The sequence below is a fragment of the Sceloporus occidentalis genome, unplaced genomic scaffold (genome assembly GCF_023333645.1).
Source record: "Sceloporus occidentalis isolate IW3139 unplaced genomic scaffold, rSceOcc1.0.p SCAF_5, whole genome shotgun sequence".
NCBI lineage: Eukaryota > Metazoa > Chordata > Lepidosauria > Squamata > Phrynosomatidae > Sceloporus > Sceloporus occidentalis.
Window position 1 is genome coordinate 166,319,180 of NW_028316985.1, and position 144,179 is coordinate 166,463,358.

Sequence of the window (144,179 nt, forward strand, 5' to 3'; positions counted from 1 at the left end):
TCCTAGTGGCTGGGAGTTACAGTCCAGGTAGGTAACTTTCTGGGAGTTACAGCCCACACAGGTAACTTTCCCATGCTGTGGGAACATAAGAAACAGAGGGGATGATACATAGGTGTTTGTAGGAGGTGAAATAACATTTCCATTTTAAGAGACTATAACTCTTTTTAAATGCTTTATTTGCATAGCTTGTATCCACAGAAACAGTCTATAATAAATCTCAGTAAAGCATCAATGTTGTGTTTGCTTTTTCGAAAAATCTGTGATCAACTCCTCTAAAATATGTGATGTTACAGTGATGTAAACAGAGGTTAGGATCCATTCTTTGTTGCTGCCTCTTCTTCTGGGATTAAGCCAAATCCCCTCGAAATACTGGCAGAAAGCCCACTCCATATCTCCCTTGACTCCAAAGGGGAAAGCTGTAAACAACCCCATTCATCACTTAGAGCAGTGGAATCCTGAGAGGTGTGAGATTCTGCAAGGGGTATATGATAAATTGTCACAGCCCTCCATGTCTCTGTTTCAACCTTCCTTGCAGCATTCAAGGGGAGATTCTTATTTTACTGTGCAACACAGAAGCTGTGTTGCAAACAAAGCTGGCCCTATCATAATGTTCAGTGAGGTCATCACACCATAGCATAGTTGGGGTGTCATAAACAAACTGTTTAAAAGTTAAAATCATCTTTTAAAAAAAGAAAATATATATATATATTTTAAAAATTTTGGGGGGGAGGTGTGTGAGGTGCCTTGGATCCCTTCTGGGAAAAAGGAGGCATACAAATAAACAAATGAACAATAAATAAATCAACACCCAATGGTTAGATTGTTTTCCCCCTCCCTCTTTCTTTCATGTTTTTTAGTACCAGAGATGGGAAGACATGTTTATGGAAATTCCTACCTCATGTATCAGTATTGCCTGGATTTTGGCAAATGGGAAACCCAAGTCCTGCTTTGCCTCAGACAAAGAAATATTTTGGACAACCACTAGGGTTGGTGCCACCCCAAATCGACCTCCTCCTATACCACACCATACAAAATCCTTAATCATCTTTTTGTACTATTGTTATTCAGGAATCATAATTCTCATACATCATTGAATGTAATCAAAATACAGTGGGCCCGCGTCATACGCAGGCATGCTTTATGCAGCTTTCAGCATACACTGAAAGCCACGCAGGGAAGAAAGGGTAGCACGTCCCATAGGGAGTATTGGGGTGCGTGCCTGGGATGCATGTGTGCCCCAGCACCGCTGTGCCACCGCGTGCACGAGCCCCATTCTTTTAAATGGAGTTCGAGCATACACGGAATTTGCTTTACGCGGGGGAGTCCGGAACGGATCCCCCGCGTAAAGCAAGGGCACAAGGTAGTTGTGATTATGAAACAATGAGCAAAATTAACATTATACCTTTAAATTACAATACCATATGCACGTGTTTACATGTACATAGTTTTACATGGTTAAAGTAAAAATCTCGTAAGATTTGATGTTTTTAAAGAAAATTTTAAAAGAATTCAAAAACATGTTTTGAAAATTTAAATTTAAATTTTTAATATTTTAAAAACCTGGGCCTGTCCTTTCTTCTCCCACTGAACCTCACCCCACTCACACCATCTTTTCAGCATTTTAAAGGGATGCAGCTGGATGCCATAGCCTTCTATTAAAAGACATGTTTAGGGAGCAGTGGTGTCACCCTCCTTAGGGTGTCACCTAGTGTAGCCCTTACCCCCACCCAGCTAATGATGTCCTGGGACTAGCCTTCGTGGAAGGTCAGAGCTGCACATTATGTGGAGTTCTGTAGTCCTTTTTGTGTGCACTCCTCCAGAGCTTGAAAAAGTTACTTGTTTGTATTACATCCGTCAGAATTCTCCCAGCCATTAACCAAACTGGCTGGATATATTGGGAGATGTGGTTAAATAACGTTTCCAAGGTGCTGTTTGTGTGTGCACATGGGCGTGTCTATATGGGCATGCACATCTTTTTTTTCCCTCCTCCTATACAGAACAGCTGGTCTGTTGGGAGTCAGACTTCATCAAGCTTTTCTGTTTGTACCATTGTTTTGCCAGGGAAAAAAAAACTCAGCTGCTTTTTCCGCCTCTGGGAAAAAGATGAAGGGATTCCTGCATATATGCATACGCATTTGGGGAAAAATACAGTCTTGTCATTTCAAACAGCAACCTCAGCAGCTGCATTGTTTGCCAAAAAAACAAAACTCAAAAAGTATCATGGAATTTGTTTTAGAGAAACTCAGACATGAGGCTATGGCAATAGTTCAGGCCCAAGGCTGGGTGTCATTCGTACAAGAATCTTGGAGATTTGGATCTGCTGGGATATCTATGCCACTCCAGTACAGTAATGTCCCCCTGCTATGGAAGATGGTTGTTCCCAAGAAATGCTCTCTCAAGTGGATCTATAATATTTTAATTTCCATTTAGCCAGAACAGACTGTATATGCCAGTGATGGAGAACCTTTTACAGACTGAATGCCCAAACTGCAACCTGGACCCCACTTATTTATTGCAAAGTGCCACGTCCCTCTGGCTTTCTAGTAAGAAACTCTGGCAAACTCTGTCCTAGGGCAATAGCATGTGTGCCCACAGAGAGGGCTCTGAGTGCCACCTCTGGCACGCATGCCATAGGTTCGCCATCACTGGTATATGCCCATTACTGCATTTAAATGCTCCTTAAGTTGCTTTGCGGGAGGGGGATCCTTATTTGTTGGGAAATACTTCTGCATTTAATTATTTATTATTTACATTTATACCCCATCTTTTTTCCAGTGAGCATTGATACCTTTTATTCTCACAACAACCTTCTGAAGTACATCAAGCTGAGATAGAGAGTAGTGCAAGGTCACCCTGTGAGTTTTTCCAATAGTTATAGCACTGTTATTCTACTTTAACTGCTATGGCTGCCTCATGTGGAATTCTGGGGTTTGTAGTTTAGCAGAGACTAAAAGCTTTCTCTGAGAATCTAAACACAGTACCCACCCCTAATTTGTAAATCCCAGGATTCCACAGGAGGCAGCACTATAACCGGATAGTGTGATATTCAGCTGATTTCATGGTATTGGATGATGGTTTCTTTCAGACTGGCCTAAGCAAGTACACATTCTCAAAGTCCTTCTGCCTCCATTAGTTATCAGTGGAAGCTGTTTGTAACAATTTCTTAGATATGCACTAGGGCTCTGCCAAATATTTTTTTTTAAAAAAAAAAAACTAGAATGCAATCATATGGTTTAAAGGACAAATTTTCTCCTCTTTGATTTTTTTTAAATCATAAAGTTATAGTTGTTGTTGTGTGCCTTCAAGTCATTTCCAATTTATGGTGACCCTAAGGCTTTTGGCAAGTTTCTTCAGAGGGGGGTTGCCATTGCTATCCTCTGAGGATGAGAGAGTGTGACTTGCCCAAGGCCACCCACTGGGTTCTCATGGCCGAGCCAGGATTTGCACCTGCTCAAACCACCACACCATGCTGGACTGCTATTTCAGTGATGCATTATAGTTCTCAAAATACTTTTTTCAAAAAAAACAAGGTGAAGAGAAGAGAATGTACTGTTCTGATACATCTTGGACTTAAAAAGAAATCTACTTGAAGGTGAGAATGAAATGTTGCAGCTGGTGCTGAGAATTGCTAGAAAATAAACCAGGACATTTTAAAAAAAATAGGTATTTAAAAAAACACCACCACCAAGAACGACAGCAACAAATACTACAACCTGCCAGTAATACATTTGTTCCATCTTTAGGAGCCCTCTGTAATTCTATCAAGTTGTCTGACAGGAGAGGGATAAATGACCCTTGTAGTCCGTTCCAACTCTATGATTATATTACTTGTTTTTAAATTATATTTTCATGCATTTTTCTCTGTGGTCAATTTGTGACCTATGCAAAAGGGAAAGAAGAATAGCTGGTGGCAAGAGAGAGAGAATATATTTCCATATAAAAGATTTTAAAACAAAAGTTGTTTGTATTTTCTCCTCCCCACCACCTTTTTAAATTACCTGATTAAATATTCAGAGCAAACCGCATAAACAAAAGGGATGCTGCTATTAATTGCCCTGAAACCAGGCACAGACATCAGAAGGTGACATGCAGAAAGTTTCCAAGTGCCTCCGGTGTTGTGCTTAAGAATAAATCTGTTGTATTATTTGCATGGCATTTCTTGGTAGATCATTAAAAGAATTCCCAGAGTAGAGTCCAGAACATTGACAGGTTTTGGATACTTAGTCAATGTTTTGTTCATTAGCATCACAGCAGCTGCAGACGACTTCTGACACAGGCAGTCATTGCTCTGCATTAACTTTGCAGAAGAGGAAAGGAAGTATGGTATTTAGTTGGCTTGTTTGTAGACTTTGCATGCCAGTCATGTGCTTTCTGGAATCAGCAAGAAATAAGCAAATAAACAAATCCTGCTATTACATAGTTACATCATGATACATCCAACATTAAGTGCTACAAACCTAGAAAATAAGCCTCATTCAAGTCAATGACACCATTTTCTGAGTAGATGGTTATAGGATTGTACAATTACATTCCTCTGGTTTCAGGAGGAGAGATTTCTACCTGCAACTAATCCAGATCTTGGACTTGTATATATTTTTTAAAAAGAACTGGTTATCTTACTAATTACTCTGATCATCCAACAGGTCAGTCCAAAAAGTAACTTGTTGGTCTGTTCATTCCTAACACTATACCATTACTGTAACTATTGCACTATTCAAGAATACAGGAAAATGTTCCACTGCTACCGCTTCCTCACCTACATAGGCACAGTGTAGCAGATCATGCAGCTGCCACCTGCATTGCACACAAATGCTTTGGCTCTCTTCCCACCTTCCCTCCCTTTTCCCCAAACAATTGCTCTAAATCACATGCCTGAGCTAGCCTCAGATATGGGCAGAAACATCCCCTCCTCTTAATTCCTTCACATAGCTCAGATGCCAACCAGACAGTCCAAATGCACACCCTGCACCATTGTGTGGAGCAGCCAGACTTACAAGGCATCCTCCCTTCCCTTCTCCCATACACTTACACTCAATCTCTCATTCTCCAAACGTCTTTTTCACTAGAGCAAAATGGAAGAAGGAAAAAAATGTAAGTTAACTTTTTAGAAGGTGTCTTTCAAGATATTTCCAACTCACTTGAGTCTCTAATCAATGTATATCATGTTTACAGTTGGATCCCAAGAAAAGTTGCTTTGCTGCTGCTAATGGGTTTTTAATTTTGCTGCCCATTGTCCCATATGACCAAGAAGGAGAGAGGCTTCTGCCTGCATTCAGATCCCTCTAGACCAACTGAACTACAACAATAACAACAGCTGATAAAAAATGTAGGCTTGAGACTCTAACATTGTCACTTTTCTTCTCCTGCGTGATTTCTAAAACATCTTTCACCTGATGAAGAAGCCAGTTGAACTTCAAAAGCTTGCATTATATATTTTGTGCTTTTGAGTTGGGCCCCAAAAAGGTATTGTTTTGTGGATTTTGTATTTTGTTGTATTTTGCCACATAGTGGTGTTTACAGAAACAGCTTATAAAAGCAGAAAGGGGAAAAACCAGCACAATAATCACACTAAATTACCAATTTGTGAAAAATGCCAAAGAACAGATAATATAGCAGAACACAAAGACAATTGCCTAAATAACCCATAGGAACTCCTTTCTCAGGCAGGAAATGGAATAATTTCTCTTCCTCTTCCTACAACCAACGCTGTACCAAACAATATGATCTATGGTATGTCAAACCCCACATAAATCACTAAGGTCAATTTCTACTAAGTGCTACAAAGCACCCAAAACAGACAAACATGCCTTACTTGACCCTATTGTTCAAAAATCTGAAAGTCCATCAAAGAAGGACAAAAGGGAAAAAACTTTGACCTATTGTCCCCAATTCCCACTGGCCCTTATCACACATGAAACTGGAAATCCAATCCAGAGCCAATCCGAAGTGAAGGGGAAGCAGAGGCAATTCAAATCCAAGGCAATTCACGTGATGAATTATCACACATGGTGAACGAAATTGTGGTCATTCCTGAGTCAAAGCGGAGTGAGTGCACATCAGATTACCACACCAATACATACCATGCGGATTCATCAATGCAAATTGGGAGCTTTGTGCATGCTCAGTGGGGGTCTGAACGAATCGTGAAACTTTGCACTTCCAAGGTGAAGAAGGGGGACACTTCCTGGTTCCAGTTTCACATGAATGTTAGCCTCACGTGAATGATAGGGAATGTAACCTATCCTTACATGCCCTCTGCTTCATCCAAATGTATCACCAGCAAAATTATCGTTATTATTATTAAGCAGTGAAAGGTTTTTTATTACTAATAATAATAATAGGTTTTTAATAACAACAACAATAATAATATTTCCATAATAATAATAATAATAATAATAATAATAATAATAATAATAATATCTTTCCCTGCAAAATAATCAGCGTAGAAGCTGCAGGTTTACTTGGAAGTAAATCCTTTGGATCTGAAGGAGACCCATTTTGGAGGAGTGCAGAAATAATCCGGTTTCCCTTATTCTCCATGCTCCCTAAAGTACCACCTCCTTGAATCCAATCCACTCCCCTTCCCTTTGTAACAGTTGCCTTCTCTCAGGTTGCATCCGCACTGGGGAAATAATCTGGTTTGACTCCACTTTAACTGTCCTGACTCAGTGCTATGGAATTCTGGGAACTGTAGTGTCGTGAGACATTGAGCTTTCTCTGCCAGAGTGCTCTGGTGCCTCAGTAAACTAATAACTATTATTATGATTATGATTATTATTATTTTGCAGTGCCTTGTTCTCCATTATTATTATTATTATTAAAGAAATATTATGCAGCCTCCATTCTTGAAGGAGTACCGGAAGCAAATGGAGCAAAATTGCAGCATAGCATCATGGGAAATGTGGGACCTTGGAGGTACCAGGATGGAAGCAAAGTTGCATTCCACACCAGACCAATTCGGATTGAAATCAAAGTGAACTTGGAAACAATTTTTGTGAATTTGCTTGTTACCGAATTCACAAAAATCAGGAGTCACTTTGGATTGACTGTGGATTCACCTCGGAACGACCCCCCCATAGAAAGCAATCACGTGAGATAATACATCACATTTTAACGTGAATTCGCATGGTTGGACCCGCAGTGGCTTCGGATCAGAGCTGCGAAACCCTCTGTGTGATAACGGCCACTGTCTCTGCCATTCAGTAGACCCCCTTCCTTTGGATGTAGCATTTCAGTTCATTTGAAGTCAAAGGCAAAATTATATCTACAGTCTGGTGTTACCAGGCGAATTTTACAATAACATCTGCTAATTCACTTCCACATATCCCAACATAGTCAGGTATCCAACATAGTTCTAGATCAGACTTGCACAACCTGGCAGTAGGAAGGGACCAAAATTAAAACAGTCTAAACTTCTTCGGGCTGCAGATAAGTTTTTAGCAGCTCACTTTCCAAATTAAACTATTTTAATAATTAACTAATTATTGTTAATGCATATTGATTATTAACACATATTAATTAATATTAATTAGTTAGTAACTATTAATATTAATTCCATCTTCCTCAGCTGCTGCCTGTCCCTCTCCCCAAAAAAAAAGGCTGAGCAGTGGAGGAGCCTTGTGGGGCGAACATTCACTTGTCCTCTTCCCCCTCCACTTGGCCCTCTGCTCAGGAGAAAGTCGGGCAGCAAAGGAGCCTTGTGGGGTGAGCATTTGCCTTTCCTGCTAATCCACCTGGCAGCAAAGTATCCTTGAAGGAAGTGCTTTCGCCCATCCTCTTCCATCTGGACCTCTCCTCAGGAGAAAGCTGGGTGGCACAGGGGCTTTGATGGGCAAATGTCCTCTTCTGCTCAGCATTGCAGGGCGAACAATTCCCCATCCTCCTCTGCCACCACCCAGCCCTCTCCTCGGGAGAAAGCCAGATGGTCAAGGAGCCTTGAAGTCATTCCACATTCTCACTGGCCACCTGAAATGCTTTGGCAGGTCACAAGAGGCCCACAGGCCATATATTGTGCTTTCCTGCTCTAGATAAATTCCCATTAAATGGATCTCTGTATTCACTGTCCTGTTTTCATCAGTAATAGCATTCCTGTGGACCATCCCATCAGCTTGAAAAGCCAGCAGTCCAGATAAAGAGTCACATAGGATCACTATATGATCAGAACAAACATCTCATATCCCTTCCAATGCCAGCAAAATTCAGCAGGTGGATAATCTAAATCTTTTGCTAATTCCAAAACTAAGAATACAGTAAGAAGCACTTTTACTAACATCTACAGAGTCCTGAGAACCATCAGTATAAACAAAAAATCCTTTGATAGTTAATATATTCATAAACCAAGTCCTTCAGACTGGAAGTAACACTCCGTTGAAAGTCCAAATGACACAGGTGCACATCCACCAAAGGGGCATCCATAACCACCCAAAAGGAGCTGGAGTTTCTTAGAAGAACAACACTAGAAACCTTATATTTATCCAGTATTTGCATCACTCAAATATTTCCTCACTCCCGCCTTCCCTTGTTACTGGTCCTTATGTTCCTCACTTGCTGGACAACACTCCACATTAGTAGCTTCTCATGTGATGCTTCTTCTTCCCTTTCTCATGCCTGAGGCTGATTTAAAAACATTCAGTCATGGATAACAGGCAGAAATTGTTGGCTCTCTTCTATGTCCTGCGGGCGTGCAACAACAAAAACAAAAACTAGGCCCACTAGAGAAGCCAACTATCAGCACTGTCTGAGGTGCTTGACCTCAACAGTAGCTATTTACACAGCAGAGTGCAGAAGCACAAACTCAGTTAATAATATTTGGCAATATCACACTGACCAACCTTGAATGATGCACAGACACAGTTGGATTCATCCAAAAGTCCTTGGAGGCTTTTATCACTTGTTTCTATATGTACAAGTTATATACAAACTCTTCTGTAACTTTCTCCAACATTCACTGATATACAATAAATTCACTGTCTACAAACAACCCACCAACTTCAATCCAACACACTAACTTCTACCTAAATCTGCCATGGCTTTTAGAGCACATATATATAGTGGTAATGACTAAGGGTTGAAACCTGGTCTTATGTCTCATTTACAGTCATACAAACTATTTTTCATTGTCTTAAAGGGACATTGTTTCCAACAGAAATTTACTGAATATACTCATGTATGAATCTAGAAATTTTAGTCAAAATATTGAAATTGAAACAGAAGGTACAGCAGAGGACAACTACTAGTAGCATAGTGGCTAATGATACAACTGAACTCAAGCCAAAAGGATGTTCAGCTAATTTACTAACAGGTAAGGGCATTACTTATACACATAGTATTGCAGAAGTATAGCTATGGGTGAGGGGGGACACGAAGGCACTGCCTCCAAATAATAATCCTGCCCCTTCTTTTAGTCCACAAATTTTCCCTCAGTGCCAAAATTTCTATTGACTTTATCACATGGGGGGAAATTGGGGGTTTAAAGGGCATTTTCCTGGGACAGTTGCACAATCATGGCAAAGATTTTACTCCACATTGTGCTTAGAGCAGACCTATCCCAGTAAGAACCAGGAATGTTCCAACAATAAATCATCCATGGGGAAATCCTGTGAATGATTTGTTCCTGGAGCATTCCTGGTTCTTCCCAGGATAAGTCCTCTCTAAGCACAATGTGTGTGAAAATCTTTGCTGCGATTGTGCAACTATCCCTGGAAAATGCCTGTTTAAACCCCTGATTTTCTCCCATGTGATAAAGTTCATAGTGAAGGTAGCAGTGCCAGGTGAGTACAAGTTTCATTGCCCTAAACTCTGCAACACTAGAAAATTGAAACAGAAGGAAAATTTCATTGGCAATGCCTCTCATTTTGACCCTGGAGTTCAAAGAAAATAATATAGAATGGATAGCATGGTTGCAGGTCCTTTTTGTTTGCTTTATGACACCTGTCTCTTATTACACTATCTAAATTTTCTTTATGGAAATTAACATCTGCTTAATCCAGCCTTTGTTATCCCTCAAATGCCATAGCTGATACATCAGGAAGACAAAAGGTTAGAGAAGGCCAGATAAATCTAATCCTTTTTGGAGTCACCAGTACAACCTGCACATAACTAAACAGTCTAAAGTTGTTTCATTTTGCACAATGCTGAGTAAGGAACCTTTGAGATTTTCTGCCTGGGAAAGTAGTTACAGTGAGTACACATTCATCAATGACCAGTTTTTTCAGCTTAAAAGATTAGCAGCCCAATTTGGTCTGGCAGGTTTTCAGCTGGAACAGTGTTGTGTTCTAATTTCATTAAAATGGCTCCATTTGTTATTTGATTAAATAATTGGGAAATCAGAAAACAATGAAAGATGGGCAAACATTGCAAAGTACAGTAGTGGGGAGATCTAATATAGCCCTCAGTCCAGGAGTTGACAGTGACAATGACTGAGGGAAGGAATGATAGAATTTGTGCCCATAGACCCCAGGAGTGGGAGGCTCAGGCAAAATGATAGTTGTTTGATACTTTTAACTGCCTTGGTACCATTCTGTGGAATCCTGGGATTTGTAGCTTGGTAAGGCAATAGAGCTCTCTGGCAAACAACTCTAATGCCTCATAAAACTCTAGGTCCCAGGATTCAATCAGATGGAGCCATTCCAGTTAAAGTGGTATCAAACCACTATAACAGTGTAGTGTGAAAGGGGCTGTTTTAACTGCAAGACCACTTGTAGTAAAGGGAGGGCAAGCCATTTTGTCCTTTTCTTCAGGCAGCAAAATGTCTTTCTCTCACCCTACATCTGCTATGATAACTGATTACTTCCACATGTCTCAGACTGAACATGTGAAGCCAACATAATATTTTGGAGTGGCATGGTACCAGTGCATTATGAACAGCCTGAAGTGGAGAAAATAGTTCTGTTTGTGAGATTCCGCCCCCCCCCCATAAATATTTCCAGAAGAGAAGATTATTGGATAATATATCACCTCCTAGTAACCCTGACACTAACAAACTGTCTGTAAAGACATTGACAGAGCAGCAGAAGACAGAAAGTTACAATTTGCCAAAATAAGGAGGGTGCAATAAGTAGGCATTAAAGAATAAAGATGTAATTCTTCACATTCTGAGTCCTTATATGCTTCCATAGTATTCTCTAGTTTTTTTAATTATTATTAAACTTTATTTATTTATAAAGCTCTGCAAATTTGCACAGTCCTGTACATACTGAGTATCCAAAATGAAAACAAAAATTCAAAACCTGCCTAAGGCGTACAGTCTAAGAAGGCAAAATAAATAACATTAAAACATATAAAATATGAAAAACACAGATACATAATAATAATCATTCAATCAAGTTGTGAGGTAGAACACTTACCTACACAAAAACATCTTGAGTTCCACCTTAAAAATGGTCAAAGAGGTGGCAGTCCAGAGATGTAAGGGAAGGAGATTCCAAGAATAATCTGCTTATTCTGTACAGGGCTGTGGAAATTTACAGTGCTTTATAAATAAAGTTAAACAACAACAACAACAACAACAACAATATTAATAATGGGCTCCAGCGATTGGCCATCCTGGCCAGGATAGATGGGAGTTATAGGCCAAAGTTGTTGTAATTCACCCACTGGAGTTGGAGGATTCAGATGGAGAGGAGGAGGCAAATAGCCAGTAATCTGCAGCTCCAGATAATGAAGGCCCTTTTGAGTCTATAGAGCTAGGGGTTGAGGCAAAGGTTCTGCTAACTCCCCAGCAGAAGGTTGCAAGATCCATTACCATCATTCAAAGAGGGACAAAGAGAAATTGTGTTGTTCCCAGTGTTTCCTTAGACATTGATCTAATTAGCCACCTGTTGTTTTGGGGAAAGCTGCCCCTAAATCTCTAAACAGCTCCCCAATATTTCTATTACTCTTATCTGTGTGACTGATACTATGATTGGCATTCATATTTTCTTGACCTTGGACTGGCTATAACTCTGTTTTATTTCTTGTTGGCTTTATTTATCTGGACTGCTGGCTTCCTGAACAAGTCCTGGACCAGCTGACATCCAGGCATGATGCTGGATACCCTGTAACTGACCTGGACTGAATTAACTACTCAACAGCTCTTGCATTTGAACCACCTGATTCCTACAACATTTAATGACTGGAGCACAGGACAATCGTTGCCTATTCTTAATGTGAAGGATGGCAGGAGCGAACAATAAAAGCCTTGTCTACTTATGTTTTCTTCCAGGCTCACATATCTTTGGGATGGACATCTGGCTCCACTTTTTACTTAAATTAATGGCATCAGTTGCTGATTGGTATTAGGAAGTCAGCCAAAGAATTGGCCTCTGTTCTGTTCCATTCTCCTGGGTCAATCCACTACAATATACTTTTAATTGTTCTACTCAGTAACCCTGGAAAGAGTGGAAAAGCAATCACAGAGTCCTGGAAGAGGCAAGAGTCTGTTCCTTACAGAATTATTGAACTAATTTTATCTGACCTAGGCAGAAAGTACTCAAGAGACTAATCTCATTAAAACAGGATTTCTCCAACCTTGGACTTGATATACCTGTATTTTTCCAAGCCAAGATGCTGTCATGATGAAATGACTGAGGTTGCAATCCTATACTCAGTGACCTAGGAATAATCTCCATTGATTTCAGTCCAATGAGTAAACAAGGATTAGAAATATGCCCTGAGCAGGAGATGGTACAGTCAGTCAGTCTTAGTACCACTCCAGATCATGGTAGGGTCCCATGCATGGTGCTGGTGTAGTGGCTTGAACGTTGGACTATGACTCTGCAGACCAGAGTTCAAATCCTGGCTCAGCAATGTAAAGCCAATGGGTGACTTTGGGCAAGTTACACTCTCAGCCTCAGAGGATGGCAATGGCAAACCCCTTCTGCTGAAACTTGCCAAGAAAGCCCCATGATAGATTTTCCTTAGGGTTACCATAAGTTGGAAATTATTTGAAGGCACACAACAATGACAAATGAGGAGCTTGCAGCAGGCATTTAGAAAGGAACAAAGATGCCTTAGGTCATTAATGCAAAAGTCTGAGAGAGCCTTTCTTTTGTACTTTCTACAGTACGAAAGTAGAGTTACTGATGAACTTTAAAAAAGCATTTTAAAAAAAATCCTAAAACAAATGGAGATATAGGAGTGCCAGACTTGTTAGCATTTTAACGGTCAATTCAATTAAACATAATGGGGTTTTCTTCTGAATAGACATATATAAATAGCTACACTTATCCTATATGTAAAAAAAAGTTCTCAATTTTTTTTCATTGCCTATGTTCTTTGTCATTTCAGGTACTGTTGGCATTTTCTCAGAAACCCTTTTTGACAGAAATGCTTCTGCCTCCCATTCAATTTTTACTTCTGCCACCTCAGTCAAAATGATCTCACTACACCCCTGGGAGAGCAGCAGTGATGTACTGGAAGATGAACAGCACCATATATCCTTCCATCGGTGGCGTCACTGGGAAGCGTGTAGTGGGGTAAACTGCACACCAGGTGACACCCCAGAAGTGAGGGTGACACCCGGTCAGGCCCTCCTCCCCATGCTTCCTCCAACCACACTCCTCCATGGGTGCCATACCCACTCTCGTCTCTATGCTGTCCCTGTGTGTGCTCCCCCCATGCACCATTCCATCATTTTCCTTATCAGAAAAAGGATGGAGCAGCATAGGAGGAGGGAACATGTAGTGTTCCCAGAATCCCTACCCCCAGAAATCCCATCCCTGGCAACCCCACTCCTCTGCACCAGGTGACACCCGGTGTGGTGACACTTCTGCCTTCCCTACATTCCCGAAGCAATTGATCTTAAAGTGGAGTAGAAGATGCTGTCTCACTGACAATTTGAAGAAGTCTGGCCAGCTTCTGTATTATTTATTTATAGTATTTATACCCCACCCTTCAGCCCTAAAGGCTATCAGTGGTTAGATAAACAGTCAAGGAAAGATTATCAGTGATTCAACAGGTGCAATTGCTCTGGGATCCTCACACGCTAGGGGCCCAATGCTAAAGAAAAAAGGTGCAGTTTGTTTCCTCTTGTTTCCTGAATCTCCCACTGTTCCTGATAGTGGAGTTTATTGCTTGGCTTACTAATTAGGCTTACCTTATCAATTTCAATTTCAATTCGGGCTGCATCCTGATCTTATCAGAAGGTTTTTGCCACCAAATTTGCCACCTGAATACAGCCCAGGTGCATCCCTGCTTCCAGGAGCGCTCCGTGTGTCTCTTTTCAGATCTGGGAGTTTTCTGGCTTAAGTCTTCGTGGGGAGAAAGGAACACTAAGAGCATTACAAAAGTAAACTGGGATGCAGTGATAGAGAAACAGCTTTCTGTTTACCTCTCCACATGCCTCAGAGCACTTCCATTCTATTCATGAGGGAGATGGTCATAAAAGTGTGCCTTTTGAAACTCCATAAATTCATTTGGCAAAAGGCCCGGTTTTTTTACCTTCTTCTCTGGAAGGAAAATGGGAATGCTACAATGTCATATGGAGAGGTAAGCACTTCTCTATTGCTGCCTCAGCTTACTTTTATAATGTAATGAGACTCACAGTTACTGGTACCCACAGCCAGAACCCTCCCCACAGCCACCTGCCTGACTTGACCTGCTCCCCCCATCCTACATCATGTACTACTTGATGGTCAATCTGGGCCACCAAGTGAGAAGATGCTTAGGTGCTGCTCTTGGAGCCAGAAGACTTGGGGAAGAATTGGAAGAGCTGCTTGCATGAGCTGGGGAGATGGAGATGCTGCTGCTGTTCCTCCTCCAGGTACATGCTGAGGAAACAGTGGGTAGAATGGAATTAGATCTCTGTGTCCATCCATTGCCACTATTGTCCATAGTCCATGCCCTAGTGGTTTTGCGACTAGATTATTGTAACCTCCTTCTGACAGGGCTTCCTCTTTCACACCTCCATCCTTTAATCTCTGTCCAATATTCAGCTGCCCGTATTGTCACATCCGCTCGCCATTTTGACCATGTTTCACCTCTTTTATCCTCCCTTCATTGGCTCCCCTTCCCCTTCCGCATCCGGTACAAGCTTTTATTATTGACTTTCAAAGCCCTCCATGGATTGGCCCCTCCTTACTTATCTGACCTTCTTTCTCCTTACATTCCTACTTGCACCATCCGCTCTTGTAGTCAAGGTCTCCTGTCACAGTGTAGGACTACCACTGCCCCCTCCTGAATTCGTCCCTTCTCGCTTGCTGCCCCTTACTCCTGGAACTTTCTTCCCCCACATGCACACCTCATCACTTCTATACCCAGTTTCAAAACTGAGTTAAAGACTATATTGTTTAGAGAAGCATTCCCAGAGGCTAGCCCCTCTCTGACCCAGGAAGCCTCCTTTTAACCATTAATTAAGAAGCCAAGCTCTTCCTCCAGTCCATCTGCCTTGGTCCAGGCCTCAGAGGTGGAGAACTGCTGGACCTGATCCCATTCCCCACCACCACTCCCTTCTCCTTTTGTGTCGTGTCTTCTTAGATTGTAAGCCTGCGGGCAGGGAACCGTCTAACTAAAAGATTGTATGCACAGCGCTGTGTAAATTTACAGCGCTTTATAAATAAAGGTTAATAATAATAATAATAATTGTCAGAAGTTTGGTGCTTTACTCCTTATGCCTGCCTCTCTTTTGCCCATAGAGTCTAAAGAATCAGATACAGAACATAAAGAAAGGCCTCTGGTTCCAGATGATGGCTCCCAGCCTCCAATCTGAGTAGCTAATACCCATTCTCAGAGAGAGAGAGATAGGTGAAACCCTTAAAAATCATCACAATTTCATTTCTGCTTTCCTCATTCCATCCCATTTTTGACAGGCCTGCTGTCACAAAAGCCTACATATTTATTTATTTGTTTATTTGATTTCTATCTTGCCTTTCTCCCCAAAAGGGACCCAACATGGCTTACAAATAAAAATTCTAAAACATATTACAATAAAACATAGTGTTGTTCTGCTGCATTTTGGGGGATCAAAAAGTTTTCAGTGGTATTTTGGACAGAAAAAGAGGATATAAATGTAATAAATAAATAAACAAACAAAAGTAAACAAAAGTAACAAACAACAACAACAAAACACTTCCTAGTAGCAGTAAGGATAAAGACACACCAACACAGGAATAGCAAAGTCCTCACTGTGAAACCTATACTGGATGTAGTAACACTGTACTTGGATAGCTCCTTCCCAGTGGGTTTTATCTGTTGAAGTCATCACCATGTTAACATTAATGTTGTTTTTTCTTTATGTATAAAACAAAAGTTGCATGCAAGAAGGCTAAAGTGTTTGGAGTGTATACTGTTCTCATTCACTACAAGAATTTTGTTCTTCCTAAAAATTCTGGCAGTATGCTAGAGACTCCTAGTGTTCTCTACATGGAATATCATCTCCTTAAACCAAAAATAGTTATGCAGCTGTTTAAAAGGAGCTGTTAAAAGGAGCAAAGAAAAAGTCACAAAGAAGTAAGCAAGTTAGATGTTTTTTTCTAACAGACTACAGGCAACCTTGGACTTTGTGGAAATTATTACACCAGTGTTTGTTAAACTCCCAAGAGAAAAATGCTAAAATCCATTATTAGCCCAACTGAAAGGTCATAAAATATTAAATATTAAAACTATGGAGCTTATTGCACAGCTTTAAAAAGTGATTTACTACTCCTGAATTGAATTCTAATTTGGCCTGCATCCAGATACTATGACATGGATTTTTGCCATCAATGCCGCCGGGTGGGTGCAGCCCAAGTAACTTCCAGCTAGAATCCGAGTTCAGCTGGCAAATTTGCAAAGCCAGGAAGCTCCCAGCTTTGAAAAGAGGCTGGCTGAACTCGAATTCTAGCCAGAGGTTACCTGGGCTGCACCCGCCTGGCGGTGGCAGCCAAAATCCATTCAACAGTATCCGGATTCAATTTGGGAGCAGTAAGTCACTTTTGAAAACTGTGTAATAAACGCCTACATTTGTTTCTTCAATATTTCTACATTACAATAGGTGAATATATTCTGTACTTTACTCCCCTTTTCTATAAATTCTTATATAGGAAATATTTATTAGACTTATATTCCTTCATTTTTCCTATGCAAAATGTTAATTCATGCTCCATGTTGCTTAATTTAATTGCTAAAATGGTCCAGGGATTGAAAGAAGTAGGTGCATTGATGTCATCACAGTCAGTCCTCCATATTCATCAATTCCTTATCCACGGATTTAACTATCCACATCTTGAAAATATGTTTGAAATATGTAATTCTAAAAAGCAAACCTTGATTTTGCCATTTTATATAAGGGAGCCATTGACAAGGCCATTGTATTTAATGGTACTTGATGATCCATGAATTTTGGTATCCATGGGAGGTCTTTACTGGCCTAAGGGACAGTAAAGTCTTCTAAACTGGACAAATAAATATAATGATTCATTGGAATTCTCTGGTTTATGAGACATTGCAGCTATAATTCTCACACAAGCAAAACCTTTGATTTTGCTCTTAGGACTTCTAAAACAACAGTAGAACATGGGCATCGGAACATCACAGACAAGTGAAAGGAAACAATAAAAAGCTCAGGGAGCTGGACTTTCCTAAGTTATACTGCTTTATAGCTTTGATTTAAAAGGCTCTAAAAATGGGAACTCTTTGTAAATGGAATCTACCATGTGCCTCAGCCTTGTGATCCTGTTCTTATTTCCAGGTCCTCTTGTAAACCCAAATCATATCTGCAGCAACAACCACCCGGAGCACTCTTGTAAAATGTCTTCATATTGTGCAATAAATAATTTTACCAAGTGGATATGACAGATAAATGAGAGAGCACAGACCAATGTGACTCAGGAAACATGTGCTACTCACAAAATTACATATCTAGGGCTAGGAACTGTGCCTTCTGTTCAATAGAATTATTCCCTTGGTACCTTGAAAATGAGGGTACCAGAAACAAGGAGGTAGTTTTTGTTCAATGCAATTAGTTTCTCCTGAAACTTACATTGGCCTGTTACAGACAGCCAAAATAAAGCTGCTTCAAGTCACAGTGGAGGTATGGTGTTTCAATGATGCATGCGTCCTAAGAGTCCAGAAGTCGCACCAAAGCCACGCTCCAGCCCTAAGGACTGGAGCGTGGCTTTGGTGTGGCTTCTGGACTCTTAGGACGCATGCATCATTGAAACACCATACCTCCACTGTGACTCGAAGCAGCTTTATTTTGGCTGTCTGTAACAGGCCATTGTGACAGTGTGGCTGATAAGCAATAATGACTGCTAAATGAAGATAATTTCCATTATAAGTCACATGGTAACGATTGCATGGATGTATTTACTTCTGTCACAGGCAACTATGGCAATCCATACATAAATGCCGTTTGTTAAACAACACTCTTGAATCCTAAACTAATTCAGAGGTCTGCCTCTAGTATTGGTATTTGATACATTATGTTATCATGAATGCAAATATGGCTGGATATAAATTTGTTTCATTTTGCACAATATGGTAAATTATGCCAACAACAAGGTTTCCAAAACTAACTAAAAAACAAAGAACAAAATCAAGACACCTTGTGGTCCCTATCAGGACAAAGACAAGCTATTAAATAAATACAGGAATAAGTAAATACATAAATAAATAAGCAACAAGCAAGCATAATTCAAAACCACTTTCCAAAGCTCTGATCTATCATGGCGGACTTTTGTTTCTGATGTTCTCTAGAAGATTTTGGGCCTCTTGGAGTCCATGACCAGCAGCCACATTCAGGAGTTTTTCCACATCCCTGGAAAACATGTAAACATTAGCAGATATCTGGGGTAGGATGGTTTCAATATTGTGCAGATAATATTGTTGTTGTGTGCCTTCAGGTTGTTTTATGGTGACCCTAAGGTGACCACGGGTGTGTGTGTGGACCAAGATTTGTTCAGAGGGGCTTTTCCTGAGCCTTCCTCTGAGAATGAGAGAATGTGGCTTGCCCAAGCCCACCCAGGGGTTTCCATGGCCAAACAGAGATTTGAACCTTGGTCTCCAAAGTTGTAGTAAGCCACTTCCTACCACTTGTACCAGCTTTTGGTCTATCTCCTCCCCCATGCCATTATCTAATTTCTCCTCTCGCATCTCCCAAATATGCTGTATTACAACACTCCTGATCCTGGAAAGTTACTTTTGAGAAGAAACTATATAATCACATGCTGAAACCATCCATCACTGAGCAAGTAGGATGATGCTCTGTGCCCCAAAATTTGGGGTTTTTATTTTAGTTGAATTTATAACCCACTTTTATCCCAAGATCAAAAGCAGTTTATTATCTTATCATTGCTCAGTCATGGGTGGCTTCAGCATGTAATTATAATCATTCTTCTTCCAAGTAACTTTCCAAGTTCTGGTTTGTGATGAATCATTTGACATTCAGAGAATACAAGAATCATCTAGGCAACTATTTGACATTTTTAGCATTTTTATACATCAGGCTTGGAGCCCACATAACATGTTTTGGGCTAACCCCCCCCCTCCCAAAAAAAAAAAAAAAGGAATGGACAAGTCTTTACAAATTGATTTCTGATTTATTGTGAAAATTCTGAGTACAACACTAAAAAAAAAAGTAAATTGTAGCTCAGACACAGCCCCTTCTTTAGAAGTCTATCATATGGGTTTGACTGCTACTCCATATTGTGTAGACACTAAATAGCCAAACCAGTTTCTATCTATCTGTGCTTAAGTTATGAAAATACCTTTGAGCCTCTTCCCTTATTTATGCAGAACAACTGCTCAGAAGTGAGGCATTGGAAATGCAAATGAGCATTCTGGACAATGTAAGTTTTATGTTGACATTATAGGACAATGGCAGCATGTGAGAAAACAACATCTTGTAGCTTCAAAGAAAGCTGCTCATGTTGTTTTCCCAAAGCATGTCAGTCTCTAAGGCCTCTGTGTGCCACAAAAGGCTCAGATTCCTTCTGGGAAACATGATCACAAGCAATATCTGTGGCTTAGGGAAACAGGGTGAGCAAAACAATATTATTCTTAGGTATTCAAAGGGATATTGTAGCACCTTTGAGACAATGGAGATTACTATACATAATGATTTTAAACAGCAATTACAGCCAGAAAAATGTGTATTTGGCAATACTAATCACATGACAACACCTCCAGCCCATAGCTGCTGTGTTCCAGAATCATGGTTAGGGTGTCCCTTTTCATTGTGGGGAACCTGTCAATGAAATCGTAATTGCGCAAGTCCCCAGGTGTGAAACATCACTGCTGGGAACGTTGTGAAAGTGCCAGTTATGTGGTGTCAGTGGCTCCTTCTTTTCCCCTGTCCCCCCTTTATCCTCGCCATTCCCAAGCAGGATGCTTGCTTCCCCCCCCCCTCCAATTTCTTTTCTTTCTTCTTTAAAAACTTCAGTCACAGTAGCAGAGCTCCAGAATTGCATGAAAGAAGTATAATTAAAATAAAATAAAATAACTGAAAGGCATGTTGGTTAGGGCATAGGGCAAGGACGAAGGGTTAAGATGGAGTCAAGGAGAGAATTCGATGGCAGCGGCAGTTCCATTTACACAATTGCGAAGACATGCAATAATAGCTGCTCTGAAACTGCTCCTCCTCCTCCTCCTCCTCCTTCTTTTAACTGACATGATTGCACGAAGCTCATGTGGTAATGTCCTAACTGAGATAAAGAAGTTTGCAGCATAACCTTTTGTAAACTGAGTCTACTTCATCCGAGGCATGAAGTAAAGTGCTTATGGAATGCTTAACCCCATGCATACGATGAATTATACTCAATCTATGGAATCTTATGTTAAAAACCTCTTTCTCTCAGTTAGTCTCAAATGTGCTACTATTCTTTTGCATACTGATCCAGACTCACATGGCTATGTGTTTGAATTATTCCCAGGTAGTCCCTAAAGAATTTATTTCACAATAGTTCTTAGAGTTCTTGCAGCTTTGCTTCCCTCTCCTGTATAATTCAATTCAGTGACTGTTTTCTGGTATTCAAACTGCACTTTAAGAAGCCAAGAAAGGAGCAAGCTTTCTTTATCTACACTCAGCTGCTTCCTTCATACAAGCCAATAAACCACAGTTAAATATAGTTTTCCATTACATCTTGTCCAGTAAACTATCATTAATGGCTTCCAGACATGGCAGGACATTAAACAAACTTTAATGTCCTGGTCTGATGTCCTGGTTTGTTTGAAAGGTACTGCCTGTATAGTTTTTTGGTTCAAATGTAATGGCAAACTGTAATTAACTGTGGCTTCCTGCCTTGTTTCCCTGCTTGCATGAAGGGAGCAGCAGAGTAAGTGTATGTGGATGAATTAAATTCATTCATCTTTTGTGGTGGATAACTTTTGAGGATGTGGGGACCTGCCCTGGACCTTAGTAGTCTGTACTCCTTGATCCGTACCCTAAAAAATTGCTCCTGTAGCAGTGAATTTGACATCCAGAAATATCTCAGGTGTGTGATTTTCCATATAAATGTGATTTCTCTGGTTTGCCCAAAAAAGAGGGGCCTTTTTGAAATGGGAAATAACTAGTTGTCATCTTTGAGGACCTTTAGGGCATAGAAGTGGAAGACATCTTGGGGTCTGGTGGACTACAGTAGACCCTGCATTGCTACGTGGCCCACATTTTGTCCATATCTAATATATTGGCTTATAGGGATAGTAACTGATCAGATAACATAGCTGGCTACTGACTCTGAATAATCTTTTTCCAGATTAAGGAATCATGGTTTGTGAATCATTGGACAAACATTAGGCCTACATGTTCCTCCCTTGTCCACATATTCAGTAAAATGCCTCTTGTCCAATTTTACATCCCATGAATAGAATGGAACATTTTGGATGTCCTTTCCCCTCAGCACTAAGCATGGCATGAATGGGGGGGGGGGGAACCCACACTAAAACCATGTCTTACTAAGCACATTTGCATCCCATTCTGCTTTGAACCATCTCAAAACTTGAGTATATATGGGTTTATCTCATCTTATCCTCACAATAACCCAACAATTTGGTCTACATTCAACCACTGGGCTTCACTTACTAGCAGGAAGTCGAGATCCTGGTCCAGCTGCAATATTATACCACTTTGGCTTCCAGATTTTGAAATGAAAACTCCTCTAGGAATAGAAATAAGTAAACATACCCTTCGTCAAGCATAGCAGTTAAATTCTTCAGCTTCCCCACAGCCAAGTTGAAAGAAGAGTGGGGGTGTCCTTTCTCTGCCGCTTGTCTGAAAGAAAGTGAGGGAGGTGATGAGAAAGAAGCCCAGTTCAAGCATTCTAAATATACACACAATGAGGAATGAGTGGGCCTCTACATCACTGTCCCTCTTGCCATCCTTGAGTTGGAAAGCTACTGTCTGCTGAGAGGAGCCTGTTCTTTTCATGTAACATAGAGCTAGATTACACGTAAGTATACTACGCGAATTGCAATGGATTTCCCCGCATTTGCATCAACGCTTAGTTATCTGCACTTTCCTGTGCAAATTTGCATCTATTGCCCTCCCTCTGCCAAAAATACACAGCCATGTGAATACGAGTAAAGTGAATGGATGGTCAACCATTGGATAACAAGCATTTGCATGGGTACTTGTGGATAAAAAACACAATTTCTTCTTCTGCAGAGTTTGAGGAGAAATCTGAATTCCTCCAAAATGCACGTGGAGGGGTCGCATTCTATTTGAATAGAATGAGGAGTATTTAAATCATATAGACAAGCACATAGATTTGGATAGAGTGGACGCCCCATAGCATTTAACAGAAAAAGAACACTAGAAAGAAGTGCAGGGATAGACAAATTGAGGCCTTGCAGCTGCAAAACACCACCACCTGTTTTTGCAGCCCTTGACAACAGTGTGATGCAGCAGCTAAAAAGGCCAATGTGATTCTAGACTACATCAATGGAAGTATAGTGTATAGATCAAGGGAAGGAATAGTGCTATTCTATTCTGCTTTGGTCAGGCCTCACCTGGAATACTGTGTCTAGTTTCAAAAAGGATGTTGTCAAATTGGAGCATGCCTAGAGGAAGGCGACCAAAATGGTGAAGGGTCTGGAAACCATGCCTTATAGGAAAGACTTAGGAAGCTAGGTATGCTTAGCCTGGCGAAGAGATGGTTAAGAGGTGATATGATAGCCCTGTTTAAGTATTTGAAAGGGTGTCACATTGAGGATGGAGCAAGCTTGTTTTTCTGCTGCTTCAGAGAACAGGACCCGGAACAATGGATGCAGGAAAAGAGATTCCACCTCAACATTAGGAGGAACTTCCTGACAGTAAGAGCTGTTTGACAGCGGAACACCCTCGGAGTGTAGTGAAGTCTTTGGAGGTTTCCAAGCAGAGGCTGGATGGCCATATCTTGGGGGGTGTTTTGATTGTGAGTTAATGTGTGGCAGGGAGTTTGACGGGGGCCGTCTCTTCCAACTCTATGATTCTATGATTCTATGACTTCTCCAGATGCCCTCAACTGCCGCTTTTCTGGTCCCCTGTGGTGAGATGTAGTTGATAAAAGTATACATAGTGATTACTTTAAACTGGTCTCTATGGCCTGTTACAGACTGCCAAAATAAAGCTGCTTCGGGTCTCTTTGGAGGTATGCTATTTAAATGATGCATGGATCCTAAGAGTCCGGAGGTCATGCCAAAGCCACACTCCATTCCTAAGCACTGGAGTGCAGCTTTGGTGCAGCTTTTGGATTCTTAGGATGCATGCATCATTTAAACAGCATACCTCCACAGAGACCCGAAGCAGCTTTATTTTGGCAGTCTGTAACAGGCCTAAGCATATAGATTGATCTCTGCAAATTGTATGCAAAGTTGGGTTATCTCTATCTAGTTTGCCTTCCTCTCTTTCTCTCTCTCATTTTCTCTCTTTCTTCTTATTGCCATGCACATGTGGCCACCCTACATGATGCATGATTGGGAGGCACCAATCATAAGTCTAACCTACCTTACAAGGTTATTGAAAGGAAAATGCAGGAACAGGGATCCTTGTTCACCACAATTTGCTATTTGGAAGGAGGGTGGGAGAAAATGTAACCATTAAAAGAACACCAGATTTGATCTTAAACTGGGAAAACAGAATGGGGTGCTGCCCTTGCTGTTGCCACTGCCTCAGATCCCATTCCAGTGTGAAATGAATCCAAAGAAATCTTCCCAATTTGCTACTGACATGTATGAAGCCTTGGCCCCTCTCTCCAGATGGTGATGAGCTTGGTGCCTGAGGTTGAAATTAATCAATTACTTTTGCATCCATATGCATAATTCATAAGGTTTTAGTAAGTGTATTCTTTGTAGACCTTAGCTTTCCAGGTAAACATGGCTGATTATGTAATTCTGGAAAGCAAAAGGAAGACAAGGAAGTGGGAGTTTCAGCAGGCACTTCAAAATTCCACCCCAAAGGTATTTCTGGCTTGGAGCAAAACACATAAATCACTTCAAGAATTTTTCTGGGCTGAGAAGCACTAAACAAATACTTTTAACAAATATTATATAATCAAAATAAATAATAGTTGAACAATCATTGCCCACTTCTCACCTGAACCATTGCATGGCTTTCTCTTCATTCTTTTCCACACCAGCTCCTAGCAACAAAACATAGTCACAATCAGATAGGGTGGGCCTCGTTTTTTTAAAAATGCCCCTGCACTTTTGTGGTATGAATAACATCTTTATCAAAGGACCTCAGCAGATGCCAGTGATCATTCATTCTTTTACTAAAATATTTATATCCTGGCCTTTATCCAAATATCTCAGGATGTCATAAAATAGCCTGTTTAAATATTGAAATATCAAAACAGTAAAAGATAATTTATTATCTAACCTTTCAAGTATCTCTGTCCCACAATATGTTGGGCATTGGAATACCCTAGATGTGCATACATATGGGCCACATGGAAATGGAAGTTCTCATAACACAGCGTGATGTAAAGTAGAAGAAAGATGGAGCCAATGATAGCCAGCAACTGTAAAGCAAGAAGAAAACAGTTCAGGTAGCTATTTGTCTTTTTAGATTAGGATAAATCCTTGGCCTGTCCAGTTTAATTATATACATTGGCTGGCATCCTGTTAGGCAGTTACGATGTTGTGTGCTAGCCTTACAACCTCATATCTGTTTGGTATTCATATTTACAATTGTGATACCTTTACCATGACCGCAAAAGCACACAAAATCCACCTTAAAATCTAGGCAGCCTAATGAGGGATGGGGTTCTGCAGTGCTGGCGAGGGGAGTGCTGGTGAATGAACTGTCCAGACTACTTCTACAAGGGATCATCCTTTAGTGCCACACTTGCCAGTGCCACAAACCTCCACCCCTCAGTATAGCTGCCTAAATTTTAAGGTGGATTTGGGGGTCAGGAGGCAGTCCACATCAACATCATAGCTATATGTTTAATGCAGGATCTCAGCCACCTGTTTTTTCCTGTTCCTTCTGTCTTGCTGTCTTTCATTTCTTGCTCTGTGTTTTGGCATGTCTGCTTCCTTCTTTCCCCTTTCACCACAGATCACCACAGAACATGAGTGGTTATGTCCAGGGATGTCACTGGTGGGGTGCAGGGGATTCAGACCCAACTAGGTGACACCCTAAGGGGGTGTGTGTGACACTACTGTTCCCCAAACATCTGCATTTTGACAGAAGCAGACTGTGACGGATGCATGAATCCCTTTATAATGCAGAAAAGATGGTGTAAATGGAGCAAGGCTCAGTGGGAGGAAAAAAGAGAGACCCCTGATTTTTTTTAAAAAAATAATTTTTAATATTTGAATTTTTTGTTGTCTTTTTTTTTAAGTTGATGGTGGCCTGCAGTCTACCAATAACAGGAGGGTTCATGCTTTCTATTCCTTATATATAAGATTATCGCACGTCATTTCTCCGGTGCAGTAACACCCATTCTCACCCGTTCCGTGCTGATCCCATCTCGTGCCCAGATCAGTCTGGAAATGACATGCGATAAACTTTTAGAAAACATTCCTCTGTATGCTCTCTACACTCTAAGGTGGATGGATGGATGGATCGCTGAACCACTGAATAGACATCTCTCATGTCAACACTGAGTTATTGGATGATAAATGTATTACTTCTTTTGTATGGTCGGCTTTTCTCTACATGCTAAATCTTATTTCTTTTGTATGGTTGGCTTATCAGCATATTTGCAGGCAGTTGTTGACAATTTATACAAAGCAAACAGTATCTCACCTATGAAATCTTCACCTTCCACAATGGATACAAATATCTACCAGACAGCTTTCCTCTAAATAAAGCCCAAGTCATGTAAGCATGACAAATTGTGCTTTTATCTTAGTACACATGGGCACTTTCAACAGCAAGGGAAATTGATCATTCTGTGGTAAGTAATAAGGCTTTTGAAAAAGCCCAGAACCTTTGGAGTGCATGGTGAAATAAATGATGATTCACCCTCTAGAGTTGTTCGACATGTTTACATATATGTATTCCAGATGTAGCTGAAAGAAGCTAATGTTTTTTCATAATCTCAATTATAAGATTCTAGTGCTTGAAAAATGCAAATATTAATATATAATTACATAATGAGATATGGGTTGGTCACAGTTTTCTTGCTTAGGATCCCTTCCAAATGTCTGTTAAGATATCTCTAAATTGAACAGTGTGAATTGCTCTAAGGCAGAATTGCTTTAATATAAGGATGGCAATAGTCTAACCCACAGGCCTATACAAGGCCTTAAGAATGCTCCTGTGGGCCTCACAGCCCCCCTAGGTAACCTATACCTCCTACCCTTTAAAAATGGAAGGGGAGAAACAGAATTACTCTTCTGGAAGCCTCCAGGGAGAACAATTTTTGGCTAAAACAAGGCATACCCCACCTGCAGTCTTGTGTTAGCCTCCATACTTTGGTTTTATGGTTTCATAAAAGCACAACTGGCCTCCTGGTCCTTTTTCAGTTCTGTCAGAAACTGGAAGTATGGCCTATAGAGGTTGGGGGAAGGAATTGGAAATGGGGGAGAAGTAGCTCCCAGACCCTCCATGGCTTTCCATTTCAGCTTTAGACACAACAAGAAATGGTTGGTAGTCCAGTGTTTCAATGGGAGCATAGAAGACTCCAGAAGCCATGTGTTAGGGTGGACAATCATTTTGGAATGGGGAGACACTGGAGCATGCTAGTATCCTGGATACACTTGATACACAAAAGTACAAAATGCTGTGCAGTAATCCCTCCATGTCCACATATTCTGCATACATGGATTTAACCATCCATGGCTTCAAAATTCAAAAAACCATGTGTTGATTTTGCCATTTTATAAAGGACACCATTTTTACTACACCAGTGTATACAATGGGACTTGAGCATCCATGGATTTTGGTATCCACAGGAGGATCTGGAATCAAATTCCAGTGGATACCAAGGACCCACAGTATAACGGCTGCCACAACCATTACATAATAATAAAAATAATAATAACAAACCAGAGCTAGGGAAGTTACTTTTAAGATGAATTAATATAATGTCATACTGAAACCACCCATAATTGATCAGTGGTAGGATAATACTTTCATTCCTCTTAAAAGGAACTCCTCAGCCTCTCTAAAAAATAATGTCACATCAGGTGCTATGATGAAACCAATAAATAACAGCCCCAAATCCCAGCTCTAGTCACTCACCTCCCATTTACTCCAATCAGAAGAGGGTTTCTTACTCCTCTGTGCAAAAGAAGCCTCCAAGACCTCCTCAATACCTGTTTTGCTCCTTTCTGTTGGTTTCCGTTGTACCAAAACTGATTTCATGCTCCTCCTTGCTCTTGCATGCTTCTTGGTAGCCAGCTTTTTACTCCAGTGAAGCAAAACTTGCCTCATCTCTCCTCATACAGCTCCCAATGGCAGTTTGTGTCCAGTTCCACTTCTCTTTTTCTGTTGACAGTCCTTGAAATGGCTTCTATCTCTGATTTATCGGCAGTGAAAAAAAGGCTGTGCTGTTCAAGGCAGCCAAGAAAAAAGGAACAGCTTTATCCTTCTATTTAGGCTCATTCTCCCCCACCTTTGGCAAGGGTCCTATGTTTTGCATTTTGGGTAGACAGAAATCCACTGGTGACTAGATTACATATGAAATGTAGGCAGAAGTATAGCAATCTTGGTAGGAAAGGTGGGGACTGGCAACTTCACCTCTAGAGAACTGATCAGTGCACATTTTTATCAGCAAAAACCTTCACATGCAAAGGTTTTCAGGATCAGTTAAGTTCACTTATTAGGTGTGAACAATTTTTTCCACTGTCTTCTTTAAGCCTGATATTTTCTGCTGATATTCTAGTATTTAGGCCTGATTTATAATTCTGGGTATTATATTAGGGATTGATTACTAAATAAAGGACTTCATTACACAGAGAAAATGGGGGCTTAAAAGGGCATTATCCAGAGATATTCGAGTGATAGTGGTAAACAATTTCACACACCATTATGATTAAAGATGACCTATCCTGGGAATAATCAGGGGAAAACTAGCAACAAATCATTCATGGGATTTCCCCATGAATGATTTGTTGCTGGGGTAATTCCTTGGTTATTTCCAAGATAAGCCAGCTTTAATCTCAATGTGTGTAAAAATCTTTACTGCAATTATGTGAATATGGCTGGATAATGCCTGTTCCCCCCCCCCCCCCCCATTTTCCCCATATGTATTAAAGTCCAAAGAGAAGAAAACTGTACTAAATGAACTGCAATCAAACTAAAACAAATATTCATTTTTCAGTGGAGGAGAGGTGGCATCCTTCCTTTGCAGTAGGTTTCGAGCCTAGAGGCTAAGCAGCTGTAAATAAATTGGATTTTTTGGACTGAGAAAGGAATCAGACTAGATGACCTACAAGACACACTTCAGTGCTATGATTCTCTCTCTCTCTCTCTCTCTCTCTCTCTCTCTCTCTCTCTTGTCTTTCTCAGTTCCATGTAGAATCAGAGTGCTATGGATACAATAATCTTTGGTAAGGTTATAATAATAAATGATAAAAGGTAAGGTTATGAATCTATTTATCTACCACACTTTCTCTACAGTGCCCAGAGGGTTTCTCTCCCTTGCCTATTTTATCCACATAACTACCCTGCATAATTGGTCAGGTGAAAGTGACTCTCTCAGAGTCACATACTTAATTTCATGTTTGAATTAATATCTGCAGCTCAGAACTCTCCAATTTCCAAGTCCAGCTCTGTAAAGCAGGGACAGAGAAACTTGTATTTCTCCAGGTGCTTTTGGATTCCTAACTCATATCAACCCTAGGCAACATAACCAGTGGGCATGACTTGATGGAGTTCTAGTCCAACAAAATTGGAAAGGTCAAACATTTCCCACCCTTGCTCTAACCACTAGACACCACAGCGTTCCACTCATTAACATTGTGGTTAATGACAATCCACTAGTTCAACACGAATGAGCAAGTTTGGGCCCATTTCAATGTAAGGGCTAACTAGATATGATTTATGTTACGGTTTACAAATAGCCATGGCTGTGGATTTCACATCAGTACTGCAATATAAAGCAATAAGGTTTTGCTTCCCTGTGCCATTTTTCCAGTGTAAAACACCCCTCAAAGTCAACTATTTGGAAACCATACAGGAAAAGCTTTTGTCGGGTCCCCCCCCCCCCCAATTATCAGTCAGATCAAAATAGACCTTCACGGTAGCAGGGAATGGTTCATTTTTTTCAAGAAAACTGAAAGGGTTAAGGCCTTAACTTCCAATGCCACTTTCCCAGTCTGTATTCAGGACCTTCACAAGAGCTGTCATGAAAGGAAGAGAATTATAGAAAAGGAGATATGTTTACCTGTATGTGGACTTTTTAAAAATTAGAAGCTTTGTGTGTTCAATTGCCAGACAGCTCAAGTGTTTCTATTAAGACTCTCTAATACTTAAAGCACAAAACTTATGTACTGAGCAACACTGATCTTACATGAGAATACACAGTGTTTGTGCAACTAACTTTTTATCAAATTCTACAGAACTTATTGTGGGAATACTTTTATTAGACCAACCAAAAATACACAAAAAATCTTACTGTTAGTTCTTGAAACTAAAGTTCCTTCTTTTTAAAATCACACATGAGAAAAGGGAGCCAGGGATAACATTAGGGTCACATAGTATATATCTTGTCCTCAGATTGTGTGAAGGGGAAATGTGTGAGGATTATCATATTCAGCTCCAAAGACCATGCACCTAATGGCCATAGAACCATTGGAAGAATCAAAAGCCATAAAAGCAGAGCTATAGATTTTGATCTCTGTGTCAGAAAACAAAATCCCCCCTTAAAACCTCAAATCATCAGCAAGCACTAGAACATTGCATTGGTAACTTCTGTTCACCCAGTTTCAGTGTTAAAATACAAGACAAAACACTCTCCTTATACTATGCTGCCATCATGTGGCCATGTCAATTTTTTATACTAAAATATCCAGATGGTTTGTAGAAAAACTGAATACCGTACATTTTAACTGGAGTTTCCACTGTCAGTATAGTAAGATCAGACTAACCAAAATGTTCTGTGATCCAAATAAAAAAAGATGCTTCATGAGGGGAAGGAAGCTCTCATAAATTTGCCAGGGAATGCAGGTTCATCCCAAACATGAATGTCATTGTTCAATGTTGTGCTATCTGCAACAAAAAGTATTGGAGTTTATATTTGAATGTACATTCCCTTCCATGTTCTGCAACAGCTAGTCACACATGCTGTCAGGGCTCTTGGTCTCCCTCCTGCTTCTGCCTAAGCTGGATGGGACTCCTTGAGACCATCTAAATATATTAAGTTGCCACCATCTACTGAATTGACCCGACCCCCCCCAGTAAGTCAGTAGAAAAGCTACTTTGGGATTGCTTTCGGTCTCAGTCAGGGAGGTCATGGGCCTGAATCTGACAAACCTGATCAGAGTGGTGGAGGATAGGGGTCTTGGTGATGTCTCATCCACATGGTCACCATGAGTTGAGGTCAACTCGAGAGCAGTTAACAACATTCTACTCGCAGATCAGATGAAATTTGTAATCCTTGATGCTCATAGAAGGATAGCTAGTAGTCTGGACTCCTTTTGTCCTGCCTTGAACGGGTTCCCCAAGTGGGACAGGAGCCCTGCCCCAAGTGTGCCTTTGTTCTGCATCTTCTGGTCACTTGAGGCTTTTTATAACCTGTGCTGAGAAGGATCCCAAAGGTTTGGGCTTCTGCCCAACTGGCCATCACATTGGGCAATTGCTCTTATTTGGGATGTGGTGCTGGAGAAGACTGCTGAGGATTCTTTGGACAGCCAAAAAGACAAACAAATGGGTCCTAGAAGAGACCAAGCCTGAATTTCTCTGGAAGCCAAGATGACAAAATTGAGGTTGTCATACTTTCAACACATCAAGAGAAGACACAGCTCACAGGGGAAAAAATAATGCTAGAAAAGGTGGAGGGAGGTAGAAAGAGAGGGAAGTTGCATGCTAGAAGGATGGACTCTGTTAAGGAAGTCATGGGTATGACTTTGCAGGAACTAAGCAGAGCAATGGAGGAAAGGGAGTCAGTTTATTGCAAACACTTTTGGCTCTGTTCTGGGCACAGACAGCGGCCGCGCATGGCTGAGTGCAAACAGATTTTATCGCAAGCTAAACTGTTAGCAACGCATGCCCATGCCCTTGCTGACCCTAACCCGTCCCTGAGCTGGGCTCAGGTATATGAATTTTGCTCAGCCAGAAAGCTTTCTTGGTCAGCCAGAAGCTTTCCAGCTGAGCAAAATTCACACACCTGAGCCTGGCTCGGGGATGGGTTCGGGTCAGCAATAGCATGAGGACACCTTGCTGACAATTTAACATGCAATAAAATCTGTTTTCACTCAGCCATGCACATTCCATGCACATCTCTTGCCCGTGCCAAAAATATGTGCTATAAGTTCCTTGGAGATGTCTTATCCACAGGGTTGCCATGTCACTTTCCTCTGCTTTGGCTGTTGAGGCATAGCTAGGGCAGTGTGATAAGTGAGAATCAGTGGGCCAGGATGTGTGAAACCTGGATGAAGTCTCCTACACAGAGCCACCATGCTCCTCATCTGACAGTGCAAAAAAGTGATTAGAGAACTGTCCTGAGAACCAGAGCCCTGGAGTCTAAGAGGGTGGTGGGGCAACCCCCTTCCTGCCTCTCCCCTTCTCTTGCTCACCATATAGGGCATCAAGTGGGGATTGATGGAGTGGGGACTAGTCTGGAAATGTTTGCTCCAGAAATGCACAAAAATTGTCTCTAGGAGCTGTGGAAGGCATTTCTACCATGTTTGACCCCCCCCCATCAGATCCCCCAGCATCAAAACAAAGTTGTGCATAATTTTTAAAGCTATTGCCCTAAAATAATAATAATAATAATAATTATTATTATTCATAGAATCATAGAACCGTAGAGTTGGAAGAGACCACAAGAGCCATCCAGTCCAACCCCATCCTGCCTTGCAGGAACTCTCAATCAAAGCATCCCTGACAGATGGCCATCCAACCTCTGTTTAAAGACCTCCAAGGAATTATTATTATTATTCTGTTATATTCCATATTCCTCCCAGTACAGGGATTCAGGGCGGCTAACAAATCTAAAACAATCCATGTTAAAACAGTATAAAGCATTAAAAATACAAAATTTATATGATCTGAAGAGAAACCAAAGAGCGTATCAATCTTTTCCCTTTTACTAAAAAAAATACAAAATTAAAAAAACAATTAAACAATTCAAAAATGCCCTCCTGTGCTGATATTGCAGTACAGTGGCTAGGAAACTCTTCTGCAATCTGTAGCCCAGAACCTGAGTGGCATGCACTCATATATTTGGGTGCAATTTTATTTATTTATTTTTGTAGGAGCAGTTGCAGGGGGGGGGGGTGGCCCTCCAAGGTGACCTGAAGGACTAAGATGGCCAACTAGTCTTCCATAGTTGCCCACCTCTGATCTACCTTCATCTTTAAAAGCTATAGCCTAGTCCCAAAGGTGAATGAAAAGCCAGTGAAAGGCACAGCTATAAATGCTCAGAGGAATTTCTTCTGAGATTCCAGCATTTTGTCTTCGTACAGAAAACAGAATCATAAGAATGTATCTTGGGACTGAGTTATTATCATGCTAGTTTTGTTTTTATATTTTAGTTGTCAGATTCATATAATTGTCCTATCCCAGAAACAAAAATCAAGGTGGGTTTTAAGTTGTGAATGAATAGTGGTCTCCTCTTTAAACACAGTCAAAGTTCATAATGTAGAGTAGTCACTTGTACAGCCAATTTGTTATTAGGGGTGGAACTTGAGAGACATGGTTGGAAAAATGTGCGTAAGAAGAAGAGTTTGCTGTTTTTCAAGGGAGAAATGCCAAGACTTTTTCCAGAATGGAATACAGTTTTGTAGTTCCCCCTGCCCTCACACAGCATTTTTGTCATGATCTATATGCAGTCACTATGACTAGAAAAAGGAGCATTTACCTTCAGTATTTCTGCATGTGTTTGTATGTGTGCATATGCACACACATATATACACACATGCAGAAATACTGAAGGTAACTGCTTCTTTTTCTAGTCATAGTACACACACATGCACACATATGAAAGAGACAACTTTGTCTGACCACTAGCCATAACAAAACTATTGTCACACAATAAAAGCACATGACACAGTGCAAAGAATAGAACTAGGGGAAAAGTTGGGAGAAGGAATACTAAAGCACAATTTCTCAGACAGCATGGACAGAATATTGTCAAAACCTCTTGTCCATGTATGTCAGAGTATTGGGGAGATATGTTGGGAATGCCATTGATTTGAAGAGGTGGTTTTTTTTTCGGTCTCTGACTTCAAAGGAGCTCTCTTTGAAGAAAAAAATGTCAAAAACACTATGTGGGGCTGCCTTTGGAAACTCTTTGGAAACTTCAGCAGGTCCAAAATGCTGCACAGGTTGCTGAGTGGAAGAGGTTATACGGAGGATATAAACTGCTTGCTGAAACAAATCCACTGCTTGCTGATCTGGTTCTGGGTTGAATTCAAAGTGCTCTCTACATGGCTTGGGTCCACATAACCTGAAATATTATATTTCCCTGTATGAAACTGAGTTTTAAGCTCTTTAGCAGAAGGAGCCCCATGCTGTTTTTAACTTTTTTTAAAAAAAATCAAGTATAATTTAATTATGTTTCAACTTATGTACTAAGCATTTTAAATTGCATTGTTTTTTTTAAATGTTACACACTGCCTTGATTCCCATCTTGGGAGAAAGGCAGGATATAAAACCACCAAACAAAAAGAGATGCGAATGAAGAAATTGCTAAAAGGCTTTTCAGGCCATTATGTGTGTTAATCAGCTCATCCAGGGGGGCATAAAGTATGAGGTGGGGAGCTCAATCCTCCTCTAGGATTTCCCAGAATTGGCAAAGCCCCTCCAGGCAACCAGTTGTTACGTGTTGCGGGGGGGGGGGGGGGGAATCTAAATTAGAGATTGATGGCACCTCCACTGCAGGCTTTTATATAACTGATGTGGATTCTTCTAGATTACAGCTTCATTGTGATATGCTGTTGGATATTGCAAGGGAGAAGAAAGTTAAAGTGTCAGCTCTTCAGGATGTGCATCTTCTGAGTGAGACACAAAGCAAATATCAGAATTGATAAAGTCAATCAAAATCACCCTTACAATACCAGTTTCATCATGTTTATCAGAAAGCTTATTCTCATGCCTTTGTAGAATAAACACATTTCTGTGATCAAGCATAGGGCAAACCAGGCTTAATCACATGGCTGTTCTATATGGCTATAAAGAGATGGATCTGAACATTATAGCTAATGAGTTCATCCAGGCAGAACCTATCAAAAGGAATACATTCAGTATGGAAGAATCCAAAAAGTGCATATCTGAACATACTTCTGGTTAGTGTTTGGTTTTGTTGTAGTGCTACCTCTGATTATTTATAATAAATTTACTTAAATCCATAAACGGAGTGTGTTGATTTTTATCTTGGGCTTCGACTTGGACAGTATATTGCATGGGCCTTTGGATGGTGGAGGATGTCTAAACTTTGTTATAATTTAAGTGTAATATTTTTGTTTTGTCAGCATTCTGTTTCAACTGATGTTTTTTAATCCATACATTCAAGCATCCCATGGTTTGAAAATATTCCAAAAAGTATAAATTCTAAAAAAGCCAATCTTGATTTTGCAATTTTATGTAAGTGATTTTATAATGCCATTGTATTTTACTCAGACTTGAGCAGCCACGGATTTTGGTATCCACAGTTGGATGCTGGAACCAAACACCAGCAGATACCAAAGACTCACTGTACTTGTTAGTTAAATGTAGCTTTGAACATTCTAGGATCTATTAATCAAGGATGGTTGCTGTTGTTAACTGCCTTCTAGTCAACCTTGGCCCATGAAGACAGCCAAGTCACCCTATCCTCAATTGCCCTGCTCAGCTCCTGCAAAGCTACAAGCATGGCTCTGATTCAGTCTATCCATCTGGAATGTGATCTTCCTTTATTCCTATTGCCCTCCACCTTGCCAAGCATTGTGCTCTTTTTCCTCATGATATGCCCAAAATACAACAATCTTCGTTTAGTCAGCTTTGCTTTCAGGGAGAGTTCAAGCCTGATCTGCTCTAGGACCCACCCATTGATCTTGTTTGTTGTTTGTTTGTTCATGCCTGTTTATTTAAATTTCTTTAAAGCTTTTATGCTACTAATACACATGCTCCATCAACTCCTTTGATTTTTTTTTCTTCTGTTGAAAATTTTGCTTTCACAATTACAGGCTATTTTTGCAGCTTCTCTTTGCCCAGGACTTTTAATAACCTCGAGTACAACATCAATCGCTGGTGCTAATCCTGCCAGATTGTTGGTGAAATTGAACTGGTCTGCTCACTAACCAACGTCCACAGTTTATCCAAATTCACTGTAGGACAGAAGTGCTTTTTTGTTGTTTGTTGCAGCTGGTAAAGTCTCATACCAGCTTTTCCAAAATAACCAGGATGATATTTGTCAAAATTAATCCTGTGTTTGTGCCCACCTCCAGCATTACCCTGGCCGCCAGGATATTTCCTGTGTTTGCCAATATGGCTGTGTTCAAGGCTGATATGGCTTGTCAGTTTCATGGTCTTCCTCAGCCTAGAAGAAATCTTGCTGGGCCATGGAGAAATAAAGAGGAGAGCCATATATTGATCCTTTTAGCAGTCCATGGTATTCTTCTCAGAATTCTTCTCTAGCACCACATCTCAAATGAGCTGATTTTTCCTCCCTATCAGCTTTCTTCAATTTCCAGTTTTCACAACCATACATAAAAATAGAAATTTATATACACTGGGGTTTGGTTCCAGGACCAAAATCCGTGAATGCTGAAGTCCCATTAAATGCAATGGCATAGCAAAATGTTGTCCCTTATATAAAATAGCAAAATCAAGGTTTCATCTTTAGAATGAATATATGTGTGTGTGTATATATATATATATATATATATATATTCTCAAATCATGGATGCTTGGACAACTTCAACAGGAAAGAAGAGACACTGAAAGTAAACAAAGTTTGGCTACCAGTCCTGAAAAACACCAAAATCAAGACCAAGACCATGCATATGAAAACCTACTTAGGGTCAGGGGGTTTCCCAGCAGACAAATGGATCATCAATTAAATAGACACTCTAAGGCTTTGCCATGCAACAACAGAACAAAACACTGATTAACATGCAAATTGCTTCCTCTCAACCAACTGTTTATATGCCCCACTCTCTTCCAGCATTCTCTGAAGATGCCAGTCACATGTGCTGGCGAAATGTCAGGAAAAAACTCTTCTAAACATGGCCTCATAGCCCAAAAAACCCACAAAACCCATAAAAAACTGTGGGTGCTGGCCATGAAAGGTTCAACTTCACAGCTCGCCCAAGTACTTTTTCTAAAAGTTAAGACCATCATCCTGTGTGTACTTCTTGCTTCTCGGTTGCCCCTGGCCCTACTGATAACAATACTCCACCCATAAGAACTGACCAAGTTCAACTTTATCTCTTCTAAAGATGAACAGGGACAAAAGGCACTCAGCACATCTTTATTGGAATGGTTACCATCTCTATTTGTTAATCCTTTATATTTCAAGGCGGAGAGCACACCCTTGTTAAGCATAGTATTACCACAAGAACCACCAGGCGTCTTGTAGCACCTTGAAGTTTTATTTTTTAATTAAAACTGTATTTATTTTATTTGGTATAAACTCTGGTAGGTTCCAGCCCACTTTAACCATCCCATGAATCATTATTAAGGTAATGAAGAATGCAGGTAGTTGTTCTGTTTCTAGACCACAGATGCTTACATGAAATACAGTCAGCCCTCTATCCACGGATTTTTTTTTATCCACAGTTAATGTACAAATTCCAAAAGGCAAACTTTGATTTTGTCCTTTTATATAAGGAACACTGTTTTGTTATGCCATTATAGTTAATGGGACTTGAGCATCCATGGATTTTGGTATCCACAGGGGATCCTGCAACTAAACCCCAGCAGATAGCAAAGGCCCACTGTAAAACTTCTTAAATCCACAAAAATCCTTTATGGGACCAACCAAAATGCACAAAATATATGGACTTGTGAAAATCGCACAATCATGATTAACATTTTCACATGACGGGAAATCTTGTGAATTATTTGTTACTATTTATTGTCTGTCCCCCCCCCCGCCATATAGTACCTCTTTAATGGTGATGTCTGTGAAAATGTTAATCGTGATTTTCGTGTGATTTTTAATGTTTAAACCCCTGATTTTCCCCTTGTGTGATAAAGTCCCATATTGCAAGCTTTCGAAGCTCCACTGGCTTCTTCATTAGGCAAATGAGTTAAAAATAATACAGGAGAAAAAGATGTGAGGATGTTAGTCATAGGTTTGCATTTTCTCAAGATGGATATTTCACCTATTACGAAATGTCAACAACATCTTGAGAAAACATCTCAAGATGTTAATATTTCATGATAGGTGAAAACACCTCGAGATGTTGGTGATATTATCCTGAGTATGGAGGGATACCCATGCCCCTTCTCCTCCTGGCCATGTGGTTCTGGGAGACAAAGTATTTTAAAGCCCAGAAAATACAATTTAAATTCTATTAGTACCTTTATGTGTATTTAAAAACCTCCCTGTAAACTTGCTCCTTCCCTCTCTATTTTTAAATCCAAATTGAAACTTTTTCCCCCTCTATTTTTTAAAACTTTTAAAAATTTGGATTAACGTTTTATATCTTTACTACTAGTGTATTTGATTACTTGTACTGCCTATTTTGTTTTATTTTGCATTATGTGTGGGTTTTTGTTTTTTAAAAAATTGTATTTTAATATTGTATTTTATATTATTGAATAGTTATATTTTGTAACTGTTTGTCAAGCTGCCAGGTACATGGATGGTACTATATAAATAATAATAATAATAATAATAATAATAATAATAATAATACTTTTGTGCTTTAAAACATAAGCATGTCATGGTGGTTTTTATATTGAGCGTGTGTCTTTGTCATGCCTTTTAACTTCTGTATATTTTAATATGATTTTGTATTGCATTTATATTTATATTTTTATAATAATAATAATAATAATAATAATAATAATATTTCTAGCCCACCAAAGGATTGAGGTGAGTAACAATCATAAAATCACAATAACATAATTAAGATAAATCCCTAACCCCCCCCCAAAAAAAAGCTATAGAACATAATAAAAATACAATCAAATTCACTAAAATTATATAATATTTGGATGACTTTGTTTTAAATTCTATTGGAATGTTTTCAAATCTGTGAGCCGCCTTGGGTCCCTTTGGAGAGAGAGGCGGAATATGAAATATATAAATAAATTATAAACGAAATAAATGAATAAATAAATAAAATAAAAAGCGGGAAGGACAAAAAAACCCCAAAACACTGTGGTGCCTTTTCTTGCAAACAAAAACAAAAAAAGTCATTATTTTCGATGCCAAAAAAAGAAAAGATCATGATTTAGGAATTAAGGGTTTGGGATTTTTTGGGGTTTAAAATGAAAACCGTCTTTGACTGAAATCGAGCTTTTGTTTTCGCCTCAAACGCTAAAAGAAGCATTTCTCTTCACAGGAGAGCGAGGGGTTATTTTGTTTGTTTAATAACAAAGCCAGACACATCAGGAAACAGATTATTATTATTATTATTTATTTTTATTATTGTATTTTATTATTATCGGGTGAAAGAGGAGTGCTTTATGCTGACACTGAGGAGGTTATTATGAGGCGATCTATTTCGACCTCGCTGAGGAGGAGCAACGTCTTTCGAACGTCTTTTGTGGGCGGAGCCAAAAACGAGGCGGTTGGGCGCGAGCTCCTCCCCCTCCCTCCCGCCTCTGTTCCCTTCCTGGCTTCCTATTGGTCCCCTCGGAGCGCAGGGGAAGCCGCCCCATTGTGACGATTGGCTGGTTTTGCCAACAGAGTCCCCGGATGAAGAGACGTTAGAGGCGGGTATAAAGGGCCCGGGGAAGGCGGGAGTGGAGGCAGTTTTGAACTGGTGCCGCCGCTGCTGACGTTTCAGGAAGGGAGATTGCCCCAGGGTTAGCGGCTGTAACGTTCCTGTTCTTCCTCCTACTCTCCGGGTGTGAAGAGGCCTCAATCAAAATGGTAAATGGAGCGGCGGATGAGGCGGGAGGAGACAAGAAAGCGTGAGGGGACGGGGGAAAGGGGCAGCCTACTGAGGGGGAAAAAGCGAGTCTCGCGATAGTTTATTTCTCTTAAAAGGTAAAGCGGCGAGAGTAAGGGCAAGCGGGGACTGAATCGGGAAGGGGTGCGGTCACACGCGGACGCGGTGGGTCGGTGGCTGCGAGGGAGGCTGCGGCGCATGCGCATGGCGGCGGCGGCAGTGGTGTGCGCATGCGCGTGGGTGAAGGGGGGCCGCAGAGAAAGCGGGAGAGGTTGACGAACTGAGCATGCGCAGTGCTCTACAGAGCGCCAGCGTGGATGCAGTCGTTTTCGTTGAGAGCATTTGTTATATCCCGCTCTTAACGTTTTCTTTTTAAGCCTTCTATTGCATTAGGTAGACGCACCTAATGCGCAAAAGCTAGACCGCATGACCGCACTACACTCTTAGAGCGCTGGTGTTCCACTTTGGCTGCTCTGGCTGCCTCCTGTTGCATCCTGGGATTTGTAGTCCATTGAGGCCTAAGAGCTCTAGCTGAGAGTGCTAAGTGCCCCTCCTTAAACTGCAAATCCCAGAATGCAACAAGAGACAGCCAGAGCAGTTAAAGTGGAACAGCAGCTTCATTTATATACCACCTAAGCCAGTGGTTCTCAAACTTTGGTCTTCCCGATGCTTCGGACTTTCCCAGAAGCCCAAGCAAACACAGCTAATGGAAAGGGGTTCTGGGAGATCAAGTCCGAGGCATCCAGAGGAGCAAAGGTTGAGAACCACTGGCCTAAGTAGTCTCTAAGCGGTTTACAGCTGTAAGCTAATTGCCTCCAATAAGCAGGGCTTTAGTGATCTTGAAAGGTTACAGCAGCACTATGAAAGGGCAGTGCGGTAACCTAGAGAATCATACAAGCTGTTGTATTTCCCATTGCCATGTATGGATATGAGAGCTGGACAGTTAAGAAAGAAGATAGGAAAGAAATCATTTCACTTGAATAGACTGCTGAGGATCTCAGCCAAAAAGACAAACAGATGGGTCCTAGAGCAGATCAAGCCAAATTCTCCCTAGAAGCCAGGATGACCAAATTTAGGCTGTTGTACATTGGGTACATCATGAGAATGAATCATTGGGAAAAACTAATGCTAGGGAAGTAGAGAGAGCAAGGTCGCATGTTAGATAGATGGACTCTATTAAAGAGATCATAAACATCAGTTTGCAGGAGTTGGGCAGAGCAGTGGAGGACAGCGGATCTTGGGGATGTCTCATCAGCAGGGTTGCCATGGGTCAAGATTGGCATGAGGGCAGTTAACAACAAAAGATATACATATTCACATTGCTTAATCGCATATTCCAGTGCATATACATATTTAGTTATTTCAGTATGTGTATGCTGCTCTTCTCAGAGCTTTTTACATATCAACTTGGCAGCTCCCTCCCATCAGGGTTACAATCTAAGGTCCAATCACACTATAAGAATAATCCAGTCTGAGACTGCTTTCACTGCCCTGAGAATTCTGGGAACTGTAATTTTGTGAGACATTTAGCCTTCTCTTAGAGTTCTAATGCCACAATAAACTACAATTCCCAGCATTCCCTAGTACTGAGCCAGGGCAGTTAAAGCAGTCTCAAACTGGATTGTTTCTGCAGTGTGTTTTGTACCTGAGACATGATGCAAAAGGAGAAGGGGAAGAAGATCAAGTTCAGCCCTCTAAAGCCAGGGTGGTAGCATGGGAGTTATAGTCCAAAGTTTATTTTTAAGATGCTTATTTAATATTTAGAGTATTTATAGCCTGCTCTTCTGCCACAAAGACTCTCAAGAGTCGCTTACAAATTATTAATTAGACAGTTAGCTGCCCTCAGGCTTACAGTCTAAATTACACAAAAGGAGAAGAGTATGGCAGTGGGTAAAGGGATCAAGTCCAGCAGATGCTGCCAGTTCTTCTCTCCCTCTGAGGCCAGGATAGTGGCAGTTGGGAGGGCCTCTCATCTTAGTCTGGGCTAGGCTTGGTGGACCTGTGCCTGTGTTTTCTAAGGACACTAAGGATGCTAATTGGTTTTGTATCTTATTCTTCTTCCCCATGCTCTCTCTACCATAGGCCGGTGGCAAAGCTGGGAAGGACTCCGGAAAGACGAAGACCAAAACAGTGTCCCGTTCACAGAGGGCTGGCTTACAGGTTGGTACCTGGTGAAGGTCAGAGGTGGGTGTTAAAGGGTGTATTCTTACTTTGCCCAGTTCTGGATCTGGGTAAAGGAGTTAATTTTGAGTAACAACTATTATTGTTGTTGTTATTATTATTTCTTCTTACCTACCTCTCCCAATGGATCGAGGAGGGGAACAACAATTAACAACATCATTTAAAACACATTAATTAAAATATGCAACACTTTAAAAGGACAAGACATAAGCATTTTAAAACAGTCTACATTTAAAATTCAGCATCTTGATTCCCAACTTAAAATTTTCTGGATAAGCCTGCAAGAAAAGGCTAGTCTTTAGTGCTGCTTTAACTTCGGACAACATATTCAGCTGTTGACTCTCTTCCAGCAGCTTGTTCTGGTAACACCATAACACAGGATTACCTGATTCGTAGGTATGCCAGCAAAAGAGCAGTTAGATCTCTTGATGCCGATGTACTGAAGAAATACTGGAGAGTTTTTTCTTATTATTAACAAGTTGAAATGCCTGTTTTGAGGCTTGGTTACTTGTTGCAAAAGATTTAAGATAAACATGGTGCTAGTCTAGATTAAACCTTTGGCCTCACGCACCACTGCCATGAAGTGGACTGAAACTTAATTCAGCTCTCAACCTGGAAGAGGATCTTCACCCTTGATTCTTAGAGCCTGCCCTTTTTCCCTCCCAGTTCCCTGTTGGCCGAATTCATAGGCATCTGAAATCTAGGACCACCAGTCATGGGCGTGTTGGAGCTACGGCTGCTGTGTATAGTGCTGCCATTTTGGAGTATCTCACAGCTGAGGTAAGAGCCTGGGAAGGGAAAGAAGTAACTGTAGTGTTTCAATTGTGGAACGTCAGATTTATTTTTATTATTTATTTATTTGTGGTCTTTATACCCCGCCCTTCAGCCTTAAAGATGAAAGATGAGTTTTCCTTTCATGGATCCAATAAACTGTCCATAAATTTATACTACTTGCTGTGTGCTTCAAGTTGTTTCCAACTTAAGGTGATTCCAACTTAAGGGTTTTCTTAGCAAGATTTGTTCAGAGGGGGTTTGTCTTGGTCTTCCTCTCAGGTTGAGCGTGTGTGACTTCCCCAAGGTCATCCAGTGGGTTTCCATGGCTGAGCGGGGATTCAAATCCTAGTCTCCAGAGTAATAGTCCAGTGCTCAAACCATTACACCACAGTGGTTCACTTTAGGACTACTAGGCTATTAAATCTAAAAAATACGCAAAATCCCCAGAGATGACTGATCCTGATCAATAAAGCCAGTCAAAATGGTCTTACGTGTTTCTAGGAAACAGACTCATATCTATCATAGTTGTACCTCCCCCCCATAAACTTCAGTGAATTCACACAATACAAAAACATCAGTTAGAACAGTTCTGCTTGAATATTTGAAGTCAAGTGTTTATTTAGAGACGGAGCATATGCTTTATACATACATGGTCCTAGTATCAATCGACAGTATTTTTAGGTAGGTGTAGAATTGTTTCTGTCTGAAACTCAGACATCCTTTCTGCATAGATAATTGTGAGCTAAATGGACCAGTGGTCTGCTCAGTAAGCTCCCTCTTTTCTTATATCATTTCCAACCCCTGCATTAACAGGGAGCAGGTGATGGACTACAACTGCCATCCTGCCACTGGTCATGCTGGCTAGGGCTGTCCACTGACTTTTGCAGACCCCAGTTTTGCCACCCAGGTTGTTAAGTGCATATAATTTTTTTTTTTTAAAAAAAGCATGTACAGCAAAAACACAGCTTCTGTAGTGAAATAGCAGAACGTCCTAGGTATGCAGAAATATAGTGTCCAAAAATCATATTTACAATTTCAGTTCTAAATACCACTGAAATTATAATTTCCACACACCCTGTAAACATTTGTGAATCCTAGTGAGGGGATGAAGGAGGTATTTAAGTAATCTAAAACTAGATTTATGAATTGAAGTGGGAGAAACGCAGTTAAAAACTCAGCTATCTGCCAGTCTCCTTTGGATTTGTGGTGGTGGTGGTAATAGTGGAAGCTAGAGATGGGAAATTCTAAATAAACCAAAATTGGCGGCAGCCATGACCTTTGTTGGTAGTGAATAACTTGAGATCCAGTGTGGTTTGCAAACACCTTTTTCTTCCCTGTCGGAATGGAGTGCAGAGAAGAACATTTCAAGCCTGCAACACCTTACAGAAAGTAGGAGGGTGGGGTTCCAAAACTGCATGCTGCTTTCCGCTATCTCTTCCCCAAGGCCCAGACATCAGTTGGAAAAGAGAACTTGGCCAAGGAAGATTGGCCTGTCTGTGTTCTAAAGTTTATATAACCTAGAGGAGGGCAGGGCTTGCTAGCAACAGAAGCTATATTGCAAAAATATTCTTCAGCATCTGATAGTTTGGTTTACTCACTTTACTGTTTAAAAAAACTGCAGGTTCTCGAACTAGCAGGAAATGCATCCAAAGACTTGAAAGTGAAGCGTATCACTCCCCGCCACTTGCAGCTTGCAATAAGAGGTGATGAAGAACTGGATTCCCTAATCAAAGCGACAATTGCTGGTGGAGGTATGTACCTACTTGAGCAATATAGTCTGTCAAAACCATACTTACTGGCAATAAATTATTTTTGAGTCTTATTTGAGCAGACTAATAAAATCCTTTTCTTCTTTCCTCAGGTGTAATTCCACACATCCATAAATCTCTCATTGGAAAGAAAGGGCAACAGAAAGTTTAAAAGTGTTCTTGTTAACTTAGGACTCTTTAAGTGCTCAGTTGTCTGGTGTTGGTGGATTTCCAGTGGACTGCATCTGTGAAACACAATTTTTGCCTTTCTGTAACCTTGAAGATGGAGCCCATTGAGATATATAACAAACCAAAATTCTACATTGAAGTCTTAACCTTATTTAAGTGTTACATGGCTTCAGAGAAGCTGTTGTCTGTAGTGGTTCTTGACTGTTTTTAGATTTGTTGGATTTTAATGAAATTCTTGACATTGTTGCTAATGTATAATTTTTTATGCTTCAAATTTTCTTTATTCAATTATACACTATACCATTTAACTACAAAAGTTCTGGACATTTTTTATTTTTAAGAAATTTTAAAAAAGCTTGAAGTGTGAGACTAATGTCAGTCTCTTGTAGTTAAATAAAAAATGTTTTAAGAAAAGCAAACAACTTTGGGGCTTTTGTACAGACCTTATTGCAAGTCTGAGGAATTCAATAAATGTTATAACGTGAACTGTCTATTCTGGTTAAGCAGTAATCTTGTTGCTTCAGCCATGATGACCTTGCTGGCCAAATGAATAACTAGATGTGCTGTGTTCTTGGGACAGAGTAAACAGGATATGAACTAATTATATTGGAAATATTTGGACCTAAATCAATTTGTGACTCAACTAAAGTAGACCTGTTGGATCAATGGGATTTACATAAGCATTGGCTTACCATCCAGTAATTAATTTAATGGGTCTACTTTAGTTGGGAGTAACTACTGCATTTAGGCCTCTGACATTGGTTGTTGCTTTTTTTGTTGTAGACTCAGCTATGTTGATGCTTCAAGATAGAACTGTTTTTAATGTAAAGAAATTAGCTCAACATAGGACAACACGGTTGAAAAGACATTTGGATGATCACAGGGTCTCTGTGGGTTTCTCTACTGTACCTTCCAAAGCATGCTTAATCTATTATTGCTTGGACTTTACTGTCTCAGAAGCTATTTTACTTTTTTGTCAGCTGCCTTGCCTGGGGATCCTAGGTGAAGTTACCCATATTAGGAAGTGGGATTAAAGGGAATTAAGGCATACTGGGAAGCCTTCATCACCCTATGTGTATCATAACAGGAAAGAAGAGTCCAAATTGATACCAACAGGAAAAAAACCAAATCCTTAGCATGTTAATTTAAAACAAATTAAAATTCTTAAACATTCTTATTTGGTGGAAAAACATTTGAGTAACTAACTTGCTCTAGAAAAAAAGGTACACATAGTACAGAAACTCAGTATGCTTGTTGTTAGAATGCCAGTTCTAAAAGAAGTCACTTGATTAAATGAAAGTTTATTGTATGAGTTAAGGATGTTGAAAGTAAACTTTGGAAGAAGAAAAATCATCTAAGTGATGTGTTGATTCCCAAAGATAACTTTTTGAACCTTTTGCTATTGCAGCTTCTCATTAGCAACTGTGGTTAAAAAACTCTCAGTATTTCTTGATTGGCTGAAGATGAATATCTTTTTAGGTGATAACAGTTAAAAGGCCAGCTGACGTTGGAAGTGGCTGTGAAATACTTTCTGTTGTATAAGGTATGGGAATGGGGTCACATTCATTCCTTGCCACTTACTGCTAGTTACTGCTGCTCACTTAGACTTCACAATACCTGGAGAGCCACAGCAGTGACATCTGTGCTCTTACATGTTCATATGCAAAATCACAGCATTGCTTAATTGGACCCGTAAGACAGTTTCTTGCCATCACCACAGAGTCATATTAAGGCTGTACTGCAGATTTAAAAAGTTTTACAGACAAATACATTGCCATAAGCTTTTCCAGTTATGATTATTTCATGAGCAGCAAGATCTTAAATTGCCACAGAAGGCTCAGAAGTTCAAGGTTAAGAGGGCTTTTTGGCAATTGCATCACAATACCTGTTGGGCCATCCACACTTAACACCAATAAAAGCGAGCAAAGGATGATGGGTTGTGTGTGCATTTGGGTGCTTTGGGGCTTCTGTTGCAGAGGTAAGTAGATTGAAACTTGCCACTAAGCAGCTAGCCATTTAGTTCACTTGGTATTGCTGAGCTTAATTCTGCTCTGGCACAGAGGAGACAGGTAATCGGAGAGGTTAGGTGCTTACTGAGAAGTACTTGCAAGCTAATACTCATTCAGTTCCAGCAGGGATAGTGTTGAGCTATCAATTTTGCTGATACTTTCATCATGTATTTTGTATAATACGGTATAAAGTTAGAATAGCTTTTAAAACATTTCACTCATTTGCATCTTGGCATTTTAAGATTTTTCTTTTTAGCCTATTACTGTATTTTGAATAAACACAATTTTTACCTTTATCACTTCTATCATACTTTTTGCTATAAAAGTACTCTTTACTCTTCCTAGGTCATCTTTTTGTTCTTGTTTCCTCTCAGTTTTCTAATTTTGTTTATTTGTAATCTTCTTCACCTCTAATTCAGATTTAGTGCCCCTTGTTTTGTGGTACACATTGTAGTGTGCTATAATGGTTTGCACATTGGGCTGTGGAGGCCTGGGTTTGAATCCCCACTTGGCCACAAACTCACTGGATGGCCTTGGGCAAGTCACACTCTCTCAGCCTCGGGATGGCCATGGCAACTCCCCTCTGAAGGAATTTGCCAGGGCAACCCTATGGCCTTTGGGTCGCCCTAAGTCAGAAATAGCCTGACAAGAAGCAACATCAAAAATCCAGGAACTGATACCTTGATGGGGCCAACCAAAATGTACAAAACATGTCGCAAGCTTTCAAAGCTCTCCAGAAAAATGGTTTCTACAAGCAAGGCATTAAAAATAATCCAGGAGGAAAAAATAAAGGGATGTTAGTTGCAAGCCTGCATTACATGAAGATGCAGCATGGCATAGTGGTTTGAGTGTTGGACTAGGACTCTGAAGACCAGGGTTTAGTTCCCCTCTTGGCCTGGAAACCCACTGGATGGCCTTGGGCAGGTCCTATTCACAGCCTCAGGGGAAGGCCATGGCCAGCCTCTGGGCAACCCATGCCAAGAAACCCCCATGATAGTCTCCCTGGGGTCCCTGTCAGTCAGAATGTTCCCAGTCCAGATGGTTGATGCAGGCGGGCTCCTCCTGGGTGCTCCATTAGCAAGACATGCACTTTGCTGGTTTTGGTCTGTAACTATTGTAAGCCGCCTTGTTTTGTTTTGGCCCTTTCCTCCTGGTCTCCGGAGTAAAACGTGCCTGTCCAGGATACTATGAATGGCCCAAAGACAAATGGGTCCTTGAACCGATCAAGGCAGGGCTCTCCCTGGAAGCCAAGAGGGCCCAATGGGGAAGACGGTCATGCCGGGCAAGGGGGCGAGTGGGAGGAGGGGAGCTCATGGGGATGAATTCACAAGACGAGCGGAACAGTGGCAAAGGGAGGCTCTTCTCAGCTCTGGGCCCACAACAAACTCCAACTCCCAGAATTCCGTCGCCTCGGCCCAGGGAGCCCCGCGCATGCGCAGTGAGAGCGCGGCGTCTGCCTATAGAACCCGGTCTTCCTCTTCCTTCCTCCTCCTCCTCCTCCTCCTCCGTCGCCAGGAATCATGAGGCAGCCCAGGGGCGCCGCCAGCAGCGGGCGGGAGGGCGCCGAGTGAGCCCCCCTCAGGCCCCGGGCCCTTCTCTCAAGGAAGGAAGGAAGGAAGGAAGGAGAGCCCCCTCCCTCCCTCCCATGGAAGGGAACCGCGACGAGGCGGAGAAATGCGTCCAGATCGCGCGCCAGGCCCTGGAGGCCGGCAACCGGGAGAGGGCCCTGCGCTTCCTCCACAAGGCCCAGAAGCTCTACCCGACCCAGGCAGCCAAAGGTGGGAGAAGAGGGCCCCGGGAACCCCCCCCCTCCGTCCTCCTCCGCTTTCCTCCTCCTCTTCTTCACCTCCTTCCTCATCCTCTTTCCTCCTCCTCCTCCTCCTCTCTTTTCCTTCTTCTTCCTCCTCCTCTTCTCCCTCTCCTTGACCCCTTTTCTCCCCTCAAAATTAACCCATGCATAATCACCTCTTGCCCTGTAACTCCCCCTCGCAGACCTCTCAGGACGAAGGCCATTTTGTTGTTGTTGTTGTTGTTGTTGTTGTTGTTGTTAGCTGCCCCAAAATTGACCCCAGTTGATGGCGACCCCCTTCCCTCCACTGCTCTGCTCGTTCTTCTTGTTGTCGATGTGTGCCTTCAATAATAATAATAATAATAATAACAATTTCATGTACTTATAGAATCATAGAGTTGGAAGAGTCTGCCAGGGCCATCCAGTCCAGCCCCATTCGCCATGCAGGAACTCTCAATCAAAGCATCCAGCCTCTGCTTAAGGACCTCCAAAGGAGGAGATTCCAGCACACTCTGTGTCAGTGTATTCCACTGTTAAACAGCCCTCAATGTCAGGAAGTTCCTGCTAATGTTGAGGTGGAATATCTTCTCCTGCAACTTGCATCCATTGCTCCATTGGGTCCTGTTCTCTGGAGCAGCAGAAAACAAGCTTGCTCCAGCCTCAATATGACACCCCTTCAAGTATTTAAACAAGGCTATCATATCACCTCTTAACCATCTCTTCTCCAGGCTAAACATATCCAGCTCCCTAAGTCTCTCCTCATAGGACTTCATGGTTTCCAGACCCTTCACCATTTTAGTTGCCCTCCTTTGAACACACTCCAGTTTCTCAACATCCTTTTTAAATGCACTGTGTTTCTATTGATGCAGCAACAGAATTGCATCCCATCTTTCTCCAAATAGGGGGACTCAAGGCGGCGGACACCAAGTTCAAAACAATATAGTTTAAAAACAGTAGAAAGGCGTTAAAAGTTAAACAGTTACATTTTAAAGTTTAAAATGCATTTTAAAACAATATACAAACCTTTGAAACTTTATTGTTGTCGCCGTGTGCCTTCAGGTTGTTTCCGATTCATAGCAACCCTAAGGCAAACCCATCATGGGGTTTTCTTGGCAAGTTTCTTCAGAGGGGATTTGCCATTGCCATCCTCTGAGGCTGAGAGAGTGTGACATGCCCAAGGTCTCAAGAGTCATAGTTCAATGCTGAAAACCACTACACTATGCTGGCTCTGCTCTGGTCCTGTAAATGTAGGCCCATGGCCTCCCTGATTAACAGCCAAAGCAGACCAGCTCAAAATGCCAGCTTCCCTGCAGTTTGGGGGTTTGGCATATGCACGATGCAAGCCCTGACGATGCCCCAAAGCTGCCAGGCTGCCCACACATGGACAGGCTTCCCAGTGCTCCGGGTAAGCGGCATTTACACATCGCAAGCCACAGGAGCGCCATAAAGCTGCAATAGGGAGGGGAAAGCCGGATTTTTACCGGTTCAAAAAGTAGTATCATTTTGCCACTTCTTTTTGGGCTGGCAAAAAGCCGGATTAGGGCTGCAGCGTATGGTTGCCGCAGCCCAAGCCCAGCTCTCTTCAAACTGCCCCTTTCGGGCGGTCTGTTTCATCCCTAAGTATCCATCTCGTCTTCCTCTCCTACTGCCTTCCACCTTTCCTAGCATTGTTGTCTTTTCTAATTTGAAGACGTAGTAGTGCTAGTCTGGAAAATCAGTCTGCAGAGGACATCATATGCATCTGAGGAAGTAGGCTAAAGTCTACAAAAGTTCATGCTCCCAGCTTCTTTTTCTCATTTAGTCTCAAAGGTGTTAACAAGATCCCTTTGCAATACTGTCTTGTCTAATGTTTCATTTTTTTCTCATGATATGGCCAGTTTAGTCATCCTAGGTTTCAAGGGATGTTCAAGCTTGATCTGCTCCATTGATTTGTCTTCTTGGCCACAGTATTATTCTGCAAGGGAGAGTGGCAGGGTGCTTGTGCCTTGGAGGACTGGGCCCCATGGCACTGCCCAGAGGAAGAAGAAAAGCACGAAGAGGAAGGAGGCAGTGGCTGCAATTGGCACAAGCTCATAGTATCTTCACAGGAACCAGTCCTCCTCACAGTGCCCCCTTCCCCTGCTTCCTAGAGAAAGGAGAGCATGTGTGTGCATAACATGGCTCCCCTCTCTGCTGACTTGTCCTCTCCTTTCACATATTTGTGAAACAGGTATTATTTATTTTTACTTGTTTTTTATGCCACCTTTCTCCCAGCATGGGATCCGAGGTGGCCCACAGAAGAAAATCAACTAAAATACGGTGCAATTATAAAAACAATTAAAACAATCAGAATATTATTTTAAAACATCCAAAAGTAATAAAATAAAACAAAACATGTGCCCTAATTTTTAACACACACACACACACCTCTGCATGGTTAAATATTTAAAGCCTGCTGAAACATGAAGAGTTTTGTCCACTGGTGAAAGGAAAGGGAGGGGGCAGCCTAGGCCCAAAACACACTGCAGAAATAGTCTAGTTTGAGACTGTTTTAACTGCCCTGGCTCAGTACTAAGGAATCCTGGGACTTGTAATTTATTGTGGCCCCAGAGTTCTCTAACAGAGAGGGCTAAATGTCTCACAAAACTACAAATATCTGAATTCTCTAGATTTGAGCCAGGGCACTTAAAGCAGTCTCAAACTGGATATTTCTGCAGTGTATTTTGGACCCTAACCTCCCATGGAAGGGAATTCCAAAGGATGGGAGCAGCCACCTGATAAGGCTCTCTCTTGTGTCCTCACCAAGTGAGCCTATGTTGGTGAAGCATTCGCAGGAGGTCCATATGGAAATGCGGTCTTTCAGAGTGTTGGACCTAAGCTGTGTAGGGCTTTGCACATCATGATCATTGCTTTCAATTGTGCCTAGAAATGAATTGGTAGCCAGTGAAGTTGTTTTAACAAGGGAATTATATGCTCCCTTTAACTGGTCCCAGTCAATATTCTGGCTGCAGCATTTTGGACCTGCCAAAGTCAGCCCCACATAGAGGAGAATGTGCATGTGGGAGAAGCAACACATTCTCCTGAAGAACTGGCTCTGCTACCTAGTATTGATGCAGATAGGCCCGAATTCTGTTGCTGGTTCCAAGTAGAGTAGACCCAGTCACTGAATGGGAACTTCACAATATGTTGATTCACCATTCAACAACTGAGTCTGTGGATCTACTCTATTTTGGGCTAACTAATAAGATTCAAGCCAAAGGTTATGTTAGTACTTAGTGTTGCTGTAGAGTTGGATGAAGGAATTTTGTGGCCCTCCAGATGATACTGGACTGTAGCTTCCTTCATGGCTCAAATGGTGAGGAATGCAGGGGCTTGTTCAGCAACATACAGAGAGCTGCATGGTTTCTTCCTCTGATAGAGAAGATGTTGAAGACGTATCAATACTTTAGCATTGGGTAAAACATCTGTGTAAGCAGTGTCATCATTTCTCTGTAATAAAAGAGACTTAGGCTCAAAATGGCTTGCCTTATAGTTCAATCCTGTTAGGTTCAGTGGGGAGTTATTCCTCAGCGTGACATAGTAGTTTGAGTGTTGGACTACAACTCTGGAGGCCAGGGTTCAATTCCTGGCTTGTCCATGAAACCCACTGGGTGACCTTGGGCAAGTCACATGCTCTCAGCCTCAGGGGAAGGCAATGGCAAACCTCCTCTGAACAAATCTTGCCAAGAAAACCATAAGTAGGAAATGACTGGAAGTCACACAACACACACTTGTGTATAAAGTTGGAGCCTAACACTACACAGTGAGTAGTTTTCAAAGAAGTAGCCATGTTAGTGTCTTGCAGCACAAAAAAGAAGTAAGTAAGGGGGATTTGAAATGGGTTTATGTCCATGCATGCCAATACTAAAATAAAAACCAGTCAGTCTTAAAGGTACTGCTGCCACATTTTCTCCCACTCCCTTCCTCCTCCTTGTCCTACCCATTGCGTGTATGATAGAGGCGACATTTGAATTGGGTGCTCCCAGTTCAAGAGGTTTTGCCGTCATCTTGTTACCTAACATGTGGGATGATTAGAGAAAGTTCAGCCCAAAGTACTTACTGAACTTGGTAAGTCTTGCTTAATCATAAGCATGCTTAAGAATGACTAGACTTCACAGTGAGTTTGTAGAGTGCCTGAGTATGCTGACAGCTTTCTCTCCCTGTAGTCCTGTTGTAGATGATACTGAACTGACTGAAGAATTTTCTCTTTTCAAAGCCCCCAACCCATATAATGTTGTAGGGAAAACATTTGGAAATCTGTGAGAAGTCTGTTTACATTTTAGAAATATGATCATATCTATAAAACAAACAAACTGATTTTATACAATGGAATCCCATACTGCAAGAAAGGTCAGCAGGACGTACTCCTAGGTGGGTACAGGTATAGTTCAATATAATAGCACTATGGGAGGTTGCTTTCATCGACAGCACTGATAAAATGTCATGAAAGTTTGAGTCTTCTCATGAGTGTAATTTTCTAAGAGAAGCAGTTTAGGTGTGATTGGCAAGTTTAAATTTCCAATATATCTATTCAGTTAAAGTGTATACTATAATTTGGGAGGTGAAGGACTTTAAAAATATACAATAGAATAGCTTAAATGGGCATAGATTTTTCCCAAATCTATCTATATATATTTTTTTATTTTTTTTAAATCAAGCACTAGAAGGAAGGAGAAACAGGCAAGGACCACTGGGAATTCTGCTCATCTTCTATTTTAGCCCTTGACCATGTCCTTTAAACATATCATTTTATCCTTATGACTTACAAGCTTGCCTCTTTTAAAATGACAGCCTAAATTCTGAGCCTGGCAAATCTGACTAATATCTGAATCTTCCACATGATTGTAGAATTCCCTCCAATTGCTATGCTAATTCCCTTTCCCAATTTCAGTTCACTTGCCTTGTCATATATCAATTTGTAATCCATATGTTATTTCCTCTCAGCAAACAGTACTCACTTGTTTTCCCTTTTTGTTTTAAGCTTCTTCTTAAAATGAACTCAAAATTTAGTTGGGCAGAATGTTTGAAATGCAGAAGTATGTGTGTATGTATGTATGGTGAGCTTTAATGTCTCCACTCCCAGGTTGCACTGCATCCAGATATAATTCAGTAGTGTATAATTATATTTACATTTCTTTCTGAAAGGATCTCTTCGAAGTCAACCAAAAGGCCTTATACTACAATCACTTTAGTCCACAGGGAATTTTTCTTGTTCAAACTGCCATAACAGCAATAACACAAGTTGCAATATGCAGTGGAACTGGGTCTTTGCAATACACAGAGCATGGTTGTAGCACTGCTTCAGATTAATATCCAAAAGTTGACCAAGATTCTTTTAAGGCCTTTCCATTTTGTTTCAAGATGATATAATGAATAGTTTGACGTTAATGGGTTAGATTGTTATTTTAGCTTTGCAAGTAAAATGCCCAGAACACACTAATGTCCAGAACACACTAATGTCAAACATTTAGTGTCCCCATATGTTTACCTTATCCAGTTGTGGTACACAGTTGTACGATTTGGCTGGAAATAGAGGAAAGAATCTACTGTAGTCTCTCCCCTTTTCCAAAAAGTTCTTGTTTCTAGTAAACTAGAAGTAAGTCTTAATTGTCACAGATGACCAGATTTACAGTTCATTGATCTGATAATGTAACCATACTCACTGAGATTAAAATAATATATTTCCTGCATGATATGTTTTAATGTTTCTTCTTTAACAAAACAATTTTAACGAAGTTAAGAGATAGGACAGGAATCTGTGTGAATTCTCTCTAAGCATCTCACAATAAGATCCTTTTCATTCCTTCCTAGCAAAGAAATATGTCATCTGTGGGAATTGTACAGCCTTCTGGATTTTGTTGGATAGTTCCCAGCATTCCTCATCATTGAGTATACTGGACAGGGCTGCTGGGAGTTGCAGTTCAGCAACATCTGGAGGGCTGCACAGTTTCCACCCCTGAAGACAGAATTTTCAAGAAGGTCTGTTCTAAAGAGCATGGCCTACTTCTATCCATCTGTAATCTGAAATGTGTGACTCTCTCATCTTGCTTATTGGGTTGTTCTATATATAACATATTTAAAACTGGTTGTTTGTTTTAAATAAAATAAGGAATTTACCTTCTTCTGAGTTTGCAAATTTTTAAAATTGAAAAAAATAATAATACTTGCAGTTGTAAATTTTTAGAAAGGACTCAGATTGGTCAAAATCTACAAGAATAAAGGGAAAATAAATGTACTTTATTAAAACTACAACCATCTTCCTGCACAGTACTAAGAATGTTTACAGTCGGCCCTTCTTTTACACGGACTTTTTATACACGGATTCAAGCATACATGGTTTGAAAATGTTCAAAAAAATTATAAATTTCAAATATCAAACCTTGATTTTCCATTTTTTAAAAGGGACACCATTTTGCTATGTCATATTTAATGGGACTTGAGCATACATGGATTTTGTTATACATGGGGGATCTTGGAGCCAAAACCCAGAGTATAACAAGGGTCCACTGTATTTGGACTGCTGTATTAATTTGGACTTAGACAGTCGGCCCTCCATATCCACTGATTCCTTACAGGCGGATTCAACTATCCATGGTTTGGAATATATATATATATATAGAGAGAGAGAGAGACGCAGACCTTGATTTTGCCATTTTATATAAGACACCATTTCACTGTGCCGTTGTATTTAATGGAACTTGAGCATCCACGAGTTTCCGTATCCATGGGGAATCCTGGAACTAAACCCCGGCAGATACCAAGGATCATGCCCAGTGTTCTGTTATGGGATAGTTCCTTTCTCTTTTTGTTTAAAACACTGTATGTAGAGCCAGGAAAACAATTTTTTCTCAACAAATGAGGCTATTGCATCCACCTTTCTATAGAAATGGTACATAACTATAGTGTAAAGGCCCTTTTATGGGTGACATCCCTGACATCATTACATAAATCCCTAATTGTCAATTTGAATTAACTCTTTCCGTTCTTAAAAGAATGTTAACTCCTCTTTCGTTTCTTTAAAACGCATTTGAATCTGTATGATTCATCTCTTTATATACTTTGAAAAAAACAGGCAGTCTCCTATGCATCCTGGCAGTGAGATCTCATTCTGTTACATGAAGGATAGAGATATTGCTTGCTCTAGTTAGCAAGAAGAAGGTGGTAGTCCTATATATATGCTCCTCAGGAAGTTCTATTGATCTCAGCAGGACTTGCCTCTAAGTAGAGCTGTATAGGATTGCAGACTAAGTGGACATTTCGGTATGTCCTTATATTATTAAATGTGTGTACTTCGAAGGAAGGTATGCTTCCTTTTAGTCAAAAGATACTCGTTATCAGATTCTCTCTCTCTCTCTCTCACACACACACACACACATACACACACACATTTGTCTTTTGGTTTCAGTAGTTCGTTGATCTACTGGAACGATAACATTCCCAATGACTGGGAGCAAGAGCTGCTTCATAGCCTTTAAATTGAGTTGTGATCTCTGTCTCTGGGAGAGGGGACAATTTTCCTCTTCTGTTTGCAGAAACAGTCTTCCCCCCCCCCCTCCTTTAGACATAGGAAAATTGTTATGAGCAAAGTTGTCCTATGAAATTTTATGCCAACAACTTAGGATACTTTTGTAGGAGCCTATATTTCATATATCTCTTCTGTCACAAATAGCTATCTTTATATATTTTAATCACTTTTTCCCCCTGTAGTGTTACTGGAAGCAATTATGAAGAATGGGAGTGCTGCTGGAAGTGGCACGTACTGTCGAAAGCCAGCAAGTAGCAATGATCAAAGTAAACCTAACAATATGAAGGACAGAAGTGCATCTGCTGCAGGTGAAAGTGGGAAGGCATACACCAAAGATCAAGTTGAAGGAGTACAAAGGTATTGTTCTATAAACGGATCGTTTCTGTACCAACAGAGTTGGGCTTTATGTATCAGTACTAAGAGGTGTCTGTTCAGATTTGAACAGTGTATTTGATTCTATACTTGAGAACATTGTGTTTGTCAAGGACCTAATGTGCTCCTTGTAGAGGTTTTAAGTAGATCATGTGGAATGGTATTGTTGCATACAGTTTGAATGTTCTCATGCATTTGTGGTTAACACATGAGTCACATGTTTATTTTTGCCATCTCTACCACCAGTGGCAGCAATAGCTAAATGGCTTCAGCTTTAGGATGGTCTCATGGACTGCATGCACAGATGCTATGTTAACAGAATCATGCTGCTTTCTGCTGAAGTCTGATGTGATTTGGAATACAGTGGTACCCCGGGATACGAATGCGCCGCCTTACGAAATTTCCGGGTTACGAAAAAAATCCATTGAAAAAAACAGTTCCGGGTTACGAAGGTTATTCCGGGTTACGAAGAAAATTTTTGGTGCTTTTCGGCGCGATTTCGCACGAAATCGCAGCTTTCGCTATTAGCGCCTATGGGCTTTTCGGCTAGCGAAAGTTTCCGGGTTACGAAAGCGGCGGCGGAACGAATTAATTTCGTAACCCGGGGTATCACTGTAGTTTGAAACACAGTCATTGTGATGGCTAAGAAAATTCCGCACGTAAAGGCACTAGTTGTGTCAAGTTGTTGAATTCTTCTCTACATAGAAGATGTTTAACTTAATGAGACTACATGTCCTGCTATAAAGTTATGGCTAAATATTTTCTGTTCAAGCTCTTCTGATTTCATGTACAGTGCACCCTTCTCTTACGCAGGAATCCGTTCTGCCCCCCCCCCCCCCCGGGTAAGGGAAAAAACATGTAAAGTCAAGCCCCATTAGAAGTAATGGGGCTTATGCCTGTGGGTGCGTGCCCTATTATCTCTTCCTGGTGCACCGAGGCTTCTTCCGGCGCAGGCTTCCAGTGTATGCTGGAAGCCACGTAAGCCGCACCTGCGTATAACGCGGGTGCACTGTATACATTAGTGACTTTTTGACCTTGCATCTGTTTACATCCAGCTCAGTAAATATTTATTTACAATTAGATTATGACATTATAATAATTTATAAGATAGGAAAAATACTTAACTATGGATTGCCTTTGTCTTGTTCATTCCATGTATCCCTTTGGAGTCGATTATCACTATAGAATGTAGTCGATTATCACTATAGAATGTAAGGAAGAATGTCTATTGTAAAGAGCATGTAATGAAAGTTCTGAAGATCAGGATAAGCATGAGTGGGGGACCCAAGGGCAAATGTTTTCCCTATGTCAGGCTATGCTGAAAAGCACAATTGAAAGCCATTTTTGTTGAAAACTTCCTAGTGTGTCCAGGGTTGGTATGTGGATGGGACATTGCTCTTGCAGGTCTCCTAGAAAAAAACCTTCATATTTAATGGGAGCAGGGGTTTCTAGGGGCTCTGGCCAAGGCATGGAGTCCTGTATAAAAGTCCCCGAGGGCCACACACAGTTTACAGGCCACTTAATTCTCACCTCCACTAAGTGTTTATAGAGACAGGATTTCTGAAAATTAGTGAACATGGCTTAGTGACACATTTGGCTAGAGGTTTTTTATTCTATTGTTTTTATCCTGCCCTTAGGTATAAGTTCTGTGTGGATAAAGGTATTCCTCATTGCTGCCCACACATAACAAAACAGCTCTCTGTGACTTAATTTGCTGTTATTTTGCTGCTATTATAAGTCTAATAATATGTCTTAATAGACAGAAATATAAACAAGTCCTTAAATATTTTGTATCTTTTGATATATTATACTCAGGAGAATATACACACAAACAATCTGTTGTAGCCCTTCAACAGTGTGTTGCTCAGTAACAGTTTTGCTCAACTGGGAACAGTGTAAGATGCAATAGTCCTTTACTGATTGCATAAGTACTGAGTGATCGTGCAAATATAGTAATTGCTGAGCAGAAGGCTTCTCATTTGGTTGCACAATTAAAGTCTGGTGAGATGAATTTCTTCTAAAAATGTTAATGAATGTAGTTTTGTAATAAAGAGCCATTAGCAATGGCTGCATAGAAGCAAAATGGAGAACCATTTTGTTATAATGCTGGCATCCCTGGTGTACAGTGGGACCTCAGAATCCATGGGGAATCTATTCTGGAACACACACATACACACACACACACACGGATACCCAAATCCGTGGGACTTCAAGTCCCATTGTCCCTAATGGTGGCAGGGCCACGTGCACATGCTTCCATTGGGGACAATGTGGGCTTGTCATACACGGATGCTTAAGTCTGTGGATGGCAAGTTCATGGATAACGAGGCCCTGCTATATCTTTTATTGTTAGCCACTTTGATCTGTCTGGAGAAGTGGGATAAAAATATTAGTAGTAGTAGTAGTAGTAGTAATTAAATTCCTATTGCGGAAGCCAACTAGTTCTGTCTGCCAATGGAAGGCTTCTTTCAATACATTGGGGCATGATATGATTTTTATTCATCCCCAACACAGACCCTCTTCTCAGATCTGTTCTGTGGGTCCTTCATCTCTGGCACAGATTGTGTGTGTCCTGTGCACAGGGAGGTGCACACACATGTGCATGCACAAACAGAAATGGTAGATGGGTGTAATTCATAACTGCCTATTGTGATGATGGAAGTCTTCTGTTGGTAGAGGGGATGAGTGAGATTCTTCACCTTACATTGAAAAGACATGGTGTCTTACTGGTTTGTTGCTCTTGATGCAAGGAGGAGATTCAATACTGCCTGTCCATCGCATACATGGATTCTGACCCTTTATAGAACCCCCCACTCCACAACATTTTAGAGCTTAAGAGTTTCAGCAGAATCATGCTCAAATGAGCTGTTGCTCACTTCTGTTTCACACAGCCCAACAGTGGCATGTGAGTAGGACCTCTAACTTGAGCATATCCTGCCACTTGCAGCTTGTTCTTTTCTCTCTTCTCCACTTGGTCTGTGTGTATGTCTTTTAATAGTTTATGTTTCCTTCTGCATTCTTCTTCAGAGAGGGAGCCAAGGTGGGAAAGTTATTTTTTTGGTTTACAGTTCCCAGAATCCCTTGGATTGTCCAAGTTGTTGGCCCAAAAATATATTTATCAAGTTTTGGGTAGGAATCCACTTTCTTTTATGAAGAAGAATGTGCTATGAATCTTCCAGCCTTTCAGGTGCCATAGGGCTTCTTTCTGATTTGGTTATAAAATATTCAGATTTTCTTTCAGATGTTTATGTATTGTTTTTATATATGTTGCAAGGTGCCCTGAGTCCCATTATTGGAAGAAGGGCAGAATATAAATGAGTAAAATAATAAGGTTAGGAAGTTATCGTAAACATTTTAGCCTTTCAAATTGTCCAATAGAATTGTTTTAAATATTATAGAAGTGTAATGATTGTATATCCATCACGTGATAGTCATTCATATAGATATTCATTAAAATCATTTACATCTTAATACACACATATTTCAAAGTTGTTGTGGATGTTTTTGTTTGTTTTGTTAGTTTGTTTTTTGTTGTATTTTTTATTGGCGAATCCTACAATTTAATTTTTTGGTAATAGGAAATATATCCATTTCTAGGTTAAATGTGGTCAGCAAACTGAATTCCTGTAAAAGATATGACAGATTCACAGAAGATAATGCTACAGATAGCTGCTAGTCATAATGGCTATATATCTCCAATGCCAGAAAACTATGCCTTTGAATTCCAGTTTTTGGTGTCCCTGTCGAGTACTGCTGTATTCAAGTCTAGTTTAGATGGTTCCAGTATGCATTTCATTGCCCACTGTGGGATTGAATGCTGGAGAAGACTGGCCTTTTATCTTATAAAAAATGTCTCTTTTCAATGAATATCTCAATAAATTCTAAATAAACAATAATTTAGTAGCACAGAATTTTTGTAAGAGTTCTGCTGAAGTCAGAAAGTTACTTCATGTATAAATGCAGGCACACATACAAACAGAGAGAGAGAGAGAGAGAGAGACTTTTATATGCAGTTGTATGATGGGTAAAGTAACATGAAGACTGAAGCAAACATCTTATTCTTTGGTATAGAAGCATTATAAGATGAAACTAATTTTTAATCATGAATATCATGAAAATGAACTTTAATTCATGTTTGAGGCTTGGTTGTTTTGTTCTTGTATCTAAAGTTTTGTATTTGAACAATGAACTCTTGCTCTCCTACAGTATAAAGAAATGTAAAAATTATTATGAAGTCCTTGGAGTGTCCAAAGATGCTGGTGAGGAAGACCTGAAGAAAGCTTATCGAAAGCTTGCTCTGAAGTTCCATCCAGACAAAAATCATGCACCAGGAGCCACCGAAGCTTTTAAAAGTAATACTCCGTAATTTATTTGTATAGCTTGGAGAAAATACAGGGCAGAAATCACTCAACTTTTACCCTAGTCGTTCATTTAATACATTGTCCTTAGTGATCCAAAAGGACCTTTCTGCATCTTGGTGGTGCCTTCTGCTTTCAAAGAGCTCTATTGTACCTTGTGCTAATTGCAGCTCTTCAGAGGTTGTTGCCAATGGGAGTTGTAGTCCTACAACATCTGGAGGGCTGCAGTTTGTCCTCCGTTGTACTAGAACATTGTGTGAAAAAATAAATAAAACTAAGTCCAACTATGTTCTACCAGTTGTGCTGAGAGAAGCATGAGGATTCCTAAAACTTGTCTATTCTAGCATACATAACCTTCTCCAGAAGCACTTACATAATAATTCTGGTGGCTATTTTGTTTCTGCTCTTCATTATTTGGTTGCAGTCCAGTGCATTCAGAGCCTTGCAACTGATGTGGCAAACTGAAACAATAATGCAGGCTGATTAACCCTTATTCGAAATACTTGAAACCAGAAGTGTTTTGAAGTTTGGATTTTTGGGGATTTTGGAATATTTGCATATACATAATGAGATGCCTCAGAGATGGGAGCCGAATCTAAACACAAAATTCATTTGCTTAATATACACCATATAAACATAGCCTCAAGATAATGTTATATGACATTTTTAATTTTGTGCATGAAACAAAATTTATGTACATTGAAACACCAGAAAGCAAAAGTGTCAGTATCTCAGCCACCCATGAAAAATGTTTTGGATTTTGGAGCATTTTGGATGTGTGATATTCAATCTATAGACTGAGGTGGTGTGGGGGGATAAAATTCTGAAATAAAGAAACCATATTATTGTTTGTGTGATAATATCAATATTTTTGATGCCTTTTAGAAATACAGGCTGAATTGTTATTTATTGATTTCATTTGAATTGAATCAGTTCAATTCTATTGATATCCCATCATTTTCCCAAAGAGGGACTCCAAACAGCAATTCTGCAGTTAGTTTATATGTCCAAAATATGTTATATTTTGTTGGTTTGGAAGCCAAAAATTACTTCTTCTATCCAGCAAGAATATGGAAGTGCTTGTGAATGCAGGTAGAGTGCGTTTTCACCAAGTGGATGCAGCATGCTGTCACCTGCACTGAAAGTAGAAAGAAAGAAAGAATGGCAAAGGGCTGATACCGTATATTATTTTTTTCTCTTCTGAAGCAGCACTCCTTGTCATATTATTGTTTTTTGTTTGTTGCTTAAACAGTCTTTGTGAACAAAACAAATGAAGTTGGTGCAGAGGTTCTTGGCTGTTTCCCTCCAGTGTGGAATGTGGGATTGAGAGAGACTAGTGGCAAGAGGGACTGTAGAGGGACTGCAAAGGTGAAGAACAAGAGGGAAGGAAACAAGGACTTAAGTAACAGAAAGTAAGAGAGATTTTGAAATTGCCTGCTCTGTCAGTCAATTTGTGGGGTGAAAAACAACTTCCTTGTTCCTAAAATAAATCTACTTGTAGTTGGAATGAAGTGACACAGGAGCTTCTGGACTGGGAGGTATTTGCAAGGAATGTATTCTCAGTGTGAAGGGTGTGGCTTCAGTGGCTTCTGCTGAGTTTTAGGAAGAGGAGAGCAAAAGAGTCTGATCATGGAAGCTGCTTTCCCTGTACATGGAAATGGAAAAATGTAGAAATAGTGCACACCTCTCTCCTTAGCCCTCCAGTTTGACCTGTAGTCTTCCCTGAAAGGGAGTGATGGTGGGAAGTCTTCTCTGATGCCATTCAGAAATTGAGAACACAGACTTTCTCCTTAAAATCTACCAGCTTTTCAATCAGTCAAATTTAGCTGTCTTTCTTCTTTTTTGAGCAAATTTGGTGCCAAAATCACAGATGAAGATAGATTTGTAAGTTTGTTCAAGGTTGAACATGCTTTCAGAGACAGTGAACATATTAATCAGTATCTTTTGCAGCACAGTGCCTGTTGATCTTGTTACCATGGGGATATATTTATTTACATTTCCAGCTGTTTTCAAAGGGAAGAAATGGGGAACAAGATGTGATGGTTTTTAAATCATGTTGTGCATAGTAGCTTCCATACATTTTAATACTGTTCTTATGTCTATTTGTAGTGTGGGAGTGTGCCGTGCAGTTGAAGCATTCTGGTTGAGCATCTCACTTATGAGCAAATGCAACTGCTACTTAGCATTCATTTACTGCTTGTATAATTTATACAATATAAATTGTTACTGTTTTTTTAAACGTCTTCTCCTGCCCTCTGGTGTTTTGCTTTTTAGAGATTGGAAATGCATATGCTGTGTTAAGCAATCCAGAAAAAAGAAAGCAGTATGACCTCACAGGTGGTGAAGAGCCATGCAGTCATCCTGGCAATGGTAGATTTAACTTCCACAGGGGCTGTGAAGCAGATATCACTCCTGAGGACCTTTTCAACATGTTCTTTGGAGGAGCATTCCCGACAGGTACTTTATCAACTGAAACAAGTATATCATGTAGTGTCAATTTACCACTGCCATTTAATCCCAAATTTCTCCCCCACCTTCTGCAGTAAAATTCCTTTTAGCATCTAGTCTGCTTGACATTCAGTAAACACTGTAGTTATAATTCTTGCTACCATTGGATGATAATAGGGAGGTACCCATAGGATAGAACATAACTCCTATGAGTTACTTCACGTGGTCTGATAATGTTGCTTGGAACTTAGTTGGCCTTTCTCAGATCTGAAGAAGAGATTTGTGAAACCTGAAAGCTTATGTCACCTACCAAAAGCTAAATTTCAATAAAATATACACCCCCAAAAGGTATGTGCTTTTCTCGAAAGGGCAAAAGGATGCTTGCCCTGTTTTGTATTGCACTTTACATTGTAATGTCTTTCTATAGGATTATAGCAAAATCTCTTCCATTGTGTTCATGTTTTTTCAGTGTGGTATATTGCTTCCTTTGTAGGTAGTGTACATTCCTTTTCCAATGGACGGTCTGGATACAGTCATCATAATCAGCATCGTCACAGTGGACATGAAAGAGAAGAGGAGCGGGGTGATGTATGTTTGTCTTTAGTGAGCTTATCTTTTCTGGGATATTCTTTCTTAGGGTAAAATTAAAAAGCAGTATGCCAGCAGCTTGATAACTTAGGGCCTGAACAGACAGGCCAAAATAAAGCTGCTTCGGGTCACTTTGGAGGTATACTGTTTAAATGATGCATGTATCCTAAGAGGCTGTTAAAGCACAGCTTTGGCGCAGCTTCTGTCTTCTTAAGATCCATGTGTCATTTAAACAGCTTACCTCCAAAGTGACCTGAAGCAGCTTTATTTTGACCTGTCTGTTCAGGCTCTTAGTCAATATCTTCATATTAATCAGATACAAAAAGTTAAACACTTAATACAGTGGAACCTCGCCATAGGCGGGCGCGCCATACGCGGCCTTGAGCATTCATGTTTAAGCCGCGGCGCGCACGCAGGGCGGAAGGGGCGGCGCGTCCCATTCAGTTGAATGGGCGCGCGCGCCCGTTGCGCCCCGCGCGCGCCCGTTAGCCCCACACACCTCCGTGCCGCCATGCACGAGCCCCATTGTTTACAATGGGGCTCGAGCATAGGGGGAAATCACCATACACGGCGGGATCCGGAATGGATCCCCCACGTATGGCGAGGTTCCACTGTACTACTTATAGCTTATATTTTAAATAATATAATATAATAATAGAATCATACGCATACTGACTTGTAGCTAACTCCACTGTTTTCCTTGTCACTTACTCCCAGAAAAGTGTGAACTATTTTTAAGGAGGTGTTTTACATGAGAACTAGGAAACCTCCAGCCCGTGGAGGATTTGACAAGCCCTCTCCTGGTGAGGAAGAGAGGGGAATTGTCAGTTGTGTCCATCTCTGATCAGAAATAATAACAGGGTTCAGCTGGTGCTTCAGCTAAGGACCCAATGTTGTCAAATACAATCATGCCTCTGGCATCATTTTGCCTGCAAAAGGATGGATCTAGCAACCTGCCCCCAGTGTTGGTTTAGGCGAATGAGGAACTGAGTAAACCGAGGCCTGTTACAGACTGCCAAAATAAAGCTGCTTCGGGTCTCCTTGGAGGTATGCTGTTTAAATGATGCATGCATCCTAAGAATCCGGAAGCTGCACCAAAGCTGCACTCCAGTGCTTAGGAATGGAGTGTGGCTTTGGAGCGACCTCCGGACTCTTAAGACCCATGCATCATTTAAATAGCATGCCTCCAAAGAGACCCGAAGCAGCTTTATTTTGGCAGTCTGTAACAGGCCCTACTGAAATGCCTTCTTCTATTCAGCTCTTAATGGGAAAGAAGTCTTTGTCATCTTCCATTTCTGGTCTGCCTAATAGTACTGCAATGTCTTATGTACCAAAATAGTGGAATACTTGCCTACTTTTAAATATGAAGTTTACAGATCTTGCCACATTTGTAGTGTTGACATTTTAGAGTAGACTTAACTGATCTTGAAAAAAATACTCTAAATTGTATGCCTTTTCAAAGCTACCGCTGCCAACGATGGATAATGGTAGGATCAGTTGCTTTTCACATCAGTTGTTATACAAGCTTTGTGATCCAGAAAGAATGGAAGATATATAAATAGCTGTCAGGCAGTAGCAAAATACAGGGGCAAAGACAAAAGGTCTTAAATAAACAACAAAACAAAAAGATCCCAGTATATATTTCTAAGTATATTATACTCAAAATTGTGTTCAAACATGTGGAATGATAGTATTGTTTATTTCAGTTCATGAATCTTTATTAAACCCATTTAATATAAATCTCAATACCTTGCAAGAATATCTTTTCTATTTAGCTACAAAATGAATGGAGTTCAGAGTTCAGAAAATTACCCTGGTCAGTAGTAATTTTGGAGCAGCTGCTGAAACTTGAAAATGTATTGTCATCTCTAGATCAGTGGCTTATACTTTGTAATTTTTTCAGATCATTTTCTTGTGTTAGTTGCTTGACAGGATAACTAAATACTTCAGGGCATCCACTGAAGAGACAACAAATCTGGTGCATTTAATGACAGGAAGGGAGGTGAAGTATACAGATAAGGAACCGATCTTGCATTGCAAAAAAAAAAAAAACAGATCATCAGTGAAACAAACTTAGTTAGCTTGCACAGCTACTTTCATAAGCTTTCATGTTATGTTGGACTTTGGTTTCAAATAGTTCTTGCCTAAGGACACAGAAGGATGACAGCAGAATTATTTTCCTTTCAATGAAAAAAAACCAACCCCACAGTGAATAATATTTTGTCCAACTTTTTCATTTTCCAGGGTGGCTTCTCTATGTTCATTCAGCTAATGCCAGTTATTGTGCTGATCCTTGTCTCTTTGCTGAGCCAGCTGATGGTTTCTAATCCTCCTTATTCCTTATATCCAAGATCGTAAGTAGAGATAATTGTATAGTAAATATGGTCATTTTAAAATAGAGGGTTTTTCCCCCAATGGCTGAATAATGGAAATGGTGTCTTTCACATTTGCACTAAGTCAGAGTTAATATAATTGATAATTAACCCTGTTGTCCAGGTTTGTGAACATTAAAGAATTCTAAAGAGATAAATTCTGTGTTTTCTGCTGTGTTGCTATTCTCTTCTAAACAATAGAATAGAATAGAATAGAAAATGGAATAGAAGCTCAGTATTGATGAATGATAAGCTTATTATGGGCCTGTGCTGCCTTTGTAATAGTTGACCTAGGGTTTGCTGAATCTTGCCTTCTCATCCCTTCCTATTGGTATAGTCCAGCTCTCCCACCCCACCCCCACCAAAAACATTGCTGTTACAGGAGATTGTTGCTGTGGAAAGTTCCTTTCAAGGTTTGCCCTTTACTGTGGAAACAGTTGCACTGTTTGAATCAGACTGTCTTCAGCAAAGTAGATTACTTAGGAGGTAAAGCAGAGCTTTTGGTGAAACTAATTACTTTAGTTGTGGTTCACTTCTTAACGTTAAGTTTTAGAGAAAACTGGCATTGCAACTTCATAAATAAAACAAAATCTAACAGAATGAAATGGGGTCCAGGACATCCCTAGTGATGCCCCTTATTGGGTGTTTAAGTCTTTTTAAAAATATATCTTAGGTTTTCGCATTTCACTTTGAGGTGCTTCAGGGGAATATTTTTGCCCAGTACTAGCTACATTAACATTTTGGATATGTCCACTGGTTTCTTTGACCAGCTTTCACTTGCATCTCTGGAACATTTTTGGAAATCTCAGTAGTTACGAAGAAATTACACTTGATCGTCAGCTTTTTTGGGTGGTCAACTGAATGAAATCAGTGCTCCATGCCACTTGAGTCTTAATGTATGATCTAGGAGTCTCATTTAAGACCCCCCCCCCAGGTTATTTTATGTATATGTAAACCTTATAGTTACTTTGAGTCTGTTGATAGTTCCCTCTTGTGTATGTGCAGTAGTGCATTGGCAAAATTGTTTGAACTTGGCAAGAACTGACTCACTAATTGAGGCAATAATTTAAATGCATGGCTGTGTTTGATTTTTAGAAATTCAAATGTGAGTGGCAGTTGTGGGGAAAGAATGATTTTATTTAAACTTCCTGTTTAGATTGTTTTAAACATATTACTACACTTTCCATTACATACGTCTATCAGATCTTCCAAGTAAAGTCTATTACTATAGTGGTGTTAGTGGCCAGCTAATTTCCAGTTGCATGAAAGAGTAGTTTTTCAAAACTCAGTGACTGCTAGCTTGTCCTGAAGGTATGGAATAAGTTCACACTGCAGTTGTGGATTATTGGATTTCTAAGAGTGATGAATCAGCTTGGCTGTTTCCATTATCAAAAGGTTTGCTACCACCAAAGCTTTGTTCAGAAGATTAAACTGCAAAGACTAACCACTACTACGATCTGTACCTATCCCTTATTTCTGTGAATAGGAATGAATTTTCCCTGTTGTTTTACAGGTTATTTAATATATGCTGTCCTAATGAACAGGAGCAGTAAAACTTAGAAAATTGCTTGATTCATTGTCACAAGCTTCAAACAAATTTTGGCAAACCAGCCATGTAGAAGAGAAAAGGGATTGTGGAATATCAAACACCAAGGCAACAACGAGGAGTCCATTAGCTTTTGAAGTGGTTTCGGAAGCAGTTCATTGTACAGTGTGCCCTTGTTTTACGCAGGGGATCTGTTCTGGACCCCCCGCGTAAAACAAAATGTGCGTATACTCGAGCACCATTACAAGTAATGGGGCTCGTGGGTGGGGCAGGGTGTGTGTGCCATGGGCATGCACGCCATTGTTTCTTCCAGCTTTCAGTGTATGTTTCACTGTAGTTCTGTCTTGGTTGTTAATATTGATGATGTTTGCTAGCATTTCCTCCTCAAGCTTACCTATCTGTCCCAAAACTGGTGTTGGATTCCAACTTCTATAGCCCTCCATATATAGCATGAAAGTTGTAATGTGATACATATGAAGGATACTAAGCTAGGACAGCTGGTTCAGAGTTAGGTCCAAAACATACTGCAGAAATAATCCAGTTTGAGACTGTTTTGACTGTCCTGGCTCAATGCTAGGGAATTCTGGGGACTGTAGTTTTGTGAGACATGTAGCCTTCTGTGTGAGAGAGCTCTGGTGCCACAATAAACTACAGTTCCCAGAATGGAAAAATGACCAAGGCAGTTGACATGACACTCCTAAGCATTCAGTCTCACGGAGTGGTGCTAAAGCAGCCCTTTGGTTCTCTAAGGATCTGACAGCAACGAAGCAAACAAGACAGAGTTTAGAGTGCCAGTGGCAGAAAATTCAGATGAATTTGACCAAAAACAGGCTAAAATTTACCTGAAGACATATGGTGATGCAATAAAGGCAGCAAAAAAAAAAAAGGCTTTTGGGGGGGCTGCACAAAATCGTTCAGCTGAGCTGTTTTGAGTGTTGAGGGATCTGTTCCAATCTGGTCCTGAGGAAAATATGTGCCACTCATTAGTTCGCTGTGAAGAATTTGCTCACCATTTTGTTGATAAAATCGCTCAGATTCACTCTGACTTAGACACCAGAGCTGATACAGTTTCACTGGATGCAACCTTGGCTCCTGCTTGTCCAGTATTGATGGATACATTTTAATTTGTGCAGCCTGGTGATGTGGACAGGATCCTTGGTATACTAGACCCTTACCCTTCCTGGCTTATTAAACAGGCCAGAGGAAGACTGGTGGAGTGGGTAAGGGAAGTGATTAATGCTTCTTTACAGCAAGGCAGGGTCCCAACATGCCTGAAGGAGCCTGTGATAAAACCTCTTTTGAAAAAAAAAATTCTCTGGATCCTACTGTACTAAATAATTACAGACCAGTCTCCAATCTTCCATTTTTGGGCAAGGTGCTGGAGCATATGATGGCTTCCCAACTTCAGGGGTTCCTGGATGAAACAGATTATCTAGATCTATGTCAGTCTGGTTTCAGACCTGGCTATGGGACAGAAACTGCTTTGGTCGCCTTGGTGGATGACCTACACAGGGAACTGGGTAGGGGGAGTGTGTCCCTGTTGATTTTACTGGACCTCTCAGTGGTTTTCAATACCATCGACTATGGTATCCTTCTGAATCACCTCTCTGGGATGGGACTTTGTGGCACTGTTCTACAGTGGCTCCGTTCTTTTTTGGAGGGGCATTCTCAGAAGGTGGTGCTAGGCGATTCCTGTTTGACTCTTTGGCCATTGGCCTGTGGGGTCCCTCAGGGCTCAGTCCTGTCCCCTATGCTTTTAAACATCTATATGAAACTGCTGGGAGAGGTCATCTGGAGTTTTGGAGTAAGGTGTCACCTGTATGCGGATGATACCCAGCTCTATCACTCCTTTCCACCTAATTCCAAGGAAGCTGTTTCTGTCCTAAACTAGTGTCTGGCTGCTATAATGGACTGGATGAGGGCAAATAAATTGAAGCTTAATCCAGACAAGACAGAGGTGCTTCTAATCCAGAGGTAGGCAACCTTTTTGAGCCGGGGGCCGGGTTGCTGTCCCTCAGACAACTGGGGGGCCGAAGCCAAAAAATAAATAATTAAATAACTTTTAAAAATTAAATACATAAATAAACCAGGACAAATGTAGGACAAAATTTTCAAATGGAAGACACTTTTTTAAAAAAAAAAAATGGAGGACACGTGAAAAAATTTGCTGATTTTTTAAAAAATGTTAATATAAATGCATGTTTCTGAGGCTTCTATAGATAATTGCCCCCCAAAGGCCCCGGCGGCAATCAGCGGCAGGACTGGGCTGGGGCCGGTCCCAAGGCCTCGCCGGGCCGCAGGTTGCCTACCCCTGTTCTAATCAGTTGAAAGACATAGATCTGGGAATAGGGATTCAGCTTGTGTTAGATGGGGTTACACTCCCCCTGAAAACTCAGCTTTGTAGTTTGAGGGTACTTCTGGATTCAGCGCTGAGCCTGGAAGCCCAGGTAGTGCTTTTGCACAGCTAAAACTTGTGCTCCAACTGTGCCCATTCCTGGAAAAGTCACATCTGACCACGGTTGTAAATGCCTTGGTTACATCCCGTCTGGATTACTGTAATGCGTTCAATATGGGGCTGCCTTTGAAAAGTGCTCAGAAACTTCAGCTGGTCTAAAGAGCTGCAGCCAGGTTGTTAACTGGAGCTGGTTACAGGGAACATACAACTCCCTTGTTGTAACAGCTCCATTGGCTGCCAGTCTGTTTCCGGGCACAATTCAGAGTACTGGGTTTTTACCTATATAGCCTTATACAGCTTGGGTCCAGGCTATTTGAAGGAACATATCCCCTGTATAAGCCTACAAGAGTATTGAGATCATCAGGAAAGGCCCTTCTCTCTGTCCACCACCCTCTCAGGCACCTTTGGTGGGAACTAAAGAGAGGGCCTTCTCAGTGGTTGCTCCCAAGCTTTGGAACTCCCTAGAGAGGCCAGGATGGCACCATCCCTACTATCCTTCCAATGCCAGGCCTTTTAAACTGATGATTGTGTTTTAATGCTGTGCTATACAACTTTAATAATAAAATAATAATAATACAGACTAACAATCAGTATGGGGTCTCTTTACAGAGGATCAGGGCAGACCATTGAGATGAAGACAGAAAACTTGCGCATTCCTTATTATGTCAACAAAGACTTTAAAAATGAATATAAGGGTACAAATTTGCAGAAGGTAGAAAAGAGTGTGGAAGAGGACTATGTGTCAAATATCCGAAATAATTGTTGGAAAGAGAGACAACAAAGTAAGTTGAACTGTCAGCTGGCATGTAATATTTTTCAAACAGAAGCATAATGTTAAAATGTTGTATTACTCCAGATATTAGGAGGTAATGGGCTTGAATTCTAAGAGAAATTAACTTAAGAGAGTTTCAGCCACCTGTATCCTGTGGAAGGTCTGTCAAGTTAGGGTTATTCTCACATCCCCACCAGTTTCACACTTACTTTTATATTGAGATCTGCAAAGGTGGAAGACATTAAAATGGTCCACTTGAACTTGTGAGAACAAATACCTGCCACATTAAGACTCAATACACACACACACACAGAGCCAAGCCCCATGCGGGCGCACTATACACAGCTTCAAGCTTACACTGAAGCTGTGCAATGAATAAATAAATGGCACGCATACCCATGGCACATACACTGCATCATGAGCACGCACCCAGTTGTTTACAATGGGGCGTACGCATATGCAGAATTTCCCTTACGTGGGGGGGATCTGGAGCTCAAGGGAAGGCCCCACTGTACCAATACACCCTGCTCCTGTCAGTTTATTTAATTTATGCAATTAGCTATCAGTCACCCAAATCAGGTAAATTCAACCTAACATGTTTGCATCAGATCCAGATACTGCTCACAGATCTGCTTTCTCAGTTGCAGGCCACTTTATCAGAAGGTACTGTTCCAGACACTAAGGTTACTTGATTTAGATTAAATTAGTACAGGTGTACAGATCATTATGTGGTTCTGTTTGTTAGATGACTGAGTTTTTACAGTTCAAGAATGTTTGGCCAAGTCCAGCCAACTACAAGTCATTCTTGGCTTACTACATCTATCAGGTAAAAGACAACCAATTGGGTTCAGGATGTCATAAATTCCTTGCTAAGTTAGGCAGGGTTGCAGCTTCTTTAATGGAGGTGGTAGCAGTTCTAGTGGCCAGTGACTAACATGCCCTTCCTGAGCAAGATGTTTGGTTGCTGAAACAACTTGATTGAAACTGATTTTCTAAATGCCTGTTTTGGTCCCAGAATTGACTTGTTCAGTCTCTGGGAATGATCTTTGCTGGTAGATAGATGAGGAGACTGCTGGTCTGTTGGATTATCCTAGGTCTTTCAGAGGCTTTCATTACCATCAAGCATGTTATCCTTCTGAAGAGATTGTGTGAATTGAATAGCAGCTCTTGCTATTTAGTGGTTTCACTCATACCAGGACAGTCTTTAGAAGATAGGACATGGTCTAAATTATTTTAATTTAATGTTGGTATAATACAGAAGAATTATGTAACAGTGCACAGCTGTTGTCTTTCTTACATTTGATTCTTGCTTTTATAGAAACAGATTTACTGTATGCAGCAAAAGTGTACCGGGATGAACGACTCCGAAGGAAAGCAGAAGCCATCTCTATGGATAACTGCAAAGAACTAGAACGATTGACCAGTATCTATCGAGGAGGATGAGTTTTGGCCCATACTGCACTGAAGTACACAATCTCTATATGATTAAAAAGAAAAAAAAATCTGTAAACTGAGAAAATACTGTTCTGTCATGACAGCTAAAAAGCGGGATGTAAAACTACTGTGTAGCTGTTTCCAAAAACCTTATCCTGAAGTTCCAGTATCATTTAATAGCCTTTTAGTCTGAAATATATGACACAGTTTGTTTACATCATTGAATTGTCCTTTAAATTTTACTTCCCATGCTTCTGTGAACTCTTCTACAAGGAAGAAGTAGCTCAGATTGGCTGGCTACACTTGTAGAAACGTAGACATAGTGATTTTCCTTCTAAAATACTTGCCATGTAAATACATGTGGGAAAAGAACACTAGTGTGTATATAAATATGTTAAAGAAATATCAGAAAGCATATTTAGAGTCATTAAAACTTTTAATCTCATGGATGGAATAAATGATATGACTACATCGTTCTTTACTGAGATATCAAGTGCGTGGAATTGAAAGAAAAAAACAACTTTTTGCATAAAATTCTAGCTTGAAGAAATTTAGTATCTTTTTCTTAATAAGCCATTTTGATTTGTAATTAAAATGGTTGATTAAAGTAGTTTTCTACCAGAGTATCAGCATTCCTGTTGCAGATTTAACACTTCATATCTAAGCAGTGACAGTGTTAATAAATGTACCAGGCTATTTCTTGCTGAATGAAACATAATCACCCTAAAAGATAAATGTACAAAAATGTCATTTAGTACTGAGTGCATTTAGCATTCTGTTCTTTGGTACTCTAAATAGAAAACCTGGTGTAATAAAGCCAGTACTGCTGCTGCATTCCTCCACTATCCTTTTTAAAATGTGAGTCACAGACAAATTCTTCCAACATGGGAGGCATGGAATGTGCTGTGATTCCAGAAGCAAGCTTGATATACATTGGTGTTTAAAAATAACAATTTAGCAGCCTGGCATTTTTGTTAACATACAGCACTGATTTTCCTGGACATTAGACTGATCAAGAAAGTTGTTCGTGAAGTTCAGCCGTGTGCCTTTGAACCATTTTGCTGATTCTCAGGTTGTCTTGAATTGCTGCTATCAGTTGTACCTGGAACTTCACATTCGCCCAGTGATGCCAACTAAGAAGACATATAGCAGGTGTTTCAGTCCAGATGTATGGAAGATATATTTTTATAAAGAGCATTGAGTAGCACTAAATAATGGAAGTGATCAGATTTTGAGGAAGCATATAGAAAACATGCATGTAATCACTTGCTAATCTAAATGCAGTTTTGGAGAACATGAACACTGCAGACCTGGTGCCTGTGAAATGAGGATTTTAGCTAATGTTTGTAAGCTATTGCACATCAAATTCTGCCACAAAAATATTTAGTTTGTTTTTTTAACTTTCCATGATTTGTTGTACGGGCAGCAACTGTGGGTTGTCTTAGAAAATAGTAGGAATCTGCAAAATTATTTCAACGGATTTAATTGAGATAACAGTAGCATACCATTTCTCCCCATAGTAAAGGAATTCAGTGAGATCTAATTCATATAGGTAAGTATTTAAAAAAAATAGATTAAATGTTTCTAAAGAGGTTCGTAAATCCATTACCTTTGATTTAGAGGACTATTTGAACACAAAGTTTGGTTGTTCATTTTGGAGCAAAAGTTCTACAAACACATGAGAGCCTTTCAATGGCTAACTATCTGGATGCATCCATCATGATTTCATAGCTGCTGTTCCAAATTATGGCTGTTTTTGTATAAAGTTTTTGTAGCATGTATCTGAAATGCGTTTCAGATGAAGAAGAATACCAGAACAGAATGGCTGTGAGTTGCGGAAGTAACAGCAATTGGGGGGAAAATGTTTAAAAATAAGAGCTTCAATAACTGAGCAGAATAATTGTTCTTCCTTTCAATTTGTTTCACTTCCATATTCAAGGTGTGGGTCCAATACACAATAATGCTTGAGAATATGTATATAAGAGATTCTGTTTAGTTCTTGCCCCCTTCTTCACCAAAATAGGTTTCCTTCTTCATCATCCATCTAATATATTTAAACTCCATTTGTTTAGTTTATTTTGTAGAATATACAGTATGTGTAAATTTGCAAAATTTGCTTCATAATTAAATTTACTTAAATGTTATGTGCAATATCATATACAAGAGTCCCCCCTTTCATAATTTGTTTCCTTTAATTTACAGTAAGCTGTTGTAGTCCTGTGAGCCTTATGGGACATCCAGGGCCTTTTTTTCAATCTGCCCATAACTGATACACCTCCACCCCATGGTAAAATATGCCAGTATTTTCACTCCTGTAAGCATCCAGGAGCTATAGCTTTGCTTGTTCCCCACCCCAACCCCAAAGTGGGACTTCCAGCTTTGTTTGTAGAATGCTTTGTATTTTGTGTGTGTTATCTGGTGCAATGCAACCTACAATGGATTTAAGGGCTGAAATTTGGCTGCTAGACTTCTTGCATTCCTATTTTATAAGGGCAATATGGCAGAGACAGAAGTCTTAAGTGGTTTCTTTCAGAATGGTTGGATTTGCGTGGATCGGAAATATGCCATTATGGGCAACTTCCGACCAAATATATATGAAAAGAGTAAGCAAATTTGTTTTCCAGGGACCTGCCCCAGATCACACAACTCTTTTGTGTGGTGTGTGTGTGTGTGTGTGGTATCCCCCCCCCCCAACTGTAATGACTAAGTTCACTTCTATTTTTTTTTTAACACTATCCCTCCTCCTCCCATTAATGTAAAATTACTGTTCCTGGAGGCAAATCTTTTTATTATTATTATTATTATTGCCAAAAATAAATAAATTGAGGTGTCCAAGAGGGATCTGGGGGCCATCCTTTCCATATTTCTGATGTATATAGCTGTATCACCAAATGGTTTCGAAGGAGGCCACAACTAAAGGACCTTATGTACAATGGGGTGAGATTCTTTGAATCTATAACAACTTCATTGTTTTACTGGGCCTACCTATACACCTGGACATTTATTGATTGAAGTTTGAATTTCTCAAAGTGGCTTTTCATGAGCCAACAAAGCCATCTTCTAGCAATTGATAAACAAAGGCTAAATAATCCATTGGTAACCGACAGTTAAAATACTTTCAAGATCATTGCCATGGTTTTGTGGAAACAGAATGGATTCACCTCAGAGAATTTAGTTGATAGAAAAGCTAATCTGCTAACACTGTTCTCCCAAACTACAAGTAACAGCAATGATGATACTGGGGAACCTGTGGCTGAACTCGTATTCATGGAGCATATGTTTAAAAGTTTATGATAGTAATACATGGAACTTATGTCACTTACAATGAAGGGCATCGTGCAGTCTTATAGTGTTGGACTCCCAAGTCTCAGCAGCCTTAACTGATACAGAATAGTAGGAATGCAGTCAACAACATTGGGAGAGCTGCATGATTCCCACCCATTACTTCGAAGTTCATCTTAAATGGTGAACATTGCCATTGTAAACCTATGCTCTTCCCATAGAAGGCAATTCTCCTCTTACAGGTTGTCTTTCCTTCCCATCATTTCCTTTCTTTTGTTGCAGCTCACCATGTGACATCATGCACTGTTTGTAGTGGTCCTTCAACCCTTTCTGTAGGTGGAGGGCTGTATGGATAGGAGTGGTGAGAAAGCTTTGTGCAAATAAGAGCCTGCCTGTTTGTCTTTCAGTCCAAATCATACAGTTGAAATAAGACCTGTTGAAACTAGTGGAACTTGTTTCCAAATAATACGTAAAGTTAAGCTGCTTATACACTTTCCCCTCCACATTTGATGGTGTTAGGAGCACAGGACCCCCGTGAATGTGGGGAAAATGCAAATAACAAAAACACTGCTTTTACCTGAGAGAACATCTCTCTAGGAATTTCTAGGTCCTCCAGTGCCAGACATCTGCCAGACACTGACCATAGAATTGCGCTTTTATTCTTACTTGAAAATAGCTGTAAGATTTTGATTACAGTTATGTTGTTGGGGAAGTGGATGGCAAACTCTTTCCATGAAAGCTATTTCCCCCTGTCTAAACCTGTAAACAGTCAAATGTGGAACTGAAATCAGGATGGCCAACTGGTGTCCCTTATCGATAACGGGACTTCAACAACATCTAGATGGCTACATGTTGTCTATTCATGTTTCAGGAAAAAAGCAAAAATGCTTGCTAAGCCAGTCACAGATAGTTTACATGTAATTCAGCCCTTCCATACTCATTGTCCAGTTTACACCTAGTTAAGAGTGCAGCTTTTGGTGAAGCACATTTTGGTGGAGCTGCATACGGTTAAAAGTGTTTCTGTTCAGTTTAAATCAGGGGTGGGAAAAGTACAATCTCAGAGGACCATTTTTGTAGCCTCCAAGGCTCCAAAATGTCCTTTAGGAGATGGGGAGGGCATTTTCACCAAGTTTGGAGGTCTTCTGGATCTCTCATAGGTAAAAAAAAAAAAATACTAATCAAGAAGTAAAAAATAATGTCAAAAATAATTAACCTTCAGATGAGTTTTATTGTTGTTGTTGAAAAAACAAATTAAGCCATGACCCAGAGTGATGCCTGGAAATTATAGACAAAACGTATTTTGTTTGTTGTTGTGTTTTATTTGTATAATGCTGAATAAGATAAATAAAATTTTAAAAAGAAGTTAAAAATGCAAAATCTTCAAAAAAAAGTTTTTAATGAAGTTACTCTCTGGGGTGTGAAAAACTTTCCCAGCAAGGCTTTTTAAAAAAAAACAAAGTGATTTCTGTTCATTTTCTGTTATTAAAATGCCCACTGCCAAGCCTAAAATAGCTCAGGAAGGCCCCAAAAGTAGGACCATGTCCCTTTGAGGGTGCTTGGAGGGAGGATTTTTTAAATGGGAGTAAGGTGGCCCACCAAAGTCTCCTTGGGAGCAATTGCAGCCCTCTAGCCTTCCATAGTTGCTCACCCCTGGTTTACATGGCTTATGGTCTGAACTAGCACATACTTAATTTGCCTTCCAGATTACCATGATTTATAAAAGATCCCCTTGAAGCATGGGATTTGGGTTTGTTTTTGGGTTTTTTAAGAATAGTCACCTGAATTCATTAAAACTTGTCATGCTATCCCATTTTTGACATCTTTGTAAATACAGTGTACCTGTGTCATATGCGGGCGTGCTTTATGCGGCTTTCAGCATATGCTGAAAGCCACACGGGGAGAAGGGGCGGCACGTCCCATAGGGAACAATGGGGCACACGCTCATGGTGCGTGTGTGCGCACCACTGTGTGTATGAGCCCCATTCATTCAAATGGGGCTTGAGCTAGGCGGAATTTGCTTTATGCAGGGGAATCCGGAACGGATCCCCCGCGTAAAGTAAAGGCACACTGTAAGCCAAATATGTATCCTGATAGTCTCGACTTAACTAATGTGCTAAAAGCATAAGCCTAGTGACAGAGCTCGATGCCTTTTGCTGAGTTTACATGTTGCTGTTGCTATGTTCCCAATCCTCTCCTTTTGGCACTGTGCCTATTTTTATCTTTTAAATCTCTGGTTAGTTATCAAATAATCACCAGCTTACAAAATACAAGAAAGATCTAATTATGAATCCATCAGTCATTCAATAAGTGGTAATATTCTCGTATCTGTCAGCATCTTAATTTCCCTGTTTTTTAAAGCCAAGTAGACCCAGTGTGATATAGTAGTTTGAAGACTGTACTATGACTCTAGAGACCAGGGCCTGAATCCCCCACTCAGCCATAGAAAGCCACCGGGTGACCTTGGGCAAGTCACACACTCTCAGCCTCAAAGAAAGGTGAAAGCAAACCCCCTCTGAAAAATCTTGCCAAGAAAACCCCGTTATCGGTTCGTCTTAGGGTAACCATAAGATAGAAATGACTTGAATGTACAAGCATATCTCTAAATGACTAATCAGTTTGGAGACAATCTTATTTTTAAAATGTTCACTTTACTAAGGATTAGTTGAGTGTTTGTTACTTTGACAATCTGCTTAAGTACGTGTATTTTGTCCCTCACTTCTTTGCACCAAATTCTTACTCCTAAGCTTTTACAGTACTGTCTATGTGCACTGATGTATATATTTTCCAGCTTCATCTCAGCATCTGATTGTGTGATATTTTTCCACACTGTTTTCATATAGTCTGCATTTCTCCATTCCCTTCCTCACCAATTTATGGCCCAGTGCAAGTATAACAGTTAATTGCAAGTAACATTAGCCATGGTTTATTGTAGAAACTTGGTTGAGATCCCACATACAATGAAATTCATGGCTTATCTTGCTAAACTATGCTTTGTTCACAGGACCCTTCTACAGGCAATAGTTGCTTATCACTTTGAACTGGAGAAAAGAAGTAAATATCCTTAAAGCCCATCTACCCCCAGTGTAGAAGTAATACTTACCCATAGATTTGCAAACAAGATTGTAGTGGTTGATGCAGTCTGGGTTCATGTCCTCATGTTTAGCTAATTTTTAACCATAGTATATATTCTGAATAAAAGATGGGTATTCTCCAGTGACATGAAGCTACACTGTGAAAAATAACCAATGTCCTACAGACAAATGATGTTTTCAGACAAGTTGCTGCCCATGGATTATGATCTGATAGTGACTATTGATTTGTTGGATTGGATTTCCTAAAACACGTCAGATTCTACAAGCTTAACGTGACAATGAGCTATACTGGCAACAAGAAGTGTTATTTTTAAGTAAAAGTGTTCAGGACTGAATGGTCAGACATCTACTAACAGCTTTAAAAACTTGAAGGGGCTTCAGTGTTACTTTTGGAAGTGCTGATAAAATGAGAGCTCTGTTTGTGAATCATGCTTTGGCAGCCTATAATGGAAGCCCTACAAATGAAAATCTGTGCAGTTGAGGGTGGCATCTAAACAAAGGAGATGTTTATTTATGGTTAGGTTTAAAAAAATAAAATTAATTTGTAATTTAACTAATGTAACATCAAGCTTGTATCAAAATAAAATTATTTTCAGTGTGAATAAAACATTTCTATCTGATTATATAGCTCCATCTTATCCGGGTACTGGCATATTAAAAGAAATAACTTATTCATATACTGATTATTATTTTTCAACTACACTAAGTCTATATGAATATTAACCATTTTAATTACAGTCTTTAGGAGTCTGATCCATTCTTGTTCTACTGCTAATTGAAGTTTTTTACTACTCATAGAAAAATTTGGATTCAGTGGAAGGAAGGAAGGGAGAGAGGGAGATGAATTTCCCCTTCCCTTGTAGTCCTTTGCTAGCATTATAGAAGGTTCTCCAGTCTTCTAGAGACGTTGGGGAAGGAGATGTTAATGAAATTCACCTCCACTTTGGACAGGATCTAGTTAACAGAGTCCAGGATAGGCAAATCTGGAAACATTTCTGATAATTCCTCTCTCAATAAATGGGTTCAACATAGTCACTAAGTGACACAAAGGACACATCCACACTTGGAATATAAGGATGAAAATGGCTCCGGGGAAGGGGAGCACTGAGGTGAAATACAAAATAACCTCTTAAAATGTAATAAAATGTGATATGTATTGTATATTTTCAGAATATTAATAAAAAGTTTTTTAAAAAGGATGCATCCTCACTACAGAAATAATCCAGTTTGACACCGCTTTAATTTCCATTGCTCAGTGCTACGGAATTGTGGATATGAAGTTTGTTGTGGCACCAGAACTCTCTGACAGAGAAGGCTAAAGGTTTCACAAAACTACAATTCCCAGAAATCCGTAGCATTGAGCCATGGCAGTTAAAGCAGTGTCAAACTGGATTGTTTCTGTAGTGTGGATGCAGCCTAAGTGAGGACCAGTATGATTCAGTGGTTTGAGCAGTGGGCTAGAACTCTGGAGATCATGGTTAAATGCCCCACTCAGCCATGGAAACTCCCTGGGTGACCTTGGGCGAGTCACACATTCTCAACCCCAGAAAACCCCGTGATAGAGTCACATACCATACATTGGAAAAGACATGAAGGCACACAACAATAGTCACTAAAGCAGAATTTACAGATAACAGGACAGAGAAGGAAAAAGTCACAGGTAGAGGTGAGCATGGCAAAATGGCTGAAGCTTTCATGGCAGGTAGATCAGGAGGCTACCTGTGATGCCTTCTAGGATACCAAATATCAGGCTGCAGTACTGTAGGGAAATGAACTGATGCTCTTCCACCATTATGCAAAATATGAAATATCCAAAGAGTCTCCAAATCCAAGCTATTTTCTTGTACATACTTGTAAACATTTGGAACTGTAGCTATTAAAACAGCTGTGTTAGTCAGTAGAATCTATGTAGAGAAATTTTGTAGCACTTTTGAAACCTGAAAGAAAGAAGTTGGCAGCATGAGCTTTCATAGACTTAAGTCAATTTCCTCAGATGCATTTGATCAAATGCATCTGAGGAAGTAGACTCAAGTCTACAAAACTCATGCTGCCAACTTCTTTCTTTCAGTTAGTCTCAAAAAGATGCCACAAGACCTCGCTCTACATACTATTAAAAACAGGTTCCACTAAAGGAGGATAGTCAGTCATAGCAGATAAGACTTGCTTCTGTAAATGAGAATATTTTTGGCTTGGCTCCCAAAACACTGGGATTCAGTGAAGTAATGAAAGAGAACATCTGGGCATATGTGGAGTGCTTCTCAATCAGTGGCAGTTTCCATACATTTTTAAGGTTTGAAAGGCTTATCAAATCAAAACAGAGCTTGGAAAAATCCCTTCTTGAAGATCAATTCCCAGAATCCAACCAGGATGTTTACTGAGACTGACCATACTGACCAAGGGACTTTGAGAAGTAGCATGCCAAAAAGGAGCCCCCTCCAAGCTCTAGACAAGAGACCATCATTCATGGAGCATCCTGCCCAAGCCCTACAATATCATTTTTTTGGAATTAAGGCATTCACAAGCTGCCTGGGCCTTAGCTGAAAAGCAGAAGAAACCCCAGCCTTGGATGTTCTTCGGTTTACTGTACCCTGGAGGAGAGGCATGAATGTAGTCCATTCTACTGCTTGGTGTGGAGAAGCTATGACCAAGCTACAAAAGACATTGTGCAAACATGCAGAAGGTGGTTCTTGAGATCTGCACCCTGGAGGGAAGCTTTCTAGGCTGCATCCGCATTGCAGAAATAATCCCGGTTGACACCACTTTAACAGCCATGGCTCAATGCTGTGGAAGTCTGGGAATTGTTTGTTGTATCACCACAGCTCTCTGATAGAGAAGGCGAAATGCCTCCCAAAACTAAAATCCCCAGAACATGTCCTCTATTTCAACCTTCTGTCCAAGAGAAATTTCAAAATGTCCTCTAGTGTCTAGATTGAGGGAAATAATAGTGCTACTCTATTCTGCTTTGGTCAGGCTCACCTAGAATACTGCATCCAGTTTTGGGCATCACAATTCAAAAAGGATGCTAAGAAGCTGGAGTGTGTCCAGATGAGGGTGACCAAACCATGCCCTATGAGGAACGACTTAGGGAGCTGGGGATGTTTAGCCTGAAGAAGAGACGGTTAAGAGGTGATATGATACTAGCCTTGTTTAAATATTTTAAGGGGTGTCATATTCAGGCTGGAGGAAACTTGTTTTCTGCTTTGCAGAGACTGGGACACAGAGCAATGGATACAAGCTATAGGAAAAGAGATTCCACCTAAACATGAGGCAGAACTACTGGACAAGAAGGATTGTTCGACAGTGGAACTAGGGGGCTAAACAGGCCACCCCTTTCAGCTTCAGACTGGGCCCGCGGCAACTACATGCTGCGCCCCTGATCTGGCATTTCCATGGCGCAAAAAGGAGCCACAAAAAGCAAAGGGAGCCTTTGCCGCCGCTGCCACAGCACTTTCTGGCACTTCTTTTGGTGCTGCGTCATCTGGACGCTGCACCGAAGGAGCACCATGACACCGCCCACCATGTGGTCAGGCACACAGCTTAATGGCGGTATCAGAGCATCATCATGCCGTGAGGCTGGCTTTAACACCGGCCTGTGGAGGCTGACACTCCCTCAGAGTGCGGTGCAGTCTCCTCCTTTGAAGGCTTTTAAACAGAGGCTGGATGGCTGTCTCTGGTGTGCGTGTGTTTGTGTGTGCTTTGACTGTGATTTCCTGCATGGCAGAATAAGGTTGGATTGGAGGGCCCTTGTAGTCTCTTCCAACTCTGTAATTCTATGATTTTGACCATGCCTAAGTTAAGTAGCATGAATTTATATTTATACATGAGTGTTTTTGGCTTTTATTCAGGAATGTCTTCCCGATGCATGACCTACAATTTGTGGTGCCTTGTCCTTCTTAGCAGTTGGGACATCTGGGCACCCTGACCGCTTAGTCCAACACTCAAACCACTATGCAGCCCAGCAGGTGACCGCAAAGGAGGACGAAGTGCTGCAAAATGTAGGATGTGCAAGAAAAATGGGAGGCCATGATCAAACGAAAGCTCGACACAGTCATATCAATACGAATTCATGCTTCTTAGCCACGCTCAAGATGGAGGACATTTTGGAATTCCTCCTGGAAAGAAGGTTGAAATGGAGGACGTGTCCTGGAAAAGGAGGATGACTGGTCACCCTGACTGTGCCATGTTATAGGGATATAAAAAACTCCATGCCTTAGCCTGGTTTATCTTCTATTAATGATAATAATAATATTTATTTATATCCAATGAGATCGAGGCGGCTTTCAACATTAAAATATAAATGCAATACAATAAAATCTCCCACAAACCCACCCTCCCAAATCCACCATAGACCCCAGATTAATAACAATAACCATAATAATACAATATTAAGGGTTGGGTTTCTGCTTTTCAAGAACCCAAAGACACAGCTCTGTGTTAAGTCTGGGGGGGAAAATCAGTTTATTTCAGCTTTATTTGGGGGGGGGGGGGGGATGAATGTAGTTGTGTCTGGTACTTTTTGCTAGTCTCCAAGGTGCTTCTGTTGTTGTTTTGTGTTGTGTGTTTTTGAATGCACTTTGGTTAGTCTCAGACTGTATTTCCAGAAGTAACTTTTCCAAAGCCACATTTTTAAAAAAGAAAAAAAAAGCCTTATTAAATGGGCTGCAAAGAGGAACCCACCAAACCCTCTCTCTCTCCTATGGTTCCCACACTTTAGTCCTCCAGGTGTTTTGGACTCCAACTCCCAGAAGCCTCAGCCGTCTTGGCCAAAGGCCAGGAATTCTGGGAGCTGTGGTCCAAAACAAAACCTCTGGAGGACCAACGTTTGGCAATCCCTGTCCCTTCTTTCCCTCCTCTCGCTCTCCGGAAGTCCCAGGACTCCAGACCGGAAGTGAAGGGGAAGAAGAAGGGAGGCTCTCTTATCACGTGACAGCAGTGGCTTTTTGCCTGTCACATGACGCCAGAGGTTTAAAGGGGACGCTGCTGGCAGGTCTAATAAGGCGTGGAGCCCGGAAAAAGAGAAGGTTGGTAATATATATCTACATACATATATATGTGTGTGTGTTTAGGAGGGTCTGTTGGGTTTATACAGTGGTTTCCTTTGCAGCCAAAGTACTGTCACACCCATAATCCACCCAACAGGGATCCCTTTATTGAGGAAGGTGGCTAGGAGGGTCTTTTGGGGTGGAGATGTTGGGTTGATGCCCTTTCAGTCATTGCTTGGTTCATATAGTGGCTTCCACTGTAGCCAAAGTAAGTAACACCCATAATCCACTAAGGAAGGGTTTCTTTCTTGAGGCAGGTGGTCAGGAGGGTCTTTTTGGGTGGAGATATAGGGCTGGTGGCCCTCCTCCAGGCAATGTTGGCTTCATGCAGTGGTTTCCTTTGCAGCCAAAGTACTGTCACACCCATAATCCACCCAACAGGGATCCCTTTATTGGGGAAGGTGGCCAGGAGGATCTTTTGGGCTGATGCCCCTTCAGGCGTTGTTGCTTTCATACAATGGGTGCCTTTGCAGCCAAAGTACTGTAACACCCATAATCCTTCTTGCTCCTTACCTTCCACTCTCTATCTAGTCTCTCTCCTACAGAATCCAAAACTTTCTGAGCTACGTATCTGCACTGTATTCGTAAGACTAGAGAGAGACGCAGGAGGATTGGCGAAACGGTGGGATTTATACACTTGGGTTCCCACCATTTCATAGATCCACAGGTCCAAAACACACTGCAGAAATAATCCAGTTTGAGGCCACTTTAACTGCTCTGGTTCAGTGCTACAGAATCCTGGGAATTGTAGCTTATTGTGGCCCCAGAGCTCTCTGACAGAGAAGGCTAAATGTCTCACAAAACTACAGTTCCCAGGATTCCCTAGCATTGAGCCAAGGCAATTAAAGAGGTCTCAAACTGGATTATTTCTGCAGTGTGTTTTGGACCACAGTCCCTCTCCAGACTCATTATGGCTCCTTATGTATATGCAAATAAGGGTATTCCAAAATCTGAAAAACCCCAAATACAGAAGACCTCTTGTACCAAGATTACAGCAAAAATTGTTATGCAGTTATTTCAGTGCTGAACCAAATTGCAGATTATTAGCTACATGTTTTTTCAGTCTACGTTGTAATGAAATGCTGGTTTTTCTAAGGTTCCAAATAATTCATAGGAGAAACTGGCTCCTGGAGCTGAACCCTTGCTTTTTGAAAATATCCCTGTCTTAAGCGTGCGGCCTATTAGCCAGTCCAATATGGAAGTAGAAACTGATGAGTTTTGCATGGGAAAATCAGTCAAGCAGTATGCTTTCTACATGTTACTTGAAAATGCAACAGAAGCCAGAACAACCTGTATTGATTGCATCATCTACTGATGAACTGGTATTGTTGCCCCATGTTCAGCCTGTTACAGGCAACACTGCATAATTGGTTTAAATATTTATCATTCGAGGACATGACAGTGTGGAGTTAGGTTGAAGTATTACTGATAAATGACAATTCTTGATTTCATAATAAATATTACCAAATGTCAGCATCAAAAAATACATAGTGCTTGTGTTACTTCCCCATCCACTGTTTTTATGTGCTTCCAAAGCAGTAAACCTGCCATCACAATATGTGGGCAGCTTTGGGTCTCTACTTTTCTCTAAATCAGTGGTTCTCAACCTTTGGCTCTCCAGATATTTTGGACTTCATTTCCCATAATTCCTGGCTATTGGCCAAGTTGGCTGAGGCTTCTGGGATCTGAAGTCCAAAACAAATGGAGGACCAAAGGTTGAGAACCGCTGCTCTAAATGGACTTTCCACCATAGCTATGCTATCCAGGACTGATGGGAATGGCAGTCCAGCAATATATGGAAGGGCACATGATCCCCAGCCTAGCTCTATGGCCTGTTTTGCAAGTTCAGGACTATCAAAACAAGTACAATAGGGATAGTCAGTGTGTGACTCTCTAGTTGTTATTGGACTGCATTTCCCATCAGCCCTCGCCAGTACAGCCAGTGGTACAAGACAGCAGTGTGCAATTCCCTCCAGATGTTAATGGACTGCAATTCCCATCAGCCCTAGCCAGCACAGACACCAATTTGCAATTTCCTTTAGTGGCGCTGCCATTAAAAACATAGATTTCCCTCCTAAGATTTCAAGATATCTGTTGTATAACATAGGGATTGCTATTAGACACATCAGAGCAGCAGAATCTGAAGTCTTATTTTCATTACTATTGGACACTGAGTAGCCACAAGAAAGAGTTGGATCTTAGGTAGCTGTGTGATGTCACTGACACTGGTTTCTCATATTGGACATGGCCCTGTGATAAGGGGGAATAGAAATGTTTTAATAAATGAAAATAAATAAATGTACTGTAATTGCAGTTTGGGAAGTTTCAGGGCATGTCATCCCATGTTTGGGATTTGGGCTTCACATGTTCAGCTGCTTCCAAACTGAACTTGCTAAGGTTTGAAGAGTTGCCCTCATGCTGTGTGCCTACAACAGTAGGCTTTGAGTTCCTAAATAAAGCCCTATGATCATGATTCTCACCAAATAAATATGGGTAGAGCTTTGGAAGAGGAATTGGTAATTTTCTCTGCTTTATTGCCTTGTCACAAAGTGTGTAATTTGATTTGATTTGTTTATTTGTTTCCCTAGTGATCTGGACAGTTTATATGATCATTATTTTTGATAACATGGCAGATGTAAGTATAACTATCATTATTACTCATGTTTGCAGCAACTAGCCAGACAGTGCCTTGACAGGATTCTGACTTTTCTACCATCATACTGTTTTTAAAGAGTAGACATCAAAATGTCCACTCTCAGTGCAGTTTATGGAGCACTCAGATTCCTGGAAACATTTATGGTTATAGATGGAAGGAGTAGCTTATTCTGGATCAGGCTTGGGTAACCTGATTGCAGAAGCCCTCTACAAGTGATCAGTTAAGCTCTCTGGCAACAGCAAAACTTTGAAAAGTTGTTTTTGGGGACTACAGTTACCACAATCCCCCAAGGATTCTGGAAGCTGTAATCTCAAAAATTAACTTTGCCAGAGATCTACACCAGACTGATCAGTCCTTTCTTCTGCTAGTCATTTGGGTGGTGAAGGAGGAAGAAAAAATGAGTTCTTAAAGAGAGGGGAGGTGAGAGAACAGACTAGTCCAGACCAGTTGTGGCTCAGGCCTTACCAATTGTGAGTAGCGGATGACCTCTAACAGGTTCTGAGGGAATGCAGCTGTTGACAGAAGAAAAAGTTTCCTCATTCTTGTGCCCGAATTATTTTAGGTTCCAAAAGAGAGGTGGGGGACCCTTGTTTAAATTAATATACATGAAATAAAGATACTCTTATGTGTGACATCAGTAGCTTAAAAATATGCTGTCTTTGCTTTTTCTGTTTCTAGGAACTAAAAAGGTTCCTGTACAAAAAGCTGCCAAGGTAAAGTACTTACTGAGATCTATTTTCTGCATTTCCAAGTTACACCTGTCAGTAAATGTGTATTGAGATTTCTGTCCCCATAATCAGTAATGATTATGAAGGCAGCAATTAGTAGGATTTAATGTTCTTCAGTGATATCTTGCAAAGTTCTTGCCTCTACAGACATCTAAACAACAAACTAAGGAACATCAACATGAAATGCTAGAAATTCCTAGTACATTTCCATCTGCCTGCCCTGCTTCTCCTGGTGTTGTGGACTAACTACCATAGGCTTTTGAGCATAGTTCAGAAGTGGAATTCATGCAGTCCTCCAGATATTGTTAAACTGTCTCACAAGCACTAGCCAATCTATTGGCTCAATCTATTGTTAGTCCTAACCAGCGTAGAGCCATTGAAACCACTGAGTTTACCTAATTTGATTAAGTGGGTCTGCTCAGGTTGGGACAAACCAATAGAATTCCAATGTACATTGTAAGCAGTAAATAGCCAAGACTTAGAACAACTACTGATGGAAGTCACAGAAGAAAGTGCAAAATCAGAGGGAAAGCTGAATATTAAGAAAACAAAAATAATAAATTGAAGGAAATTTGGAATTGTTAAAGGTTTTCTATACTTTGGCTTAGTCATGAATCAAAATGGAGATTGTAGTCAAGAAATCAAAAGGAAACTTTTAGATTTGGAAGGGGAGACAGGAAGAAAATACATAAAGGGGCTGTACAGATGGCCGGCATGTAGCCACTCCTTTACTGGCCAAATCATGGCCGTGGCAATTGCACACTGTGGCCCCAATCTAGCCTCCAGAGAGTGCAAAAGGGAGCCACAAAAAGTGGCTCCTTTTTGCGGCCTCTAAAGGGTGCCATAGGCATGGCGATGCTACATCATGCTGACGCTGCACTCTGACCCCATCCACAGGCTGGCACAAAGAGCTGGTCTGTACAGGCCCTTCATCCCATGTGTAAAGATAATGTCATTGACGATCAAAGGCAGGATCATTCATGGCATAATACTCTTCATTGCTATGTGTGATAAAGAAAGCAGACAGGGGGAAAAATCAACCCATTTGAAATGTGGTACTAGAGGAAAGCTCTGTGGATGACAAACAACCCAAATAAATGTTCTGAGAGCAAATAAAGCTGGGATTCTCACTAGAAGCCAAAATGAGTATTGTATTGTAATGTGAGCACATCATGACAACATAACTCCTTAGACAGTATGAAAATGCTTGGTAAAGTGGAAGACAGGAAAAGAGGAAGGCTACATTGTGGATGGATGAACTCAATAAAAGAAGCTATGGACAAAGTTTTACAAATCTTGAACAGAGCTGTGAATGACTGTAGCACTTGGAGATCTGTTCTTTATAGCATCACCATCAATTGAAGCCTGGCTTGATGGCACTTAACAATAGCAACAGGAAATGTGTTTAAGTTGGTGGAGTTTCAAATAATGAATAAGCAGCCTCTGGAGCTCTTTGCTAGAAAAAGAGAACAGAAAACCAGCACTGACTGCATCTGTGGTTTTGGTTATTTCAGTAGTCAGAAAAACCCAAGCTTCAACTCACTACTGCTTTTCTCTCCTTCCCCTCCTGGCTGCATCCCAAATCTACAAGTTTTACCTAGAATGTTTAGGAAGATCCTCTGAAATATGTGATGTAAATTGGAAGTACACTATCAAGGGCTGGGGAAGAATCTGTAGTACTTGAACATAAGACAGTCATGTGAATATGGGAATGCTTTCTGTCTGTTACCATAGCACAAAATTCTTTGGAGCACAACAGCCATTTAGTGACCCAGCATGCTAATGTTAGGCAGCATTAAAGGCATTGGCATTCAAAGCTGAGCATGAAGCTATACTTCTTTCTTCATGAAACTCATGAGTAGAATATATGGCAGCCACTTCAGCATTCTGCACCAGACAGAGAGAGGGGAGTGAGAAGCAGGGCTATGCTACCAGTCCTACTGAAAGGATATTTGTACACTCTTTACCATTTCCCCCTCTTCCTATCCTTTTAAATTGCAAGCCTGCAGGCAGGGACTGTCTTCTGTTGCTTATACATAATCCACCCTTGGACACTTTAAGTCTGAGAAGCGAAATAAAAACACATTAAATAAATAAATAATACAAACAAGTGGGTTTCCCAAAAAATTCAGTAGGCCATGTTTCTGAGTTGAGAGTCTTTGTGGCTGAACAGCAGGGTATAAATACTCTAAATAAATAAAAATATTGTCCCCACATCAAGCTATTTTCTGGGGAGAATTATCTGAACCTGGATGAGACTTTCAGATGTCTTGATTGAAGTGAGGTCTTTATAATGACTTTTAAAATAATAAATTCTTGTCCCATCCTGCAGTGTATTGACTATCTTTAAAATATTGTCTTAGGTTATAATTGATTGACGGAGTAAAAACAAGATACTAGCATCAATGTCAAATAGTCCTTTTAGACAGGTTGCTGAGCAATTGGTTTATTTTGTTTTTCCAGTGTTGAAGGTCTTCATGCCATTGTAGTGTCTGACAGAGACGGTGTGCCTGTTATCAAAGGTAAGGAATAATTATGGTCTGCCAGGACAAATGGATCCCAATATCTTGTCACAAATTGAGTGTTTGCTGAGAAGCAACATTTCCACCAAAATTTAAATAGACAAAAAGAAGGAATGATGTCACTTCTCATAGCTGTAAGCTGGAATCTTTTCTAGTGAGTGCCGCCAATTCTTGGGGTCTGTTTTCAGTATAATTCAGTATGTGTGGACACACTCATGAGTTTGAATACTCATAAGTTTGAACTGTGGGCCTCCACTGTGAGCATAGGTCATAAGGAATTACAAACATGCACTCATCAACCATGACACATTTTTCTGACTAGGATGAGTGAAAAAGAAGACTCAGTTTGAGGAAGCTATGTGTAAAATTCCCTTTGCATTTTGAACTGAGATAATGATATGAGCTGATATCCCTTTGTGGTACCCCAGCAACAACTGAAAGCAACTCACACTGAATGCCAAGCTGTATATAATGCAATAGTTCTTAGAACCTGCCTAAGAACAGGTCTTGGTTTATGAAATCAGAATGTGCCAGAAGACATTTTAACTGCTAGAATTCAAGTTAAAAGTTCATCATGCTAGACTGACATGAACCCAACTTTGTAATAATGAGACCTTGGAAAAGTTCAAAAACAGTAACTCTTCCAAACTCTAGCATGTCTTAATGCAAACACAGTGATGTTCCTTGCCTTCCCTTATCATATCTTGTTGTGCCATCTTGTTGCAAGATCATAGCCTATAGGGTACACTCTACTGCTTTCAAATGCCACAATGCAGCATTGTTCTTCTAATTTTAAAGAGCTAGACTCATGAGTTAGAGGCCAGATAAAAAGTGTTTTTCTTGTTCTAGTTGCCAATGATAATGCTCCAGAGCATGCTCTTCGACCTGGTTTCTTATCAACCTTTGCACTTGCAACCGACCAGGGCAGCAAACTGGGGCTTTCCAAAAACAAGAGTATCATCTGTTATTACAATACTTACCAGGTAAGCTGTTAGCTCAAGCTTTGCCTAAGGAGTAAGTTTCAAAGTGACAGGATGAAGTTTTCATTGGGACTGTTTTTGTTTTTTGGCAGACATATCTGTTTGGGCTCTATTTATTTCAGAAGCTTTTGCCCAAGATTCAGAATATTCTTAGATGTTTCTTCACCATTGATCAGTTTAAATGACTGTTGATGCACTGTGTTTTTTGATGCACTGTGTTTTTTGTGAAACATAGAGGTTTTTGTTTCATGGGTATCCGTTTTCTCATTGTTATCTTATTCAGTACTGTATGGGTGGCTTCCTAAGTATGTTTTGCATCTGTCTGCACCACAGAAAGAACCAAGCTGGGAGAGGTTGACTTGATGATATACAGCAGGTTATGTCCAGTTTGTGTATTTAATATAGTGATGGGTATATGCTAGGCAGTGAGGAAAGTGGATAGGAGGAAAATCAATTCATTTGAAATGTGCTGGAGAAGAGTGCTGAGAATACCATGGACAGCCAAAAAGACAAACAAATGGATACTAGAGCAGATCAGCCCTGAAGCCTCCCTGGAAACCAACATGATAAAGTTGAGATTGTGATACTTTGCTCACATCATGAGAAGGAATGACTCACTAGAAAAAAACAATAATGCTAGGAAAGGTGGAGGGATGTAGAAAGAGAGGGAGACCACATGCTAGATAGATGGACTCTATTATGGAGCTCACGGGTATGAATTTACAGGACCAAAGCAGAGCAGTAGAAGATAGGGAGTCTTGGAGATGTCTCATCCACAGGATCGTGGGTCAGAATCGACTCCAAGGCGGTTCACAATAACAAAAATAAGCTGGGGGTTGGAGGCCCAGTTGTAGGACTTGCTGATTTCGTGTGGGCCATACCACCACTTGACTCCATTCCCCTTGCCACTGCTGTCCTCCTTCTGTCCTTGCTACCATCATCCCCTCCCTGCTGAAGATGGAGGAGACAAAAAAATGTCCTTATTGCTGCCACCAGTGCCAACATTCTGCTTATGAGTTTTCAGAGCCCCAGCAGGACTAGGGAAATGTTTGTACCACAGGCTGAAACCCCATAGGTAGGAAGTAGATAAGTCTGCAGTGAACTAGCTGGTGGTGGCGGCGGCGGCGGCAGCAACAACAAGGAATTTTTTTTTGCATCTCCCTTTCTTCTTTCATCTTCTGAGGAAGGAAGTAGGAAAAAGAACAAGGCAATGGGGAAAGGGAATGAAAATAGCAACAACAGAAAGAGGAAAGGATAGAGTACCGAGGCACCAGTAGAATAGGGGACAAGATAATTAAAGGTGGGTTTTTTGTTTGTTTGTTTGTTTGTTTTTGTTTTTTGAAGACCAGGTTGTGCTGCTGCAAGTGCACCTTATTGTTAGGTCTGCAGTTTTGACACCAAGATTCAGCTGCAAACTTTATATTAGAAAATCTGATTGACATGGGGATATCTTTGTTACATACCGAGAATGCTGAGACAATAAAGGACTGCAGTTTGGAGACTTAGGGATGCAGGCAGCCCAAATGCTGTACGATTCCCAGCCCAGGTTGAATAGGACATATTCAGAACAATTCATTTGAGTGGAAGATCAACTGAAAATAGCTAGTTGTATCCAATCTAATTTTGCTCTGAATCTGATTATCATTAATGTAATATTTCCGTGAACTCCATGTGCCACAATTTTTGCTGCATGTTGGATGTTTAAATCATTTCCCCCTTTCTTTTAGGTGGTTCAATTCAATAGGTTACCTCTGGTGGTGAGCTTTATTGCTAGCAGCAGTGCCAATACAGGTATGTTTTACACATCAAAGAAACACTTGCTGTCTTTAATATCCAATTTACCAGATTTGAAGTGTGAGGCATGCAGACTTCTTTTGAAAAACTTGAAATATCTGTTTTAAAAATCTATTAAAACCGCAATAGAAAAAGCTGTAAAAATAGGTTGTATGAAATTGGCAGGTATTTTCTCTCCCATGCAGATGCATTTAACAAAGTAACCATACCTGTATCCTGTGCCAAAGTTAAGTGACAGAGAAGGACAAATCACACCAACAATCAGAACAGAAAGCTCATTTTTGTAACTCCTGCTGACAAAGCTGGCAAAACAAATCTGTGTATAAGGAGATTGGGCCAGTAGCCCTTCATATGACGTGCAAGGTCTACCTCCTTTCCATCCCCTTCTTAGTGCTTCCTCCACCTTGAAAAAGAAGAAGCAGTGGAGATTCCCCTAAAGCACAGTAGAGGGCAGATACCACTGTTTTGGTGTGCGGAGCAATCTGATCCCAACTGTGCAGGAAGGGAAACAAAGGCTGTTCTTTGGTTAGTGCTGAATCCTACAGTACCTCTGCATAGCATTTAGCCTGTTCTCAGCTGTGAAAATGCCCTCACCTCTTGTGTTTCCTTCTGTAATAAAAAGTTGAAGTAACATTTTAGTTGTGCAAAACACTTGTTTTAGTTCTCTTAGTGGAAATGTGTATTTGTGAGAGAATGAGAGAGAGCAGTTTATGTTTACAAATGGCTCTAGCCAGTATGATCAGATCTTGTTCTTCCATCTCTCATTCCATTCCTTTTCTTGTGTAGGATTGATTGTAAGCTTGGAAAAGGAACTGGCTCCCTTGTTTGAAGAACTGTCTCAAGTTGTGGAGGTGTCTTAACTTGATGTCCTGCTCCCACCTACCCAAGTATAACATCTCTTCCAGACCAAACAGAAGAGTATTTTCAACAGTCCACCATGTAATGAGGGTCTGGGAGAATATGCCACCTTCTCCTACTATTCTAAAATTTAAAACTGTACATAGTGCTAAATCTGTAGTGAAATACCAGTGGGACAGGGGAAGGAGGCTATGGCTGCAGCTACTTTTGTTAAATTGTGGAGACCATCTAATGACTCCCATGGAGTTAATCTCAGGCACACAGATCTTGTCTGGTCAAAACATGCCACCCACAGCCCCTGTGAAACAGTGGACTACTTCTGTCACAGTGTCCTGGAGGAAAATCTCCCTTGAAAAGTTTTGCTAATGTTGATACACAATCAGTGACTCATGTCAATGTTTGAATAATGAAATTGGATATGCTGGCCAGGGGATTCTTGGAACCATAATCTAAATGAACAATTTGGCCAAGGTTTTGAGTCTGTTAACCATCTTTTAAAGAAAAAATCACCTTAGTTTGGTTTAGTACTGCTTCACCTCTTACACAGAGATCAGATCAGTCAGTATGCTTTCTCTTCATACTAGTTTGTAAACTATTTAATTGAACTCTTCATCCTATTTCAATTTGATGTTGGAATACATATAATTGAGGTGTTTTGCTGGCGTATTTATCTTTGGTTGCTTAAACAAATCCAAATAAAAGAGAGTGGATAAGATGTGTAGCTTAATCATTGCAAGAAAGGGATCAGTCTTGTAAATGAGTATAACTCACACTGTGCTTTTAAAATATAGATTCGGGTAAGGTTAATGTGTTGGGGAGACAAATTAAACACAGTAATTGTGAAAATATGTTAATAGAATGCCATTGGCAAAAACATAAGAAGTAAAATTATGGTTTGAGTCTGAACATGATTTCCTTAAACTGGAAAGAAACAAAATTGATAGAATGAAGCAGTTGTCTTGTACTTCCTCATGAATTAATTCAGTATTATTTTAAGGTCACTACAGGGAGAGTTCTTGATGAATGTGGATCATGATAAATGAGTTTCAGTATAAGGGCAATTGCCTAAGAACAGATATCTGCCCATGAAATTCATACTTCTATAAAAATTAGTATAAAGTAAGATATAACTAGATCCGTGAGCTTGAACCTGTTGCATCTGTCTGGGAAATGACTAGAAGTTTGAAGTCACTAGTGTGTGCATTGTGGAAAAATATGCATTTAGCCATATCAAATTAACTATATATGTTTTATATATACATCTCTACAATGCTATTTTACATATACATCGGCACAAAAATACTGCAGGTGACTTACGTGGGTGTAAATCCAAATCAAGCCTATATATTGTATTGATTTATTTGATTTATATACTGCTTTTCTCTCCAAATGGGACTTAAAAGCAGCTTACATTGTACTGCCAGTGCAGACAGCAGAATTCAGCTCTGTTATGAACATTGACACCCCCCTGCCCCCTTACATTACTGTCCTGGTGCTAGGAATGAGAAAGTGGTGGGTATGGAAACCAGAGAGTAATTAGCTGTCAAGCCCAGATTAAGGTGGCTGGGGCCCTGGAGCTACTCTAGGTTCCATCCTGAAATGAAAACCAGTGTCATTTTGATTGTTGAAGGGGAAATGGGACCTTGAAGGCCAGGAGTCTCAGTGTTTTACGTTGAGAAAGTTCCCTTTCCTAACACAGTTTAAAGCTTCTGCCTGTCATGGGGATGCATGCAATAAAGCCTTGGGTCCCAGTTTGTGAGAAAGGAAAGCAGAAGTTAAATACATAAATGAATACATTGAAACATCTGTTGCCCCCACCCAAGTTTCAGTCTTCCATGGAGACTGAGCCACAATAGTTAAGATTAAGATTGCCAACTTTTTGTTATTGACCTTGTTCCTATGATATTAACAGCAACATGAAACAGCCTTTGTTTCCCATTCTAAGGAAAGCTTTCTCTTATATCCCTGTGTAAGAACTCATTATGAAAAGTTTCCCCAACAAAGCCACACATGTCCATTTGCTGTTAAAGTCACAGAATCAGCCTATGTAAGAAGTGGGCAGCCTTAAGGCTTATTTTTGCCGAAATCAAAATGTGCCATGTACCTTGTCAAAGGGTTCTCTTCTTGCTCTGTGCACTCTGCCATTTTGTTTTCCTTTCTCTCTTCCCTCCCTCTGTAATTTCCCACACACATACTCTTGTACTCTTCTTCCATTCCCAATAACCCTTAGCTAGATGCAAAATGATAACTTGAAGCCCCAGAGGCAGTCTTCATTGTTGTGAGTCTAGCTGTAGGGACATATCCAGATGCTCCACACTCTCCAGTGGCCAATAAACAGCTATTTCATTGGAAAGGAGCATGTGACAAGTTGGTGTTAAGGGCAGTGGGGTTCCTTGTGTAATGGGGGTGTTCAATTGCTCCCTCCACAATGGCCTAAAAAGGACAGGATTAGCACAAAGCCAGTTTTAATGTTTATGAAGCTGTCCAACACATGCCTGAAACTTCTGTCACCAGACTACAGTAGATGAGAAATTACCCTGTGTGGTTTGTGTCATACTTAAAAGAGTATGAAATCCATGAAGTTTAGTCATAACTAATTTCATGGACGACTCCTGAAGAATGAAAATATCTGGATAAAGCACATTTTACTTAATTACAGCTCCAGGAACATGGTTTTTGATGTGTTGGTATTTAAAAAAAAAATGGAAAGAGAAAATCAGATGTGTAAGGCATGACAAAATTGTGATTTAGGAAATGATACCGATTTGTTTTCAGATGATAAACTGCATACGTTTTAAATTTCAATAAAATATTATTTGGAATAAAGAAAACACTGCATGGTTGTATGTAAGTTTGTGTAGCTTAGTACAGGTCCCCAACTAACTATGAGTGGTGTGAACAGCTTAAACTAGAATTCTGTACCTGATTATCTGGGAGAAAGCCACATGGAACTTAGCAAATAGACATGCATATAGTCACACTGCTGCTCCAGGGGTTTTAAGTGTTCCACCCAAAAGTCACTTCTGGTTTATAAGAGGCAGCGAGACTAGCTCAATGCTTTTTGGAAATTCTAAAAATGTAAAGAAATGCTACTAAGCATTTGAGAACTAAGTTTTTAAGACATCAACCCCATGGACAAGATTCTAATATGTATCAGGAGCCACCTTCAGCCCCTTCCCACCCCCCACCCCGCCCCCCATTGTAAAGCCTGAAAATGCTTGTATTACACCATCCTATCAAAGAAAAAATCTATTTTAATTGTTTTCTATTTATTAGAAAGTATACAGTAAAAGTACAAAATGCATAACACAGTTCTTTCCAAAACATCTGCAAATTCCTTCCATTAAGTGGTCCTATTGTATATACACACTTCAGCTCACTGTACTTACATTTTGAAATGTTCTTCTACAAAGACAGAGCCATATTAAATACTAAACACAATAAAATATTGTCTTCACAAAGGTTTTTAAAAATACAAAATAAACTCTTAACTACTATGATAGAGCATCTAACAGTTGTCTTGTTTCATGGGGCAATTAGATGAGTGTTCTTAATACTCCTAGTAATCATACCCACTCACCTACAGATGGAGGATATTTGCTGAGTGCATACTGGCAACTATTTGCTGTCAAGTGCTTTCATAATATTTCAAACTCAAGAGTTGTGACTTTCTATACCTTAACACTGCCCTATAAAGCTGTGTGGGAAAGATTTGGAGTTACTGGCACATAATAGTATGCCCCACATGTACAGTAACACAAACCCATACTTTATTTTGGATCTCTCATAAGCATCTGTTTGGCTACCATGAGGAACAAGAGGCTAACTAAATAAGACTTTGGTCTGATCCAGCAGGGCTCCTCTTAAGATCCAGCAAGGGAGGTACCTGACATTTTTTCTATGTTTATGCTTGCTTACAATTTCGAAAATGGCTGGAAGCATGCACACAAGTTGCCAAGTCTGTAATATCTTCATTGAGTGGCTCCTGCTATAAAAATATCCAAACTCCTTAAGCCAACCATGGGATTTGGAATTCATTCAGTTCTGCAGATGCATTAAAATGGCTCATACAGTAGGATCTGGTGTGTCACTGCAAAACTGGAATATACAAGAACTGCTGCTTGTGGTCACTGTGAACAAAAATTGTCACACTGAGATATACAGATGACCCATGGCTAGAATAAGTTTAAAATAGGGTTAAATAAATGAACAGGGCACAGGACTTCTTGAGTGTCTATTAGCTAAAAATGGAAAATCCATCTTCAAAGCTGGTTATCTCCAGATTAACAGATAATGAGAAGGAACAAGAATGCCACCTCCACCTTGCTCATGAGTTTTGCAGTAGGATGCATATGGTCTATGTTGGTGGGTGTGCTGGAGAAAGATTGCTGGACTGCATGCATTTCTCATTTGAACTGGCACAGGTATTCTTTTGTCCTTCATGATGGGTTTCATCACGCATTGGTATGAATCAACATAGGTCTCTGTGTGGTCTGAATTGATACAGAAATAGCTACAGACTGAGAGTAGCATCACGCTGGCGTGCTTTTCTCCTTATCTGTGACTAGACAAAGAATAAGGTGGGAGAAATATATTGTTTAATTAACAGAAAGGTGAAGAAAAAGGAAAAGGCACTATGTTGGTAAAAGCAACACTATGTTACTGCTTTTTTTATTTAGCTGGAGTAGCTTCGATCTGCCAGAGAAGGAAGTGTAAGGAACATAAGGTATGGAAGGGTAAGGTACAGAAATACTTTTAATTAATTAATTAAGGTTGTGTGCAGTAAAAAAAACCAGCTTCTGCAAACCAGGACTGGAATACACTAAGGCAGTTACAAATGTATAACCATTGTAGTTCTGTAGTGTTGTTGTATCTCCTGGCCTGACCCCCCAATCCCCACTTAATGGCTACCAGCTGCTGGGAGCAATAGGGATCTGCCCTGTCAATCAAGCATCCCATCCTCTGAGCGATCTCCACTGCATCAAGCAGAAGCAGGATTCCTATTGCAATTCCCCCTTTCACTGCAGATTGCTTAGAGGAGGAGGATGGAAATGCCAGTCAAATATTTCCCAATTGATGAGAACAACACACACATACACAGACCCTCACAGTGGCTGCTTCTGGGTTAGTAAGGAATGTGGGACTTTCATAATCTCCATGTATCCCCTAAATCAATGAGATCCTAAAAATGAAAAAGTCACAAATGTGTAACTCTATGTTACATATTTGTAACTGCCTTAGTAGGTAGACTTTTTTTCCCCAAGCAGGACCAAACAGATGCTTTAGTGCTTCTTGCACTTTTGCTGTGTCATGCAACAGTCATCTGAAACTGTTTGTTATTTGACATTTTACTCTCATGATCTGGCAGAGATTTCTCCAAACTAACAGCCCTCCAAATATTTTGACTACAAGGCTCCCATCATCTCTAACCATTGCCCACACTGCTTGCGATAATGAGAGTTATGCACTTCCCACAGGTATGTGGCTGGCTGTGGCAGGAACAGTGTGTGGGACTAGACTGGCTTTGAAACTGATCTAACATGGATCTTCACAGGCAGTGAACACCCCTGGAGGGTACTCCAACTAAGCCACATGCTCTTTACCAAATGAATTTATCCAAAGGCAGGGACACTTAGACTTGCCACAGTTGAGCTGCCATGCCCTTCGTTCTCCTACTGAGTCACCCCCCCACCTCTTCCACCCACCTCAGTTGGTATGGACCCCCTTTCTTTCTGCAATTTCAGTGTAGTGGCATTCCCTCTGACACCTCAATAGAACAGTAACAGATTATGGCTGCAACGCCAATAGCAGGTTGGGGAACAAAAAATCAGAGTTCTATCCTCTCAATTTTAACTCCTTGACACTGCAGAAACAGTTACAAATGGATAAGGAAACCAGAGGTGTCCTGCTGTGTGCACAGGGGCACTAATCCAAGGAAGAAAATGTGTTGGCCTTCAAAAGCTGCCACACTAAAGAATTAATGCAGTTTGACACCACTTTCACTGGCATGACTCCATCCTATGAAATTCTGGGATTTGTAGTTTATTGTGGCACCAGAGCTCCCTGACAGAGAAGGATAAATATCTCACAAAACTACAAATCCCAAAATTCCATAGCATTGAGCCATGGCAGTTAAAGCAGTGTCAAACTGCATTAATTCTGCATTGTAGATGCAGCCTGGTTTATAATCTCGCAACTATTGAGCAAGATGTCAGTCTTTTTGAAGTACTTTTAAAGGCTAGCATGAAACTAAAAAGGAAATTCAGTCCTGCCCATTGTCACCATAACTTTGCCTGTTATCATAAAAATACCTAATGATAACACCTCTGTGGAATATATGTTGCCTTACCAGCTTCCATTGTAATATCTTGATCCATTCATCTGCTTCTACTCCAGTCTTTGCATACACATAGTATGTCCTCAGTGGGAATACTAAGCTGCGAAAAAGCATAAATATATAAAGACTAGGTACAACAAACATAAGCAGAAATAATTGTTGCCAACACAAGTGTTTTATGTTACCAAAGACAAATTGAACAAAGAAAGAATTAGCTTGTCAAGAAGGGGAAAGGTATTTGATAAGCATGCATTTTACTCTATCATCATTCTGTTCCATCATCCAAGTCATTTATAAATACTGTATGATGAACAATGTTGGGTCCAGGACAGATCCCTGAGGTGCCCTTCTCTCTCCTGGATGAAGAAGAACCATTGGTGGGAACTCTCTGGATTTGGTCTGTCAACCAATTACAAATCTATCTAATAGGAGTGCTGCCAACCCCACAGTTTACCAAGGATGCATTCAAACTAAAGAATTGTAGTGATGGTAGACTGTCAATGAATGCCTGGTGCTACAAGCTATATTTTAAAGGAAGGAACTGGCAGAACCACCTCTGAGTATTCCTTGCCTAAGAAAATCCTATGAAATTCATGTGGTTGCCATAGGTCAACAGGAGACTTGAAGGCAACATACGGAATGGGATAAATATAATTAAGATCTAGCAAGGCACTTTCAAGATCCATCAACAGGAATTTTATAATTTGATAAAATTCTATATATTAAACAAAGGCACAACAAACATGTAACTCAAGATGTATGAATTGGAAAGAACAGCCTTCTCCAAACTGGTGTCCTCCAAATTGTTGTTGTTGTTGTTGTGTGCGTTCAGGTATGGCAATCCTAAGGTGACCCTGTCATGAGGGTTTTCATGGCAAAATCTGTACTGAGGGGTTTTTGCCTTTGCCTTTGCCTTCCTCTGAGGCTGAGAGTGTGTGACTTGCCCAAGGTCACCTACTAGGTTTCCATACCTGAGTAAGGATTCAAACCCTGGTCTCCAGAGTCATAGTCCAACATTCAAACCATTATGCTACACTGGCTCAGATCCCTCCAAATATGCTGGACTACAAACCACAATGTTTGCAGCCAGCATGCCTTTGCTGTTAGAGTTTGAAGTGTAACAGATCTGCAGAGAAACAGGTTTGAGAAGGCTTACCCAGAAAGCAAGAAAGATAGAACAAAGTCAGGGAGGAGATGAAGAAATAACTGGGTTTTCCTGTTAGGAAACAGGAGAAGGTATCTCTCTGGACTTTGTAAAAGTAGTTCATTTATGTTGTTGGGGTAGTGCCATAGGCAGAACTTGGAAAGGTTGTATTGGACGTTCACTGGGATGCCTTTGGAAGAGGCAAAAAAGTGGTTTTATACATGATGGTTCAGGAATATTCAGACACTTCCGAAAGAAGAAGAAAAAACCCCAAGGTTTTATTTAAGCTTAAACTTACCAAAAACAATTAACTTTATCTTGTGAATAGTCAAACTGTACGGCCGAACATTCTGTTAAGTCAAGTGCTCTGATTGGCTCTGTGGACTTGAAAATAAGTTTATTTTTTAAACAATTATTCTGGGTTTATTTAAATGAGAAAGAATGCCCCCCCCCAAAAAAAAAACAACAACATTCCAGATAATGAACAAGTTTGGGCTACATCTCTCAGAATTCTCTGACTAGCAGGGGTTGGGGAATTGTAGAAGGTATAGTCCAAAAACGTATTTGTTCCAGGCTCTGAGCAGGAGCACTCAGAGGAGAGCTTCCCATTATTGTTCTAATGTATAGAATGCCTGGAGACCCTTTGGCCTTCCAGATGGTTTGGCCAAATTCCCACAATGGGAATGACTCCCTACCCCTGCATCTGGACAAGCAGATGTGGAGAAGGTGGTCCTAGCATGGTCCAGTTCCATGAAGAGTTTAAAACTACTTTCAAGAATGCCCAGAAAAAAGGTTGGAAGAAGGAGTTGTCCCAAGGTTCCGAGTGTAAAAACCTTTTAATGAGAGATGTGCTTCTAAAGAAATGAATAATTGTCTGGAGCCCAAGAAGGCTCTCTACCGGAGAGTTTGACAGCGGAAGACCATCTTCTCTCTTTCTTTTGCTGATCCCAATGTAAGAGTGTATGCAGGTCTGGTCTACCCATATAATAAATGGAATGGGAATAAGATGATAATGTCCTGAAGTGGTAGAATGGAGTGTCCTACTTCACAGTGCAAGTGGACAGAGATGTCATATTTTAGAATGTTCTCCAATGTAAAAAAAAAGTTTTGCAAGTACAAAACTGTAATAGCAATGAGAGGTTCACTGATGAACAATTTGCTTTACTTTTATCCACTCCAGCTGAAATGGAATATTCCATTCTAGCACCTAATTCTTCAGCATGCATATAATCCATACTTCTAACTTGGGCTGTTATAAAAGAATGTGGTGAAGATGAAAAGAGATGAGTAAGAAATACTGTCAGGGAGAAAACCTCACAGCAGCCATCTTTCTTGTCCCATAATAATAAACTGTACTCCCTTCATGGCTTTAAATTAGTTCTCTCTTGAACATACTCCAACATATAATAGAGAAGTCATGCCTACATCTCTAACATATTACCAATATCAAGTGAAGTGACAAACCATGGAAATGCATTACTGTTACTTCCATAAGAATAATGACAGACTGACTGGGAACCAGGACTGAACTGGGAGCAGGAAAAAAAAATGTATTAACACAACCCAGTGGCTTTCCTTTGGGCCAATAGGTTCTGGAGGATCTCACTGATCAGGTTAACATACAGCAGAGTTAAATAATTAAAAACACATGTCCAAGTCCAACTTGCTGGCTCACCGTCTGGTCTTTATAGTATTTCAGTTCATTCCTGTGCAGTGTAAACCACCTAGTTTTCCAGTTCTGAAAGATGAAAGGGAAAGAAATGTAATACAAAGATAAAATTAGATATGGAAAAGGGCATTGATCAACAGTTCTTTTCTCTTCCTCATTCTTAGAAGCATAGAATCATGGATTTGGAAGAGGCCTCAAGGGCCATTATGCCCATTCCCCTGCCATGCAGAAACACACAATCAAAGCATCCCTGACAGATGGCCATCCAACCTCTGTTTAAAAACCTCCAAAGAAGGAGACTCTGCCACTCTCTAAGGGAGTGTGTTCCACTGTCAAACAACTCTTACTGGCAGGGAGTTCCTCCTAATGTTGAGGTGGAATCTCTTTTCCTGTACTCTTGTTCTCCTGCCTTCTATAAGGGTATGTCCATATTCATGCAAGGTTCATATACCACAGTAGATAATTTTTGATCACCCAGATTTTGATGAACCCCTACTCACATGATCCCTAACAATTGGCCAGGCTAGGGGTAGCAGAAAATGGAATTCATTGACATCTGAAGGACTATGGATTTCCCCCATCCCAAAGTGTACAAGAGTAAGTATTTCAATAGATAGAGAAACTGTTCAGTGTCTCATACAGTCCTGCTGATGTACTAGTTTCTATATGTCCAGGCAAATTTCTGAAATTTTAAACTGAAGACAAGGAAATCAGGAAATGGGAGAAAGGAGTGAAAGTAGTTGTGGTATGCTGGGCGCATATTTTATGAAGGAGAATAAAAAAGAGGCAGGTTTCAAAATGATACACATTTCAATGGAAGCCTTTCTCAGGAAAGAAAGAATTCAGTTGAGAAATTTCTACTAAGGCAATTTTTCACAGTGAGAATCACATCATATTGGCACATGAGCAGAAAATCCACCTGAAGCTGTTCCTGCTCCTATTAAATGCTTATACACTTGTTTGTCATTGGGCACACCCAGAATCAGCAGCCTCATAAAACTGCATCACACTGCCTAATGAAAGGGTCTCCCCAGTACCTCTTGCATACAAGGGCCTAAATCCTCTTGTTGCTACTGCCTAGAGTAGACCCATGGAATCAGTTTAGATTTATCTATGTATTGATTCACTGTTCAACAATTGAGTCATTTGATCTATTTCAGCTGGGACTAAGCAACAGGATTCTAGCAAAGGTGTACATCAGTATTTTAGACCAGAAAGTGTCAATTTCTAATGGTCTTGGGGATCTACTGTGAGCTCCAGCAGCCCCACCTCAAAAATGGGGTGGAGTGGGGAGAAAATAAACACTGGAATTAGCTTTTGGTTCTATTTTTCAACTTTTGGTGGGTTTGGAGGACTTGTGATTGTCCCAGGAGTGGCTGTTATGAATTTAATCATGGTACAAATTCTTCAAACCACACCAAAAGTTAAAACACACATACACACATACACACTGTGATATTCTGGAATCCTCCCAGGAGAGAGTGAATGCTGTTTCTGCCTAAATAAATTCAGCCCAGTGGAAGAACACAAGCAGCCTGTTTGCCATACGTTGCTCATCCCTGTTTAAGACCTATTTTCCCTCATAGATTCTATCTATCTTTCTATTTGTCTATCTATCAATCTGTTAAAATGTATGCTTCGGCCTGTTAAAATGTATGCTTTTAGACAGGTCTATGTATATATACTCTCCTCCTTTGGGGGTTTTAAAGTAGAGGCTGGATGCCTATCCCTCAGGAAAGCTTTAGTCATTCAGGTTTCATTCAGGAAATATATAAATATTTCTAGACCTGTCCAGAAACATGTGTTTTAACAGTATGACTTTACAATTTTTTTAAAAAGGAGGCAAAAAAGGCACAAGCGTTTCTTACCTTGACTATTCTGCCTTGTTTTGTTAGGTAGCCTTCTTTTGTGCCTAACTGTAAGGAAAGAGATTAAAAATTATTCACTAGTGTTAAGAGAAGATGGGGGAGTTGAAAGACAAGCAAATCTTCCTTTTGATAATGAGTCATTCCACCTCAATATTGCTAACAAAACAAAACATACTTGGAAGTGATTTTGCAGCTCATGAAGGACATTGATTTTGTCCTTATCTCTAGGTCACTGAATTCCCTGCCAAGAACATGGGCCCTGCCTTCACCTGAGATAAACATGCAAAGTAATTCCATTGGTAAAATGGAAATCTTCCTGCATCATATATTAAAGGGAGTGCTTGTTATATTCTGGGAATAAATGATGTCTAAAGACATAATGGGTCAAACTGAGCACCACATGACTTGCAACAGTGTGCTCTTTGTCCATTATGCATGTGCAGCAATGGAGCACTAACTGCTGAAATAGGCTTTGCTGTTCAACCTCATTAAGTATGTAAGATGGGAACAAACTACAGAAGGAAGAGACACGCAAGCTGGTTTATTTCAAAGGTTTTTGGGGGAATTCTTGTTCCCCTAAAAACAACTGTATTTATGTTTGTCTGCTACCTGCCCACAAAAGGCTGCTCTAGTCACCAGGAGACTTTGATTCGAGTGGATAGAAAGATAATATTTGTTGACTCCACCAGCTCTCTGCAGTCCACTATTAACCTCCACAGGTGAACCTGAATCTGCTCTGGATTATTTTGAGGTTTCATATTCAGAGGCTGAAATGCTATGCGGTTGAGTGGAGCATAAGGGTTTCACATGCGGGACTCTATACCCTCCAACCATCCTGATTCGGAAGGGGTAGTCCCAATTAAACCTCTGTCTTTTTCAGATTCTTTTTAAAATGGTCCAGTTTCTCTCTCCTCCCACTTCCCTCCTTATTACTCAGTTTACTTCAATTGCTGCAAGCTGAGTTCAAAGTGCAAATGTAGTTTGCAATTAATTAACTCAGCAAAAGGGAGAGGAGAGGAAAAAGGAGAAATCTTGCCCTTCCCAATAGAGTAAGTCAAAGGCAAACTGCTGCAGTCTCTCCTAGTTTTTCTGTCTTCCTCATTAATAACTTTTGCTGTCTTGACTACACTCTAATGTTGCTTTGCCACACATGTCCCATTTTTCATCTTTAAAATGTTGGAGGCTATTGACCTCTGGTATCAGCCCCAGGACCAACTGATGCATTGTAACAGACCCAACCACTTTCCATTCCATTGCTGGAGAAGGTGAGAAGGGGAATCAAACTGAGGATACAGAATAATAGTTTCATACAGCTGGAAGGAGCCACAATGACCATCTAGTTCAACTCCTTGCCATGCAGGAATGCACAGCTAAAGCATTTCTAAGAGATGGCAATCCAATCTCTGCTTAAAAACTTCCAAAGAAGGGGAGTTCACCAACCTCCAATGCAGTCTATTCCAAGAATTCTTACAATATAACTCTTCTTCAAAATGGTTTACATTCTCATCTTGGGACATCTTCCATCAAGATCCACTGGGGCCCTCTGGAGGTCTCAGAAGATGATGTCACTGATCCACACGGTATTGTGTGTATCACTAACAAGGTGGTGGCCATAGTGTGATACAAAAAATAGCAAAGAAGAAACTAACAATATGTTAACACTCTGTTACAATAATATCACAAAGGAATGAAACCACAACTCAACCATTATCAACAATGACCATAGTCCGAAAAACCCACAAAAAACTAATGATCATAGTATTACCATATATACTCGACTATAAGTCGACCTCATGTTTAAGTCAAGAGCAGGTTTTGGGGCCAAAATAATGGATTTTGATATGACCCGTGGTTAAGTCATGGGTAAAATTTAGGAGCATGTAACAAAGGATCTAAAGGATGAAGCAAAGGAAGAAGTTACAGAATTCCAACAGGCATAACTGTTTGTGTTCACACTAAAAGCTGAATGGATAATAGAGTAAAGGGGGATCAGTGCTTCCAGGACAGATTATACTCATGCCTTTCACCAAGGGGTGGTTCCTTTTTTTTATAAGACTTAAAGTACAGTACTTACATTGATCCGTGGATCAGTCGACTTGGGTTTTTGGGGTCAATTTTTTGACTAAAATTTCTAGACTTATACATGAGTATATACAGTATGTAATACTAGAGGAATACAAAACATGTAATACAAAATACAGTAGAGAACCATGTATTCCAATTAACTATATGGATGGAATAGAGCATACAAACAATTGATATGAGATGGCTGGATGGCCATCTGTCGGGGATAATAAATAATAATAAAATAAAAGCTTTATTTTTAGCCCACCTTTCCTGGGATCAAGGCGGGTCACAATAGCCAAAAACACAATACAATCAATATACAACAAAATTAAAATACAGAAAATACAAAATCTTACAACATCTTACCACAGTTAAAATCCAGCTAAAAAGTTTTCCAACTAGCACAAAATTGCAAAAACAATGAGGAGAGAGAAGGGGGGACATGGAATGTTAGGGGTAAGCCTGCTGGAACAAAAAAGTTTTAAGCCCCTTTTTGAAGTGTTCCAGGGAGGTGGCCGAGCGGAGCTCATCCAGAAGCGAGTTCCAGAGGATGGGGCCCGAGATAGAAGAGGCCCTCTGAGTGGTGGTAGAATATCTTGCCTCTGGGACACATAACAATTGCTTCCCAGCAGATGTGAGTGTGCGGGGCGGAATGTATGGGGAGAGGCGGTCCTCCAAGTACCCTGGGCCCAAGCCATATAGGGCTTTATAGGATGCTTTGATTGTGAGTTCCTTCATGGCAGGGGTTGGACTGGATGGCCCTTGAGGTCTCCTCCAACTCTATGATTCTATGGTTCAACAACACTGAAGGTCAGAAAAAACCTATACCATTATTGTGAGCCTTATATCCTGGAGATAAGTAACTGTTCCTGTAGTAAATAATCCAGTGAAATCAGATCCTGTGGAAACTATGCCCACGGTGCTTCCTCTGGTCTTCACAACCTCTGTTCCAGCAACATGATTTCCATAAGGTCTAATATCCATCTACTACCTTCAGTTTCCACGAACTATATTGCTGCACTATTACAACCACCATGGAATTTACTATTGTTTATTAGAATATATAGTTCTCTACTGTACTTTGTATTATGTATCCTGTGTTCTGTAGTATTACTACAATGTGGTTATATACATAATAATGTGGTCATTGTTGATAATGGTTGAGTTGTGGTTTCATTCCTTCAGGACACTGTTGTAATAAAGTGTTATTACTTTCTCCCTAGCTATTTTTTGTGTTTTCTGTGAAACCCTCCTGTTGTGTGTTTTCTGGACATAGTATGATTCCAGTTTTAAGAGTTTATTTTTTACCACAGTTCTGAAATTTCTGTGATACTTCTCCTCTAAAGATTTCATGCCAGCCCCAGTTAAATCCTATTCCCACATGAAAAGGTTCATCAACTCCAACCAGTGCTCAACCCAACTAACAAAAGAGCAGACAACTCACCGAGGGTGCATTGGGGATGAGGTCAGTTTCTGTTTTTCCTGTTTGCATTGCTGTGTGAACTCGCACAGATTCGTAAATGGAAGGTTCTTCCACTTTTCTGGGGTACGGGTGCTTCAGTACAATCAGAGTGCCTATATGAAGAGAAATGGTAAGCGATTCACAGAGAAGTACATTTAGCCCTTCCATGCAAAGAGTAAGCACCCAAAAGAATATGGAAAGCAAATGGCCAATGAACCAAAAAGTTCCAACTATAGTTCATGCAAACCACATCTTCTCACCCTTGAAAAGGAATATTTATTAAAATATCAGCACATCACATGGAGTAAAAAACCTGGCTATTTTTTATAAAAATCATTTTTAATTCAAAATGTTATCAAAAAATAAACAATTACAAACAATAAACATTCAGTGTTATATTTCTATCCTGCCTGTTTCCCAGTTCAGAATGCAAGGTGGCTGGCAAGAATTAAAACAAACATACTTAAAAATTACTACAAAAGTTTAAAAAGTATTTAAACAACTGTATCAATAAAAATTATAACCATTTAAAAATCATTTAAAAGAAAACAGCAAATAAACAATAAAGCACATGATGCAAAGCCGAGTCCCCTTAAGCAATCAGCCTTGAAAGGCCTTTGTTGTTGTGTGTCTTTAGGTTGTTTCCAATTTATGATGATCATAAAGTCAATGTATCATGGGGTTTTCATAGTAAGATTTGTTGCCTCTGTTTCTTAGGCTGAGAGAGTGTGACTTGCCCAAGGTCACCCAATGGGCTTCGACAGCCGAACATGGATTTGAACCCTGTTCTCCTGGAATCCTAGTCCAACACACAAAACCAGTGGGGGTTGAATGGGGCCCACACATTCAAACTTTAGCTCAAAATGCTTGAGATTAAACCTGTGGCCATGTGCATGTACTTTACCACTGAATTATGGTCCCTCTCTTAATGGCTCAATGGGAAGTTGAATCTTAATGTTCTGCCCTATCTAGTACTTTACTTGCACACTGGATGGACAGGTCACAAATAAGATACCCATCTTTAACTGCTTATTATTCTGGTTACTTGTGATCAGGTGATTGCATCATGTACAATTCAGCATGATTTAGTGCTATTGCATCAATAAGTAAATCTTTTCAGCTTTCCATTTCTTTCTCTCTTTGCTAGACTCTCCTGTACTTATTTTATTTTATTGTTGATACTTAGGTGGTTGAACAAATGATCTTAAATCTATATACATGCTTAATTTCCTGAGAAGTACACAGATTTTCATGATTTACAACCAACAACTTATTTTCAGAGTCTTGTATCTGCAAAATGCATAGAAAAATATCCAGCCTATAATATACACACCCAATATGTTCTCTCCAAATCTGTATGAGGCTGAGGGAGAAAGTCACACTGTACTAGGTGACATAAGTTAACACAATATTTAATTGAATCCAGAGTTCCCACGGACTAGGTCTGCACAAACTTTGTCTCATCTCAGTTGCAATATTATGTGTCTCCATACCATATCTTGGGACCAACTTTAACATTAACAGCATCCTCACAGATTATTTTATGAGATGAATTTCCCAGTTTCTTCTGAATCTCAGGTGTTACTGCTACAAGTACTGACCTGGATGGGCATCTGTTGGACACATCCTTCATCCTTTCTTACTCACTGTTCCATACTACTAGAATTGTCTCCCTGAACATTTGCAGACTGCTCTGCTCCTTTCCTCTTTGTTTTTAAATCCCAGTTGAAAATGTTCTTGTTTTCTAAAACATTTGGCAATTTAGTTTAATTTTGTTTTATCATCCTGTATATTTGTCACTTTCTTTACTTTTGGTATTATATCTGGATAATATGCTTTATGATTGTATTATATAGTATTTTATTTGCATTAGTCAATCCTTCCCATGTGTGCACACATGTATATATTTTAGCAGTAGATGTCACAGCCTTTTAATGATACATGTGCAAGTTATAGTAGTAATCACAAGAAAAATGATTAGGAGGAGAAGCTGGTGGTGATATTTATAAAGAAGCAGACTCACTGTTATATTAACCATTCTGGCTCAAGATCCCTCCAAAACCTAGAAACAGCATTGATCTTGAGGTGTCACACAGATTGTCTGCTTTTTCTCTGTCACCTCTTAAAATATTGCCATCTCAAGCTAGTTGGGTTAGCTGAGCAGTTAGTCTGGTCCAGTCAGTGACCTATAAATGTGGTGCAGTCTTGAGTCAGCCATGTTCACAACTTTGTGTTAATCATAGTTGTTTACAAATGTATTTTATTATTTCTCATTGTGTTCCTATTTATGATTAAACAAAGGCTGGGAACAAGCCACTCTCTTAGCAGGAGTATGGCCTGCAAAGGGGGTGTATGTGTGACCTTCTGCTAGTCAATAAGAGAGCTTTGGGGATTCTAGCAGGACAAAGGGAGGATTACATTACATCCATTAAGCCAGTTTTTAATCTCCCAGGCTTTGTAGTGTTTTGGCCACTTGTGTACAAAACCAGCAATTATTTATCTCCAGTGTCAATGTTCATTTCCTGTGCATTGCTTCATATAGAAAAGCAACATGGAAGTGCATAAGTTCATAGGTATTGTGAGGTTTAACACCTCTTTTCTAGCTAGTGGCACTGTCCGTTTTAGCACATGAAAGGAGTTTCACAGAGCTAGCAGAATCTGATTTGGGAGTTGGAAAGCCAGTGGGTGACCCTATCATTCAACACTACAGATCAGATTCACTGGTATCATATAGCATCAGCCCCCTTAACTGTTAACGGATGTAACAGATGGCAGGAAAGGTGGTGGTGGAAAGGAAGGGAAGGGAAAGAACTACAATAGCATGGAAAGCTCATCATATATAATAAAAATAAGCTAACAATAAACTGTAGGGTTCCAAAATAATCTATGCTTAGGAGGCAAAACATGGAGAAAAATCTCTGTGCTTTCCACTAGAACAAAGAGGTGTTGTGAAAGACCAAGGCAATCTCTGTAAAACTGTGACAGAAGATGGTTCAGGTGGATTATGCCTGTAGTTCTGAGGAGTAGAGGGAATTATTTGACTTTGTTATCTTCAATATCATCAATGAAGCTCAAGGTAATATCCATAAGGTGTCTTTAATTTGAAAATGTCAATTCTAGTTTAAAATGAATTATAACTAAAATCCACTCAAACAGTTCCACACAATTACAGATTCAATCAAAGAAAAAAAGCAAGGACTTGGTGGTCAATTTCTCTTCCTATACATTAACTCAAGAAGAACACTCATTAATGAATAAAGGCCTTTCCTTTGTACCCACCCCTAGTTATAATTCATTTCAAACTAGAATTGACATTTTCAAATTAATCAGACAACAAAAACTATGGTTCTTTTTTGGAGAACCTCCTAATGATAAAATATCCATAAGGTGGACAGTTGGCATCTCATCCAGAAAGTGACGAGGCTTGCTAACTCTCCCAACATCTGGTCTTATATTTCTGCCCTATTAATGTAATTGTTGCATAATTAGTTGATAATGGAAGCCTTTTCTTTCTTTTTCCCCTGGATTAATACCAAGTGGTGGTTGTCTATCAAAAAGCTCTGGGGCACTTCTTGTGTGCAATAACAAACCTATTTAGGAACTGCTTAACAACAGATCTCAGGTTTCAGAGTAGTGAGTCAGTTGGGGCCACTGCAATGTTGCCTTAACACTCATGTCAGGAAATAGATATGACAGTTCAAAGAGATTAAACCATTTCTGGCCTAGAGAGCAGTCATTTAAAAAACAAACAAAACAAAACCCTTGGCAAAAGCCTGTTGCCTTTCTTTGCAGTCCCTTTCTTTTCTAATCCATAATAAACTAGTTATATTTACATATTTCTTCATCCTTTAAAATTAACAATGTTAAAACTTAACTTCTTTACTGTAAGGACTGTTCTAGCAATGGAACAGACTGCCGGGGAGAACGGTGGACTCCCCCTTGGAGGTCTTTAAGCAAAAATTGAAAGGGCATCTTTCAGGAGTGCTGAAATTAGACAGTCTTGCATGGCAGGTTGTGGGACTAGAATGGATTTTGCAAACTCTTCCAACTCTAAGATTCTATAATGCTATGATTCTATAATTATTTATTGATAATGCACCACATGCAATAATGTTACTAATAGCAAATCATACCATGATGTTTCATTCCATTCATGACTCTCATTTTTAAAAAAATCCCTGAGAGTCGTACCAAAAGGTTCCAATGAAAGCACTCCTTCAGTGGCAAAAGGAAACATCTAATTCTTTTAAATAGTTACATGTATATTTTGTTTTTGTTCCTATAAGCTTAAGGTAATTTCCCACTTTATCTTCACAAAACTCTGTAGAGTACATTAGAGTGGGGGGAGAGAGAGAGAGAGAGAGAATGACTGGCCAAAAGTCATCCAGTGAATTTCATGGATCAGAAGGGACTTAAATTTGGATCTCCACCAAATACTAGGCCAGCACCCTAACCACTATGAGTCCCTCAACAAAGCATTAATTCTAGATGGGCTGGGGCTATTAATAGAGCCAAACTTGGGCTGCTGCCACACTGCAAAAATAAAGCAGTTTGACAGCAATTTAGCTTCATGCAATCTAGGATTTGTAATTTGGTGGGGCAGCAGAGCTGTCTGACAGGGAAGGCCAAACATCTCACAAAATTACAAACCCCAGAATTCCATAGCATTGGGTCATGGCAGTTAAAGTGGTGTCAAACTGCTTTATTTATGCATTGTGGATACATGCAAAAATTTTCACAAGAAGTCATTGATTTGGATCTCCTTACTTTCAATGTTTGATTCCAAAATTTATACAGTCGGCCCTTCGTTTTCATGGGGGATCCATTCCAGACACACACACACCCTGCAAAAATGGAGACTCATCTATGTTCAAGTGCCATAGGCTTGAATGGGGTGCTTGTGTGCAAGTGCGCACAGCGCCCGCCCGCAGGGGCACACTCCATTGAAAATAATGGAGGTTACCCCTCTGTGAATATTCAAGACTGCTGACCTCAAGTCCGTGAGAAAGGAGGGGTGACTGTACTTCATTAAAAAATATGTATTCTAAAAGGGAAATACGGTATGTCCAGCTGTTGTGTTGTTGTTGTGTGCCTTCAAGTAATTTCTGATTGATGGCGACCCTAAGGCAAACCTATCATGGGGTTTTCTTAGCAAGATTTGTTCAGAAGATGTTTTCCATGGCCTTCCCCCGAGGCTGAGAGCCTGTGACTTGCCCAAGGTCATCCAGTGGTTTTCATGGCTGAGCTGGGAATTGAACCCTGGTCTCCAGAGCTATGCTTTGCAAGTATGCCCTGATCTACTTCCAAATGCACCACACCTATTTTTACGTGAGAATGAAAGTACACAGAGAGAGCCATTCATTAATTTTCAAGATTACATGGAATTTGCCTGTATATAGGTTATTAAGGGTCTTCAAAGGAGTAAATGCTCTCAAAGAGTGACGTGGGAAGGAGCCCCATTATTTTAAAACTTTTGCTTGTATTGTTTTCCTCATCTCTGCTTAGTTATTCTGAGCAGAGCTAAAATTGTTTTATCACTTGAAGTGGGCACATGTCTTACTTCAAAAACTCTTTTATTTGACCTCCTTTTAATGGGAAGTGGCCTGCTCTCTGAAGTTCAAAAATTTTAAACATTTATACTTAATTTAGATGTTAAAATGTAATATATTGTGTAAGTCTATGGCAATTTGTTCTCTATTTCCCATCTATGAGTTTCCAGAATGCGAAATGTCTAGTCTGACATTTAATATATTACATTTAATACCAACGTACAGTAATATATCTAGCTAGGAAAGTGTGGCCTAATATAAAATAAAAGGAACTGCTATAGCCATATTCTAGAAGAGGGAGAAAGAATAAGAGTAGCATAATGGAGATACATGAGTGTGTAAAAATATTCACAGGTACAAAAGCAAAACTTGATAACTGTTTTAAAATGTCTGTGTGTGAATATAAATATATATAAAAACAAATGCTAGGTACCTGTCTCACTGCCAATCAAAGGCTGATTTGCAAAATGTTTGATCAGTTCTTTCAGGGTGGCAAATTCATTGAAGCCAAATTTGTATGATGACCCAGTGTACTCCACATGAAAATGTTTTACGGAATCTTTTGCTCTGAAACAAAAGAAAGAAAGCTGTTAGTGTATAAGATTATACACGTTCTACTTATTGTAGCACATTTTATAATGATGTCAATAGGCCTGGTAAACCATCAGAGAATTCTAATGTATTCATACTACAAGGTTATAGCAATTTGATAGCACTTGACATAGTTTCCCAGCAGGCACAGGCAAAAGCAAACTGCTTTAGCCTCTCCTACCTTGTATTTCCTTCCTCATTAGTAATTTTGCCATCTTGATTACACTTCAATGTGTCCCACTATTCATCTGAAAAATGTTGGAGAGTATGCTACAGTTCTGTTGTTATCAGTCAGTAACTATGATCTCCCTCTCCATCCTCCAACCAACTGCAAAAGCTTGTTACTGGTCCATATGTATCACTCTTGGCAGATAGATTTTCATTTTCTATTTTTTCCCATTCCTTCCATTCCCATGTTATAGAGCATTTGGGATAGATAATTATGGGTGCACTGCAGTCAGAGTGCCAAGATATATTGTTGAGAGACTGAGGATTTGGATAAAAAAAGAATTTAATAGTGCCAGAAGTACTCCTATAAATGCACAACTTTATTAGGGAAACTATAGGTGATACATCTTCATGGGAACCAATGACTTCTTGATATAACTAAATGGCCCAAGAAAATCAAGAAGACAAATCTGTATACCCTTCCACTCGATCAAGGGTTGTGACAAGCTAGCTGTGAGTGACAAGGAAACAGGTTTTGAGTGGGATAGTCTAAAAGAGGAAGAGGCAAAGGTAGCTTGCCAGGGAACTACACTGGCATAGACAGTGACAACTGGAAGAAAAAGGTTGCCTGTAGTGGTTGCCTGATGAAAAGTACAGCACTGGAGAAACAGAATGTTTAAAGCAGGTAGACTTTCTCTGCCTTTCCTCACAGCTGCTGTACACCTCCAGAAAAAGTGCAAGGCCATATTGTTAGCATAGTGCACCAACAAGATTCCAGCACAGAGAGTTCAGTTTTTGTATTTTTTAAGCTGACAGCATTATAAACAGGCTTAGAAATCTTATGAGGCATGGTGACTCTGGCCATCTGTTAGAATGTTTAACATATGCCCCTATTTATGTTCACATTCTCTGTTTGTAAATAGACCTATTTCTGTACTGCAGAAATAAAGCAGTTTGACACCACTTTAACTGCTGTGACTCTATACCACAGAATCTTGGGATTCGTAGTTTGGGGAAACACCAGAGCTAACTGACAGACCTGGCTGAATCCCTCACCAAACTACATATCTCAGGATTCCATAGCATGGAGCCATACAGTTAAAGTGGTGTCAAACTGCTTCATTTCCTCTAGTGTGGAAGAGGTGTTAAATATTACAGAATACTTATACATTCCCCAATGACCCCCTTTTAAACAGGAATGGGGAACTTAGGCCCTGTGACCAAATCTAGCTGTGTAGGTTTCCCCAGAAGTTTATAATCTCTTCTGGACAACACCACTGTCTGGTGTTTCCCCAGCTTTTGTACACTTTTTATTCCTAACCCAAAAATTTAAAACACCTCTCCTAGGGAATATTTTACTTGCATGAAGAGCTTTAAACAAAAATGTGCAGGTATTTTAGTCCCCCTTTTCATTTTCAACCCAGTCCACATCTAGGTGTAGACCCCATGAGCTCCTCTGAAACTTGGGTGAAAGACATTGTCACCCTTTTCCCGAAGGAAAGTCAACTCAGGCTACACCCATGGAATATACTGTCACTCAGACTCCATCCAAGCTGCAGAAATAATCCAGTTTGACACCACTTTAATTGCCATGGTTTGATGCTATGCAATTCTGGAAACTGTAGTTTTGTGAGATATTTAGTTCTCTGTCAGAGAGCTCTGGTGTCACAAATAATTAAAGTTCCCAGAACTGAATATGATCATTCTAAATAACCCAGAGCAGATTCATGTTTACCTATGGAAGTTAATAGCAGACTGTAGAGGGATGGCAGAGTCAACAAATTTTGCCTTTCCATGTACTGATTCAAAGCCCCCTGATGACTAGAGAAGCCTTTTGTGGGCAGATAGCAGACAGACATAAATATAATATTTTTTCTTTAAGTGGTTATTTTCTTGGTAGGACAACAGATTCCTCAAGAACCTTTGAAACAAACCAGTTAGCTTGCCACCTTCTTCAGTAGTCTGTCCCCATCTTACATTCCTTATGAGGTTGAACAACCAGGCCTATTTCAGCAGTTAGTCCCACATTGCTGCACATGCATAATGGACAAAGAGCACACTGTTTCAAGTCACATGGTGCTCAGTTTGACCCATTATGTCATTAGACATCAATTATTCCCAGAATATAACAAGCAGCCCCTTAACCTATGATGAAGGGAGATTTCCATTTTACCAAAATCAATGGGATTACTTTGCATGCTTATCTCAGGTGCAGGCAGGGCCCATGTTCTTGGCAGGGAATTCAGTGACCTAGAGATAAGTACAAAATAAATGTCCTTCATGGGGTGGAAAAGCACCTCCAAGTGTGTTTTGTTTTGTCAGCAATACCGAGGTGGAATGACTCATTGTCAAAAGGAAGAGTTCCTTGTCTCTCAAAATCAGGACAGTTGGAGAGTGTGTACTCTACTTACAAAAGCAGCTACTAAATCTTACTTCAACAATGGTAACAAGAGAGTGTCTTTCACCACCCTTCAGGGTAGCAGATTAATTTATGGGCTGCAGGACAGGGCATTTGGCACACACAGGTATGTCCTCCAAGAGAAGGAAACAGCCAAGAGAGTTGGGAGAAATGATGGCATGGCACTGCTGATCCCCCAGGATCTGTTACCTAAAGTGGCTGAAGGCCTCATGATAGCGATGGTCCCACTTGCCAGATATAAAGCAAGAGAATATTCATATACTTTCTAATCTCCTTATATGATGAGGGATAAGACAGTTGCAGCTTCTTCAACCTGTTTTCTCCCTGGATCTGTGATCCACAAAGGTATCATGTGTACCACACACATACACTTTCTCTGTTGCTGCCTGTTGTATCCCGAGTCCTTATCCATTACAGTAGTTTAGGGGAAAGAATGGTTGAAACAAGTTGCAACTGCATGACTTCCTCTAACACATGGGCATTTACAGATATTTCATTGTTCTCTGGCTTTGAACCTGGCAATACTAATTAAGCATCTGCTTAACATTCTTTGGTTTAAATTAATAGTATCTAAACATGCTGGCACTGGCCTGTGCTATGCTGCAACGTATTTGAAAAAGCATTTCCCACTTGCAGCTGAAAGGGAGTGTGATATTACTGCACAAAAAAGTGTTTTCATTTAAAAGGGGGTTTCCACTCTAATATATTTCAGAATATATCACCATGTGTGAACATCTCAAAGCTCAGGAAGGTTCACAGGGAATCATGTAAGGGATACTCATAACACTGTACCTTACTGACAGAGAAAAAAGTGCAGTTTTGCCATCGCTCTTCCTTAAGAGGTAGCTTCCATCACTGCCATTGGAAAGAAGAAGGGCCTCTGCTGCATGACGAGTGAGACCATCATGGTACCACCTAACAAGACATCGAAGATCAAGATCCATTAAGTGTCATATTGGTTACAATGAGCTATAGAGCAAAAGGTTGTTCTCACAGGCAAAGAATACTGTACATCACATTGCAATAATGGACAGTGGCAATAAATGTTATCCATCAGTATCAGATTTAAGGGGAAACAGGCCAGTGAACCCTTGTGATGACACATAAGGTCAATCAACTATTCAAGAGCAACAAATTCTACAAACACTTCACATGAAAAACTGACAATACTGCACTGACATTCAATGGCTGATCAATAGGAAAAATTAGAACATCAGTATGCCCATCAACCCAAAGATGCATAAAACAGATTGACTGTGATTATTAGACCCATACAGACAAACATGATCTCACAACACAGAGACAAACCATTCATGTAAATTGTGTATCAACATTGGCTCACAAATGCCATTATAAAAAACTACTCCTAAATTAAACAAGTGAAAAGGAAGTCTAAGTCACATAGGTAGATATACAGAATCACAGAGATAGAAGAGACTAAAAGGGTCATCCAGTCCAACTACTGTCATGCATATTGTATACTGTAACTCAATAGAAGCATAATGAAACAGAGTACACAATAATGGGGCAATGTAGACTTTAGCTTGACAGGAATCTCTACTTCCTAAAAATAGAAAGATTTCCTGTCCTGATTATGGAAGTAAAGATCATTTTGATATCTCCCAGAATCACAGAAGCCAGCAAGGTCAGTCTGGATCATTTAAATTAGGCTGATATCTGGTTTTCATCAGTGGTATCACTAGGCTTGGTGTCACCTGGAAGTCATAGTGTCACCCCCCCTTGACCTTCTCCCATTTCACACCATACAGAATCCTTAGTCATGCTTTTTTGCACTAAAATTACTAGTAAACCGTAATTCCCATATGCTAGGATTGAACCAGGGCAGTTAAAGTGGTCTCAAACCAGATTATTTCTGCAGTGTGGTTTGGACCATTGCCAACCTGAGGTGGCCATCCCGTTCTTCCTAATGGTAAAGCAGGTCCATCTGTTCAACCAAATGTTTCAACTGCAGAAAATATTTTCAAATCATTTTAGCAGCTTTCTAAATCTGTATTTCCTGAAGCCTTTTCTTCATAACGTCTTCTTACTGGTAGACTTCCTCTTTTGAACACAAGCCCTGTGCATTCAAATTCCTGAATACATACATACAAAAAAGAAAAAGAAGCAGGAACCAAGCCTGTTGTACTGATATTCACAATGAAACAACTGCCAATAATGCTCGCAGTAACACAGTATCCCTGCCGTCTTTTCCCCCCACTCACCAGGTCGGTTAAATTAAGTCTTAAACCTCTGGAGTAATTTGCTTGGATATAGCTGATTTTTTGTGCTACTAACATTCTTGTGTCAAATCTGAATGGAAGGGAGCAATATGTGTGCACTCGTCTGCTGCTTATAACACATGGGTGAGGGGTATGTTTTGTCATACAAAATGCAGATCATTGTTCAGTGAACGAATTAAATACATGAATTCCTTACTCATCTATTCATGCCTTACTTTAAATTACCCACCTTGCTTTATAGGTAATTTGCAGAACCTGTACGCTTAAAGCCATCATGTCTCGTCGAACCTTCAGAGATACTTGGCACAGCTTTACATTTTAAACTTTCTTAGAATCACAGGGGGCCTAGTTGTACATCAAGTCTGACGCACAATTTGCATGTCAGGAATGGATGTAACTGTAGCATCCCGATCCCATGCAGGAAATCCAGAACAAAACTGGTCCCAAAAGATGGCTGATCCATCCTCTGATTGAAGGTTTCCAGCAAAGAAGAGCTCTCCACTATTCTAGAGTCTAATCTGCACAGCAGAAATAATACAGTTGCTCAATGCAATGGGATCCTGGGATTGGTAGTTTGTTGTGGTACCAGAGCTCTTTAACAGGAAAAGCTAAATATTTTTTGCCAGAATTCTATAATACTGAGCCATGGCAGTTAAATCAGTTTCAAACTGCATTATTTCTGCAATGCAGATTAAACCGCAGTTAAAGTCATCCTATTTGTTTAGGGTTGCCATAAATGAGGAGCTCCGAACCGGGACAAATTTTAAAACCTTGTCCTCCTCCTCCTTCCTGGCTTGGGAGGAAGCCTCGGCCTCCTCTCAGGCCGGGAAGGATGCAAGGGCTGCTCCTCATCGCGGCGATCACCGCGGTGGGAACCAGCCTCCTCCCGGCCCCCACTCCCTTTCCCGGCCTCTGTGAAGGCTTGGGCCTCCATAGAGGCCGGGAAGGAGGGAGGAGAGCGCCCGCGATCGCGGCGATCGCGGGCGGCCGCCACTCCCTTTCCCGGCCTCTGTGGAGGCTTGGGCCTCCATAGGGGCTGGGAAGGAGGGAGGAGAGCACCCGCGATCGCCGCGATCGCGGACGGCCCCACTCCCTTTCCCGGCCTCTGTGGAGGCTTGGGCCTCCATAGGGGCTGGGAAGGAGGGAGGAGAGCGCCCGCGATCGCCGCGATCGCGGGCGGCCCCCACTCCCTTTCCCGGCCTCTGTGAAGGCTTGGGCCTCCATAGGGGCCGGGAAGGAGGGAGGAGAGCGCCCGCGATCGCGGCGATCGCGGGCGGCCCCCACTCCCTTTCCCAGCCTCTGTGGAGGCCCAAGCCAGGGCCGCGGCGGCTGAGGTGGCCGCGGTGGGCGGGGCCGTCCCGGTTTGGGCGCCAAACCGGACGGGGACCGGGATGGCACCGCCCAAACCGGGATTGTCCCCCCGGCGGGATATGGCAACCCTATATTTGTTCAACTTCTATGTAGAAAGTATCACATGCAGAGCAGGCTTAGACTCAGAGGAAGGAGGAGTGAGGATCAAAGGAAGGAATAGCAAAGTAAATTACATCAACAATATTCCGACAATCCACTAACAGATAATACACTTTAAAGAGAGGGGGCATATAATAAAGCCTTTTGTTGTGTGAATTTAAGACATTTTAACAACGTAAGGACCATAGTTTTTAAAAAGCATATTCCTAGGTCTCAAGGGTACTTTTTTTAAACAACAAAAAGTAAATTTGCAAACATTGTTCTACAGCATCTCAAAAACTGGTGCTGCATATGCAATATAAAAGACAACAGCAAGTCCCATCCTCTTTCTTGGGTTCCTACCCTCTCTTCCCACATCTTCAGTATCCCCAGACCTAGGGCCCTTTCACACTCCAAAATTACAACACTATGATTCCCCTTCAACTACCATGGCTGCATCCTATGGATCCCTGGGATTTTAGGACATTATCACCCAAGCCTTCTTCTTACCGCAAATCATGCGAACAAATGGTTTGTTTTTTAAAATCAAAACGCAAACATGCCATTTTGTGAGCAGCCATTATCTCGCATCCTCACAACTGCACCATTGGGGCTGCTGTTGTCATTGCACTCTCTTCCTAACTCCCCTTAACCTTGCCATATGCCCTATCCAGAACCTCTTCCATTTTATTTTATTTTTTACTTTTTAAATGCAGCTCTGTAGTCTTTGAAATGTGATTTAAGATTTTCAGAAAGAAAGAAAAGCTATATTACAAAAAACAAAACAAATCAGGCTGCCTGGGAAGATATACAGTCGCCCCTCCTAACTCGTGGATCTGGGATCCGTGCCTCAAATATCCGCAGAGGGGTAACCTCTGCTATTTCCAATGGCATGCACACCCAGGCCACACGCACAGTGGCATGCCCCATTCAAGCCTATGATGTTTGAATATGTGCAAGCTTCCGTTTTCGCTGAGGGTCAGGAACAGATCCTCCACAAAAACGGAGGACCAACTAGTTTTAAAATAAAAACAAACCAGGCTGCTGGGAATAGCAAAAGGAAAAGGGGACAGGAGGAGAGTGTGACACCACATGACTGCCAAATTGCAACTGCCCAGGCAGTTTGTGTAGGGACACTAAAATACAACAGGTGACACGGTGGGGATTATAATTGATCATCTGTTTGTTTGTTTGTTTGTTTGCTGCACTTTGGAAGTAAAAATAATCAGATGATCGCTTAAAATCACAGTGCAAACGGTATGCTGTCAACATGGGCTACTGGAAAGACCCTTACATTGAATACTTTGTGAGGCAGCCCAAAGAAGGGAAGGCGCCCGAAATCAGTCACGATATTATTATGATCCGTCAGGTTAATATATATCACAGGAACACAGCACCCTAATCCCCACTGTGCCATCTAGTGTATTTTACTGCCCATACACAGACTTTTTTATTCCTTTCCATGATGTGGACCTCTTATGCTCAGTAATGACCAGATGTATGAACAATTTAAATTAAAAGACTCCCTGGAACATAAAAAATAATCCTTAAATAATTTTCTGATTATTTCTCATCTACCGTCAGGTGAAAAAGTAAGTAAGTGGCAACATGTGGAGCCTCACAATGAAATGACTGCTCATAACATCTCTAGGCCTGCCTAGTTACCCTACAGCTCCCTAGCCCTCCATACTCAAACTTCCTTCTCTCAGCACAGAATAGTGAGAGATAACTAAGCCTTCACATTTTTACTGCTAGCAGTAAAATGCTGCTTGCTCTAAAATGTTCATAGCAGTTGTTTCAATTGACCTTTTCTCTTGCATCATGCATATTTTACTGTTTTGTTAGAAAATGTTGGTTTACTGGATTTTTGACCACCAACAACTGAAGATGGTTGAACTGATTGATTCTGAGGGATGCTTTCCACAATTCTTGCAAGGAATGCCAACCTGTTAATCTCTGTACTACAGCCTTTGAATATCACTACTGAAAAACTAAAGATGGAAGAAGAAATTTATTTTGAAACTGAGGGGTGTTTTTAGGAGAAAAAAGATTACTGTAATTTGCAAATTCATTAACAACATAATAAAATTAAACAATCAAACAACATAACAAATGAGATGCAATCACATGTACCATTTTATCAATAAAAGATTGAGCAAATAATAACTTTTGTCATATTTCAGCCCACGATTAAGTACCAAGTCCTTCTAAAAGGCAAGTTGATGAGGAGGTGAGTGTGCAAAACAGGCTCGACTGTTATAGACATAGAGAAACCAGTCCTGAACAAATTATTCATTGGGAACAAATCTTTTAGCTGCTCTTATATTATGTGACAATTCCTCTATGAGGAATGAAGATTTTTGCCCACCAATCAGCCATGGATAAATTACCTTCCTTCCAATTTTTAGCTATTATTGTACAGTATGAGCATTCAGAATGTGATAACCTCTTTGTGCTTTAAAGATTTATTATTGTGGATAAACAGGGAGAGTTGTAAAAGGCTCCTACAATAGTTCACTTTTTGCTTTGTGACTCAATCCAGAATTTGAGACCAAACGTTATGAATGGTCAGGCATTCTAGTTCTAGCCATATCTGCAAATAGGTGACTAATGAATTACAGCCTTGCCAACGTGTTGGTGCATCATTTTTAACCATTCTAGCTATCTTAAGAGGAATGTGATATACCGGCAGTTAACTTTAAGGACATTTTCCCAAGTAAGAGTAGATCTAAATCTAAAAGTGGGGGGAAGACCAGACAAGAAATCAGTCACTAGCCAAGGTTTTAATCTTGTGGTCTGCTTCCCATCCCCATTTAACACTACCATCTCCATATACTGAACTTGTCAACCAACTATAATCTTTTACTGCATATCCTTTAAATGAGTTACAGGTTTCTAAATATAGTGTTTCAAAGAGCATCAGAGAAGAAGAGCTATAATCCTTCTGTATAATATTTTTTAAAGCAAAAGTAGCAACTTAATTCATTAAAAGCCAATTTATGAAAAGGAACTTCCGGTGTGCTGGTGTTGCAGGAGGACGCAGGTCAGGGCTGCTCCTGACAGCGTCTCCACGGCTGCGGTTCTTGGTGGAACGGGGCTGCCTTCAACCCGTCCATGCCTATCTTTGATATAAGAAGGCATCGTAATTAGTTCGTTGGGGACCTTGAGGCAGGCTTTGGGGGTTGGAGAATTCTCCCCCACCTTATATGCCGCTTCTTTAGGTCAAAGAACTAACGCCTCCCGCAGCTGTAGCCGTTTCAACGGCAGGCATGAAGCCCACACTCACCTTAACCTTGATTGAAGCATTGGAGCTGAGTAGATGAAGTTTTCCTTTTTGAGTGCCTTGTTTGAGGTTCGTTGGTGTTTTTTTTTCGTGGAGCTGGCAAAGCTATCCTTATCTTTTTGAGAAAAGAAGGCTATTTGTTTTGGAGAAGACATTTGAAGCCTCTTAAATTAATTGGAAGAAGGCAAAGGGGGAACAGGAAAAAAGCCGCGGCGCAGCCCAAGGTGCAGCTAAGGAGCAGCTAGCAGCATCAATCATTAGCATTTTGAAGGGCAGCGAAGGAGTGTGTTTGTTTAACAGGGCAGAAGTGGAGGAATGACTTAAAAGCCTCTTTTCTTGGAATTCTTATTAATTTGGACTATTATCTAATCTTTGATGGAGATTGAGAAGCTCTGTGTAACTTTGGTGAAGCTTGGTATGGAGGTCGAATTGAACATACAATTGGACTGTAGCAACATCATTGTTGTTATTGTTGTATTTCTTCTAATGTGAATTGAACTCCAAGCAAAGCTGTGTACTGTGGAGGATGGTTTAACATTTTATGTGAGAGAAAGATATCACAGAGTGTCAGAAAACGCTGAGGATTTGTTTAACGTTTTTCTTCTTTATTGGTGGCTTGGAGATCCCTACTGGAGAGTTGGGGTAAGAGCAAGAGACTCTAACTTGTTCAAAGAAGAAGACACTATTGGAATCTGGGAACTACTAATTAAGAAGCAGAGATCTGACTTCAACTATCTCTTTTATTTGGATACAGTATAAGAGCCCTAGGATTGGACTTTATTGTATTAAGAACACTATTAAGTGACTATTTATATATGGACACTAGAAGTTCTGTTCGAAGAAAAGAAGCTGTAAGATCAAATTTACTTCCTTGAAATCTCTTAGTGTTTTTTTTTTTTTTTTTTGGGGGGGGGGGTGGATTTTTATTCTATAGGTGTTAAAGTAATTAGATAAAGATTAATCTTAGTAATCAGGGTAAATCTGGTAGAAGAAATAGAAATAATCCTATAGCTTTTGTAGTCACTGAAAGTGAATTTTGACACTGTAGGCCAAGAAGGAAATTTGTTAATTTGTTAATAATACATTGTTGCGAGTCTCCCAGACTGCTTTACTAATGCAATATAGTTTCTTTATTCTAAGTTTATTATGCTCTCTAGTTACTTTAGAACTAAAATAAGGATATAAGGACTGTTATAATACATAAAGTATTATAAAGTAGCTTGTCAAAAATCTTTAGGAGACTTATAGTTCATAATTGACTTTGTGATTGCCACTTACTGGTCTCTGTCTCTTCTTTCCCTTATCCCTTATCTTGATTTATCTCTTTTTTCCCCCTATTATCTTTTAGAAAGAACATAGCAGTAATATGGCACAACCAAAAAAAAATCTAACTCAAAGTCAATTGCAGCTAACAACCCAAAGGCGGGGATCATTGGAAGATAGCATCAAGGTCACAGATCCTAATATTTTGCTATTGGATGAAATCAGAAAAATTAGACAAGAAATGAAAGAATTAAGATCAGAATTGAAAGAGGATATCAAGGAAGCAAGTCAGGAAACTAGAGAAGAAATTAAGGAGACGAGATCTGAAATTAAGGAAACTAGATCTGAGATTAGGAAAGACTTAAAGAAGGAATTAGATATTTTAGGGAAGAGAATGGACAAAATTTCAACTGACGTATCCAAAACTCAAAAGGATTTAGATACTTATAAAATTAAAACATTGGAATTGGAAAAATCTAATATGGATTTGGTACAAAAACAGGAGCAACAATATTGGAAAGATCTAAATCAAGAATTAAAGTATAGGGAAAAATCAATTAAAATCAGAGGGGTCAGTGAAAAACCCGGGGAAAATCTATTTGAACGCATTGTCCCATCTTTAGCCGAATTCATAGGTTTCACTTTGGAAAGGACAGAATGGGAAATAGATAAAATCTTCAGGATCCAATCTAATCAAGCAAAAGACAAGAATTTGCCAAGAGATATTGTAGTATGCTGTGTGAGATCTAGGATTAGAGATATGATAATTCAGAATAGCTACAATAACAAATTGATTATAGAGGATAAAGAAGCTAAGATCTTTAAAGATATTCCACCGGTTGTAATGCTGTCTCGTCAAAAATACAGAACTTTAGTTAATATTCTGAAGAATTTGGGAATTGACTTTAGGTGGGAGAGACTTGAAGGCCTCTCCTTTACTTACCGTCAGAAAAGACACAAGATTGATAATATTGAAAAAGCTAAAGAGATGGAAGATAGAATAAGAAAGGACTATAAAGACAACAAGGATGTTTTTGGATCAAATCGGCTCCGGATGAGAGAATGGAAACCGAGTGTACAACGAAATACTGAACCTAAAGAGGGAATAAATAGTGGGAAGGATCTGGAGGTTATTGAAGGTCAAGTGAGTCAGAGCAATAAGGAAATAAGACAACTGGAATCAAGCGAAAACCTATTAGGAGCCTTCTAATTAAAAAGAAAAAGATTTAAAGGAAGTTTTTCCTTAAATCTCCTTTCCCTTAATTTAGTGACCAAGAATCAAAAGAAGGCCTCAGTAGTAATTGTGTGAATTAACAAATAATTAAACTATTTTATTAATAAAATTTTCTCTAATTTTCTCCTCTTGCCGGTCTTTATTGGATTAGGAAGTTTAATCTAAAATGGTGGTAAAGATTATTTCCTGGAACGTTAAAGGAATTAATTCAAAATTTAAAAGAAGTCGTGTATTTCATTCGTTGGAAAAACTTAGAGGTGATATAGTTTGTATACAGGAAATCAAAATTAGAAAAAGAGAGGAACGACTTTTAAGAAACCCTAAATTAGGGAGTTGTTTTTGCTCTTTATTGGATGCTAAGAGAAGAGGTGTGGCAGTCTACATTAATAAAAAACTAGAATCGAAAGAGATTTTTAAGGATAATAACGGATCATATGTAGCTGTGGAAGTTAAGTTAAATGGTATGACAGTTTTGGTTGTGGGAATTTATGCCCCAAGCGATAATAAAGACCACTTTTATGTAAGATTACATGAAGATCTTAAACAAACTGATCACGAAAATGTCCTATTGATGGGAGACTTTAATGCTGTGATATGTCCAAAGATTGATAGGAAGTCAAATAGAAATAATTTGATAAAGAAAAATCAGGGTAGATTACCTAAGTCCTTTTTTTGTCTCAAGGACGATTATGCAATGGAGGATATTTGGCGGTATAAATATCAAGCAAGTAAAAATTATACTTACTATTCAGAAGCACATGACTCGTGGTCAAGAATTGATCTCTTTTTAGCATCAAGAAAGATTCTCCCTTATATTCAGGCTATGGATATTGAACCAAATACTCTCTCTGACCACAACTTAATAACTTTGAAGCTTTTTGAAAAAAGAGTAGAGTATTCTTGGAAATTACCGAGGGATTTACTGAATGATGAGGCTGTTATTGAAAAGGTAAAACACTCGATGAAATTATATTTCAAAGAAAATAAGACGGAGAATATCAGTAACAAAATCTTATGGGATGCTAGTAAGGCGGTTGTAAGGGGTATATTGATTCAACTTAATTCCGAAAAAAGGAAGAAAAATTTGAAAAGAATTATAGATTTGAAAAAAGCCTTAGTAGAGATCGAGAAAAAGTGGAAACTTAGTGGTGATAAGAATTTAAAAATTAAATTTGAAGTTATTAAACATGATCTGAAAGCACTGGAAATTGAAGAGGTAAAGAAAAAGCTACTTTATATGAGACAAAAACATTTTGAGAATGGGAACAAAGCTGGGAAGTTGCTAGCTTTTAAGTTAAGAAAATCAAGGGATAATAGAATTATAACGGAAATTAAGCATTCAGGCAAAACTTATACATTCCAAGAAGATATTAAGAAATTGTTTAAGAATTACTTTGAAGAAATATATAGTAGTTTTGAATCTGATCAAAGCAAAAGAGAGAATATCAAGGAATATATTAAGAAACAAAATGTGATGAAACTAAATGAGTTTGAAAGAAATTACCTAGATTTAGAGATTACAGCGGAAGAGATCATTTCTGTAATTAGGAGTATGAAATCTGATAAAGCCCCGGGACCCGATGGGTTATCAATGGTCTACTATAAAAAAATGGAAGAGATTTTGGTCCCTCACTTAAAAGATACTATAAATGATGTACATGTATATGGTATACCTGAGTCTTGGAATGACGCGTTAATCTCTTTAATATCTAAAAACAAGGATAACAAAACCGATTTAGGCAATTATAGACCGATTTCTTTAACAAACTCAGATTATAAGATCTATACGAAGGTATTAGCGGAAAGACTCAAGAAAGTATTAGTAAATCATATCCATGAAGATCAAAGTGGGTTCCTTCCAAAACGTCAGATTAGAGACAATGTGAGGGTGGTAATAAATATTATAGACTACTTTGAGCGTCATAATGATAAAAAACTGGCATTATTACTAATAGATGAAGAAAAGGCCTTTGACAGGTTAAGCTGGTCTTTCCTACTTGAATTGCTGAATAATGTGAATATGGGGCCAAACATGTATACGTGGATTTCATCAATATATCAGAAACAAAGAGCCCAACTCCTTGTGAATAATGAAAAAACAGAATATGTTAGTATAAAACGAGGTACTAGGCAAGGATGCCCTCTGTCTCCAATTTTGTTTATTATGGCCTTTGAAGTCCTGCTTAATAGAATCAGAGAAGATTCTTTTCTAAAGGGAGTAAAAATTAAAAATTATATCTACAAAGTAAGGGCATTTGCGGATGATTTGATTTGTTTTTTGGAAGATCCAATACATACTGTTGGATATCTTAATAAGATATTAGAAGTCTATGCAGATCACTCAGGCCTAAAAATCAACCATGCAAAGACTACATTTATAACCAAAAATCTTACGGTTGAGGAAGATAACTTATTAACAAATGTATCTGGATATAAAGTGAGTAAAAAAGCAAAATATTTGGGAATCTATATTACAAATAGAAATATCGATTTGTTTCCTAATAATTATGGCACTCTCTGGAAGAATGTTAAAAGTGATCTGATTTCTTGGTCCAATCTTCACCTATCTTTCTCTGGTAGAATAGCTGCCATAAAAATGAATATTCTTCCCAGATTTATTTATCTTTTTCTAAATCTTCCGATTATTTCTGCTGAAAATCATTTTGTGATATGGCAGAAGGAACTTTCTAAATTTTTGTGGGAAGGGAAACGCGCTAGGATAAAATGGAAAATTCTGACGGACGACTGGGAAAGAGGGGGCTGTGCACTCCCAAATCTCAAGCTGTATTATTTTGCTGCTTGTTTATGCTGGCTAGAAAATTGGTTTTTCTTTAACTAATGATAAAATGCTGAACTTAGAAAATTGTGACCTGAGGTATGGATTACACGCTTATCTGTGGTTTGGGAAGTGCAACGAACATAAAGAGTTTATACATCACTTTATTAGAAGATCTTTATTATGGGTTTGGATTAAAATTAAAAAGATTTATTATACCAATCTTCCATATTGGGTTTCTCCACAAGAAGCTTTTTATAATAGAACTAAGGATAACTCATCAAAGTGGATAAGATATGGAGATTTAATAGACACGAATGATAAAAGGCAATTTATTATGAAAACCAGGGAACAACTAAGCCTGTTGGGATTTAAGATTGAATGGTATTTATACCTCCAATTAAGTAGTAGATTCAAAACCGATTTAGACAAAATGGGTATTACTACTGTGAAGAATGATTTGGATATTATCATAGAAGATAAAAAAGGGAAACATTTATCGATGTATTACAAATCTCTTAAAGAAAGGAACCTAGAGAATGAGACCATAAAACACACAATGATTAGGTGGGCTCAAGATGTGGGGAGCCCTATTAAATTTGAAGAATGGGAAAAATCCTGGAGGGTAACGAAAAATTTTACCGCCTGCCAAAATTATAAGGAGAATTATGTGAAGATGTTATATAGGTGGTATCTGACTCCTACTAAGATTAATAAGATATATAAAACGGGATGCGTTAAGTGTTGGAAATGTGGTATTAAAGAAGGAACTTTCTTCCACTCTTGGTGGGCATGTTCAATATCTACTGAGTACTGGAAAAATATTCATAGCAAAATGGTGGAGATAATGTGTACTGATATTCCTTTTGATCCATTATTATTTTTGCTAAATATGACCAATAAACTAGATAAGGTCACAGAGATGAAATATTCAAAGATAATTTTATATATGATTACACTGGCTAGAATTTTATTTGCACAATGTTGGAAAAATCCACACTGTCCCAAAATAGATGTCTGGATATCCAAATTGAAAGAAGTTAGAAATCTTGATTTGTTAACAGCCGCTCTGCAGGATAAGGTGATAGATAAAGTGAAAGAAGAATGGTTTTGTGTAGATTTGTATTTGAATATATGTATATAATAAGTATATTATAGGCATTTCCCAGCAATTATGAAAATTTTGAAATTTATATTCCATTATTTTATTTCCTATTTGCTTTTAATTTCTGGTGGTACTATTTTATATAAAAATAATGATGGTAAAAGAGATTTCTTTTTGTTAAGTTATGTGAACCTCTTGTGAAAGTTATGTAATCTGGCACTAGAAGGGAGACTTGGAAGTTGATTGATAGAAAAATTAATATTTGGAAATAATTTTTTTCTGTTGTTGTTTGTGAAATTATGTTGTTTGTATGTATGTCTTTTTTGTATGTATATTCCCACTGTCTTTTACTTCAAAATACAATAAAATAAAAAAAAAAAAAAAAAAAAAAGCCAATTTATACTTATCCCTTCAAACTGCCTGAGCAAATAATCTTTACTTCTAGGTCTGCCTCTTGAGAACAAATCTCTTATTCCAAATATACCTCTTCCTTCTCATTTTGCATATTGATCTGTTTTGTCAGGGAAATAGAAATTAGGGTGAGACAGAAAAGGGGCAATAGGTGATGGCCAAGGAGCCAATATAGCTACCCACTGTTTCCAAAGAATTGCTCAAAATGGGATTTGAAATTCCATCTAGTGTTTTTCTTAAAATACTATTAAAAGGTAACTACCTCTCCAAGGGGGATTTTTGCTGGAGTTCCATAGAAACCTATTACAGTAATTTGTAGAGTCATATCTGATTATTTGAATAAGCTGACTCAACTGAAAGGGAGAAAATATAATTCAGTGCCAGGAACTATAGCAGAGTAGCAAGTTTCTGATATAAAATTTAATGAGGCTTATCTCAACAGACAATTTCAATGTCTACCATGTTTGGTGGTGGCCACACACATATACATTTTGAAACTCAGTTATTATGCTCTGAATAGCATCAGCCTTTTATTGAAGAAATTAATATAATCTTAGTAACACTTGTAAAAATATCGCTAGCACAAATCCTTAGTATGATATCCTTAAAAATGATCACCTTTGTCTTGCTGTCTTCCCAGCCCATGAAAGGGAAAGCAGTAGTGCCATTAACTATATGCAAACTTAATTGTCACTGTTTTTGAGCATATTATTAAGATTACTTGTGACTCATGCTTAATGTTTACTTTTCTTAGATGTGCTGTTGAAACTGAGTTATGAAACATGTGTTTGTGGTTGTTCCTTGCATGTTTTTGTATTGCATGAATTACCTCCTAGGATTGGTCAACATCCCTTCCCACCATCATCCCTGCAACTTCATACTTCACAAAGTACAGTATGTGAGGACTTGGGCTTTGCATTCAGCATTGGAGCTTTATTCGCTATTAATGTCTGCCTTGGTTGTGCCTGCCTTACAAAGTACAGCTATGCGCTTCTTCTGACCTGGAAATCCCAGTTTTGCAACTATAAACAGCTTTCCAATATTGGATGCTTGTATTTTGTGAACCCGATTTACTCATGACCTTCATAGATAACCAATGTATAGGTTTAACCAGATAAATGGCCAAAGTGTACTGCTATTCTGGCTTTCGAAGCCTAATTTCACATGAAGCAAGACACAGCACAATATCTAGCTCACAAATTATGAGTGAATGTGTGTGGCCTTGATGTGTGAAGATAGAAATGCTGCAAGGGAACTGTAAGTGATTTTACAGTATTAACTCCATGGATGCTCAAGTCCCATTGTTTAAAGTGGGTAGCTAAATTGTGTCCCTTATATAAAATGGCAAAATCAAAGGTTTGCTTTTGGGAATTTATATATTTTTTTGAATATATTCAAACCTGTGATGACTGGTCCTTCAGTCATCTGGGAACTTCTTCTGAACCATAAGGGGTTAATCTGGGAGGAGGAACATGCTAATGAGAGATGACATCACATGCTAATGAGCTGTAGCATCACAGCTGATGTAAGGTCTAACTGACCAATCAGAACGTAGGACCGCGAGATTCAAGAACTTTCTATGGGGAATCTTTAAAAGGCCCTTTGATGCCATGCGGTCTTTTGTCTCTCTCTTGATCCTCCCCGGAGGGGGAACCAGATGATGTCTCTTGGAGTCTGGGGGACACAGACTCAGGAATGCAGGTAGAGTTGGCAAGGAGCCAGCTCCCTGCATCCAGGAACTCAAAAGGACTACAAATCCCATCTTCCGTGAGTAGTTAGGAATGTGTTAGCTAGTGCGTTTAGGCTTTTTGTTATTTTCAACAATGGCTTGTCTGGAATGAACTCTGTAACTATGTTCTTTGACCTGCAAGGCAAGGAGGCTTTGCAAGAGCGATATAAAGTCTTTCTATCCTATTCTATCCCTTTTTAAAATAAACTTCTTTCTTAAAAAGCATCTGCTATCTCTCTACTCCTGTACACGCGCCTTGACTCGGCTACTGGTGGTTCTGAGTTGACAAGAAAGGAAACTAGATCTCTCTCTCTATTCCTCACAAGTCCCAGTGTGTGTGAGGAAGGGGTAGCTGGGGAGCTACAATATAAATATAAATCTGATTAATTCACTGGGTGGTGGCAGCGAAAAGGTTTTTTTTATATAGTGATCCCCTGAGAGTAATAGCCACGCACAGGGCTTTGCCCCCAGGGATCATCACATGGTGGCAGCGGTGGTTTTCGGACTGTTGGAAACATTGCTTGCGGGGGCAAGGGTGTATTCCGATTTTGGAGATGAGATGGCTTTCAGTTTGATGCTCTGAAGAAGTTCTCTTCTTTCTTTCTCTCTATCTCTCCCCACACTATCTCACTTGTGCTCTACTGCCGAAGGGCTAAGGAAAAATAGTGCTGGCTCTTTCTCTTGACGTTCCTCTGTTCTTTGCTCTGGAGTGAGGACGCCTTTTCAAACTGAAAAGAGGCTTGGTTTTGTTTTTCTTTCCTGCTCTCTCTCCTTGGTGTTAGGAGGGGGTAGGGTCGGGTGGCTCCTGTTGCCTGTGTGTGTGTTTGAGCTGTTTGCAGAAAGGGGGGGTGGCTCTGCCCACAGCATCCCTTTACACCTACCAGGCAGGGACCAAGCTTGCTAAAAAGCTGTGAGCTGATCACTTGCTAAAGGTGTGCTGGAGACAAAGACTTTGCGAAGTCGCCAGTGATTTTTTTTTTCTCTCTCTTCCTTTTCTCTTTCTTTTCTCTCTCTCCAAGGAAGGGGAGGAGGGAATCACGGAGGAGTTGCTAGGGGCAACACAGGGATCCCTTTGATCCTCTTGCCTGGCTGGCAAAGGGCAATAAAAGGTGCCATTAAGTGCTTGGCCTCTTCGCAGGACCAAATGGTGAATTTCCTGTTCTGTGGTCTTTCTCTTTCTTTCTGGCTAAGGAAAGGGGAGGGGGACTTTTAGCCTACTCAAGGAGGGGCTGCTTCTTTTCTCAGTGGGCTTCAAACAGGCCAGTTTTTTCCTGTGGCTACTGATGCCAGGGGACAGCATCTAGTGGCAGAGTCGGAGAACTGCAGGGGGGAAGCTAGCCTGAACTGCTTGTGTCCTTATCCCTCTTCTCTCTCTGACTCACAGCAGACCAGTTGTTCTGCATGCTCAATCCATGCAAGCCATTGTGTAGCTGGCCAAGACCGAAGTCCCGAAAACAAGTCCAATCCTTCCTTGGCTTGTCGGGATACTACAGGAGGTTTGTACCACACTACAGCCAGATTGCAGCTCCTCTGACAGACCTCACGGGTTCAAAGAAACCCAAGATAGTAAAATGGACTGAAGGGTGCCAGGAGGCTTTCGACACCCTGAAGAGAGCTCTGACATCGGATCCAGTTCTGATGGCGCCAGATTTTGATAAACCCTTTACAATAGCCACTGATGCTTCAGACAGAGGCATTGGAGCTGTCCTGATGCAAGAGGGCCCGGATGGCTTCTTACATCCTGTGCTGTTCCTCAGCAAGAAGCTGTCTGTCAGAGAATCCAACTGGTCCATACCAGAGAAGGAGTGCTACGCCATTGTCTATGCCCTGGACAAGCTGAAGCCTTACGTATGGGGCCGCCAATTCACTCTCCAGACCGACCATGCAGCATTGCGATGGCTTCACTCAGTGCAGGGAGCAAATAAGAAACTGCTCCGCTGGAGTGTATCCCTGCAAGACTTTGACTTTGAAATTCAACATGTGGCTGGAGCCTCTAATGTTGTGGCTGACTGTCTCTCCCGCAGAGGGCTAGTGGGCCACTGAGGCCAATGTAGCCGCACATCTTTGGACTACCTGAACTTGCTATATTGTTGAACTACCTCTCATTTGAGTTGTTATACTGTGCATTATGTGTCTGTTTACATTTCTTTCTCAGGTACCAAGATGACAGCCTAGCCAGGGTGGCTCTGATCCAGTGTTCCAGGCCAAGTGGACCTTGGGGGGCGTGTCACATTTATGCTTATGTGCTTTCTCTTTGACAGGTTGAAATCTCAGCCAGTTTGGTCTCAACTTGCAGTTTCTTCCAAACTGTCCGAGATTTGGGGGGCGTGTGATGACTGGTCCTTCAGTCATCTGGGAACTTCTTCTGAACCATAAGGGGTTAATCTGGGAGGAGGAACATGCTAATGAGAGATGACATCACATGCTAATGAGCTGTAGCATCACAGCTGATGTAAGGTCTAACTGACCAATCAGAACGTAGGACCGCGAGATTCAAGAACTTTCTATGGGGAATCTTTAAAAGGCCCTTTGATGCCATGCGGTCTTTTGTCTCTCTCTTGATCCTCCCCGGAGGGGGAACCAGATGATGTCTCTTGGAGTCTGGGGGACACAGACTCAGGAATGCAGGTAGAGTTGGCAAGGAGCCAGCTCCCTGCATCCAGGAACTCAAAAGGACTACAAATCCCATCTTCCGTGAGTAGTTAGGAATGTGTTAGCTAGTGCGTTTAGGCTTTTTGTTATTTTCAACAATGGCTTGTCTGGAATGAACTCTGTAACTATGTTCTTTGACCTGCAAGGCAAGGAGGCTTTGCAAGAGCGATATAAAGTCTTTCTATCCTATTCTATCCCTTTTTAAAATAAACTTCTTTCTTAAAAAGCATCTGCTATCTCTCTACTCCTGTACACGCGCCTTGACTCGGCTACTGGTGGTTCTGAGTTGACAAGAAAGGAAACTAGATCTCTCTCTCTATTCCTCACAAGTCCCAGTGTGTGTGAGGAAGGGGTAGCTGGGGAGCTACAATATAAATATAAATCTGATTAATTCACTGGGTGGTGGCAGCGAAAAGGTTTTTTTTATATAGTGATCCCCTGAGAGTAATAGCCACGCACAGGGCTTTGCCCCCAGGGATCATCACAAAACCATTCCCTTGTTGTTTCATCACTGTTTTATTATTTGTTCATATTATATTTTGTGGGTTGAAACCTTCCCATATCATAAAGTGCTTTGGAGTTTTTGAAATGAAGAGCACTCCACAATGTCTAAATAAATAAATAAATAAATAATGGAGAAAACCTATCCTTCAAAAAAGAGGACAAGGAGAACCAAGGACACCCATCTCACTCCTCTTCCGATATTTCAGGATGCAGAAATATCTATGCATAGCAGGGACTTATATCTTGAGCCAACTCAGGCCAAATAAAATGTTCTCCCTCTGTTCTCTCAGGGGAGAGTCCAGACACTGCAGGGTGTGAACAGTCCAGACGATATCCGGCCAATTCAGCACTGGATCCAGGGTATAGAAGTATTAAAATGAAGTTAAAAAATTACATGGTTCCTCTAAGTTCACAGACTTTTTTTAAAGAGTACTTGTCAAAGTTTCAGAAAATTTAAGGCTGTTGCTGCTCAGTCAGGGAGGTCATGCTGCTCTTGTTCAGAATGAACTATGGACCAATCAAAAGGCTTTTATATGCCTGTCTTGCCTGGGAAGATTTACACAAGGATTTACTCATGCACTATCTTTGAGTGGGGTAAAGTCTGGGGACTGCAAAGGCCCATGGATGTTCAAGCCACATCCATGGGACCCCCTACCAACAAATGATTCTGTATGTTCTTAGACCACTGGTTAAAATATTTCTGTTTGCCCAAGCTTTTTGTGTTCTCTAAACTAGAACAATATACTCAATAGCTTTATTGATTCTCTTTTTTCAGCTGTTTGACCTAATAAATGGTGCTGTGTACAGTCTAAGTAAAATCACATCCAAAATCCATTTTGTGCATTTTGGTTGGCCCCATAAAGTTATCACTGTTTTGTGGCTTTTGGATGTTATTGTGCTTTGCTATATGGCAAACACAGCCAGGATACAGACTGCCAGAAAGAGGTGGCCAGGAGCCGCCTCTCTATTCCACGTAACCGTGCCGCAGCAACCAAATTGCGTGGCGCGGCCACACGGAAAGAAAAGGAGCGCTGAAAAACAGCTCCTTTTAGCGCCGCCACAAACTGCCTGCGGCAGCGCAACCACATCACTGCCACGTGCACCCATTTGGACAGCACACAGCAGTGACATCACAGGTGTGTGCACCATGTATACGGCGCCACACAGCTATGACGTCCTAGTGGCATCCTAGGGTTGTGGGGCGTCTGGAAACGGCGCCCCTAGGCAACCCTAGCATATCGCCAGGACGTGCTAAAGGGCCCGTTTGTACAGGGCCACAGATACCTCTGCATATTTTTGTTTTGTTGTTGTTGTGTGCCTTCAAGTCATTTCTGACTTACGGCAACATTAAGACGTACCTTTCATGGGGTTTTCTCATCAAGACACTGAATATACTACAGTCTAAAAATCTGATGAACAAATTAATGGTTATGGGCTGCAAAGCTAACCTTTGACTTGACAGTTATAGCCCCAGTTGTTGATTCAGCATACCACCCTGAGCAATGTTTTGAAAAGCCAACATCTTTGTGTGTTATAATGGCTGTTTTGTTATAATTTCTACTGTTAGAGCCTTTTTGCACTGCACAATTATAGCATTTTGATTCCACTTCAACAGTCACCATTCAATCCTGTGAAATTCTGGGATTTACAGATTTGGGAAGGCCAGTATTGAGAATTCTCAACCAGAGAAACTCTCATCAAACGCCTCATCAAACTACAACACCCAGAAGTCTACACACGTGATCTTAGCCAAAAGACTGAGAAGCGATAGAAGTCTACAGGATGTAGCCATGACAGACAAAGTGGAATTGTAATGCTATAATTGCAAAGTGTGAAATGGCTCTCAATGTTCCTAGCAAGAAAAAGAAATCACAACATATGGATAACTCATTCCAAAAGCAGTTGAGTAATGAGCTTTTTCAGTCATATTATGGCTGGGAGAGTCTTGCTGTTCTACAGAAAAGTCATTGAGGTCAAGAAAATTATGTCACTCAGAGTTTCTAAGAAGATTTTAAAGATTTCCCCATTTAGGAAAATGGACTGGTTACTTTCAATTTAGCTACTGTAAGTCCCTCAAACCACAACAGATCAGAAATTAAGTCCTAGATCAACAACAGGGATAGACAAAAATATTCTCATGTGGTCCAGCCTATTCATGGTGTATTGATGAGAAAGAGCGTCATTACAAAAATACTATATTAATATTATGTGTCATCTGATCTGAATGATTTGTATATATGGGGAATATGAAGATAAGTGCTGGGAGTTTTAGAATAATAAAGATAACTTTGTGATATTTGGTGAAAATAGTTTTGAAAACTTTTCAAGGTTACTAAAATGGCAATGTTAAAAGAATATGCATTTTCTGACGACGTTTAGACAAAATGCTTTTTTTCCTCATATCCGGCACCTCTTATTGACTTCATGACGGCTAGATACAACTTTAGTATTAACACATATGAGGTTTTATTGCTATAGTTTAATTAAGTTGTTAAAATTATCTGCGTTTTTGGTATTTGTTTCTACACTTATGATGCTTGTTTGCTTTTCTCTAACACTGTGATACTAGCCATGTGTTTTCTGTTCAGTTTTGTAGAACTAAACCAAAGTTTTACATACACAAAATTTGTCCAAAAGCTATGTACACTTGGATAAAGATAAATTACAAGCAATGGGATCCAAAGTCCATGAAATGCAAAAGATGCAGCTTGTGTCATTTCTATGCAAAGCTCCAGTATATGCAAGATATGTACAGTGACTATTCTCAACAGCAGTAATTGAAGGTAGCCCAATTCTCCTAGTTTTTATGTACTAACAATGCTAGTACTGTGGGGGGGAAAACCTGGTCTCAATTAAGCCCTAATCCTTAACTTGGAATTCTTTGTAATGGAAATCCAAAAGCCACAATATGTTGGCGATAATTTGTGACATTGCTTCCATTGTCCAGTTAGGTTGATATTAGAAGAAGTGCGCATCCCAAGGAGACAAATGGATGACAGGTAACTATGATGCACACCATCACAGCTAATTCACAGTGCAACTTGAATTAAAGAATTCTGAACCCAGACATTTGTTTTGTAGTGCCAGATGAACCCCGGGGCAAGTGGGGGAGCAACCTTTTCTAGATGATGTTGCTCAAAAAATTAAAATTCCAAATCCTTGACAATTCAGTGCAAATCACTCAGAGATCTGTGAATACACCTGACGTGTTATGTTCCTGACATATGTCCATTCATTTAGGGAGGACCTATTAAGCTTTGTTTTATGAGAAGAGATTGGATAGTGTTTGCTATGCTTTCTCAAAATGACTTGTATTTTCTGGTATAACTCAAATGTTTACTGGCTCTTTTAAAAAGGCAAAGATAAAGGTATTCCCTGTTGACAAGGTTGTCAAGTCGTGTCCAACTGTTGGGAGCGGTGCTCATCTCCATTATTAAGCCGAAGAGTAGCATTGTCAGAGACATGATTGCACAGAACGCTGTTTACTTTCCCACCAGAGTGGTACCTATTTATCTGCTTGCATTTGCATGCTTTCGAAGTGCTAGGTTGGCAGAAGCTGGGACTAGTGATGAGAGCTCACCCCATCATGCAGCACCCGGGCCTGGAACTGCCAACCTGCTGATCTTGCAATCAACAGAGTCAGCGTCTTAACCACTTGAGCCACCTAAATTATAATTATTTATAATTATTATAACTATGGATTTTTACTATATGGAAAAACAATATCTCAAACTCATATTTCCTTTTTTTTAAAAAAACCACCAAATAAATAAATAAACCAACAACCACCCAAGGTTGAGGTCCTATTGAGCACCGATAGTGTGGAATGCTCTGCTGGTCACCACCTCTTGCCATTGTGAACACAACTTATCCCCATTCAGAAGATGCAACTTCTACCCATGCAGTCATATCCAAGATGCTCTACTGCATGCACAACAAAAGTTGCAAATTTTTGCTGCTATGGCCCATTGCATGAATGGTTTGACTCAATAAGATCCTAGTTCAAGGATGCTGTGAAAAACTACCAAATTTTAACACTCTCTTTGTCTTGGCGTTGCCTTAATCACATGGTAGTTACTTATAGACATGGATTTTTGCTGTACGGCAAAAGATACAATTGAGAGCCCCCATTTGCATTTAGGAAGTTTTCTTCTGGGTCAACATGGCTTTCTTAAAGATGTAATGTGGCTCCTGTCCATAATGATTTTCTAGCTGCCTACATGGCACAAGTGGATCACTTACAGCAGGGAACTAATTCAGACATCTCCATGGTCTAGAAATCAGGTACACACAGTGCTTTGGAAACTGAGGGACTAAAGACAAAGCAGTCCAAGAGGGTCATCAAATACTGTAACTGTTACTAAGTTCTGGCAGAGGATCCAATAGCTTATCCTTTCACCTAACAGAAATTTAACTCTCCTAGTGAAAAAAAATGACAAGTTTTTGCCTCTGGGAAAAAGGAGTTGTGGGTTGTCATGATGAGTTCTGTGGTCAAATGAGTTGCATGGGCTCAGATCATAATATGATGTCACTGGGGTGACAAGTGACGCATGATTCTAATCTCTATCACCTCTGACCTACAACTTTTCAAAAAAGTTCTCTCTTTTTCTCTTTTACATGGGGACTTCTTTAAAAGCTGAAAACAGTACCTTGCAAAACAAGGTTAATGAAGGCTCTTCAACTATGGCTGCATCCACATTGCAGAAATAATCCAGTTTGACACCACTTTAATTGCCATGGCTGCATGCTATGGAATTCTGGGAACTGTAGTTTGTTGTGCCACCAGAGCTCTGGTGCCATAACAAACTACAGTTCCCAGAATTCCATAGCATGGAGCCATGGCAGTTACAGTATTGTCAAACCAGATTATTTCTGAAGTATGGATGTAACCTAAATAAAGATGCATAGCAGAACACCAGTGAAGCTGTCCCTCTCCTTCCAGTAATTTCTTGTGTTCATAAAATGCCACCATCTTCTTTGCCATTCCTAAGTGTAAGGGCCAGCGCTTCTGCTTCCAGCATGATAACATACAGGGTACTGAAAGACATAATCTATTGGTGGATCTCAGCTAAATTATCATTCTCATGATTAGTGTTGCCAGGTTTGCAAAACACTGATAAGCGATAGTCAAAATTCATGACATGCAGGGCTGACAGTCAGGAAGCAGTTGTTAATGAGTTTGTGTTCTGCCTAAATACCAAATGAAATTATTGATTTCTATCAACTATGCCATGTCTTTTTCTGAATAATTATCCTATTGTCCACATTAATACATTACATGATGAATACTTTTCGACCGGTACGCAGGGCCCTTAACCCAAAATATTTTAGTTGCTGTCATTGCATCTTGTTCAGACTACACTACATCTTGTTCTACACTGCATCTTGTTATGCATCCGAGGAAGTACACTTTAGTCTACAAAAGCTCATGCTGCCAACTTCTTTCTTTCAGTTAGTCTCAAAGGAGCTACAAGAGCTCTCTGCATCTCTAATTCTACAGACTAACATGGCTATACTGAATTCTGTGTTTGGTTCTGTCTACAAAGAGATCAAATAAGGGGAGGCTCGAGGCCCTTCTGGTGTCAGGCAGACTTCAGCTGGATAAGGTCAGCCAGCTTTTCATAAGCCACCTAAAGCTCTCCTGAGAACAGAGGGCCCCTCAGTCTACTGTAACTGTAGCGACTCCACTTACGCCACAGTCTGGAGCTCCTCTTCTGGATCCCCTTGGCCCAAGTGATGGTCCTGATCCTCCTGCTGGAAGCTCATCCGCCTTTCCTCTTCCATCTTGGCTGTGCCCATCAGCAAGACCTGCTCTGCTTCTCCTCCTCTTCAGGGTACCACTGGCCACAGAGAGAAGGAGCAAAGAGATGAGAAAGAGGCTGGCATCCTTCAGATTCTGTCAACAGCAAGGGAACTTCATTCCCCCAGCAAGTGGCTTCTGTTGCTGTACAAGGAGAATGAGGAAGTGAAAATGAGAGTTCCTCCCTGCCTGCACCCAAGTGCCCTCCCTTGCCTCTCCAGTTCAGGCTGACAGAAGGGGATGACGCCTGGAGAATGCAGCCAGGGCTGTTCCACGCCTCTCTTGCTCTTCTGTTCATGTAAGGCACTGGCCTTGGCTGAGAAAGTGTTTGTCAGCATACTCACAAGTGTACACACGAGTGTTAATCAGAACACCATCCATCCCTTTGCACACCCTTTTGTGGAGACACATTTATGGAGACATGTTTGTGCTTTCCCTACATTAATGATTTTGTTACAGAGAAACCAAGGGAAGAGAAAATGTCAGGCGAAGTTGGTGTTTATTTTTTTAAAAAATCAGGATATGGGCACAGAATGAAGTAAGTGCATTGTTCCGTCTTCTCTGCTTCTAGCATGGCTTGAACTAGAGAGCTCAGTCTAGGCCTAAGAATTAGAGGATCTTAAAAGTTGAGCTTCTTTACAGTTATCATGAGGAAGTGGCTAAAACGTCATGCCTGGATGCAAGCATACCTAAATTTAACTCCCCACAAAGCCATGAACACAGCTTGGAATTTTTTTCTTTTTTAGACTTTGTTGTTGTTTATTTTCAAGTAGTTTCTGCCTATTATAAAATCTCTATTATGAGGTTTTCTTAACAAGATTTGTTTGGGGTGTTACCCAGTGTGGACTGCACCACCATAAACACCTTTGTAATATGCTTTGATTCCTTTGAGAATAAGTGGAATATAAATAAATACTACTATTATTATTATTATCCCTAGTAATGCCAAGGCCAGGACCTGATTTTTGATTGCAGTTTCCAGTGTGATTAATGACTGAACCAAGGTCATCATGTCTCTTTTTCCATTTAGTGAAGTCTTGTCCCTGTACTCATAAAAATAATTTTGAAATCACAATTATATTGCAAAAACAGTGACTTTATTTCTTGTTAACATATAACTAAATTGCACTACAATTTTAACTTTGTTACGGGGGGAAAGGATCTGCTGCAATTATCTAGTTATGTATAACTAATTACTGCCAAACTCTGAACATTGTACATAAGCAATGTTATTGGAATCTCTGGCAAGTGTACAGGTTCACTTTCCCATTGAAACCAGTATGTAGTGGAAAATATTTATATGAATTTACAGTGAGAAAAAGAGAGGAAAGGTACACGATCAGATGGTGCAGAAATTGTATACTTTTACATCATTTTCTTAGTTGCTTTTATAAACTCAAAGATGCAAAGAGTTTACATTCACATAATAGTCTGATATGTATATACATAAAGACACATAACAAATATTATGCCTTTCATACCTGGAAAGTACCTCCTTGTAGGAAAAAGCACAAAGTTTATATGCAGATTATAAGTGTTTGCTCTTGGGTACAGCTTTCTTACACAACTATACTTCAGTAAGCAAAAATAGGACAAAAATAAGTAAAATAAGTAATAAGTAAAAATATTTTGCCAATGACATGAAAATCATCATTCCCTATCAAAATGATTTCAGAGGCAAATTCCAGAATGAAAAGAATAGAACTAAAAATTATCAGAAAATTTGCATTTATTCATTTAGGATTCAGTTGAGACCAGAATATTCTTACCTATTACAGTTGATAAAACAGAATACCAAAGCAGGGGAAGTAGCGTTATCGGCCAATGGTCACTATATCCTGTATACATTTGGACCATGGACCTGCTCCTTTACCAGAGCACACAGAATCCTTAATACAGTAATGTTTTTTGTACTAACGTTACTCGTAAACCATAATTCCCATGTATCACTGAATGTAATGGCAATTGCAGTGACATAAACAACTAGCAAAGTTAAAATTACACATTTAAATTGCAATATGATACACACAGCCTAAATGTAAATGTACATACATTTACATTGGTCCTAATAAAGTTACACCACCCCCCTGTGGACTTTGGATTTTGTGCTGTTCTCACAGAGCAATGCAAGAAAGCTTTGTGTGGGGAGGGGAAAGAGGAAGGATTGTTTAATGTTGACATTACTCCTGACCCATAACTCACACAAACACAATAAACAAATGCACCAGGTGTTATTCTAAACCTCTAGTACACAAATACAGTTTTGAAAGACAAATGAATGGTGTAATAATAACAATAATATGTAGTCTTAGTATCACTTTCTCACACAGACAAACAAACCATGCTCTGAAACAAAACTCCTATCCCCTTTGCAGGTCCCATCACATGTTTTGCCAGGTAAGCTCGGCCTGTTCTTGGATAGTAATCAAGCCAGAAAGGAGAATGTACAGTGTTCTGAGTGTGTGCAAACAAAGACTCTCATCTTCCAAAGTAAACACACCAGGAGCCCTTTCAAACTAAACAATTGTAGCATGGATGACCCTACTTTAACTGCATCATCCTAAGGAATCCTGGGGTTTGTAGTTTGGAGAGGTAATAGAGGAGCACTCTGGCTTAGAATTCTAAATCATTATTGTTGTTAATTGCTGTCAAATTGCCATTGACCTGTGAATGATAGACCTTTCAGAATCCTCAGCTACCCTGCTCAGGTCTTGCATGGATGTATACCATTAAGGAGGCCGTGGGTATGAATTTGTAGGACCCAAGCAGTCCAGTGGAAGTTGGGGAGTCTTGGAGATGTCTCATCCACAAGGTCTCCATGAGTCAAGATCGACTCGAGGGCATTTAACAACAACAAAATCACAGGTCATATGGCCATTTTTAAAGAGTGCTTTAGTTATGTGTTTCTGCATGATGAGAGTTGAACTTGATGGCCCTTGTGGTCCCTTCCTGTTCAGAGAGCTCTGGTGCCACAAGAAACTACAGTTCTCAGAATTCCATAGCATTAAACCATGGCAGTTAAAGTAGTGTCAAACTGGATTATTTCTGCAGTGCAGATGCAGCCATAGTCACTCCTGCCTCCATTAGGACATCAGTGTGACTTTCAGGGAAGGAGAGAGAGAGCCATTTTTTTGGAGGAGCCATTGTGGTGTAGTGGTTGGAGTATTGGACTGGGACTCTGGAGGCACCCCACTCCACACACCCCTGTGCCACTCTAGCCCACCCACGTATGCCCCTTTCTGGCTAGGCTTGCCATATCCCACCTGTGGGCGGGACTTTCCTGGTTTTGGGCGCGTCCGCATGGTCCCGCCCCGGGTTGGCCCCGCCCCCGGGATTTCCCCCGCCCCCGGGCTTTGTTGCAAAGTGTGCAACAGCGGTGGCGGGGGAAAGAGAGAG

At 40.2% G+C, this 144,179-nt stretch overlaps 5 protein-coding genes and 1 pseudogene across 10 annotated transcripts; 3 read left to right on the forward strand and 3 right to left on the reverse strand.

Annotated features, from left to right (window-relative positions):
• Window positions 1-18,180: 18,180 nt before the first annotated feature.
• Window positions 18,181-31,473, reverse strand: LOC149313103 (uncharacterized). Of its 4 annotated transcripts, XM_089527081.1 has the most exons (7): window positions 30,797-31,473; window positions 30,412-30,532; window positions 27,563-27,870; window positions 24,749-24,890; window positions 24,464-24,509; window positions 22,076-22,162; window positions 18,181-18,712 (listed from the first exon to the last, which is right to left on the reverse strand). In XM_089527081.1, exons 3-7 carry the CDS (start codon window positions 27,752-27,754, stop codon window positions 18,619-18,621), a joined length of 561 nt encoding a protein of 186 aa, XP_089383207.1. In that variant the 5' UTR covers window positions 27,755-27,870; window positions 30,412-30,532; window positions 30,797-31,473; the 3' UTR covers window positions 18,181-18,618. The 4 variants fall into 4 exon arrangements, with proteins under 4 accessions (XP_089383207.1, XP_089383208.1, XP_089383210.1 ...); XM_089527082.1 differs by lacking the exon at window positions 30,797-31,473 and having other exon boundaries at window positions 30,412-30,672; XM_089527084.1 differs by lacking the exon at window positions 30,797-31,473 and having other exon boundaries at window positions 27,563-27,839; window positions 30,412-30,425.
• Window positions 31,474-34,360: 2,887 nt separating this feature from the next.
• On the reverse strand, window positions 34,361-36,266 carry LOC149313104 (large ribosomal subunit protein uL15 pseudogene; annotated as a pseudogene).
• Window positions 36,267-39,269: 3,003 nt separating this feature from the next.
• H2AZ1 (H2A.Z variant histone 1) lies at window positions 39,270-44,914 on the forward strand. The gene is made up of 5 exons (XM_089526074.1): window positions 39,270-39,512; window positions 41,614-41,691; window positions 42,379-42,492; window positions 44,108-44,237; window positions 44,348-44,914. Exons 1-5 carry the CDS (start codon window positions 39,510-39,512, stop codon window positions 44,404-44,406), a joined length of 384 nt encoding a protein of 127 aa, XP_089382200.1. The 5' UTR covers window positions 39,270-39,509; the 3' UTR covers window positions 44,407-44,914.
• A 3,013-nt stretch (window positions 44,915-47,927) lies between these two features.
• DNAJB14 (DnaJ heat shock protein family (Hsp40) member B14) lies at window positions 47,928-79,158 on the forward strand. The gene is made up of 8 exons (XM_089526076.1): window positions 47,928-48,210; window positions 55,947-56,121; window positions 60,343-60,488; window positions 62,769-62,951; window positions 63,436-63,530; window positions 65,775-65,884; window positions 70,513-70,685; window positions 71,994-79,158. Exons 1-8 carry the CDS (start codon window positions 48,078-48,080, stop codon window positions 72,116-72,118), a joined length of 1,140 nt encoding a protein of 379 aa, XP_089382202.1. The 5' UTR covers window positions 47,928-48,077; the 3' UTR covers window positions 72,119-79,158.
• A 4,219-nt stretch (window positions 79,159-83,377) lies between these two features.
• Window positions 83,378-93,778, forward strand: LAMTOR3 (late endosomal/lysosomal adaptor, MAPK and MTOR activator 3). The gene is made up of 7 exons (XM_089526077.1): window positions 83,378-83,504; window positions 86,114-86,160; window positions 86,860-86,894; window positions 89,373-89,431; window positions 90,281-90,414; window positions 92,139-92,202; window positions 92,992-93,778. The coding sequence occupies exons 2-7, from the start codon at window positions 86,131-86,133 to the stop codon at window positions 93,063-93,065; spliced, it is 396 nt and encodes a 131-aa protein (XP_089382203.1). The 5' UTR covers window positions 83,378-83,504; window positions 86,114-86,130; the 3' UTR covers window positions 93,066-93,778.
• A 2,557-nt stretch (window positions 93,779-96,335) lies between these two features.
• DAPP1 (dual adaptor of phosphotyrosine and 3-phosphoinositides 1) lies at window positions 96,336-140,955 on the reverse strand. Of its 3 annotated transcripts, none has more exons than XM_089527085.1 (9): window positions 140,676-140,955; window positions 117,130-117,252; window positions 113,593-113,726; window positions 107,593-107,723; window positions 104,082-104,129; window positions 102,220-102,282; window positions 100,843-100,928; window positions 99,413-99,500; window positions 96,336-97,627 (listed from the first exon to the last, which is right to left on the reverse strand). In XM_089527085.1, the coding sequence occupies exons 1-9, from the start codon at window positions 140,780-140,782 to the stop codon at window positions 97,577-97,579; spliced, it is 831 nt and encodes a 276-aa protein (XP_089383211.1). In that variant the 5' UTR covers window positions 140,783-140,955; the 3' UTR covers window positions 96,336-97,576. The 3 variants fall into 3 exon arrangements, with proteins under 3 accessions (XP_089383211.1, XP_089383212.1, XP_089383213.1); XM_089527086.1 differs by lacking the exon at window positions 140,676-140,955 and adding an exon at window positions 118,807-118,854; XM_089527087.1 differs by lacking the exon at window positions 100,843-100,928.
• Window positions 140,956-144,179: the final 3,224 nt, after the last annotated feature.

Coding starts and splice junctions, on each gene's coding strand:
- LOC149313103 (XM_089527081.1), bottom strand. CDS start 27,754: ATGAGGCAAGTTTTGCTTCACTGGAGTAAAAAGCTGGCTACCAAGAAG. Junction 22,163..24,463: donor AAAGCCATGCAATGGTTCAG/GTGAGAAGTGGG, acceptor ACTTTCTTTCAG/ACAAGCGGCAGAGAAAGGAC. Junction 18,713..22,075: donor ACTGCTATGCTTGACGAAGG/GTATGTTTACTT, acceptor CATGTTTTCCAG/GGATGTGGAAAAACTCCTGA.
- H2AZ1 (XM_089526074.1), top strand. Junction 41,692..42,378: donor CACAGAGGGCTGGCTTACAG/GTTGGTACCTGG, acceptor TTTCCCTCCCAG/TTCCCTGTTGGCCGAATTCA. Junction 42,493..44,107: donor TGGAGTATCTCACAGCTGAG/GTAAGAGCCTGG, acceptor AAAAAACTGCAG/GTTCTCGAACTAGCAGGAAA.
- DNAJB14 (XM_089526076.1), top strand. CDS start 48,078: ATGGAAGGGAACCGCGACGAGGCGGAGAAATGCGTCCAGATCGCGCGC. Junction 63,531..65,774: donor GAGAAGAGGAGCGGGGTGAT/GTATGTTTGTCT, acceptor TTCATTTTCCAG/GGTGGCTTCTCTATGTTCAT. Junction 65,885..70,512: donor TATTCCTTATATCCAAGATC/GTAAGTAGAGAT, acceptor GTCTCTTTACAG/AGGATCAGGGCAGACCATTG.
- LAMTOR3 (XM_089526077.1), top strand. CDS start 86,131: ATGATCATTATTTTTGATAACATGGCAGAT. Junction 86,895..89,372: donor CTGTACAAAAAGCTGCCAAG/GTAAAGTACTTA, acceptor TTGTTTTTCCAG/TGTTGAAGGTCTTCATGCCA. Junction 89,432..90,280: donor CGGTGTGCCTGTTATCAAAG/GTAAGGAATAAT, acceptor TTCTTGTTCTAG/TTGCCAATGATAATGCTCCA.
- DAPP1 (XM_089527085.1), bottom strand. CDS start 140,782: ATGGGCACAGCCAAGATGGAAGAGGAAAGGCGGATGAGCTTCCAGCAG. Junction 100,929..102,219: donor AATACTATAAAGACCAGACG/GTGAGCCAGCAA, acceptor CTTATTTTCAAG/TCCACAGAGCCAATCAGAGC. Junction 99,501..100,842: donor GATAAAGTTAATTGTTTTTG/GTAAGTTTAAGC, acceptor GCTTTTTCGCAG/CTTAGTATTCCCACTGAGGA.